At 40.7% G+C, this 144,179-nt stretch overlaps 1 protein-coding gene across 1 annotated transcript; it reads right to left on the bottom strand.

Annotated features, from left to right (window-relative positions):
* Positions 1–49,677: 49,677 nt before the first annotated feature.
* ANOS1 (anosmin 1) lies at positions 49,678–134,497 on the bottom strand. The gene is made up of 14 exons (XM_083437451.1): positions 133,666–134,497; positions 119,669–119,716; positions 87,018–87,080; positions 82,700–82,922; positions 76,617–76,801; positions 74,758–74,887; positions 65,923–66,128; positions 64,520–64,664; positions 61,000–61,143; positions 56,428–56,525; positions 55,078–55,249; positions 54,401–54,621; positions 54,126–54,264; positions 49,678–53,674 (listed from the first exon to the last, which is right to left on the bottom strand). Exons 1-14 carry the CDS (start codon positions 133,906–133,908, stop codon positions 53,616–53,618), a joined length of 2,076 nt encoding a protein of 691 aa, XP_083293577.1. The 5' UTR covers positions 133,909–134,497; the 3' UTR covers positions 49,678–53,615.
* Positions 134,498–144,179: the final 9,682 nt, after the last annotated feature.

The raw sequence follows: 144,179 nt of genomic DNA, 5'->3' as shown, positions 1-144,179 counted from the left end.
AGTTGCAGTGTCTTTAAATGGGGTACGGGATGGAGACTCCTGGAGGGCAGGAATAGGAAATGTGGACTTCCAGATGTTCTAGGACAGCAACTCCCATAATCTCTGATGACTGGATGTTGGCTGAAGCTGATGGGACAACCTCTGGAACTACAGGTCATCCATAGAGCAAGGCAGAATACAGTATCCCCTCCTTTGTGATCCATACGCAGTCATCACATCTACAACATAGTCAAAAGAAGGAAGAGAAATGGAGAACCTTGAAACCGCCTGCTCCAAAACATATGAATAACATCGTTTCTCTCTCCTCTCAATTTGTGGTCCATTAGGGCCCTTCAACAGGTGAGCCACCTTAAACAACTTAAGCAATAGTCTTAGCCTACATCATCACGTACTGTTCTGAAGCTAAAGAAGTGTCTATTTTTCTCCAGCGACTTGAAATACACCATTTTGCAGTAGTCAGAAGATTAATTCCCACTTCTAAGTCCATTCCAAACACAACAATAAGCCTTAAGGTAACATAACAAAATTACCCATAAAGTGTTATTACATCTTTCAATGCAATAATAATTTCCAAGTTGTTGAATGATTGGATGTGTCCAAAAACGATGCCAATATAGACCCTGTGGGAAGTTAGCCTATTTTTAAAAAACAACCTTTAAATCAAGTGAAATAAATCTAATGGGGAAATTTCATTCTTCTTGTATTATTGGGTAAGCTAAATCTGTCTCCTACTTCTTCATAAATGACAAGCTGAATCAGATAAATTAAGCAGCAACAAATATACCCTGATTATCAAATCTCTAGAGGTCTCTATACTAATTGACGATTTAACAGGAAGTTTCTCTCTTAAATCATTGCCATATTTCCTAATGAGTATAAATGTTATATGCTTGACCTGAAAACATTGCGACACTGCTTGTCTATCTCCTCCCATAATACCAACAATTTCATCATAAGCCCACACACAGTCCACTAAAAAACAATCCATTACTCATGGAACTTCCTATTGATTTCAGTCCCAAGTGTTTCCAAAAAGAAGTAACTTGCAACATCATATCCATTTGGGTCATTTCCTCATTTTGGAACACAGAACACATTGCAGAACACAGAGATTCAAAGAAAGACAAATTGGGTCATGAAATAATTTAGGCTGCATTCCTAAACACATAAGTTCGGGCAAGCTTCTCCAACCTGGTCCCTTTCAGATGCTTTGGACGAAAACTCCCACCATGTGTGGCCATTGGCTGTGCTTGTCAGAACTTATGGGAATTGGAGTATCATCTGATGAGCTATATCCCTGCCCTAGTACATCCATGGAAAAATATGCAGGTGTAGATGAAGCACCTGGAAGTGATGTGTTCTGGGCAGTTGAACGAACATTAGAAGAAACTACTTGATCGCAATAATAGAAACCAACCTAGAGGGCTGGTGGGCTGCCTCTCATTTGAGGTCTTCAAGCAACAGCTGAACAACATGCCTGCTCTGGCTCTGGATTTCCTGCATATATAACTAACACCTGGAGGGCGGGTGTTGCAGGCAGTTGAACATTCAGATAATTTCTTTGACATTAAGAGCAGTTCAGCAATGGGATCAAATCTACAGGGATGATGGAATGCCTCTCACTGGAGGTCTTCAAGCAGAGGGTAGACAGACATGAGCTGAGGATTCTATAGTATCGAATCATTTAGCAGGGGCTCTCCTATAAAGCCTGATGGCTAGAGGAGAATGCATTCATTTGTTTCTGGGAGGGGGAATAGCCTCGGTGAACATTAAGCAACTATTTGACCTTCTTCCCTTCCTGCGGTATTTAAAGAAGCCAATAAAACCATTTCATGATTCCAGGAAGATTGACACCCAAGATTATCCTAATCATAGGATTCTGCTCCAGAATTTGGCAATAATTGAATGTGCCCCCCAAATATGAACATTTTACATTAGAAACCATATATTGAAATATTGCTTGAGTGTAATACTAGCACATTTGGCATTCATTTCTAAGATAAACAAATAGGAATCAATTTTTGCACACACCCAAAATTCTTATGAAACCTAGTAATTTAAGGGGGGATTTGTTTTGTTTTTTTGAAAGAATGGTACAGGAAAGCCAACATACTGTGTAATACAACATACACTTTAATGCACAATATTAAGGATATATACTTTAAAAATCCTATTGGAATTTACTGGATAAAGAGAGATTTGAACACATCTGTTTTACATTACAGAAACTTCCATGAGAGATAACCTTCTTTTATTGCATATGTATATACAACCCTTTTTATATACATTAAGCTTCACGTGCTGAAAAATTATCTAATTTTCTGAAAGTTTAAAAACTAAAGATTAATGAAGAGGAAACAATATAATCCTACTATATTATATCATACTACTAATAGCATGGAAACGCCGTTTACCTTCCCACCGGAGCAGTACCTATTTATCTACTTGCACTTTGATGTGCTTTCAAACTGCTAGGTTGGCAGGAGCTGGGACCGAACAACGGAAGCTCACTCCATCACGGGGATTCAAACCGTCAACAGTTCGATCAAACCATCAACCTTCCAATCAGCAAGCCCAAGGCTCAGTGGTTTACACCACAGCGCCACCCGTGTCCCTTAGCTCCTTAGAGACCAACTAAGTTTGTTCTGGGTATAAGCTTTTGTGTGCATGTACACTTCTTCAGATACACTGAAACAGCAGACCCTTATATACAGTGGGAGGGTGGGGTGGGGTTTTTCTCAGGAGGGTAGTAGGAGATCAGTGATTTACTCAATAGGTATGGTAAACCTGTTGACGACTGCAATTAGTCCTACAGGAAAAAGCAAGGGATAGTATGCAGATGAACAAAAATAGCTTTAGCATGTGTAATGAGACAAGAATCCAGTATTGATGTCAGACAATGTTAAAACAATTAAGTATTAAGAAGTATTTTTCCTAAGACAACATTGAAGATGATGTTGTTTACGAATTTTCTCATTGCTGTGTACTTTTGACATTAGCACAAGGTGTCAGAACTGACCAAAATCTACCTCAATTTTCTATTGTCTTTGGTTAGGTATCATGAGAGGTGCCCATGAAAGCAGCCACTGTTCTTCATTTTCCTGGCTCAAAAGGCAGAGATCCTTATTTAGGGGGTTGAATTCAAACCTAGTAATGGCTTTGCTAATCACCCTCACTGAATTCCTGCAAGAAAGAGACAGCACACCCCTGAATCAACATCTTTCCTATCTGACTGTCGGGGGTTTTTTGGCTAAGAATAGCTTCAATCCAATACTTACTCTTTCATCCACCAACATACACTATAACTCCACAGGCCAACGTGAACTCTGTGATTTGACACGATGTGTAAGATTCAGCACCTTGGAACTATCGTTCTATATCCAGTGCCCCTCTAATCCCCATTCTTCAGTTTCTATCTATTTCCCAAGTTAAGATACATGAGTGCCTTCTAGACACTTCTGATCAGTCACATAGACACATTGTAATTGGTTAAGAACATAAAAAAGTGCTGGTGAACCAGACCAAAGGCCTATGGAGTTCAGCATCCTGTTTCTCACATTGACCAACCAGATATCCTTGGGAAATCTATATGCCGGACACAAGTCCTCTTTTGCTGTCTTTGAAGAAACTAGTATTCAGAGCAGGGGTCAGCAACCTTTTTCAGCTGTGGGCCGGTCCACCATCCCTCAGACCATGTGGTGGACCGAACTATTTTTTTGGGGGGGGGGGTGAACAAATTCCTATGCCCCACAAATAACCCAGAGATGCATTTTAAATAAAAACACACATTCTACTCATGTAAAAACACCAGGCAGGCCCCACAAATAACCCAGAGATGCATTTTAAATAAAAGGACACATTCTACTCATGTAAAAACACCAGGCAGGCCCCATAAATAACACAGAGATGCATTTTAAATAAAAGGACACATTCTACTCATGTAAAAACATGCTGATTTCCTGACTGTGCAGGCCAGATTGAGAAGGTGATTGGGCTGGATTCAGCCCCCAGGCCTTAGGTTGCCTGCCCCTGATTCAGAGGCATACTGTCTCTGATCCAGGAGGTAGTGAATAGTCATCATGATTAGTAGCCATTCCTATGAATTCCTTTGTGAATTTCATTAATTTAGTGGCCATCAATATATATTATAGTAGTTAATTCAATTATTTAACTATGTGTGAATCATAGAACAACTTCTTTTAGAGGCTCCTTAAAGCTCAAGTATTTTTGGAACTGTTTTAATACTTTCTACACTGGCATCAGAATTTACATTCAAAACCTTTTGCTTTTAGTGCTTTGCTGAATTTGCTTCTGCATATTTCCTAAATTTGCTACCTTGCGCTTTATTTTCTTAGGCACTAAATTTTTCCTGCAACTATTACTCCTCTGAAAATAGTAAGAACAAATATTAGTGAAATAGATTTAGGAGCAATTAAACTGTGCATGAGCCATGCTCCAGAAAATCACATGAAGGTTTCAAAATCAAATTAACTCTTTTGCCTTTTAATCAGCGGGAGAAACCGGAACAAGTGGAAGAATTGCTTAATTAGAACAATGTTGAATACATCTCATCCCTACTTGATTAAACCATAGTTCATTAAGTCATTGGCAATCTCAAATTATGGAAAATATTTGTCTGGCAAAAGTTTGATGGAATCTCTTTTCAACACTAAAGAGAAAACAGAAAAGATTTGATTAATATATTTTCTCATTGGTGGCAGCACACTTGTGGAATTTTCTCCCTGGGAAAGACTAGTGAGCTCTGTTCCTTCAATTTTTTAATGGCATTTTATTTATTTCTTCACCCATCTCAGAAGAATGTATTTGATGATGGCCTCTACTATTTATGCTGCTTTGTATTTTAATGCTTTGTGTTTTTAATACAGTGTCTTATTGTGCTTCTTTTAATGTAAGACACGTTGAAAGATTAGTTTGAAAAACAGCAACTTAATGAATTAATGTCTTTCCATACACTACCATATTTATTTCCTTTCCTCCCTACTTTGAACAGGAGATGGGCAGGGCATATCAAATAATTTATTCTTGAAGATTTCTATGTGTTTTGGAATGTGACAAGGGCTGATACTGCATGAACAGTAAGACATTGGAACGGTCTCCCTAGGAAGGTTGTGGATTCTCCTTCACTGGAGGTTTTTAAGCAGAGGTTGGATGGTCATATGCCATGGATGCTTTAGTTGAGATCCCTGCACCAGAGGGGGATGGACTAGATGACCCTTGGGTCCCTTCCAACTCTACAATCCGATGATTCTGTGATGTTTAAGTGGTGTCATAGAATCATAGAATTATAGAGTTGGAAGAGACCACAAGGGCCATCAAGTCCAACCCCCTGCCAAGCAGGAAACACCATCAGAGCACTCCTGACATATGGTTGTCAAGCCTCTGCTTAAAGACCTCCAAAGAAGGAGACTCCACCACACTCCTTGGCGGCAAATTTCACTGTCGAACAGCTCTTACTGTCAGGAAGTTCTTCCTAATGTTTAGGTGGAATCTTCTTTCTTGTAGTTTGGATCCATTGCTCCGTGTCCGCTTCTCTGGAGCAGCAGAAAACAACCTTTCTCCCTCCTCTATGTGACATCCTTTTATATATTTGAACATGGCTATCATATCACCCCTTAACCTCCTCTTCTCCAGGCTAAACATGCCCAGCTCCCTTAGCCGTTCCTCATAAGGCATCGTTTCCAGGCCTTTGACCATTTTGGTTGCCCTCCTCTGGACACGTTCCAGTTTGTCAGTGTCCTTCTTGAACTGTGGTGCCCAGAACTGGACACAGTACTCCAGGTGAGGTCTGACCAGAGCAGAATACAGTGGCACTATTACTTCCCTTGATCTAGATGCTATACTCCTATTGATGCAGCCCAGAATTGCATTGGCTTTTTTAGCTGCCGCGTCACACTGTTGGCTCATGTCAAGTTTGTGGTCAACCAAGACTCCTAGATCCTTTTCACATGTACTGCTCTCAAGTCAGGTGTCACCCATCTTGTATTTGTGCCTCTCATTTTTTTTGCCCAAGTGCAATACTTTACATTTCTCCCTGTTAAAGTTCATCTTGTTTGTTTTGGCCCAGTTCTCTAATCTGTCAAGGTTGTTTTGAAGTGTGATCCTGTCCTCTGGGGTGTTAGCCACCCCTCCCAGTTTGGTGTCATCTGCAAATTTGATCTGGATGCCCTTGAGTCCATCATCCAAGTCGTTGATAAAGATGTTGAATAAGACCGGGCCCAAGACAGAACCCTGTGGCACCCCACTAGTCACTCTTCTCCAGGATGAAGAGGAACCATTGATGAGCACCCTTTGGGTCCGGTCCGGTGTGTTGTTGTCTTCTAAGGGATTGCCAGACAGTCCATTAAAAATATTTAAATCCCATTTTAATTTGTGGCTTGCTAGGACATTACCTCCTAAGCAGTAAGAAGATAGTTTGCAATCCTAAAATTTCTGCAAGTCTAGGGTGGGTTTCTGAAATACATGGTTTTTAGATGTGAACACTGAGTGGAATTTTTGGGTTTCTAACTGAAATATACTCAGAGTCGCAAAGTGATTTCATGCTCTTTATTCAGCTCATAGTGGTGAGGAGGAAGAATGAAAGTCCCCTCAAAGTATCTGCTTATATGCATTATTTGCACAATGGGCTGCACATGATTGGCTAATTCTGGAATTCTCCTGTAGGCCAATCAGGTTGTGGATTCACTTCTATCTGCAGCATGATTGGGTGGTTCCTGCCAACCAATCATACTGCTGCATTGTTCTAGGACCAATCAGACTGCTGCATTCTGAATCCTATTGTTCTAGGACCAATCAGACTGCTGCATTTTGGATCCTATTGTTCTAGGACCAATCAGACTGCTGCAGTTTGGATCCTATTCAACTCAGTACATAACACTAACAATGTTTTGGCATGGGTAAACAGGGCTATATGAGAACATTTGGAGATTTAGTCCAACTTTGTAATTTTTCCAAGACTATGTGCAAGAATGCTAGACAGCAAAGCCTTTCAATCTTTTGGGGGAAATTAAACAGCCATAAATAATGCCATTATTCCAAAGCTTCAGTGTATCAAGAGATCAAATTCAAAGCTGTTCCCTAGTTTTAGAAGATTTTAGCTAGAGTTAAGCAAGCAATCCTTGTTGTGTTTCCTCAACTATGTGCCAGTATTAATGAAATAAAGTATGTTCCAGAATATATTTGTTAGTTATTTCCTTTTCTTTCTCCTGAGCCTGCTGACAAACTTCTTCAGAGTGACCCTGAATATTACAAAAAGGGAAAACAAAATGATATCTCTCTCCACCCATTATCTTCATCTTCATAAACCCCTTTATGCCCTGCTTTCTTAGTACAGTGGTTCCTCGGGTTAAGTACTTAATTCGTTCCGGAGGTCCATTCTTAACCTGAAGCACCACTTTAGCTAATGGGGCCTCCTGCTGTTGTCGCACCACCAGAGCACAATTTCTGTTCTCATCCTGAAGCAAAGTTCTTAACCCAAGGTACTATTTCTGGGTTAGCAGAGTCTGTAACCTGAAGCGTATGTAACCCAAGGTACCACTGTACTGAGATAGCCAATGTTGTTCACCCCAGATGCCACTGAATACCAACTTCCCATCAGCCAAAGTTAGGATGGCCAATGTTGAAGGATGCTGGGAGCTGCATTCCAACACCTTATGAAGGGCACTATGTTGACTATTCTGCCTTAGCTAAGAAGCCCCATTTCCAAACATAAAATGGAAGAACTATTTTATTCTAATCTTCATCATTTTAGGCAGCAATCTTATAACCATGTACTTTGAATGAAACTGAATGAACACAATGGGTGGGACATCTAAGTAGATTTACAAATGACTGTACTGTTATTCTTTTGGTACCCATTCCAGCTTGATGGTCAACTAGTCATTAATAACTTTGTCTACTTAGTGCAGGTGTGAGGAAGCTTTGGCTCTTTAGACATTGATGAACTACAACTCTTATCATTTTTGGTCATTTTCTGTGCTTGCTAGGGTTGATGGGAGCTGTAGTTCTGCAACATCATGAGGGGCAAATGTTCCGCACTCCCTATTTAGAGCACATCTATGTCCATTTGTTCTTTCAGGCTACTGCCCTATATCCACTTCTCTGCAGGGAGGTCTATTGAATTCCATGGGACTTATTTAATAATAATACCTTTATTGTCAGTGTACAACCTGTGTACAATGCAATTAAATGAGCCTCCCCCCCCAACACTCAATCTCTTATCGAACAACACACCACCTCACAAGTCAATTTTGCTATGTTATTTTCTGTTCAACTACTTATTTCTGAGTAGACTTGAATAAGAGTGCCCTATCAGCCTTTATTTTTGGAACAGACCCTACATCCCTTTTTTTTTAAGTCAAGGCACTTCCTTGTCCTGATCAACTGATAGAGTACACTGTAGAAGAATAGCTAGAATAAGCCATTCATTCAGCTTTTGTGGTTCTTTAAAGGTACAGGTGTAGACCTGTCATATCTTTGTGGAAGAGTAAATGTCAGCAGGTGCAGTCTGTCCTGCATGCTACACCTGTTGACCTTCCCTCTTCCACACAATTATTAAGGGCACAGGAGTCTTGGCTCCTTTTTCACCTGACTGCTCTTTCCTATTTAAACAACAACTTCCTCCTGAACATTCCCAACGGAGTGGTAATGGAAAGTTCTTGCTTTGGGCTCGCTTGCTTTCCCAGGTTCAATAGACAGGAAATCAGATGAAATACTTGATTCTGCTATAATGCACACACAGAGAGGAGGGGGGAGGGGTGGGTTCATTTTGGAATGAACTTCACAGAAAACCATACAACCGCTAACTTGCCCTGAAGCTATCCAATGACAACTGTGGAAAAAGCCCTGGTAAAGAAATACATCCAATTAATTGACCCTCTTTTCAGCTCTGCCTCATTTACTGAACAGCTGTTTCTGTCCTGACAACAACTACAGCAATCAAATAGATGTAGTTTCTGACACAAAGCACTGCAGTGATTTGCATGGCTGTTGGGCAATTTCCTCCTTATGCAAAGTAAAGGAATGGCTACAGTCTTGGTCACATCAAGGGCTCTTTTCCCCTTCTTGGGTGGTTAAGGAAGAGTAATCATTAGTGGTTATAATTACCTTATTAAATACTGCAGACAGGGATACATTAAATGCCTAGGTAGCAGCTGGGTAAATTCTACCAAATATATCTGGAGACCACAACTTTGGGAAAAGTCCAACGCACTTAAAAATGCTGTCAGTGCATTGTTAAGATTTCCTGACTAGGATGGGCAAAATGGTTTACCATAATACTTTGACAGTGGCAACAGATTTTTTTTTAAAGAAAGTATGCCAGTGGGGGGAATATTAAACGGGATCGTTTGCAAGCCGCATGGAAGATTATGCCTAGATAGAAGCCCAAATCACACAAATTTTAACAGGGCCTGTTCCCTGCTGTAACTCCAATCAGCTTAGCTTGGGATGTATGTATGTAATGAGATTTCCCTCCCATTATTTTAATTAAGACATCAGGGGGGAATGGCAAGACTCCTGTTTATTTTTAGATTCAGGTGCACATTGAGATTCATTAGGGGTTTCAATCAGCTATTGTAGCTGCACCTTTAATGGCAGCTTCGCACACAGAGGGTGGCAGAGGACCATGTTAATCACCTGCTGATTTCTGCACATCAAGCTGCAGTTTACAGACAAGGAGAAGGTCAGGCCTTTTGTCCTTGTCACTTGTTTTCAATATGGGGAAATATCACTGAAAGACAGGTACCCATTACTTTGCATCAGTACTGCTGCCCAGAGCAGCAGCCTGGGCTATAACATGGAGAATGAGAAGCTGGTCCGGATCCACCAGTGCAGCAGCACTTCTGGCAGATGGCAGGGCAGCCGGCTCTGAGAGATCTCACAGAACTATCAAGTCTGTTAGCACCACAAGAACAGAAGAAGAGCCTTCTGGAAAAGGCCAATGGCCCTTCTTTATCCAGCATCCTGTTCTCACAGTGGCCAACCAGGTGCCTGTGAGAACCCACAAGCAGAGCCTGAGCACAAGAGAACTCTCTCTTCCTGCATTTTTCAGCAACTGATTATCAGAAGGAAAGTGCCTCTGACCACGGAGGCAGTGCATAGCCATCAGAGGACCACCCAAACCCCATTGTTATCACCACCCAAACCTAGTAGGTCAGGGGCTCTGGAGCCTGAGACCTTAAAGTCAGGACTACCAGAGTCTTAACCCTCTGAGGCTTCACCGTTCAGAAACCAAGCCCCTCCATGTCAGTTAACCACATCCCCAGGTCACCCAGTCAACATGCCTAGAAGGGAAATCTAACCCAGGGATTTTGTTGGAGCAAGTTGTCCCCTTCTAGGTCTTGCCATGTCATTAAATCCTGAGAAGAAGATGGGAAAATTGTCCATTTGGAGCTTTCCCAGGTGCTGCAGGTACTAGCCTGTACTTGTTATACCATGCCCTGTTAACTCCTTGTCATCCAGTACAGAACATTTTCCGTTTTTGCCCTTAGTAGAATATGTAGTGGGAATCCATCAATTCTCAAGAAAAAATCCAGGTGACTCTTCCCTCTATATTTTTTTTAAAAAAGAATCATGTTTTAAATGAAACAGAAGTATTTTAATTTGCCCATCACTTGCTTTTGGACTGCACTTTGTACATTGGGCTTCTCTTTGGATGTACAAAGTTCAGAGATGAAACATAACAGCCAATTGGCTGCCTGCTGGGGTCCTATGCACCCTAATCTGGGAATAAAAGTCAATTGAAATCAATGGGTCTTGTGAATAAACATGTCTAGGACTTCTTGTAAGTCAGTGTGCCTGTTGATAAGTAAATTACCTGCTGGAAAGCCTATTTGCAAGTAAAATTACTTGTGGGTAAGCACATCAGCATGTGTTTCCAACCAGCAAAATGTGATTAGTCTCCAACATTGTGTAGAACAGTTCAGGAAATTGGTACCACTTATCATGATATTAACTTACTTGAAATAAAACCCATAGAGGAGCCACCCATCAGGGACAGCAAACACAATGAGGTGCTGCAGATTTACCCAACTGTCTGGGGCATGTTCTGGGAAATCTGATGCACAACAGCTGGTGCAAACAAACCACACCCTTAGGTACAGTATGTTCAGTGAAAGAAAGCAATGATCCAATAGTTCCGCTGTATGGACAAAAGTCTGATTAAAGGGTTCTTGTTCCATGTTGTGCATTAGTTATGCAGAAATTCAATATGTCACTCTATTTTGAAAATGCCCTATTTTGTTGTGCAATTGTTATTTTCTGAAATGCATAGGTTGGATGAGTTGCTTTCTCTCTTGGGTGGTCAAGTGAATGGGAACCAGAAAAGGAAAGGATTTTGGCAGTATCTAAAGAAGCCAAGTTCAGGCACACAGGCACCTTCATGGCTTTAATGAACCGCGCGGATAGTATCTCGTGTGTCGGTTATTTGTATCAATGAGGTCCCCTTACATTTTGACTGATTTCAATCACACAATCTGGTTAAATTACAGTGGTACCTTGGTTTAAGAACAGCTTAGTTTGGCGCTGTGGGTTAAACCACAGAGCCTAGGACTTGCCGATCAGAAGGTCGGTGGTTCGAATCCCCACAATGGAGTGAGCTCCCGTTGCTCAGTCCCTGCTCCTGCCAACCTAGCAGTTCGAAAGCACGTCAAAGTGCAAGTAGATAAATAGGTACCGCTCCATCGGGAAGGTAAACAGCGTTTCCGTGCACTGCTCTGGTTCGCCAGAAGCTGCTTAGTCATGCTGGCCACATGACCTGGAAGCTGTACGCCGGCTCCCTCAGCCAATAAAGCGAGATGAGTGCCGCAACCCCAGTATCGGCCACGACTGGACCTAATGGTCAGGGGTCCCTTTACCTTTACAGTTTATGAACAACTTGGATTAAGAACGCTGCAAACCCAGAAGTAGGTGTTTTGGTTTGTGAACTTTGTCTTGGAATAAGAATATGTTTCGCTTCCTGTCGAGTGGGTTCCATTTGTAAATTGATTCCACCGCTGCTATGGAAAAGCATGCCTTGGTTTAAGAACACTTTGGTTTAAGAACGGACTTCTGGAACGGATTAAGTTTGTAAACCAAGGTACCACTGTACTAGGCCACCTAGTAATTGGCTTCACAGAGCTAGGTTGCCAACGTCCCTTGCGCAAATCTGGCTTTCAGCTATGTACACATCAGTGGCTCAAAACACAGCGAGATCAATTTCCCCACCCCATATTTCAAGTCACATTTGAACATTGCTGTACGCTTCGGAGACGAGGTAGGGGTGGTGCGCATTACTTCTTTCCCCACACCTGCAACTTCCGCCCCCAATTCTTATTCACAAGGCTGTCTTCTGCAAATGTCTTACTTATGAGGGAGATTAAAGCCTTCTCTTCCCAGTCACAATCTGCTCCTTTGTAGCAGCAGCAAATAGCATTAGGGGAGAAAGCTCCCATTGGCGCTTTGACTTTGATAACAATTATGCACACAGTAGTATTTAGTCTTTTAAAAGACATGAATTTATTGTCAATTGTATCATTAAAGTCCCATGCAGTTAGGCCTTGAGCACAGGATTCATGACTGCTCAGCAGAAAGTACTATTTGACACAAGTGCTACCCCAGCTGATAATTATTTTTCATTGTCAACTTGTCCATTTGGTCACAATTGTTGGGATGGTTTCAGTAGAACTTATTTCCAAGTGCACTTTGGATCACAGCACAAATAAATCTACATCACAGTTGCAGGAGGCCCAGATATGTTTCTTTCAATTTATCCCAAATGGATGGACTTCTTAATGGTTTATCTACATTACACTTGACTGTGACATTTTGATAAGCAAAATGAACAGGGCATGTGCTTTCCATTAAGACACGTGTTTCTGGAACTGAACATAATGAACACTTTTTTACATTTGATGTGGCATCTCTTTTTTCAAAACACATTTACTGTGCTCTTCAAAGCAGTGCACTGGTATGAACCAATGCTTGTCAGTAAATTTTAATTAACGACGGAGTGACTATTTTTAAAGCATTTAATCAAGAAGTGTTGCATGACACATACTTCCCAAACCTTGATATTCTTGCTCAAAAGCTGTTTTGAATAAACTTAAATAGAACCCCTAAAATACTTCCCATATTACCAAGGAGCACCATGAAAGAATTAGTCACACCTCAAAAAAAGACAGGGTTGATGTTTTTATGCTGGGGGGGGGGGCACGACAGGTAGATGAAATTATATTATAAAATAAGCAGTGCCTTTTTTCTAAAAATATGTTTAGGGGTACTCTCATTTTCCTACTCATATTGAAATACTGCCTCTCAATGAGACCAAACGTAGATTCACAAAATGTTTAGGGGTAAGCGTACCCCTGTACCCCCCCAAAAAAGCACTGAAAATAAGTATTCTCATTCATGCTTGAATCCTGTTTACTGCACATAACCTCATCTGCTGCCATCCTGAAATTCTCCAGCTATGCTTTAGTTATATCCTTTACATCTTGTTATATGATGCCCTCCCCTGAGTTAGGGGTGACCATATTTTCAATCCCCACCCCCGTTCCATTGAAGTCCAAGCATGGATTGAAGAAGTGTAGAATGTGGTGTTTGTGTGCTCCTCTCCTGTGCTGCCCAATTCCCACACACACTCTGTTTCATCCGTATCTTTGCTGATAGAGCAGCTCTGTTGGCTCACCATTCTGCCAGTGTATCTGAAGGTGTTCCCTTGCATTTATCATGGTACCACTGTATTTGGAGCTTCCTTACAATCACAGGGCTTGTGCTGAATCCCTTAATCCCATGCTGGCAGATCTTCACATATAGGATTATGCCCTTTGCTAGATTGACCTCTGCAAGAAAAGCAACTGTGGAGGTCCTATACATGCCTACTCAGATGGGTAAGTTATTGAGCGCAAAGAAACTTACCTCTGTGTAAGGACTGTAGGTTTAGTGACCCAATCTTCCTGGCTGTATACAATAAGCCCACAATTTATGTGGGTTTACATTCCAGGAATTGCACCTAGGGCCAAAATCACATATAGTCAAAACTCATTGAGTTCAATGCCGGGTGGGATCGCCAAAGTCATTTTCCCCAGAACCGCACCTCCTTCTGTCCCCTTTTTATTTTTTAAAAATAGATTGCCATGTATGTAGAGTTGAATGTGCACAAGTTAAATGTGTGTAAGTTGTGGGCTTACTGTATAAGTAAATCTCAAATTTTGATATGGTGATGTTTATATTACTCAGGCTAGTTGACCAGCCTCCATGGTATATTAGTGCATTATATTGTGGGAAACTGCTTTGCCAAAATGTATATGTTTAGAGAAACTCACTGATGAATATATATATGTGTGAATGAAATAAATTATTTAGTAGTGATTTCAACTTCTAGCATCGTGTCATATTTTACTAAATCTAGTGTAAATCGTAGCTGTCTCCTTTAAGTCTGCTTCCTTAGATATTTTGGCTCCGTAATCATTTTCCTCTTTATTGGCTCTGGCAACACACAGACTGTATTATTAGTACAGGAAGTGGTTTATGCTACTATTCTTATATGCAAAAAGATCAAAGCATTTCTACTGATCATTAGGTTGCTATTCATCTTCATGGTATTACAGGATGTGGACTTTCCCTCCATCTTGAAAGACTGTGGTTTTGATTTTTTGCCTCCCACCTTCCACCTACAAAGAATATTGGTCTGGAAAGTACCATCCACAGAACGCAGGAACCTGCCAAGGTTTACAGGAAACTTTCGTTCAGCAAATCAACCCTATTCATCAAAACCATTAAATATGTTCGTATTTTTTGTACCACTAAAGGACAGAATTATTTCTGAAGGCACAGAGGAAGCATCATAATAAAAATGATAGTAGTAATAATAATAATAATCCTATGGGGATTTCACAGATACCTGAGACTTTCTTTATTCTTTGCCAGCAGAGCAATACCTATAGGTCTGTAGGTAAAAAAACAGACAGAAAAGCACAATATTCTTCCAAGTTTCTTTTTCCCCCCCATTCAGACATTTCTTTCATTCATATTTGATGATTCAGCACTAAAACATTTGTGTCCTCTATCTCTGGCACTGTGGATAAAATAAATCAAGAATGTTCATTTCCCTTCCAACCCATACAATAACCCTCAGTTATAGCCAAGTATTGAGGAAATGTATAATTTGTGGGATGACCAACCTCACATAACCAACGTGCTTAAGTCTAATTAATGCATGAAAGAGTTAACACAATAGAGTAAACTGTCCTGCCAGGCTTAGCTATATCATTTCCCCTTACCTTGGGAGCAAATCAAGCCTTTTGTCCCCCCTTCCCAGTGTACCTGAGAAGCTCAGTGTGTGAAGAGGTTTGAACTGGTTGCTCCAGCTCAACCGCATGGCTCTCACAAGCCTGTCTTGAGTTCCTATATAAATAATTATCTAGCAACTTCCACCACTTTGTAACTAAGCTATGTTTTATTGCCTGTGCAACTTTCCTGACTGATGTATGAAAAAGAACATGAACCTGACCTTTGAAGTGTTTTCCTGTGCTAGGGGAAGAGGGAGATTTTGGAACTCACTTAGAAATGCATATTTTAAAGGTCTAACGGCCTATATTTCCATGATTTACTTTGCTGCAGATTTTGTGACTTTAAAACTCTGCTAGGGGTTCTCTCACCAATGAGTAGATAGACACACACACACCCACACACACCAACATAATTCAGGAGCAAAGCTAGCTTAAAACTGTAGTGGAAGTTTCTTGTTCCATTACTTGTTTCTTGTTCCATTACTCACATTTAAAAATGACTTTTGTGTGTTCTTATATAATCAACCAGACTTGCCACGACATTTTGCTGCCTAAGGTGAAAGACAAGGTGACGTGCCTTCCACATCACATGATTCAACTGGCAGTTGAATATTACTTCACCACTGGTGGCGTTCAGCACCCTTGAGGCAGATAGTCAGATTTAGAGTCCCAGGACTAGATTACTCAACAGAAACATACAGAAACTTGTTATGACCAGAAGCTTTTCAAATATTACTAGCTTGTAAAATGAGGTTGGATGCCAGTGAAGCCAAGCTGGCAAACGTAAGTCATTTATGGTATTGGTTCCAGGGTTCCAGTTTCCCTCTTGGCTTCCATTTTTCACATGTGATTATTCATCAGGAACACCTAAAATACTATTTAAAGCTTTACAAGCTATGACTTGGTGACTGCATAATTGAAATCAATACACACAATATAAAACGGGATTATAAAAACAAGAGCGAGAAAACTGACAGGAGCACACACTCTCAAGTGGAAAGAGATCAGACAGCGATTGCAAGCAGGCAGTGAAGTGAGATGCACAGATCATTCCACCCAACGCAAGTAACAAACACCTGGCCATGTCTCCTGTGTTTTCCTCTTTTTATAGCGTTAAAGCGCTGGGACCTGTCTCAGGCACATTCGCACACCAGTGCCAGCCAATCTGGCAATTAGTAAGAGTGCTAAAAGAAAGTAATGTGTCTCTTAGGTTTGCTCCTTTCCCAACGCTAAAAGGTGGGTCTTGGCTCAAGCATATATCACGCCATGTGTTTAAACAATGTAGTTTATGGCCTCTTCAGAGTAATCACCTTTCAGGGTCACTGTGCTAATCACTACTCATTTTAAATCACAGCAAATGAGGGGGAAGGGGAGAGGGAGGAAAAGGAAAGCTGGCTGATATATTGTCACTGACATTTTCCTGGTTCATAGCTTACTTCTTCCCAAGAGCTTTGCTTTCCGAATTCCATCTCCCACATAGCCATAGGGTAAAATTACAGGACCTACGGCACCTTTAGGTAATGTGTACCAATCACTACGCAGGGACGCGGGTGGCGCTGTGGGTAAAAGCCTCAGCGCCTAGGGCTTGCCGATCGAAACGTTGGCGGTTCGAATGCCCGCGGCTGGGTGAGCTCCCGTTGCTCGGTCCCAGCGCCTGCCAACCTAGCAGTTCGAAAGCACCCCTGGGTGCAAGTAGATAAATAGGGACCGCTTACTAGCGGGAAGGTAAACGGCATTTCTGTGTGCTGCGCTGGCTCGCCAGATGCGGCTTTGTCACGCTGGCCACGTGACCCGGAAGTGTCTCCGGACAGCGCTGGCCCCTGGCCTCTTGAGTGAGATGGGTGCACAACCCTAGAGTCTGTCAAGACTGGCCCGTACGGGCAGGGGTACCTTTACCTTTTACCAATAACTACAAAGCCATGCTTGAAGCTTGCCATCATGTAGAAGACATAATGTGAGACTTGGCACCTTCCAGTATTTAGCTTTCCCCTTACTCCCCTGTAATCTACTAAAGAGAGGTAGCTTGAAATGTGAACCCATTTTGTGTTGGATAAAGTTCCCTTCACAAATGGCTCAACTCAGATTGGGACTCTATCATGCCTTCAACCCCCTGATTTTCCCTCTGTTACTCTTTTCACAAGTCCCCACTTGTGAAAAGTAACAGAGTAACAGGTAGCATTACCAACCATATCAACAGATTGGTAACCAACAGTTCCCAATCATACCAACAGTAGAGGCCCCACATGGTGGCCTCCTCAGACAGGATTTTTCAGCCACAGATCAGAGTGTTGGCTTGACCACAGACCCCACTAGGGTAGGGTCTACCATTAAGCAAAGTGAGACTGTTGCTTCAGATGGCAGATGCTGGTGAGTGGAGAACAGCAGGAAGATGTTTGAAGACAGAACTGTACGTAGACTGGCCTGCATTGTGCTTCCTAAGCCAGCCTCTGCTCTCTGGTTCAGTCAAAGACAGTGTCCCAGTAAGTACGATTCAACTGTCATTCTGGTCAACTTTGATACATGGAATGGTAGGAAGTGCCATCTTGTCCTTTGCTTCAGGCAGCAAAATGCCTTGGGCAGGCTGACCCAGAACACCATGATGCATGACTACAAAAGATGCACCCCAGCCTCTCCTGTTGGGATGGGACAACATGGAAGCAGGAGCAGTGGCTAAACTGGGCTGTTGAAGTGCTCTGTCAAACACTCTTTTAAAATCTGTGCACCTACTTGAGCATTCTTTGGAATGTTTGAATTGCCTGATTTCTTTTCTGGGACAGGCAGGAAGAGCAGACTCATTGCTGCAGCACTTTCAATGATTACAGGAGCACTTATTAAATATTTTGAATTTATTTATTCAAAGGATAATCTGTTCCAAAAATCCAACCATGACTGCATTTGGATGTTATTCTCTTCACCTTATCCCAAGGGACAGTCAGGTCATGTTAAACCCAGGAGATTTGGGCTTTGTGAATTGCCACAATTTATGTCCACATCTCTGGGAGGAAACAAACAGGCTGGTCAATATCAGCATATTTATGCTTTTTTTAAAGCTATTGCAGGAAATATCAAAATATTTTGAGATTATTTAAAAAGAAAATCAGGGTCTGCCTGGGAAATTCATTTAACATGAAAATTCTCAGAAGAAGTAGGTGCACGCACACACACACACACACAAACACAGGATCACAGCCCACATGTGCAATCACATCAAGTAATAAATGCTTTTCCTTCCGCATGGTTGGGAAGTGTAGATTTAGTTACCTTGGGCACGTATTCGTTTTATGATAACGTTATGAGTCAGTTTATGAATAACAATAACTAAAGGCTGCAGAAGTTTCTCCAGTCGCTGACATGGCTGAGAAATGGGAGCCAGGTTTTCCCTCCAATGCCACAGAAACAACACAACCCGCAAATGAAATATTAGCAGATGCCTCATCAATAATGCACTCGCAATCTGATTTGTAGCCACCAGAGGTTGAAGAATTGCAGCAACAGGGGGAAGGACACATCATCCAGGGAATCTCAATTATTTTCCTGCTTTCCAGATTAGAAGAAACCGACAAGCACAAAAAGATGGTGTTTGGCCTTCATGCTGCAGAACTGTGTCACTTTACATGATGTCTAGTGTCTTCCTCTAGACTGGCCATCTGGATCCAATTCAAGAACATTTAGGTAACAGTAATTATTGTGAGGTAGCATGGTTGAATAAAACATATAGCTTTCGTCCATAGAGCAAATAAGCATAACACCCATTGGTGGATGCAAGCAAGCTATAAGTTCAGGGGCAAGCTACCATATCCACAATACACAAAATTAGCTCTCCAGTTAATTCTCACATTAGCTTTAAATGGGGCAAATCACTGACAGATATATGCTTTCATATATATCTGATACTGAAAGAAAGGGGTCTCCAAAATTCACCATTCCATTTACAGGTAGCAAATGTGTGGGGATAAGGGAGCTGAAACAGGCTAGATGATTGTGGTTTACAGGGTGCCTATCGCAGCAGTCGGTGGTAGTATCCTCTTTTTCACACCTGTTGGCCTCTGCCACTTATCACTATGATAAGTGAACACCAACCTTTCCACTAAAAACATTTGAATTATTTTTCAGGTCTCCACTTCCAAAGCTTCAAAACCAGTTTCAAGACTCGAAGTAACTGAAAGTTCAATTTCAGCCCCTTTTCGTCTGGGCCTAAGCATGTCCATTTTCATATGTTATATGACGGCGTGAAAGGAAGGGGAATGAAACTACACATGGCTGGTCTTCATACATTCATATGTAATCTTAAAATCCCCTTGGCATTTACTGTTCTACATGCAGAAAACTTTCCTCAAATAATCAAGAATCCCCTGAAAAGATCCTTTTATTTACTTAATTTCAGACAATTTTCAGTATAAACATTTTTTCTCTGGTGTGGTACATATATATCATTCTTCACCTCATAAGACACATTCAGAATATTTCCCATATGAAACTCATTTCATGGTAGCTTTATCACATCAATTAGTAACATGACAATTAGGCTTCATTTCCCTCCAACAAGTGTAAAGAAGCAAATGACGTCTATCTCCAGGTTTTAATCTTTATTTTCAGGCTGCTAAAGAGAAATCAACAGATGGCTTTTACATCCTATAAAATTTCTTGTTTGACTTTATTCAGTGAGTAAAAATAGAGCTTTTCCTAGTAGTCTTTGCAGAGATTGGCCTTTATTAAAAGCAGATTGCTTTTATTTGTTTATTACATTTTCTTATACTACACTTTCCCTAGTGCACTAGGGTTAAGTTGTGACATAGGTTAGGCCAGGAGTCAGCAAACTTTTTCAGCAGGGGGCCGGTCCACTGTCCCTCAGACCTTGTGAGGGGCCGAACTATATTTTTTTTTGTGGGGGATGAACGAATTTCTGTGCCCCACAAATAACCCAGAGATGCATTTTAAATAACACATTCTACTCATGTACAAACACACTGATTCCCAGACCGTCCGCAGGCCGGATTCAGAAGGTGATTGGGCAGGATCTGGCCCCTGGGCCTTAGTTGCCTATCCATGGGTTAGGCTTTGAGGTAGTAATTAGCCAAGAGAACTTCAGATCTTAGTATGATTTGTAGCCTAAATCTTCTTGATTCTAAACATAAATGACTGCTGCAGCACACACCTACATTTCATCTGTGCTTCCCACTATAAACTTGCAAAGTGTGGAGGACCAGGGTAAGGTCCTTCAGATGTTGCTGGACTTTAACTGATAGGAGTTGGGTCCAACAACATCTGGAGATCCATAGGCTTCCTACTCCTGACACATACCCTTTGACTGAGCCAAGTTTTCTAAGTCTATGTATATCTGAAGACATATTGGGGTGTATCTAACAAAGCTGTCCTGCTAGAGCAAGGACTTCCACTTGTACAATGGAACTCCCTTTCCTGTCTCCATGCCTCCCCATGCTCCTCAGTATGCTCCAGAGGGTTTGGAGCAGATTTGAGGTAGAGTTCAGGGGAAGGAGATGGAGAGGAATTTCTGCTGTGAAAGCGGAAGTCCTTGCACTGAGATAACTTCATTTGATATAGCCCGTTGCACATTGGTATACAACAACATCTCACACAGAAACACCAGCATGATATTTGTGCAGAATATACAGCTGTCATGGTTTCAGCATAAAGATATGCTGGGTGATTCATTTTTGCAAAGGGTAAAAATATGCAGTTCTGACAGAATCAGACTCTAAGATGTAAATTGGTGGTGTAATGTCTGTTGTCTGCCAGATGTCAAGGACCAGAATGTTCTTGTTCCAGACTGTCCATGTTGCCAATGGACAGTCTGGAACAAGAACATGCACATCATGGAGTTACTGATATTACTTCAAGCTGCCCCATTTAATAACCCCATCCAAATATTCACAAACAACTGAAAGTTCCAGTACAATATTGTAGCCTGTTTAAATTTAATGCATAGGTGTTGGGATAATGAATCCTTGTTTTGAAACATTTTTCTGATGTGCACTTATTATTACTATTTATTAAATCTATTAGTCATTTTTTTCTTGCTACAGGCAACTCAAAGAGACACAAAGAAACTTACCCCCAGTAAGCACCTTTGAAAATAATGAGATTGCTTCTGAATATGTATGCACAGGGTTATCTTTTTAGCTCTACACATGCACACACCAAAATCAATGTATTTTTAATGTGACTGAGCCCTATGACCTTATGCAATTCAGATCCAACTTTATAGGCTAGTTAATGCTTTACAAGCTATTGAGATGATGCCAAAATGGGATGTGGTGTTTAATCATCAGATAGGATGAGACATGAATTGAATTATCGGTATTTGTGATAAGAATATTGCAGAGTCTATGATTTGCTTGTCTGAAGTGGAGATGTTAATAATTTTAATCAGTGAAAGATTATATTAGCAAGCTGCTGTACCATCATGCAATTTTAACTAAAGATTATCTTTGCACACGCCAACTCTCATTTTTTCTAACAAAAACAAAAGCAAAGAAGCCCTGTGCTTCAATTGGAAGTTTTCAAAATGTGTGGTTTTTTTAAAAAAAAAATTCAACAGCACCCATCTTTTTATTATTTTTATAGAATATATATATATATATTTCTTTTATAAATTACATTATTTGTAAGTAATCAAAGGGGAAGAAAATGCAGACATGTGGTGAACTCTGCACATTTGAATAAACACCATCCATTATTCTAACATATCATTTCTACTCTCTCTGGTTATACAGCCACAATATAAACTCTCTTCAGGGAAATAATAATAATAATAATTGTACCCTGCCCACCTGACTGGGTTGCCCCAACCACTCTGGGAGGTTTCCAAGAGAAAATAAAAACACAATAAAACATTAAAAACTTCCCTATAAAGGGCTGCCTTCAGATGTCGTATAGCTGTTTATCTCCTTGACATCTGATGGGAGGGCGTTCCATCTTTAGAAAGTGCTTTCTTTCAAATAAAATAAAAAGTTACCACAAAGAGCAGCTGGATTTAAGCCCAGAAGCGACATTTCTAACAGAAAGTTCACAAGGTCATGACGGAAAACTTATTTTCTGCTACACTGCCTCCTACCAGGCTGAAGGGGTGAGGTAAAATTTGGGCCACTGAAGAAAGTGAGTCTTCCCAGCTAATAGGGGGAAATACCCTTCTCCAGAAACTGATGTTCAAGCTGGAAGACAGAATCTAGATTTCTGTAGTGGCTATTTCATCAAGGCAGATGACATTTGGCTCTCCCACAGCATTTTCTTTGGAATGTGTGGTTTTCTTTTTTAAAAAAAGAACTGGGAAAAGTGTCTCTTCAAAGACACTGGCTTTATAACAATATAAATAACAAGAGAGGAGACACGAAATTTTCTCCTACTCCACTAGATAGAGCAACGATGAGTTGATAGTTAAGGCTGTAATCCTGACCCCACCTACCTGCAAGTAATTCCCACTGAATTCAACAGTAGACGTAGTTAAGATTGCAGCCTTACTAAAAAAAAAAACCTATCTGCCAAGGAATGCTGAAGTCCTAGAGTCTCCACACATTGTGAAATAATCCTAGAACATCTATCAACAGCTAATTATCTTTGGACAGCTAATCAATTTAATTCCTATCTAAATATTTCAGGTTTCTTGGCTTATTAAGTTCTCATCTACTTTAAGTATTAACCCACATACATATAATTCCCAAGGCAGCAATCCTAAATCCCTCAGTGGGAAATAAGTAATAATGTAAGTTTAAGTTTAAATGAAAATGGATAAACTATTGAGAGCATAATTATCCCAAGCTGGGAAATGTAGAGCTGAAATACAGTTTACACAGATACAGATAATGAGATGATCTATTTTTTTCCTCTAAACTCCCAGGTATATTTTAAGTTTTGCAAGTATATTTAAGGTACAGACAGTTGTGTAAAATCAGTTCTTGTAGACTTTGCTAAAACTACTTTTTTTCCTCAACTGCATGCAATAGAAACAACAGATATAAATCGCAGCCCAGTTTACCTTAGCTTCCTTGACTACGGAAGTATGTTTCTACATACTTTTTGCACATCAAGGTCCCAAGCCAGCCCCAAGGAAATAAAGTCACACTGACACGTAATTTTAGTTTAAATGTTACTGGGCAAATTTTGGCCACATCTTTATTGATTACTGCAATGTGAGCGGTATTGGCTTAGGCACTGGCAACAGACTATATCGGACTCCTGCCCGCCCTGCAGGGTAAACCACCAAAAGAGGGAGTTCCGTCGATAGCGATCAACTGAAGCTCACCCCAGGGTTTCCTCTGGGTTCTGGCATGGCCCTAGCCCCCCTTGGACTTCGGACTAGATTCAGACCCCCGGATTCCTTTAACGGAATACCCTTATTCATGGTGGGGCAGGTGATGGCCACACCTCCCCTCCCGCCCACATCACTAAACCAATGCCTAACCACCAAACCTTACAAAGTTGTGACGATTGCTAAGAGGCAGGCAAAACCCAAGTGGCCACTGCAAATCTTCCAAATGGAAAGGAATTCCTACCCAGCCCCTGTTCCAAAACAGATGAGCAACCAAAGTCCAAAGCAAGGCCAAAGGAAAATCCAACTACATGTTCATCTGCAAGAAGCAAGCACTAGTCTCACGACACGCAGGCCCCCTGAATCGCACTACCCTTATATAGGCCCCCTGAATCGCACCAGCCAAACACCATTGTCTGCAAGAGCCTGGCACGATCACGGGGCCATCCCAGCAGGGTTGGGGCAAAGCCCGGCTCCCGCCAGGTGGGGGGGTGGAGCGCGACCCATGCGCAAGAAGGACCCTCGTCTAAGAGGATCCCATTACCCAACTTCACCCAAGATATGAGAAAAGGCCAAATTGACAGCTCAGTTGTGTGCACCATCCAGTAAAAGTTAGTGGTGAATAAAGTTTTGTTCACACAGCACTAGTGAAATGGGAGTCACTTCCACATGGGAAGAGTTTAAAGGCGTCTCAGGGGGCACAAAGTATTGTGGACATTTTCCTCTCTACAAGTCTAAAGGAGAGAAAGGACTGTCCTCAGATATCTCCTTGTGATCACAGAAACCTCCATGACCATTTATCCTCTGGAACTTCTATTGGGTGGGGAGCAGGAATATCAAAGAAGGCAATGGATTCCCCCCCCCCAAAAAAAAGAATAAATCTATGCCAGCCCAGGAACTGGTGTAACAAATTTTCTTCTTATTTTGTCCTAAAACAATATCTAATAGATGGTGCTGTTGGTAGGTTTTTCAATTTACCTGTGTTTCTCCAGATGTCTGTCATTTCATACTTACATGAAAGAAACTGAAAGTACAATGGCCATTTTACATTTGAAAATATATTGAGATAAGCAAATTTTAAAGGTGACTAAGCACAAAACACCCTCTATCTATCTGTAAAAAAATTTGGCAGAATTAATCCCCTCTGATGGAGCTATTGTGTCAGCAGGTTTCATGCACCTAGGTGAAAAATCAAAGTTATGGCCATTTTGGTTTTCCAATGCAAGTCAATGGGAGGATGCTCACACATATCCTGAAGTTACCCAAAGTGAATAGAGGCTTGATCTGATGCACCAATGTGGGCCCTGAAACAAAGTGAGAACTGGAAGATGCCTGATACTGAGTTAGACCATCTAATTCTGTCTACACTGACTAACAGTGGCTGTTCAGAATTTGAAGCAGGATTTCCTAACCCTACGTGGAGATACCTGGGACCTTTTCCATGCCAGTAATGTGCTCTACTGCTGAGCTATGGCTTTTCCCCCACCCTCGTTTGGCCTTTAAACGTATGCTAAAACTGTACTGTGAAGATGGATGAAGCTGCAAGAAATCAGCATCCCTCTTCCTGGTCACCCAAGGCTTGATGATGCAAGCCTTCACTCTTCATCCAGGATCAAGCCCTCAGTAACAGCTGACCAATAAATGAAGTCATCAAAGGCAAAGCATTTAAGGGACACCACATCACATTTTGGATATATTAATTAAAACAACAAACTACTCTTTGCCATGAAACATTGAGACACACTACAAGAATTTTGTTAAAGATCCATTGAGTGATCCTGCACATCACAAATGCTCAAATTTACAACAAAAACAAAATGATACCAGCAATGTTTTCTGGCTTTCAAGGCAAGGTCCAAAATCATTACATGGTTTACTTTAAGCTCCTAATCAATTTTCTGAGCAAATACAGATTATATATGCAATACAATGTATTTATTTTTACGAGAAAAGGGCAATTATAATTAAATAGAGGTTTCTGGTTGTGGATGTACTGTACATATTTTTAGTACCATCAGCTTTAGTCCCAAGAAAATCTGAAAACATTAGATGACCTACATGTTGAGGAACGACATCATGCTTATAAATCTGGCTGGGCGGAGGGGGTTGAAATTAAACATTAAAACAGTATTAGTTTTAAAATCTCGATCCATTAGATCTGATTAATCTTCTCAAAATGAACTTTATTGCTATTGTCTCAGCATACCATCTGGACATAGGAGGAGGGAGGGCAATCCAAAATTAATCCTTATTGAAATGAAAATTAGAGAAACTGTACAACTGAAAATCATTTTGTTTTAGCTGATATTTAGCAGATATATTGCTATAAAATTTCTTTTAAAACATGTTTCACTGCTGTACAGTGATTTCAGTGCACATAAGCGACTTTTGTGGCAAGCAATGCATTCCTATCTATGTCTATTCGGAAGTAAATCCCAGTCAGTTCAGTGAATTACTTTTTTACCATCTCAGTACTTCTTTATTCTCATATCAGCCTGTGATGTAGGTTAGGCTGAGAGAGAGTGACTGGCCCAAGATCCCCTAGTAAACTTCAAAACTCAGCAGGGATTTGAAATCCTATACCAGCACTGTAACCAGGACACCACACCAAGTGTTAAGAGCATACAGGGCATTTTCCAATGTTGTAGGAAATGGTAGGGGTCAGAGGGTGTGTTTTATCCATATCTAAAATGTCCTGTGCTTCGATCTGTGATTTTGGTTCAGAACTGCTCTGTATAAAACGAAGCTTTGTGCTCCCCATTCACTCTTATGGGGATTCTAAAAATGGCTAAGACATTTCCCCCTGTTGGCAAAAGCAGAATAAATTTGTAGACACATGAGCCTTCCAAGAGTGGGTTAAACCTACCACACTCCTGACAAATAGGGTGTTAGTGAGTTATATAAAAGAGATCCACTTTCTTCCATAATCAATATTAGGGCAATACCTGTATTAGGTGTCCTGAGCACACCCAGCCCAAGGCAGTCAGACGGCCAGTAGTTTAATTCTTTATTGACAAAGCACATACAGTAGCTTCTAAGGTCCACTGAGCATGTGCACACACACACACACACACCCCTGGTGACTAGGTAGCTGGCATCCCCTTCCCTCTTCAAGCCCCTCCTGGTCCTTGGGAGTCAATGGGGAAAGGGACAGAGGGGATTCTACCAGCCTGGCCCTCTCAGGAACAGGTTTTTCCCGCACTTCTGATGGTCCTGCACCTCCTCCCCAGTTTCCAACTGCTCAGATTCTTCCCCTTCCTCCAGCGCTGACTCCTGACTCCTGGGTAGTACAAAATCCCATAAATTGCTGACCCCTTCCCCTGTGTAATTCCTCGCACTCCTACTGAACGTCTGAAGTGAACTTTTGTTAACCAGAGAACCAATAATGCAATAATCTAGCATGTCATACATTTATTAAATATGCTAACATTGTGATTTGTCACTAACTCCGTCCGTGTCGATTTTAGTGAACAGCTTGATGAGCATGCCCGTAAATATTGCTTCAAGTAATGAGAGAAAACACACCTATTTTATACAGGGATGGTTTTTCAAAGGACGAGTCTAGACAGTGTTTTATAGTGTTTTGCCAGAAGTTACAAAACTTTTAACTATGTGTCAGCTTTGTCTATCAGTCTATTTGGCTATGTGTCTTGCCTTCTATTGTAAGCAAAATGGCCTTGATTTCATAGAAGAAAATACATTAAATTGAAACTGTATTCTTAATCATTCTATGCCTCATATTTACCAGATAGACAGATAGATAGATGACAGACGATAGATAGATAGATAGATAGATAGATAGATAGATAGATAGATGATAGATATATTACTGTTAAAAGTTCTTTTTCAGCTGAGAGAAGGCCAGGTCCAGTGTTTATTGACTCTTGTATGCATTTACTGGTCTGTTATATTATGCTGCTTCTGATCAGTCTTGCATAAATTGGCAGAGTACCTGCCAAAAGACTTAGGCCTCAAGATCTTACTGAAGTGGAATGTACCACTTCATTGCTTCAAGGCCAGCAGGCAACACTCCCATCTCCCTGTATTGTCTTGTACAGTCTCATTCAACGCTGGTTGGTTTTGACTGTGTTGCCAGAAAGCCCATTTCATGTCCACTTCAGGCCTCCCAACACCATGGTTCTGAAAGTAAGTCCAATGACATGAATGGATGTGATGGGTTGTTGCCTTCAGAGTTCAAATTACTGAAGCGGGAGATATAGGAGGGCCCTTAATGAAGGCCACAAACTTGTGACACCTTTTAGTTTCATCCCATTTGAGTCAAATTGTAGCTCTTCCCTGGAACCTTCTAGGAGGAGGGCCTTCACACAATATATAAAGGAGACTGGCCATTTCTCCCTCCCTTGGAGCACTGGTTGTTTTTGATACATAGAACAAGACCTCCCCCAGCCAAAGCAAATGATAGCACAATCCTGTGCATTCAGAAATATGTCCCACTGAGTTTGGTGTAACTTACATGAGAGAAAGTGTGTACAGCAATGCAGCCTTAACATCTTTATGTACGCAGCTACCTTGTCTATAGTTGGCACTTTGCACTTTCAGCCTGCAACCTAAGGCTGTTTGCCATGACATCAACAATTCCCTGGAGCTTTGGGTTCTAAAATGAATGTGCGAAAGGTTTCCTCCCTGAGATCAAATTAGAGATCATTTATCTCTTCACTTTAATAAAGGAAGTCGATTCTCAGCAATAATATTTGTCAGAAGCTGTGCAAAAGACCTCCTACACCACAGAAGTAGGAGAGGGTTTGTGGTTGTGTATTTTCAAGGCTGATACACTGCTGTGTCAGTTCATTTAAATCATGCACTTTGGCATATTTTACACACATTTTATGCTCATTTATAATGTACTGTGTTGATCCTTCCTTTGTTCAAACTCATGGCTAAGATCAATCACAGCAATCAGGTTGTTTCCTCTAATGAATCCTGCCGAGAGGCTGATCGTGTATGAATTATTGTTGTGGTCCCACGCAGAATGTTCACATCAGTAACAGTTGCATAGCTTAAAATGATACATTAGTTTGCTGGGGCATAATATAATATTGTTTTTCTTATGTGACACTTCCATGAATCAGAGAAGGGGCAGCTGCAACACTTTCTGGACAGAGAAGGCACGGTCACTGTCATCCATGTTCTAATCTCATCTAGGCTAGACTACTGTAATCTGTAGCATGTAGGGCTGTGTGATAGCACATGCTTTAGCTTGCACCATTGCAACATTCCCTGTTTAGGGAAGTTTTTAATGTGTGACATTTTAATGTATTTTTAATCTTTGTTGGACGCCTCCCAGAGTGGCTGGGGAAACCCAGCCAAATGGACGGGGTACAAATATATTATTATTATTATTATTATTATTATTATTATTATTACAGTGATGCCCCGCAAGACGAATGCCTCGCAAGACGGAAAACCCACAAGACGAAAGGGTTTTCCGTTTGCAGAGGCGCTTCGCAAGACGAATTTCCCTATGGGCTTGCTTTGCAAGACGAAAAATGACGAAAAAAATTGAAAATTTTTTTCCGCTCCAAAACCCCTTTTCCTGAAGCGCTAAGCTGCTAAAAGCATTTTAGCAGCAAAACCGTTAATCCCCCAAGCCTTAAAAAGCCGTTTTTAGCCCTTAAAATGTCAATAGCGCTAATAGCGCTACTCCGTCAATGGGCTTGCTTCGCAAGACGAAAAAACCGCAAGACGAAAAGACCCGCGGAACAGATTCTTTTCATCTTGCGAGGCACCACTGTATTATTATATACAGAAACCAGCCAAAGCAACCCCTCTTCTTTTTTCTCGCACCAACCACCAAGTACATATCATTTTCTTCCTAGCTTTCTACCAATGTACCTTTCACATTCCTATGGATTTTTGACCCTCACTGAATCCAAATTTCGCTGGGATATGGAGTTAATCTAGCTCATTGACCATTGCTGTGGGGGGGGGGTGAGGGGATTAAAAAAAATCTCTTTTAAAAAGGAGTCTAATGATCGTGCAGTTTTTATTGTGGGACCTGCACAGACACCAGAGAATTTTAGAACTGTAGAGTTTGAAGGGACCGCAAGGGTCATCTAATCCAAGCCCCTGCAATGCAGGAACCTTTTACCCAATGTGGGGCTCAAACTCACAACTCTGAGATGAGCCTCATCCTCTACGAACTGAGCTAGAGTCAAGTGAGCAACCACAGAGATTAGTGTACTATCTAGTACAATACTAGTAGTGGAGTTTCTTATGCCATTTTGGCTGTCTCTTAGCTCATATCGAGCCTGAGCTTCAACAGCCACTGGCCACCACAAACCACCATTGGCAGGACTGTCAGCAGCAGATACGTTGTATGCTTAGGATAATATTTTATTATTTTGTCAGTTATGTGGTTTTAAACATGCATTTTATATTTGGCTTCCTATAGAAAGGTTTTCTTTTGAAATATTGGAATTTTTTGTCAACTTTGCTGCATAAAATGTGTCTTTTGTAGTTGACCTTTGTAATGTTTTATCTTTTGAAATCTTTAAGATAATATTTTAGTTTCCTGTTAATTATGTAACTTTGAATGTATACTTTATATTTGACTTTCTTCAGTAATGTTTTATTCTGGACTGCTTTATTTCATGGTTAATGTGTTGTACAACGCATTGAGATTTTTTCTTTAAAATATAAAGCGGTATACAAATGAAATGTTTATTATGATGCTGCTAAAAAACTTAGTAGAGAGAAAATAGACTCCAAGCTCTTTGTTTTAAAATTAATTGAGTTGTGCTTGGAATAATATACCGTAGTTTTCGTTCTATAAGATGCACCAGACCACAAGACGCACCTAGTTTTTGGAGGAGGAAAACAAGAAAAAAAATATTCTGAATCTCAGAAGCCAGAACAGCAAGAGGGATCGCTGCGCAATGAAAGCAGCAATCCCTCTTGCTGTTCTGGCTTCTAAGTTAGCTGCGCAGCCTGCATTCGCTCCATAAGACGCATACACATTTCCCCTCACTTTTTAGGAGGGAAAAAGTGAGTCTTATAGAGCAAAAAATACGGTACTTGTTCAGCTTTCTTTACTGTTGAATCTCCTTCCAGCAGTAATTTCTGCAGTATTTTGCCCATTACTCTGCTTGAATACATGGAAGCTGACTTCAGACCAGTGGTCTACATTGTATACAGTGACTGGCAGCCCTTTCAAGGCCCCAGAGACATAATTCTTTACAAGTACTGCTACCTGAGATCCTTTAGCTAGAGATGCCAGGAACTGAAATAGGACCTTTGGCATGCAAAATATGCACTTCAGCAATAAACTATGGTCTCTTCCACTTGGCTTCAGTAAAACAACCTAGCCCTGTTCAGCCACTAAGTGAGCTGTGCCACATGCCATGTCCAATGGTGCAGCATCTGTCACTAAGAATGTTCTCAAAAGAATGTGTGTAAACATCCCCAAGTTTCTTCTCTCCTGAAGTAAGGCTACATGCCTGGAAAAGATATTGGGTCATTACTGCCTTCCAGCTTCGATTAGCTAAGAAATATATCTCTGGTGTTGCACGCATTTGTTCAACCAGATTAAATCATTTGGTGGCAGTTATATTTAATATTTAAGGCAACTTGGAAGAAAGTTCAGAAAACACTCGAAAAATGTATGAACATGGTAGTTTGTACTTCGCTACACAATTCTGTTTGTTTGCTCTCCGTCTTTCTGATAATGCATAACTACTGAAATGTTGTTTCTTTGTTCTCTTTATGGTTCTACACATGGTTCTACACATCTCCTTAATATTGCTATGATAATTCACCATCAATGTGCTTGACATTGTACAAGGCGCAAGAGGAACTCATGATAAAAATATTGGCACAGAGGAGACAGAAAAACCAGGGTGGGAACAGAAAAAAGAATATGCTTATTGATTATTTACATGTATACTAAGGCTGTAATCCTGTACACACTCAGTGAAACAAACTTCTAAGTAGGAATGGACAAATCTGAGTTTTTCTCAATTTCTCATTTTTCCCCATTTCAGTTCAGTACATTTCTTCATCAGTTTGCCATTTTTTAAAGTCCTTGTTAAAATTAATCAGCATTGTAGTGCACACAGACACATTTTTGCATGCTGTTTCCTCTGAAATAATGCATTTTTTTGTTTTCACTAATATATGCATTGTTGTGTACACTTTCCTCCAATATATGCATTTTATACATTTCTTTTAGAACTACATTGCAAAAATTGGAATAGGTTAAATTTCAAAGGGTAAGTGCTTCTCAGTTTGCACATGGTTTTGAAAAGTGCAAATTGTGGGGTATGTCAGGCCTCATATCTAAGGTGCGTGACTCTAATTAATGCATGAAGGGGTTAAGACTAAGCAGACCTTCCAGGCTTAGCAAGGTCACACCTCCTCACTTCCATGTGAACCCTACCAGGAAGGAGGTCTAAGTTGGATGCTCCATCTTTGTGTTTCTATGCACATAATAAAGAAACATTAACATTTTGTAACCTAAGTTAAACTGTCGGCCTTTTCTTGCTGCTATATGGAAAACCACATGAATCTGACCTTTAGAGAGTTTGTAAGTACAGTGGTACCTCAGGTTACATACGCTTCAGGTTACAGACGTTTTAGGTTACAAATTCCTCTAACCCAGCAATAGTACCTCGGGTTAAGAACTTTGCTTCAGGATGAGAACAGAAATCGTGCTCCGGTGGCATGGCGGCAGCGGGAAGCCCCATTAGCTAAAGTGGTGCTTCAGGTTAAGAACAGTTTCAGGTTAAGAACGTACCTCCAGAACGAATTAAGTACTTAACCTGAAGTACCACTGTAAACCATTTTTAACTTCCCAAATGTGTGGTCTCTTTCTATGCTAAGGGAAGTGGGGAAATTTAGAAGCAATTTAGAAGAGAATATTTTAAAGCTCTAACACAACCCAAATTTCCATGTTTTACTTTGCTGCATGTTTTGTGATTTTAAATCTCTGCTGGGGCTCTCACCAAAGAGTACTTGCACCAAACCTGGATCTAGACATCCAGGGAATTCCCATTTGATTTTACCATACTAAGTATTTCCCCTTTTAACAAAATACCAACACAAATTAGGTAGGTTTGCATTAAAATGCAATGCAAAGCAGATTTCTCTCCCATCCGTACTTCTGAGTAGACATCGTGCACTGTCAGCTTTGCTTTGGTAAGTTTTGGGGACTAAAGGGTAATCCATGACTTCATTACCATATGCTACTTTTAAAGAATTTCTTTCAGCATTCAGTAAGCGGCATGTTACTGTTTTAAAAAATGCTAGGGATCAAAAGTGGTTAAATTTTATAGTAAGTTCGTTATACTTTGTCACTTTCTCGTTTCTACAGACATTGTCCAGGTGACCACTCTCGCTCTCTCACTCTCTATTTAATTGAAACCAATAGGCTCCATTTGGAAGTACTCAGAGATTCTTTTCATCTTTATTTCTTTACGAGTGTGGCCCGAACACATTTTTTTAGGTGAGTACATAATTCTCTGGAAGCCATTTAGCTAATTTATGAAAACAAGTCCACTGTTTGGAACGTGCTTCATGTCTAGAAGGCTTAATGATTCTGCTTTATGTCCCCCCGCCCCTTTCTTTCTGGAAACAATCAGTCATTCGCGTGGTAGCAGTAATAGGTCAATATAGACTTCCCAAAATGCCAAACCTTCGAAGAAACTTCCCGAACATAGAGCTTGGTGGGTCCAATGGATTGTAGACAAATATGGAACACTGTGACATGTTATGTGAAATGTTAGCCCACAGAGTATAATAAAGTAATTCGGAACCTAGGAAGAATTTCAAAGAAGGAAATGGTACATAAAGCTGGAAGAGAAATAATACACTGTTTAAGTCTCACCTACTTACAACAGAAGGGATGCGGGTGGCGGGTTAAACCACAGAGCCTAGCACTTGCCGATCAGAAGGTCAGCGGTTCAAATCCCTGCGACGGAGTGAGCTCCCATTGTTTGGTCCCAGCTCCTGCCCACCTAGCAGTTCAAAAGCATGTCAAAGTGCAAGTAGATCAATAGGTACCACTCCTGCGGGAAGTTAATCGGCGTTTCCGTGCGCTGCTCTGGTTTGCCAGAAGTGGCTTAGTCATGCTGGCCACATGACCCGGAAGCTGTACGCCGGCTCCCTCGGGCAATAAAGCAAGATGAGCGCCACAACCCCAGAGTCAGTCACGACTGGACCTATTGGTCAGGGGTCCCTTTACGTTTACCTTTACCTTTACTTACAACAAGTAGGTCTGCAGTGGCATCCATGTTTTCCCTTGAAAATACCACCCAGCAGATCACTGAACATTTGACACTTCTCCTGAGTTAGACCACTGGACTATCTACTGTCTACGCCTCCATTTGGAAACAATGGTCCAAAGGCTTCAATAGGGGTCTTTTAAAGCTTTGACATCTGAAAGACCAGATTTTTAAAAACATGCACAACCTTTTGACGTGTGTGTTTTTATCCACCTACAGCCATCCCATATGCCAAGTCTTGGTGCCAATGACTGAACTACAATGGCAAATCTAAGTAGCTGAAACCGAAAGCTCTCATATTCTTGTGCACTGTTGCATATTAGAAAGGTTTGCATGTCACAGGGTGGATAGGATTAGTGGGTGTGAAAAAATGTCAAAAGAAACAAGATTATGGTACATGTGATGCCCAAGAAATCACAGGTTAAGTACGAAAATAGGGTCTTTGTTGGGTCAGGCTGCCAAAGCTGTCCTTTCAGTTTGACAACAGGTAGGAACAGCTTTCTGTTCTGCCCTTGAAATGAGTCTGCTAATTAATCGGCCTTGAATTTATGTACCTTTGACATACTTTCATGTTCTGCTAAGGGGAAGTATTTCTTTGAAGTGCAATGCACTGGAAATTTGGGCGAGAAACCTACCAGATCTTTTTGAGGAGAAGCTAAGTTTAAAATTTCATGTGGTGTCAGCTACAAAAAGATTGTGACAGGAAATAGATGCCCCAAAGGTAAACTATGAAGCTCCCCAGAATGCCAAAAGATATTACGATAGAATACTTGAATCCTAAACATTTCAGGGTGGACATGGTCACCAGGTGTAGAACATACCTGCAATGCATAGAGGGAGGGAGAGAAAGTCTCAAACAACTTGCTTGCATTTCTAGTGGCTCCCTGGACTCAGCTATGCAGCTGCAAATAAAGCGTTTTAAGTGTGTTGTAAAGTGAAATATACAAATGTGACACTAGATGGCGACAGTGAGCTATGGCAAATTCAATATATTTTTCAAAACTTTTTTTAAAAAAGCTTTCTCATGACATTTTTATATGGGTGTAAATTCCACCCGTGTCAGATTAGAACTGTGAGGAACTTTATCTGGTGTTAGAAAGCAACTAGTCTTAGTCCAATTACCTGCCTGGATTCAGTCGCATTGTCTCCTTCTTCCCCTGCCTATCAGGGAACAGATGCTCTAAATGGCTTCTAATGAAGCCTTTTCAGCAGTCATCAAAGGTAAATGGATAGAAAAGGAGGGCACCAAGTCTGGATTTGGGCCTCATTTTCTACACTATTTTCCCTTTCTACCAAACATACAATTGGAACTGTGAGATGTAGCTCAACATGAGTGCAGTAGTAGACTTTCGTTGCTGAATTAAAGCTAACAGAAGATTGTGTGTGGCGCTAGTAGTCTCATGTTCAGTCTTGTATCTTAATATGCTCAAAATTCTTCCTATCCTTGGCATTCTATGTGGTTGCTGGGAATGCAGTTGGAAGTAGGACTTGGGGTATTGGCATCCCGTATCATAAAGACAGCTATAAAGACAGTAAAATTGTGCAATTCACCTAGGTAATTCCTAACAGAGAATGGTCATGTGGGAAGCTCTCCCCAAGGAGTAAGACTGCAGGTTCTTCAAACAAACATTGTTTATTAAGCATTTCCTCCTCAGATTTCCATCAGTAAGTGTCCTGCAGAAATGTCAAAGCACTAGTTCAAGAGGGGAAGGTAGACAGAGATTTGAAGTCAAATGGGGCATTATTGGAGAAAAAGGGAAATGTTATTCTCTAGAGGATCATACTATATCATAGGTGTATATGAAGTTGGTGGTTTTGACGTGCACTGAGATGTGATTAGTGCCTTATGCTTAAACATCTACTTTCCTTAATGATAGAAAATTGATTACAACAATGCAATTTACATCCATTTTAGAAGCACAATTCACAGTGCAATGCTTTGTAATAATAGGTGATTTTTCAAAAGCTCAGGTTTTATACAAGTTCAAAACTACTGAAGCTTATTTAAATTCTGTGCTAGCTGTTTAATATAGCACCTGATAAGAGAGTATTGGGATTGCTTGGTGATAGTATCAAACTGTTTATTTCCTAGATTTTTTTATTTGTAAATTGTGACAATGCGGGGGGAGGAACCAGGCAGTCTGATATTTAGTATAAAGGAAGCCTTCATTTTTCAAAGTACAGAACTATACGTTTCCATGGTGCATGACAGTATGCTTCCTTAACCATAGGTCCAGCTTGTGGGAAATTCTAGTTATCAAATTGGGATTGATTTCAGGATCACAAATCACAATAGACTTTATGTGACTTCACAGCCAGGGTGGCTATACAGTGAGGGGGGGGGGTATTTGATCCCCTGCTAAATTTGCCCATTTGCCCTCTGACGAAGAAATGACCAGTCCATAATTTTAATGGTAGGTTTATTGTAGCTGTGAGAGAGACCGAATAACAACAGGAAAAACTGCAGAAACCCAGAATCCTGGCAGGGGGGAGACACCTTGATCATAATTTGTTCATTTATTCGTCTATTTTAAATATATACTCTTATCAAACTACAGGTTATTACAATAATCCTGCCAATGTTCTTATCTGTTTACAGTTTGCTTGTAAATACTCAATAAACCATTTCCATTCTTTCATGAAAAGTTTGTTAGCTTGATTTCTGATTTTCCCCCAGAGGTAACTATGTTTCAGGTTATTACAACACATGTTCTAAAAATACATTGGTTTTCTGGAATTTAATCTTGAATATATCTCAGAAGAAGTATTTGAGCCTTTCTGTGAACCTTTCCCCCTCTACAGAAACCTGCAATGGTACTAATTGCCATCAACAACCAATGGAATCGCTGTTTTTTGCACCAGGGCGGTCCCTCGAGGTAAGCATGTAATATTCTGTCATCCCCCACTCTAAGTGGGCTTTGGGATGAGGTGATGCAACGTCAACATTTCAAAAATGTGGGACTTTATTAAACCTATGGGTTTTAAAATAAAGAACATCTGCTTTGTACCACGAAGCAGCAAGGTCTTGGAATAAGAGATAATCCCATGGGCACCGTTTAGAGAAGGAAGAAAATATGTAGGACTGACTGACTCTCTCAAACACACAGACACAGACACAATGTGGTCTATGTTTCAGAACCACATGTATTCCTCAGATGCACCTGTCTCTCTGGTGATTATGAGCAAGAGGTAAAGCACAACATATGTTCTTAAGTGATAGTGCTCTTTTGCGATTTCATCTTGAATCTACCACCTGCAGGCTTTAGAATTTCACTAGGAATTTTCCACGACCTCATAGACAATTGCCAGGCTCAGTCCTCAATTACAATTATACTTTATGTTTGTATATACTTGACTGTGTTTAATATTCAATGGAACCACGAGCAATGCTGAGGTGCCCACCATTCTACTATGGTGACATAACAAGCACTAACTGCATACATTTAAAGCCCTAAGCTGAAGCATGGGGACATTTCAATTTTAACCTGCTTGGATGCACATGCGTTCTGTTTAACATTTCTGATGGGACTAAAGGACATTTCCTTCATTCAGTGTAACCTATTTCTGATTTCCATCTCCCATAGGTTCTTCTAATCACACATTATTTCAAGGTTCAAATGACTTATAAATGGTGTATTATTTAAATTGCTGATCAATATTTCTAATACCAATGGAATTAGTTTTTTTAAAAAAACACACCAAAGTCCTACTCAAGGTAGACCCATTGAAATTAATGACATTAAGTTAGGCCTTTCCATTAACTTCAATGGGTCTACTCAGAGTAAGACAGGTATTTAATACCACCCAATGGAATTTATTCCCAAGCAAAAATGTTTAGTATCTCACTGTAAAGCCATGCTCCTAAAAAGGGGTTAAGCTACAAACTTTAGACTGCTTACTTTGGAGTCATGCTATTGAAATCAGTTGAATTATTCTATAATGTATGTGGTTTAAGTCCTGCGGGCCGTAAAATCACATTTTGAATCTGAAAGAAACGTTTAATCCATTTAAATCTCGAAGCTCAGCCTTAGCAGAAGAATTGAACAGTGATTTTCCTAAAGAAGTGTGCAATTATTTTTAGCATTGTAATAATGTCTAAGAGTATCTGCATGCATGCATGCCTCTGTTAGAATTCCTGATCTATGATTGCAGTCATGGGATTTTTATCTATCACATGACGGTGTATGTTTTGACTCCACAGAGTGGGATGTGACGGAGACAGGATGTTTGTGTTCCGTGAAGTGGGACTATTGTCCTTTGTTCTTTTTCTCTTTGCTGTCTGATGCTAGAGAGAGAGGGAGCCATGTTGCAGTGCTCCGTGTGTGTTTATATGTAAATAGATTAGCCAAAATGCTGAGTTGCTGAGGTCTGTTTCGCATGATGCACAAACTCTGCGGATCCCTAAGTGTGCCGATGTCTGTTGGCATCGGTCGCTGTGATGTTCAGGCAGAAGAATGCTTATGAAGCTCCCGAACGATCAACCAGGAGGGAGGAAACATGCTAGTCGGGCATGTGTCTCTGCCAGGGTCCTACTCAAGTGTAGGCTGAACTCCTGACAGCCTCATCATGGAAGCTGATTACTGGTCCTGGCAACTTATTCCCCTCTGACCCTTTCTCTGTAGCGCAGATGGAGAGGAGCATTTCATGTGCCAAAGAGAGGTAACAATGAATGCAAGAACAGAATTCCTGAATTAAGTTCCAAGGCAAGCAGGGGATGGGGAAGGAAGTACTCACAGAGTGACGGAGCATGGCAAGTCCATGTGGCTCAATGCACAGGAAGCAGAGCAGCAGGACCCATCACCAGAGTGGCCTCCATGAACACAGCAGGCACTGAGGTGTAGGGAGCATCAGGAGGAGCGTTCTAGGATGCTGAGGCAGTAACAGCCCACAGCTCTGCTCCTTAGCTGGTGGGGTTTGCTAGCTCTGGGAGAAAGTATGTGATTCCTCAGCTGGAGCAGCCTCAGAACAGGTGAAGGCCACAAGTCTCGTCAAGCCCAGATGCTGCAATCAGCGTGCAAAGTATCTAAGGGAAGCAGGGCTGAGGTGCTGTGTCTGCTTAACTGTCCATGTAGATGGAGTTTGGTTTGGATGCTCCTGGACTTCTATGGAGCTGTTCTTTGGGTTTAACTCTGTACCCTGGCTGATGGACTTTGGACTTGGCTTACTTGGATTGACACTGGACTATGTTTCCTGACCTTTGGACTTTGCTTGCATGGATTGACCCCCAGACTTTGAACCTTTGACTTGACTTGACAGGTGTGCTGACAGGTTGGCCAGGCCTTCAGAACAAAGAGGAAAGTTCACTCAGTCTGGTGGCAGGCATGCAATAGCAGGTGAGGACCTTCCTTTGGCCTGAGCATATCTGGTTGGATTAGTAATTATAATGGCTAGAAGCTTGACTTCAATAGGGTTAGTTCCCTCCTATAAAGAGCTCACTCATTGCTTCAAGGTGTAGGGCTCTAGAAGCACTAATATATATCCCAAAGGTTGTTAAGGCAGTCCATTGCATTGACACTGATGCTTTCTAAAATATTTATAATCAGTGTGTTTGCATGGGCTTGCAAGGAGAAAACAAATATGGAAGAACCTGCTCTTGGAGTCTTGTGTTAGATACAGACACTCACACCACTTTCCATGTATATGAGTAGTTATGTTTAAGTTATCATGGGGTAATCCTACAGATGACTAACTCAGCATGTCTTCAAATTTTGTGAAGGGGTGAGTGGGCCATGTTCAGTTAATGGACACCCATTTCCATGGTTGCTGCTGTTCTCATTTAGTATCTTTGGGAAGTACTGAAACCACTTCAAAAAAAAATGGCTGTGTTTAAGGAGTGAAGCTACACTAGTAGGCTACGGCACTGTAATTTCATTCTAACAGCAGTTTATTAAGTTAATTTAAATTTTAAAACCATCATTAACCAATCCTTGCATTTAAAATAAAACAGGGTTCTTATTTAAATAAAATAAGCCAAAGGAATAGTTTAAGCTTATTGGAGCTCTGAGACTTTTATCTTCTTTCTAGTTGATGGTAGTCCTCCGTGGTCAACAGCAGGAAGCAGGTACAGGCAGAGGCATTGTCAAAATTGCTTCCTTTGTCATCAAAAGCTCAGCTAAAATGTTGTTGTTGTTTTTAGTAACAACACACAGCACTTTAATTAGAAAGCCTCCTTGAAAGGTTGTTGTGTCAGTAGCTGGTTGGAGACAGGTGGTTGATCAGTATCTAGCCACCACTGTTCAGCATCTAGCCAGTCCCTTGATGGTTAGTCAACTTCTTGTGCCCACTGAGCATGCTCAGTATGCACTGGCCTGCTTTGAGTCCCGTTCCCCCCACCGCCGCCGCCGCTGCTGCTGCCTCTTTTAGATTTTTTCCTACTTTCCAAAGATTTTGTTGTTGCTGAACTTCTGCAAACCTTGGATCTCTCCCTTAGATTGCTGATTCCTCCCTTTTGGGTGTAAATGCTGCCCGCTTGACAACATAAGGATCAAGATAATATGAACCAGTGCTGCAGCAATAAAGTGGTGTCTGTAGTAGCAAGACACCAATGGCAAGAATCCATGAACAGGATTTGAGGCTCAGTAATGCTTTTAAGAAATTATATTATTACCACATTCCTTTCTGTGTAGAAAAACACACACAGAGAATATATGTCTTCGAAGGAAATGCAGACCTCTCTCACACATATTATTGCCATTTTAAACAAGTGGGGCTTCTATTTCAATGAGATAAGAAAACAAGTCATTCTTTGAATATGTCGGGTATAGTTTATCATGTGATGATAAAATCAACTGCTTATTGTGGAATAATTTTGCCCGCTATCTGAACATCAGGGAAGTCTAACATAACATTTTCATATTGGTTAAAAGGATTTCACTGCAAATCAAGTTATCAAGTTCTATCTGACAGATGATGAGAGATGGGATCGCTCCTACTGTAACTCTTACTGTACTAGAGAGAGAGAAAATCCCCCCAAATATGGATTTTTTTTTTGCTGATGAAAGCAAATCCCTTTTCCAGTGGTATATAGACCTAAAGCAGCTTCAATGCTAGGCCAACAAAGTTGGCCAACAAGGTCTGGAATTTCTATCCAAGCTTTCTATTGCCCTTTCACTCCATATTGTATTGCATAGTTTCAATGTGGGGTGAGAGCCCCACTGACAGAATAGCCTAAAATCTGAACTGTAGCAAGCCACATTTAAATTAATTAATCCTGTGGTGTACTTTGAAGATCAGGATTTCCAGGAGCACATGCACTGCAAATTACAGAGGAGCACAAATACTGTTTCAGCCTGCATTCAGAGAGAACATATCCCTGCTAACTTTGTCACTGTTAGAGTTCATGTTGGGAGCAAAATAACCCTTAATCTTTGTGCGAAGGCAATTGTTTTGACTTCTGTATGATTTGATTTGTCTAACTAAATTATCCATGGCATTCAGACACATTTTTTCACATGAGGTTTTTATTAGCCAGTTAATGTCAAAATGGGTGTTTAATTATCCCGTAAACAAACGTGGATTTTAAATGCAGAGATTTTATTTTGCAAGTAGCTTTTTTCCCCCCCATCACAAATATGGTAACTTTGTGGGTGAGAAATAATTTTACAGCTGTAGAGATAAGCTAACATACAAAAATAAATACCCTCAAAGAATTCTGACAAAAATTATCTGTGAAAAAATATACTGTCTTAAATAATCGAATAAAGGCTTTAAGAAACCATGACTGTAAAAAAAATAAAAAAAAATAAAATGCTCTAGTAGCCCCAAGAACAGAAACCTAAGCTTGGTCTTAGCTTGGATTTCAGGAAGAGAAAAATCCAAAGGCAAAATAAACCAAACAGGATCTAAAATGGCCTCTCTTTTAAGCAGTATTTCGTATTTAGCCTGCACATGTATTGCTACATTCCCTAGCTGACTTTAGGATAATTATTATCAGAAAACTTTGAAACAAAAGTCTCTTTTCGCACTGCTGAGACTACGTATGAAAACAAAATGCAAATCATTCAAGTGAGATACCCGCCTCCCCCCCCCCCCAAATAAAGGTATGAAATGGATACACATTTGTAGTTCCTGAGGGACAAACATACAGCAAAGATTTAAAGTAGTGTCAGCTTTGTGCTGCATGATATTATCCAGACATAGGGAACTTAAATTGCTCTTTCTGGCTATCCGATTATCGGACCGTCTCTGCTATTCATTCGCATCTGTTTAAGCCAACTAACAGAAAGTGGGTTCTTCCACAATCTAGGTCATGTAACTCTAGCATAATTTGTACGCCTGGCAGAATTTGCCAAGCTATAGGTGACAATTCAACGTTGTTGTTTTTAGCAAAAGTATTTGGCAAACACGTTTGAAGCAATATATCTGGGCAAGTTACAAAGTAGTCTGATGGAACTGATAAGCAGCTGCACCAAACAACGTATAAATTACGCTAATTCTTGAGATCACTGCAGCCAAGTATTTCAAAAGATGATGCATATTTGACATGGGCAAAATAAAGTAAAAATCTCAAGAGTAATCCAGTAGGCCTTTACCACTGGGAAAGTATCTAATTAATCACAGCCAAGGTTATTAAAACGAGGAGTGGTCTGTCCTTTGTTTTTCTCTGGCTTTCTGGCAGAGATAAATTCATAAAGCAGGTGTGCAGATATCACAACCTGTATTGGTTTAAGATGTCACATTCTGCTTTCAACTGTTAGAATGATCTCAGAGTTGAAGTACTTAAGCAGAAAGTCAGCTCTGAATGCAGTTATTCGGATCAGATCAGTGAGATCAACTCCCAAGTATGTGGGTATATATGCAGTGAGATTTTTTTTTCTTTTTTTTTTTTCAAACTTTAATTGCTGTTAACCTATTTTCTCTTCCAGTTAGGTTCAGCCCACTTAGCTTCTTTTCAGCGAATCATACTATTCATTTTGTGTTGATCATGACCCCAGAAGGTGATTGACTTTAGTCACCCTGATGATTGCATAACATGATTTCAAGTTCAAAGAGGCAGCAAACTGGCTACTAGACTTTGGAAAGAATATCATTCTCTATTAGAAAAGAGATGCAGTTCATTGCTGTTGTTTAGTCGTTTAGTCGTGTCCGACTCTTCATGACCCCATGGACCAGAGCATGCCAGGCACTCCTGTCCTCCACTGCCTCCTGCAGTTTGGTCAAACTCATGTTAGTAGCTTTGAGAACACTGTCCAACCATCTAGTCTTCTGTCGTCCCCTTCTCCTTGTGCCCTGAGTCTTTCCCAACACCAGTCTTTTCCAGGGAGTCTTCTCAATAGCCTCCAGAAGATCAAAAGAGACTACGAGGCTCTGGGCAGGAAATTGAAGCAATTAAATGCACAAATCGTCATCTCATCTGTCCTCCCAGTTGAACGACGTGGCCCAGGGAGAGAGAGGAAAATAGTGGAAGTAAACAGCTGGCTTCGCAAATGGTGTAAACAGGAACGGTTTGGATTCTTAGATCACGGACTGCAGTTTCTGGAAGATGGACTTCTGGCAAGCGATGGGCTGCACCTCACAACGGTTGGGAGGAATGTTTTTACCAAAAAACTAAGAAACCTCATCAGGAGGGCTTTAAACTGACTAATGTGGGGGAGGGAGACAGTGCTCCTGAAGGTAGGAGTCTATTAATTGATGAAGATGATCATCCAAATGTCATAGACCAAATGGAGCAAACAGCAAGCAGACCTAGTGGTGGGAGGAAAAAATCCTTAAATAAGAGACACGGGGGAATGACTAATGGACTTCAATGTCTGTACACTAATGCACAAAGCATGGGAAATAAACAAGATGAGCTTGAGCTCTTGGTACAGCAAACTAAATATGACATAATAGGCATCACTGAAACCTGGTGGGATAAGTCCCACGATTGGAATGTAAAAATGGAGGGATACAATCTATTTCAGAGAAACAGACCAGACAAGAAAGGAGGAGGAGTGGCGTTATATGTCAGGGATGTGTATACCTGTGAAGAGATCCAAGATTTAGAACCTCAAAGCCAAAGTGAGAGCATTTGGGTCAAAATTAAGGGAGAGAAGAATAATAGTGACCTCATTGTGGGAGTTTACTATAGATCCCCAAGCCAAACGGAGGACATAGATGATGCCTTCCTGGAACAGATGGCCAAGCATGCAAAAGGAAGGGAGATAGTAGTAATGGGGGACTTCAATTACCCAGATATTTGTTGGATGTCAAACTCAGCCAAGAGCATAAGGTCAAACAGATTCCTCACTGGCCTTGCAGACAACTTCATTGTCCAGAAAGTGGGAGAAGCAACAAGAGGAACAGCCATTTTAGATCTGGTCCTAACCAATGTCGATGACCTGGTTAATGGGGTAGAAGTGGAAGGATCATTAGGCGCAAGTGATCATGCTCTTCTGAAGTTTACTATACAACGGAAAGGAGCAGCCAAGCATACTAGGACTCAATTTCTTGACTTTAAGAAAGCCGACTTCATAAAACTTAGGGAAGTGCTGGGTGAGATCCCATGGACAGTAATACTAAAAGGAAAGGGAGTTCATGATGGCTGGGAGTTTGTTAAGAGGGAGATAGTAAAAGCACAACTTCAGGCAATACCAATGAGACGGAAACATGGAAGGTGCCTAAAGAAGCCAGGGTGGCTATCTAAAGAACTTTTAACTGAGTTAAGATTAAAAAAGGATGTGTACAAAAAATGGAAAAGGGGGGAAACCACCAAAGAGGAATTCAAACAAATAGCCAGCACGTGTAGACACAAAGTCAGAAAAGCTAAAGCACAGAATGAACTCAGGCTTGCTAGAGAGGTTAAAAGCAACAAAAAAGGCTTCTATGGGTATGTTCGTAGCAAAAGGAAGAACAAAGAAACAGTGGGGTCACTCAGAGGAGAAGATGGTGAAATGCAAACAGGGGACACAGAAAGGGCAGAACTCCTCAATGCCTTCTTTGCCTCAGTCTTCTCCGATAAAGAAAACAATGCCCAACCTGAAGAATTTGGAGGAAATGATTCAGCAGAGGAAACACAGCCCAGAATAACTAAGGAGATAGTACAAGAATACTTGGCTAGTTTAGATGTATTCAAGTCTCCAGGGCCAGATGAACTGCATCCAAGAGTATTAAAAGAACTGGCAGATGTGATCTCAGAACCACTGGCAGTCATCTTTGAGAATTCCTGGAGAACAGGCGAAGTCCCGGCAGACTGGAGGAGGGCAAATGTTGTCCCTATTTTCAAAAAGGGGAAAAGAGAGGACCCAAATAATTACCGCCCAGTCAGTCTAACATCAATACCAGGGAAGATTCTGGAGCAGATCATTAAGCAAACAATCTGTGAGCACCTAGAAAGGAATGCTGTGATCACCAATAGTCAGCATGGATTTCTGAAAAATAAGTCATGTCAGACTAACCTGATCTCATTTTTTGACAGAATTACAAGCCTGGTAGATGAAGGGAACGCAGTGGATGTAATCTACCTTGATTTCAGCAAGGCATTTGACAAGGTGCCCCATGATATTCTTGTAAAGAAGCTGGTAAAATGCGGTCTTGACTATGCTACCACTCAGTGGATTTGTAACTGGCTGACTGACCGGACCCAAAGGGTGCTCATCAATGGTTCCTCTTCATCCTGGAGAAGAGTGACTAGTGGGGTGCCACAGGGTTCTGTCTTGGGCCCGGTCTTATTCAACATCTTTATCAACGACTTGGATGATGGACTCAAGGGCATCCTGATCAAATTTGCAGATGACACCAAACTGGGAGGGGTGGCTAACACCCCAGAAGACAGGATCACACTTCAAAACGACCTTGACAGATTAGAGAACTGGGCCAAAACAAACAAGATGAATTTTAACAGGGAGAAATGTAAAGTATTGCACTTGGGCAAAAAAAATGAGAGGCACAAATACAAGATGGGTGACACCTGGCTTGAGAGCAGTACATGTGAAAAGGATCTAGGAGTCTTGGTTGACCACAAACTTAACATGAGCCAACAGTGTGACGCGGCAGCTAAAAAAGCCAATGCAATTCTGGGCTGCATCAATAGGAGTATAGCATCTAGATCAAGGGAAGTTATAGTGCCACTGTATTCTGCTCTGGTCAGACCTCACCTGGAGTACTGTGTCCAGTTCTGGGCACCACAGTTCAAGAAGGACACTGACAAACTGGAACGTGTACAGAGGAGGGCAACCAAAATGGTCAAAGGCCTGGAAACAATGCCTTATGAGGATCGGCTAAGGGAGCTGGGCATGTTTAGCCTGGAGAAGAGGAGGTTAAGGGGTGATATGATAGCCATGTTCAAATATATAAAAGGATGTCACATAGAGGAGGGAGAAAGGTTGTTTTCTGCTGCTCCAGAGAAGCGGACACGGAGCAATGGATACAAACTACAAGAAAGAAGATTCCACCTAAACATTAGGAAGAACTTCCTGACAGTAAGAGCTGTTCGACAGTGGAATTTGCTGCCAAGGAGTGTGGTGGAGTCTCCTTCTTTGGAGGTCTTTAAGCGAGGCTTGACAACCATATGTCAGGAGTGCTCTGATGGTGTTTCCTGCTTGGCAGGGGGTTGGACTCGATGGCCCTTGTGGTCTCTTCCAACTCTATGATTCTATGATTCTATGATTCTCTTCAACCTAAATTAGACCCTACCATGGGGGATCTGCTCCTTTCCCTTTTGAGTGTAAAAATTAGGCCAGAAACAAATATTTTAGTACATAAATTCCATCCTTTCCACCAGCTTACTACCTAGCAAGTTATGCCCTCATTGAAACCTACATGCATAGTAAAAAAAATAAAAAATGCAATCTCTCCAATGGACTTTCACTATGCCCTTTCCAATCTGCATAAGGCTAAAATAAATGTACCTCCTCCAGAATTTATGGGAAAGTAGAATGTGTTATCTTTGGGATATTATTAGCCTTTACTTCTGCAGGTTCAAGAATGATGGCTACAAACCAGCCCCAAATGTTAAGAAGACACCAAGAAGTGTTACCTTGACAGCAGGAACAAAGGTGGGGAAATCCAGTGTCTTACTGGCAAGATTAATTCTCTGTCGCATCACCTGCAGTTATACATTTTCCAAAGCTCATATCTGTCTGCAATCCACAGTCTGGTTCCTTTGATTTTCCTTATGTTGTATTGTCATTGGAGAAAAGCCAGTATTTTGGCTTCAGGCCTTTCTTGAGGAGATTGGGTTCATTCCAGGTAATAAAATTATATCACCTGTAAACAAAAGACATAGACATTCCTCCCCCTTTGCCAAATAATGCACCTTGAATAGTGTAATACCGGTAGCATATTTGAAGAGCAATAAACCATCACTAAATCAGATTCAATTTGGTTTGGTGCCACATAGTATTGTATTTGCTATATGTAGGCTCCCCCTCCCAAAAATAGACTTCCAACTTGAGATGGTTAATTGCCTCCTGCTTTCACAGCCGCTGGTAAAAAATTTGGCCCCTATCAATGACACCTATGGCATTTTATTTCCCAGCAAGTATTTCAAATACAATTGAGCTGACCTTCCTGATAGTTTGGCCAGTGAAAGGACAATCGTTGGAAGATGAGTTTCAGCCTAAAAATTAGGAAACAGAACATATACCAGGGATTCTACCTTCAGGCTCTTACAAAGAGACAAGAACACCAGCACATCTACCAAAAAGCAATTTTGAGAAGGCAATAACTTAAATCTGTCCACAGTAAAAGCTTTTTGCTATTTAACTACATGCAAATCCCTAAAACAAGCAGCTAACTGAAAAGGATCAATGTTAGAAATGACTAAGGTACAAGGCAGGCAAGCAAAACGGTCCAGAAAAGAATGAGCAAAACGGTCCAGAAAAATATCCCATAATCTTTGCTTTACCAAAGTTGATGCTGAGCGATATTCCCAACTGAAGGACAAGGGAGGGTGGAATTCCAATGCTACAAGGTTCTAGGGGTGACATGTTTTGTCCAAACACTACCATCACTGCCATCAAGAAGACACAACAACCCCTGCTGCCATCCTAAAGGTATAAATTTTAAGCAGGACTGCCTGCCTGGCTCTTGCTTCAAAGGGTTAGTCCCCTCTGTTTCCAGTAGCATAGCTGCATTAGAAACAGGTATAGGGGGGAAAGCGCTTGTAAGAAACACCATTTAAATCCAAAGATTTAATTTTACAAGACCACTTGATTCAAATAGCAGCTCCATAAAGGACCTGGAAAATTATCTTAGCATTGAGAACTTTAATAAGAGAGGCAATAGAATATGGTTACCAGACGTCCCCGGTTCCCGGGGACAGCCCCTAGATCCACCAATCTGTCCCCGGGCAGAATCCTGCCCCCCCCCCCGGAATGTCCCCAGATTAATCATGTGCCTAGGCTAGGGACTTCCAGAGAGGGAACATAGCAGGCACATGCAGGCTCAGTGGCAGCCTCAACAAAACCCCGCTGCACCTCTGGCTCGCGAGGAGACCCTTCCTAGAGCCTGAAGCAGTCATCTGGTACAACTCCAGAGAGGGTCTCCTCAGGAGCCGGAGGTGCAGTGGGGCTTTGCTGTAACTCTTCCACCTAACAGCTGAGGCGGGGGGGGGGGGGGACAGCCCTGTCAGCTCTGCAAACAGCCCTGCTCCTCCTGCTTGCTTGCTTGAGCCGGGTCTCTCCTGCTTGCTCAAGAAGAAGAAGGACCACTTTTTCATGCCTTTAAAGCCCCCTTTGCTGCATTCTGCCTGCTTGTGAGCTGAGCTACCAAGCCAGCAAAAAGCAGGATGCTGCCTTGAGCCTTCCCTTCGCTCGCTGTTGCTTCAAAGTTAACGGTGGGGGGGGGATTGTTTTGCCTCTTTTGCTCCATTCTGCATGTTTGTGAGCTACATTGGACTGCCTTCCCTCCCTCCCTTCTCTCTGTGTTACTGTCTGTCACCCCATTTTTTCCTCCTTACTCATAAACTCTTCCCAATTCTCCCGTAGTCTTTTCACACATTTGGTTCCCCAACCCTATACATCAATATGTGCTGCTTCTTCATTTTTCTTCCCTTGCACCCACCCCCACTAGCAAAAAATAAAAGGGGAGGAGGAATGTTTTATGTTCATTTTGGGCAGTGTTTATGTTAACAGCTTTCCTGTTCCCTCCTTATTAAAAATGAACTTTAAAAAATTAAAAGGAACCTTTAAAAATATTAAAGGAGGCTACCTCTGCTTGCTTGCCTCCCTCCCCTTTGATAAAAAGGGAGAGATTGGTGGGATGGGGCTTGGGGGGGTACTTTCTGTGTCACAATAGCTGTAAATGGAGCAGGGAAGCCTAATGTTCTTTTAAGTTGAGGCTGCTTGAGTTGAGGTACCTCCATTGCAGAGGGTTGGCCTAGTTGCCCCTCCAAGGTCCTTTCCAAATCTGTGATTCTGTGATCATCCCACAGTCATATTCTCAAACTCTGCTTCCAACTCCATCCCCCAGGTTTCTCACCTCCTCTGGACTTCTCTAGACAGCAAAACAAATGATGTATAGATGTAATTGTGGATAATAAAGCGTGTAATTTTTTTAAAAAGTGTCTCCAGATTCATTGAAAAAAATCTGGTAACCATAGAATAGAAGAAACATAAACTGGTGTGGAAGAAATGTAAATTGCAAACTGGTTAGCGGGAGTTTCCTGAGAAGCAAAGAATGTGTGTAGCCCATGCACACCACCTTTCAAGTTTCTTTAAGAAAACAGCAAACCAAGTGAGAGCAAGAATGCCTTCTGCCTAGTGCTGCACAGTTGTTTAGAGCAGGGTGTGGGTATGATGAATTTAGTCCTCCCTCTCTACCCTAGATGCATTAGACTAGAGTATAAAACAGGAGCTATGAATGACCAGCCTCATGCATAGGTTAGAATCACAACCGCTCTCTCTAGAGAACTGTGGTTATAGGAAGGCACTTTGAATCAATGAATTAACAATTACGTGAGACTAAATTTCTATATAGAAGGGTAGTTTATTACTTAAACTTATGTACAAAATCTAAACATTAAAATAATGAGGAAACGGCAGCCTATTTACATTTTTTTTTACAAAATGTTTTTACAAGGATTATTCTAAGTAACATTGACACGCACAAATGAACCATCTTTTGTAAAACATATATATATAAATAAATACTGACTTTTAAATGACTGTTGTAAAAACATGATTTCTACAGCCAATTTAGTTAACAGATAAGTAGTTTTGTTATCTCCACACTACAATATAATTACATAAAACAGAAAAATATTTTTACATATAGAACCTCTATTAATTACTTTTCAAATTGTACCTTACCAATATATTCAAGAGAGGTAATACAGCTATAGACTTCATGCCTATAACTGAATTATGAGTTTTGGCATGCAAACCATATAGAGCCATCAACATCTGTAGGTATTAATTTACTAATTTAAATAAAGTTTTAATTTTTTTATAATAAAAAAACATGCAACAACATATAAGCATCATATTCCTGGTTACAATGTGCAAGTGTATATGACATTTATAGCAACTTGCATGTCCACAGGTATCAATCAAAGGTTTAAGAACACTTAACAGCCACAACAAAAGGATTAAGGAAAAGGATATGTATTCTGAAAATAAATAAATTAGTATTTACTGGTATATCACCTTTTTTGTCAAGGGCAATACATTGGAATAAAACTATTTGGGCCCTGATCCTATATTCTTCAAGATCTGGTTGAAGGCAGATTATATTCTTGTAGCTAAACTCATCCCTACACAGACAAGCCCTGGCATAATGATATAACTCAGTGATTTCAATGCCGTTTAAGTATCTATTTAACTGTCTTCAGAACTGCACAGATATCAGCTGAAGTTTTACTCTCCATGCTCATGGATGTTCACTGATACATGTGATTAACTTGATTACTTGCAACTGATTACATAAACCAATGCTATTGAACAGCATTGGCCACATTCACATCCAACCCTCTACCATAGTTTAGGGCTAAAATCCAAACTGGAGAGATTAGGACTCAACATGTATGTGGGTTTTTGTTCTATCTATTGAACAGAAAGAAAAAGCATTACATGAAAACTGAACGCATACAAGCTGTTCTAAGTCCCTCAGTATTTGGAAGCTGTCTGCATATAACTGTTTTCACCATCCAGGTGATGATTGCAATGCTTGAAATTATGGCTGCTTCATAGGTGTTAAAGTCTTCTCTTGATACTGTGGTGAAGTGATGAGCACATGTAACCTCTTTGAAACAATGAATTGTATTTGCAACAACAAGTACAGATTTGTTGCTCAAGCCCATAAATGCCTAAGGAATAATTCAAGGACATCTGCCTAGTAACCTTTAGAATGTTGCCTGCACACTTCGTTTTCTAGCTTTCTTTATAGAGTGGCTTACTTTAAAAAAAGAAAGCTAAAAATCCAAGCCTGCTGCTGAGGGTGGGATGAGGGAATGAACATGAAGATGAACTAGGTATTGTTCAGAATTCTACCCCCTCCCACATGAACTTAATCCACTTTCAGATCCCCTGGCAATTATGGCACGGTTACCATATTTCAAAAAGTATCATTCCTGACACCCACAAAATTTCCCCCTGACACCATTTTTACACCCAAAAACCAGGACATGTCAGGAATTTTCCTGATGTATGGCAAGCCTAAATTATGGGAACTACTTTCAGATGTAGTTCAGATATTCTTTATTTCTAAGTACTGGAAAGCAACATCCCAGAATCAAGTTTGACTGGACTTAACCATCCATAGTTCCTTTCCCTTTCCCTAGATTTTTATTCTTCTCTATGAATACAGAGCTTAAAATGAAGGACTAATGAAGACTCTTTAAAAAAAACATTTTTTTTAGAAGATCAAACATAAAAATATGAAGGGAAATGTCTTCTAGGGCTTATCACCGAAATCAGAACTGTGCATTAATTAACGTGCAGGATATCTAGAAACCTTCTATCAAGCATATTGATTTGTGCTTACAAAGCAAAATGGGCAAGAGAAAAATGATTAACTGTAAATCTGAAGGCGTCACCCTGTACTATTTTGCTGAAAACATGTGGAAATTATTTAGGCTAATAAAGTTTGGCTGTGGTGCTTCATAACACAGTAAAGAAGGTTTCCTTTAAAAAAATATATTCAAAATCCTCAGAGGTGTTGCATAGTTCAATAAAATGACATCAATATTTGAATATTTAAGAACACATGTAATTCTAACAGCTTCATCCTGAGGATCATGTGTATTGGAATTTCTACATAAAGTTCTCTCTGTATCTGCTTGCATGTTCATTTACATTAGAGGTGGGATACCTCAGGCCTCTCTATCCAGCTCTCAGAACTCTCAATATTACAAATCGTCCCAAAGTTAACACCCCTCACTGTCCTTGCTCTGCACCCTCCTCGAACGCATTTGCCTGGCTGGAATGTGTTCTTGAACTGTAATAATGTCTCTTGCTTGCCTGAGAGATGGAGAGATTGGCGGAGTGGACTTCTGACTTTTTCATAACAGGAATGTAGCCTACTGTACAAAGGTATAAGTTGCATAGTCCACTTTTTTCCTCTAGTCTATCCAACCACTGCCAGGTGGCCTGGAAAGCTCCACATGTGAGAATATGTCCTTCAGACTGAACAGGGTTTTCCTTTCTCTGATTTACGGCAAGAGAACAGATTGCAACAAGCATTCTTGTGCATGCACACAAAATGTACTATTATTTAGATATTAAACCTCTTGTTTAGGGGAGGTATAGTACCTCTGGTGTGGGACATGTCATGCTCCTTCTGGGGTAGTTTGTCCACCTTTGGTCCTCACACTGCACTCAGCTCTTACCTGTAGGTCCTAGAAGCTGTCAGGATGTGATAGCAGCCACACCCGAGGAATGGCTTCAACTGACCAGCTAAACCAGGTGATGGTAGCCAATGGGTCTCAAAGCCTCTGTAAGTTAGGGATTGCCCCTGCATGCAGAGAGATGCTCCAGTGGATTGAGCGGATGAGACCAATAATGGATCTAATGGTCAAAAAGGCAGTTTCTGCGCATGTTGTAGATGGAAGTGAGGGGCAAATGGGTATAATCAATCTGGGAAGGTAGCCCACGCAGGCTATCTTTGGGAGAAGAAAAGGCTAAGGAGTAAATCCCACACAAATCTGGAGTAAAGTCCCTAAGATGTTTGGATGGCACCTTGTACGTCTCCTTCCAGCAACTCTTGCCATTGTCTCTTGAGACAGATGGATGCCAACAAACCTCTTGTATATTTCTCCCAATGCACACACATTTCTGCCAAGATCATCTGGGATTGGCAGCATTTACAAATGAATGATAACACTTTAGCTGGGGGGGTTTTCCCATCTGCCACAGTGCATCAAGGGTCTTCATTAAACCAATCAAAATATGAGATTTGTGGGTGGTAGCCATCTAAACAGTTACTCTGGCCCACAGAAATAGAAGTGGGAAGGGAATTCATACTGTGCAGCTAAAAGTGGTTGTGCTTGCATTGTAGCTGGAGACTGCCCTGTCAACAGATTCTGTTTCTCTTGACAAATAGGATCAGAGATATAGTAAATTGATAACAGATAAATGTTTGTTTACATCTATACATTTAAAACTCTCTATAATACAAAAAAACCACCATGCACATAGACAGTAATAAAGACTGAAAAGAGTGTGAATGTCAAACAGTGTACACTATGATGATGGTAAATCACTATATTCATATACTCTTTAAATTTTCATAGACGTTGGATGTTTCTATTTACATGAATACCGTGATCCTTGCCTGGCATACTTCATCCTGGAGTTCATAAAACATTTTTTCACTGAAAGCACAGACCATTTCATAGTCCAGTATAGATGCGTTTTTCTGATAATTTCGCAAGAGCTCTTTTCCAGTTAGTTAATAATCCAATGCAATTTAGTACTTTTCAGGTGGCGGCTTATAGTGATGTGAGTGGTGTTGCTTCAGATGAGGTCCTATAAAGGAAAACATTATAAATCAACTATGACTGATACAAATCTGTATTAATGTTGGTAGAAGAAAAAACATTATCTTTTGCATCACTCTGAAGATTAAATAAGCTGGGGGGGAGGGGCGTTTCTGGGCGGTGGAAAGCTGGCAGACATGTAAGCTGCTCATTGCAGGCTCCGATAGTTTTCCTGCTTCTTAGAAGTCTGGTGCACAAACCTGAGCCACTGAATCAAGGCCACAGTGTATGGTGAATTCTGGCAACAGGGTTTGGTTCCACCATGTTTAAATGAAACAAACAAAAATACCCTCAAGTGGGTTTTCCATCAAGGTTTGTATGGGCATCAAAGTACCTGCCAGGTGTGATCTGTACCTCAGAAGGACAAATAATCTTCTAGTAAACAGATATACTACTTGGACATCTTTCAAAATACTTCCTCATAAATTGTCAATACTCACTGTGTGGAGACATCAGCAAGTCAGGTGTTCGGAATGATTTTATTGTAGCTGGTCCCTCTCCACCTGTCGTCAGAACTTGTACTTCTAAACGGTAGAGGGTTGATGGCCTCAGGTTGGGAACTGTCAGTACATAATGATCCTTAAAAGAAAGTAGGAGCAGTAAAAAAAAAAAAAAGCATTAGCTAGATCAAAGATGTTCATTACAATGGTGCATATGTTATTGTCCCCTCAAGTCTTCCCTCCTATCCCACAACACAGAAGTAGCAGATACTTACTACTGGCAGTATTTGTGATTGGGAAATAATGCTGTTGGGCAAGCTGTTTTGTCTGCTCTCAGTTGTAACCTCTGCCCAAGTGACCTGGAACCCTGTCATGGGTTGGTGAAGATTTACTTTTGATATTTTCCAGGAAAAGTGCCCAGTAATGTTGATGTCCTGAACAATGAAAGAGGCAGAAAGATTCTCGGGCTTGGCCAACACTTTGGGGACAACTGGAACTGCAAAAATCACAATCACAACAAGAACAATATATTAGCATTTCTTTCGAGCTTAAAAACATAGACACATAAAAAATATAGACACACAGAATTCTTTCACTTATTCTGCCCCTATTTTTCTGATTCTCACTTTTCCTCCCTGCCTCCCTCCCTAGAAGGCTATAGGTAAGGGACAGTTCATTCTTGTCAGGGTTCTGAACTGACTGCTTGCAGGACTCTCCACCACCCCAGAGTTCCACCTGCTTTGACTTGCCAACATGCCTATTTACAATGAACTCTCTCATAATTTTATTTTATTCTAATCTTTCAGAATGGTTTTCAAGAGCTACCAGATTGTGTATATTGTGATTTTATGTTGTGAGCCATCCTGAGATCTGCGGGTATTGGGAGTGATACAAATTCAATACATAATAATAAAAATAAAAATTCTGCCAGTTTTCCAGATCTCTGCCTTACCTCCTTCAGTGGGGCAACTGATGTGCTTGTGCTTCTTTCCTTTAAGATCAGAACAAGGCGGAGTAGTAAAGAAAATACTTTCAGCCTTTAATTGGCCTTTGGATCTTGCTGGCTGGACTGTAACTTTGTATTTGCAGGAAAATAACAGGTCTTGAAGAATTATATAGTTTTCCTACAAAAAGATAGTTTACATATAAATCAGTTTCTTATCTTTCATTTGAGGTACCTTGCTTCAGATTAAATTTTTACTTCCACCCCTACATCAAGCTATCTATGCCAAAGTGGTTTTGATTTAGAAAACAAGATTACAAAAATTAAATGACTAGTTTCCTTATCACGCAGTTAAGTCATCTTCTGCTATCCTATCCTAGTCAACGTATGCTTACCATCATCCAGACACATTCTGCATGTGTGTCTCCAAACCCCAGTTCAGAGTTTACACCACCCACCTAGCATCTGGTTATGGAAATGAAAGTTATGGCTACGTGTCATCAGCATAATGGTAGCAATTCAAATCCAAGCTACTTGATGGCATCACAACACTCTGAAACCAAAGGACACAGAGTGGAAGAGTAGTCCTCAAGCTACTTGACCATCTAGAATTTATGGGAGCCATCACAAATCAGCAACTCTGGTTCCTTCTGATGCCTGGAAATGGTTGGGGCACGGTGGGGGTGTAGTGAGATCCGGGTTATGTGAATGCACCAGTATAGCTATTCAGTCCTGCTCCCTGCCCAGGTAAGCAGCAGTAATGCCAGTGTCAGGAAGGAGTTTCCATGCAACCACTACTACGCACCACTACTAACTTTACATAGACCAAATGGACAGGAGGGGAAGAATGCAATTACATTTTCTTACAGCTTGCTTACAGTTGGGAATAAAGATGAAGGATATAAGTCACATGCCACACAGAATAGGTAGCTTTTGAGGTGTGCTTTGAAGATGGGAGGGCTGAGGAGGCATCATCTATTAGGGGGGATGTTCAAGACATAAAAGCAGCAAGGAAGAACAGCAGAGTCATTTAATGTAGGAGATCTTTGGCTGACTCAGGTGCTAGAGAAGGAGGATTTCATGGATGGGAACATAATGACAAACAAGGACCATAAGATAGTGTGAGGTTTCAAAAGGTAAGGACAAGGAGTCTGTGCTAGATATGGAAGGGAATAGGTATAGGATGATAAATGAGATAACAGGAGAGGTAGGTTTCCTCTGTTGTGGCTCCTCTGAAAACAGTGAGAAGAATTGGATGCAATGGATTTTTTATAAAGATAGTTTCCATACCACCATATGTTCTTTATTAAGATACCCCTCTTTCTATTTTCAATTTTTGATTACTAAAGTTCTACTTACATACGTTATACCACTGGATTTTTCAGACCCTTTTGTATCATTGTGCAAACAAGACTCTGGGAACCATTGGACATGATATCTGCTCCTGCTGCTGGCATCTTAATGGAACAAAATAGGAAAATACTATTTACACGTTAAAATAACTTGCAACTTTTAAAAAATCACTGCCAGTCCCTCATCATTCATAAGTATTTCACAATCTCATGTACAAAAAAAGGAAAACATAACCAAGTAAAAAGGACACAGCTAAGCCAATACATAATATAGCAGAAATGTAAGAATCAGTTGTTATTTCCACAGAAGACAGAATAGCCGTCTCTTGAAAAATATTTGGTGAATAATCAAAGGGAGTCTGTGCAAACTTTCTAACTTGTTATACATTCAGAGCATTGTGATGCAGCTCCACACAAGACCTAGACGGATAGTGAGAAGGAACCATTTGCTTCATGTTCTCATTGAAAGCTTGCATGCACCCATGTTATACCCAAGAAAGAAATATATTTCAATTTCTTGGTGTGGAGGACATTCTAAAAAGAATACTGCTTTTATATCTCATTAGTGGAGAACAATATGAATGAATGAGCATTCCTATTGATTCTACAAAAGCAAAAACCTTAAGAAGGCCTGAGTCAGCAATCCTTGCTTAAGGGAATACTTTAATTAAGATCAGTATCAGCTGCATGAAATAGGAAGAGAGAGAAAGAGAGAGAGAGAGAGAACTTTCTTGTGATGACACTCACTGGTATGGAATACTAACACCCATTTTTTTAAATGTCTACCTCTTTTTTGCTGCTATTTTACACTGGCACCCTCATTTTGTGCTGGTGCACACCCAATATATGTGTACCAACAGCTCAAAAAATTTTAACCAATAAACCAAAGGTTTACTTTATTCCTGTTTTTCAGTGTTTTTTATTATTGTTAGTTGGACATTTATTTCAATGCAAGATTTCACAAACATAATCATTTCTGTATTAGGTCCTGTTATCACAATTACTTCTACATGAGGTGACCATAAAAACAGCCTGCCCATGATGACCTCTAGGTGTTTCTAGTCTTAGATGGCACAGTGATTTGCGCATGTTCTGCATGTGTGGCCAAGCATCAAATTCAACTTGTTGCACTATAGGCCACATTAAGGTAGACTTCAGTTGCGTAATGATGGGGTGAGCTCAGCTCAAGACAGCATTAGATGATCAATTTTGTCTTATTCAGTATAAGAAAGCTGCCTATGACACAGGCACAGTTGCCCATGAACAGGTTCTTAGTAAACAGCAGACTAAGTACTGCTTGTTCCACTGTGGTTTGGAATCTGCCACATCAATGAAAGCCATGTGTAAATCATGCACATCAATCAACAAGCAATGCTTGCTCTCTAGCTTGTTATATATTTCCAGTGCAATCCTTACTGTTGAACCAGTACCCTTTCCATTTGCTGAAAATAAGACTGGACAAGTTGAGTGTAGGACAGGAGATTCTCTACATGTATGCATGATGGTTGTGGTACAGTGCTGATCTATGGTGGATCATTAAAAACCCAGAGATAAAGTTTACCATCCAACCACTATGAGTATTCAGATGGGAAGAGCAGACATTGTACGCTACACTGAGAAACTGCAATCATTCTGAGATACTCATATATAACAAATCACCCGGGGTGTGCCTGAGTATAGTACACAGTTTCATATTAAGTGTGAGCAAAACTTATCATTAAAAGGTAATTGTGTTGCCCCAGACACTCCATGTGCAGCCTTTGGGGAAAACAGTTAATGACCCAAAGGATAATAAAATAATCAGCACAAAACAAAAATATGCATCCCACATTTGACGTAACTTGGCTAACCTCATGGTGACTGGGGGGGCAAAGAGTGAAGTGAAGGAAGCAGAATTGGTGATCCACAAGTACCTTCAAGTTTTTTGTGCACATCAGAACTGTCCTTTCAGAAATACTTGATCCCTTTTTTTGCTTGTGCATCCCCAATAGCTACCCAATTCTCCAGACTGCCTCCAAAATCTCATGGCTTTCATAAGCACTAGATTTCTCATGCCACTTCCTTCCACCTAGCCCAGCACCAATGAGATCAGAGGGCCAAGGGTGAGAAAGCTTCTTACTTTAAATGGCAAAGTGATCACAATTACTGCAGTAAGTACAAACCGATTAAAGCCTTTAAAAATTGGGGGAAGAAACGTTTTACTTTAAAAGCTTGCGGATATTGACACTGAAAGGACTTAGAGGCTTCTCATACAAATGCGAAACTCCCAATTCTATATTCATCAAACAGTGGAGCAGAGGGGTGACATGAGAAACTTTAATTTTAGCAATTTCAGTACTGCACATGACCCTAATTGTCACATGCAGTTAATCATCTCAGGCTGAGAGTTGAGTATGCATCTGTTCCTGGCAACATACTCCCAGAGTTGTCAGCTCCCAGTGCCAAAGAGTTAAAAGCATTTGAGTAAGTTCCCCTGTGTTACATAAATAGCACATAATTTCTAATTTCACACAGCTAAAATGGCCAAAAAAATGCAGCCGCAAGCACCCCCCCACCCCCCCACCCTCATTGACAAGGGTTGAATTCAGGCTGTTTGTGGGATCTCCAGCATTTCTCTAATCCCGGCTCTGTGTCAAAAGGAGCAAATGAAAGACATCTTTTATTTTTCCAAAACAGAAACCCATTGTCCTCACCTAATTGCTATATACTTCAGTGACAATTATACCTAAGTAAATCATGAATATTTCCTAAACTTTTTATACTACCTCAGGCATGTGTCTATTCATGTTAATACGCATCCCAAAGTGAATGTATTATTGCTATCATAAAAACAGTATTTCAGGCTTAATTTCATTTTAAAATGTGATTAAGATTTTAACAAACTATTCCAGATACTGCATTCTCTGCATTCCACAAATGCTTTCAGGCAGTGTGGCATACTGGATAGAGCACTATATATGTGAACCTGGCTTCCAGAGATTCAAATCCCAGCTCAATAATTAACTCGCTGGGTGGCCCTGAATAAGTGACATACTCCTAGATCCCTGTATGTGAATAGCAACAACATTAGTCACTTACAGCTCATATAAGGGGGAAATAGTTTCTTTAAAAAAAGAAAAAAGGATGTTGTCTATTACAATATACTCAGTGAAGTCACATAAAAAGGAAGATTATTCCAAGGGAAAATAGCCTTGCTCTTCAAACATCACTAACTGATTAATCTAAAATGACAGGAATAAGGAATAATATTTTAATTAAGTTTTTATTTTGTTTTTAGGGAAATATAATATATATATATATTTAAAGCTAGGAAGTTGGCAAAATTCATCGTTGTGAAATGGATTTTAAGCAGGCAGGCAAGTCAAGACAAGCATCGCAAACCCACCATTATGTTTCCAAGTTATAAAATCTCCCACACAACAGACAGAGGGGTATGCTTAGCCCGTTATCATATTTCTCCAATTCAGCCACCTTAATCTTAAAAGAACTTTTTTCCAAGAACCAGCTACTAGATGAACAGCACTTATCAAGGCATGTAAACAGTAAGAATGAATCAAAGTCAAGGAACACAGTGCTGGTCTACTTTGGCTTGGCTCAGGGGCAGACTTTGGTAATGTGGCACCCTGGGTGATGACAAAATATGCCCCACCTCATATTTCTTATTTACATAGTATTTTCTGTACTCTCAATAGGTACTTGTATAAATATAGGAACCACCCGCACCACCCTAAATCTGGCACTGCTTGGCTAAATCCACAACTTAGTTTTAAAACGCTTCTATAATTCAATCACCGAGTAGAATTGTTCTACTGCTTAATTGAATCTGCATTTTAGTTCGCATCACTTTATAACAGCTTTAGCTTTTATAGTGCATATTCGATAGTACAGATAGTATTCAAGGAGGAAGCGCATTAAACATGTAGCCTCCAATTATACTGTATTTTGATAGAAATGTATTGGGTTCTATCCAATGCCAGTCCTACTCAGAGAAAATCCATTGAAGTTAATGGACATGACTAAGCGAGCTTCATTAATTTTAGTGGGTTTACTCTGAGTAGAACTTAGTTGGCTACAACGCTTAATTTTCTATTGTGAGTTTTACAACTAAACATATACCCTAGTTAACTCCGTAAAGAATCACATCAAAACACAGAACCTTTCTTTCTGGTGAGGCAGGACAAAGCTTTGTTGTAGGCTGCAAAGGGGTTTCCACAAAAGGTCCTGTGATTGGTCTCAATACAACATCTCAGTCACTAAATTTGCACTAAATTGCTGGAAAATATGGCAGGTCGGACAGCTGGATCAGTACCCAGCCCACTGAAAAGGCGGGGAAATATAATGCAAATATAAATAATTCAAAAGGGTACTGTACCTAAAATGTGGTTCTGTGACTTGTATTTCAATTTATTCACTTGTAACAAAGAGTATATTTAGTCCACAACTGCTCTCATCACAAATTCCCAGAAGATTTTATTATCCTTCTCCTAAAATGCCAATCAAACTTTGTGCATCTAGCAGAAGTCCTTCTGTAGTTGGGTCACCATGAACCTATCTGGATTTCAAATAGATTTTTACCCACCTTCTGTTTTCTTCCAATAGACTTTCACCTGAAGTTGATCATCTTGATAAAAAGGCACTCCGATTTCAAGAAGACGAGTGGGTCTTCTTCCTTTAAAGGATGGGGCAGCATCAGTTGCTTTCTCAACTATAGATACCTGTTCTTCTGCAAAACAAACATCAGTGGGAAATTTGTGTTTTCATTGGTGAAGGGCATTGCTTTGATTTCATTGAATTCACAGGATATTGCAAATTATTCCATAAGTATAGGGTTTTTTAAAAAAAGAAAAATACACATACTGTAAGACATCCCATTAAATTACAATTCCCGAGTTCCTTGGGGAAGAGGAATTATGTAGAGAGTTATGGTTAAAAATGATATAAAAATGTGGTGTAGCTATATCCTAAGAATCAGAAATTGCCCCTTTCTTAAGCATCTGGATTTAACTTTTTTTGACAGCTTCGGTCCCATTCAGGGCTTATCATATTTGAAGAGGTCAAGATCTGGCATGAGCCACAACCGAAAACTGCATGCAACCACTTTTAAAAGCTGCTCAGCCACATAAAGACATAGTTGGAGCATGCCTGAGAACATGCACATTTGGGGCGGGGCATGCCCCCACTTCAGACCCAATATTTTGGGGAGGAATCTCTACAAATGTAGATTAAATATAAACACACAAGACTATGATCAAACAATACTACTATTTATTGCCAGTCCTCCCTTTTCACATAAATAATGAACTGGAAAAAATAAATCACTTTTTCCCCCTCTCAGATTCACTTATTTTCTGCTTCTTTCTCAAAGAAGCCAAAAATTCCCTTGGAAGATCATGAAATATATTCATAGCCAAAGTGAATCAAAATGAATTGCAGCCATTATGAATTCATATTATTCAAATAGTTGAACATTCAAATAAATGCAATATTTGGCTAGGCCTTATATAGAGCCAACCAAAGCAGTAGTTAGTAAAACGATAACTTGGATATACAAGAGCCAACCCAAAAAATATAAATTAACTAAACTGGAACAGAATATGTGGGGGGAAACCTCAAAGGTGAAATGGACAGCAGACTTCACATAACTACATTCTCTGCTATTTGCTGAAGAAACAGGAAATATTAGACAGCCCTAAAGCAGTGTTTTTAAAGTGAGTTGTAGTGATAACTCTATCAGTTCTGTAGATTACATAGGAGAATGTGTTACATAGGAGAATGTGTTTCACAAGCACATTTTAAGGTAGAATCCCTTTAAATGAGTTACAAAAAGAATTCCTAGTTAAGCTAATCTAGGACAGTGGACATGCCAGTTTCTCATGAGCTAACTATTAAAATGAAGCTTTACAAAGAAGGTCACCTTAAACCCATCAGTACCACCACCTGCCAAGATTGTGTCACACAAAAGTTGTTTAATAATTAATAATAATAATAATAATAATAATAATAATAATAATAATAATCTATACCACCTTCACAGGGCTGTTTGCAATATAAAACACACTGTTAGTGTCAAGACTACAAAGATTAGATCTATGCAAGTCATACGTAGACAACAATAGCTAAAGTGATCTGTGACACTGCTTCTAAACTGCCAATACAAAATATAAAAATCAACTGGGGGTTGATGGGACAGATAACACATTTCTCAGAAATATGATCTACAAAAGAGGAAGAAGGAAAGTCAAGAAAATATTAAAAGTCCCAAAGTAGCTGAAGGTGTGAATTTAAAACTAGCTGTGGTAACGGAAAGAGCGAGTGAATATAAACTGCTGAAACCACAAAATTCACATGAGCAGATTAGGGTAACTGAAGCTAGACTGGAAAAGATTTTGTACACTGCAAATTGAATATGATATGCAGCAGAGAACGGAAGCTAACTATCAAAACTATAAAAATGTAAAAACTACTCTTTTTCTCCATCACTTCTAATGTGCATAGGGAAACTAGATGAAGTTTCAGAAGTTGGACACACTTAACATGTACAAAAAGAAACTCTATTGATGGTGACCACCTAAACATCAAACATTTTAGCCAAGAAGATGAACAAAGCAATTCGATTTCAGCTATTTAACCTTACATAATGTATTTCCTGAAATGCCTCAATAAATAAATAGAACTGAGACTGGTGCTTTACAAAAGAATGTCCTCAATATATTGACTGGGAGACAAGACACATACAGAAATGAACTTCCTGCCGTACGTCACTCAGGGCTGCTTCATAAATTATAGAAATAATCATTATGGAACTCTTTGTATAACATGTGTCCTCACAGTATCTCTCATAATACATAACAGCTATGTTCATGCTTTTGCTGTCTGTACACTGTAGATAATTATGAATTATCTCCTGCCTCCTTGCAGCATTTAAATTGGCTCCGCATGTGTACATGCTATAGGAACTGGAGACCAATACTGGCTCTCATGGGACAACCACAAACTATAAAAAGAGAATAATAGTTCACATATTCCCATGTGTAAGTACTTCTTAGTGCCTTCCATTTAGCTAACACTGGACAACATAGAATCTATGAGCCAGACACATAACGTGAGCTAGACATATAACACACATACCGTATTTTTCGCCCCATAGGACGCACTTTTTCCCCTCCAAAAATGAAGGGGAAATGTGTGTGCATCCTATGGGGCGAATGCAGGCATTCGCTGAAGCCTGGAAGCCTGGAGCGACCCCTCTCGCTCTCCAGGCTTCGCGCAGATCTCCGCAAGGCGCGGGAGCCCGCACCAGGCTCCCACGGCTTGTGGAGAGTTGCCTGCATGCCAAAGGCTGGGCGCACTGCGCTCCCGCACCAGGCTCCCACGGCTTGCGGAGAGTTGCCTGTTCTGGGGGCTGGGGTCGAGGGAAGCTTGGGCTTCCCCCGCCCCAGCCCCGCACCTGGTATTTCCCCCCCAAAAAAAACACTAGGCGTGCCTTATGGGATGGTGCGTCCTATAGGGCGAAAAATACGGTAATTTTTACCCAACTCAGAGATTCCTGCTGGAACTCCAAAGAATCTAGAAGAACCACACAGGCAGACCAGATTCCAGACTTTACCACAGAATCAGCACTGCCATGGGAGAAGGTTCTGACTGTGTAACATGACTGGGTCTTGCCCATGTAGTTAGTCACTTAAGTACAGTCCCAGCCATGTGGGAAGTGCTCATGAACAAGCAGCAGCAACTCCCACATGTCTGGGTGAGTGTCTAAGGGCACCCAATTCAGAAGAAACAAAGGACCTTTTTTCAGTCTCTTTCAAATGCAACCATATTTAGCACTAACCTCTGCGGCACTCATTTTCAATGCACCTCTGGACTCACACATCCCTGAATGAAAGGAGGAAGCAATTTTCAAGCTATATCAGTCAAACTATTCTCTACACACAGGAAGGTTGTGCTGCAAGTAGATTGCTAATGAAGTGGGAGAGCAGAGAGCATAAACTATGAATTGGACATGTAGCAAAGGTGTCACCTAGAACATTCGTATAGACAGATATCCCCTTAAGCAAATGTTATGAGATGTTAGGTTTCTTTCTAAAAACGGCACTTACTGTTAATAGCTGTCTGAGTGGAACTGAAGTAAAGAGACACTTTGGCACTTTTCAGGCGTACTTGACCCCAGTATGTAACTGCCTGCAGTTCCACCATGAAGTTACTGTTCGGCTGTAGGCCTTCGAGAACTACATAATTCTGGGACTATAATTAAAAAATAAAATATATGCACAGTTCAGTGATGGATTTCCTAAAACACAATCACATTAGAAGTTGTGTGTTCTATCAAATGAACAGGTGAAAATAGATAAACTGTTGCTGTCTTCTACGCCAACTTAAATTCAATAAAGCAACCATTTTGCCTACAATATAGGTACATTTTATTGTTTTGTGTATGACGGTTAGGAAACATTTGGAAAGTAGTTAGATTTTAGCACTCAGAGCTGGAGCAACTAGAACCATCTCCTCTTCCTTCGTTTCTTTTGTTGAGTTAGCAACATTTGGCTACATCACACTGTAGTACATTTGACACTATTGTACTTGAGCTGTATCAGATTTGGCAACAATTAGCTTACTACAGCATGTATCCGTATGTGCTGGGGTGTCAAATCTTTCTTTACAGGTATGCAGACTGAAGACTAGTTGCCAATCAGTTAGTGCACCCTATGGGCTTAGTTGCAGCAGGGCACAGACAGTCCCAGTGAATCATGAATTCATCTGTGTTCAGCAAAGTAGTGGGGAATACCCACACTGTCTCTTACCATTTTTTTGCCTTTTGCCCTTGCTGTAGTTTTAGTTTTAAAAACCCAAATCAGTGGAGCATATGAAAATTGTTGTCCAAATGTGTTTTGGGGGTGATACAAGACTATAGTGTTCTTTATTGTTATTCTCACACTAAACACAATCAGCTTTGGTTTAAATGGCACCAGATACTACCTTAAACTTTTATACAGTAGTACCTCGGGTTAAGTACTTAATTCATTCCGTAGGTCCATACTTAACCTGAAACTGTTCTTAACCTGAAGCACCACTTTAGCTAATGGGGCCTCCTGCTGCTGCCGCGCCGCCGGGGCACAATTTCTGTTCTTATCCTGAAGCAAAGTTCTTATCCTGAGGTACTGTTTCTGGGTTAGCGGAGTCTGTAACCTGAAGCGTATGTAACCTGAAGTGTACGTAACCTGAAGTACCACTGTATTGCCTTTTCTATTACTACAATGTGAATGTAGTCAAAGGTAGCCTACACAGGTTTCTGTGCAGCAACTGTGGAAATGTCTGAACACAGTAAATTACAGTTATATAGGAAGGGGGCTTCTTTAAAGTTTTTATGTTCCCCTTTGATTATAGCCAACACCTTAATATTTTTTTCTCTTTCCTTTTAAGTATCATCTTAAGTCAAGGTGTTAAGTATCTTAAGTCAAAGTTAACAAGGAATCTACAGTGTCACATTTTTAAATTTAATTACCCCATCTGTAGTCTTCCTTCTCTTCTTTTTAGCTGGTACAAAAGACTTGCTGTTGACTGTCCAACTCCAGAAGACTTTGTAGTGATGGACTGGAATGTCAGGTTCCTCTGGAAGATCCCAAATAATCTTGACACTTACACTTCCATCACTGTTCACTGTTGAGTTGGCAATTCGGAGATTAGATGGTGCAGGTGGAGCTGATGGGTCTGGTGGGGGAGAAGTAAAGTTAAGGTGGCAATTTTTGTTGCTTTGCACATGTGTAAACATCCAAATCCAAATCATCGCCTAAGAATTGATGCTTTTGATGGTTTTGAATTATGGTGCTGGAGGAGACTCTTGAGAGTCCCATGGACTGCAAGAAGATCAAACGCATCCATTCTTAAGGAAATTAGCCCTGAGTGCTCACTGGAAGGACAGATCATGAAGCTGAGGCTCCAATAGTTTGGCCACCTCATGAGAAGAGAAGACTCCCTGGAAAAGACCCTGATGTTGGGAAAGATGGAGGGCACAAGGAGAAGGGGACAACAGAGAACGAGATGGTTGGACAGTGTTCTTGAAGCTACAAACATGAATCTGACCAAACTGCGGGTGGCAGTGGAAGACAGAAGTGCCTGGTGTGCTCTGGTCCATGGGGTCACGAAGAGTCGGACACGACTGAACAACAACAACAACAACAATGTGCTACAAGATACGTTGAGTATCAGGTAGCACAACCACAACCTGGTTTTTTTGCTGCTTCTGATGTGTGCTGTATTGATATAATCTGAAAACTCAATTAAATATTTATTTGAAAATAAAATTAACATACACAGTATGAATATTTACCAAAAAAATGAATTGCAACCATGTAATAATTAGGTCATTATATAAAAAATTAAGTCAATAATCCAGAGAAATGTACTACAGGAACCAAGTATCATAATGGAAAATGTTCAATATTTTTAAAAATCTAAGATGCCAGAATTATCCATTTGCAGAATACACATTTTTGCTGTTAGGCCAAAGCTGATAGTTCAAAGGTCACTTTCTGATTATTTTTGTGCAACTAGCTTTTAGCCTCAGATTAGCCTAATTATTATTTATTTATTTATTTATTTATTATGCCCCGCCCATCTGGCTTAGTTTCCCCAGCCATTCTGTGTGGCTCCCAATCAAGTGTTAAAAACAATACAGCATTAAATATTAAAAACTTCCCTAAACAGTGCTGCCTTCAGATGTCTTTTAAAAATAGGATAGCTGCTTATTTCCTTGACATCTGATGGGAGGGTGTTCCACAGGGTGGGCGCCACTACTGAGAAGGCCCTCTGTCTAGTAATGCAACTTACATGCAGCACAATTTGCACTGCAATTTTATAGCCCCTACTGCCAGAGAATTCACCCTTGCACTGCAGACCAAACTAGTAGGTCTCACAGGGTATCAGAGCTGGAGTCAAGGCCATGCCCCCAAGACACGTGTCACGCCCCTGCAGGTGGTGTGCCGTGCCACGCCCCCCCATGCCAGAGCATGAAGCTCCACCACTGCATATTCACTATACAAAAAATGCATTTGCTTTGAAAATACAAAGAGAACTCAAATTCTCTAGGACTAGTTTCTTTAGCATTTAGCCTAAATGAAGTAACATTAGCACACTCTCCAGTATTTTAAAATTTCAGTGATGTATTATGCTAGAGATAAAAAAGAGAAAATAGCAGCTACTGTACACAACAGAAGAAAATATTTGTGAGAGGTGAACTTCTTTAGAAACCAGTTTAATGGCAAGGAAGCATGGGAATGGTTTTCTTTTGAAGGTGCTGAATATTTATCTGCCTTTAATAGAAGAATAATCCACCCTTTGCACCTTTTGTCAAAATCAAAGGAAGATAGTGGCTCCAAAGCAGTGTGTATACTAATATTATGGTAACAGTAGAGTGCCACATTGTTTAAAAATGCATTTACTAAAAGAAATCTTTTGATACTCCTGATGTTTTATTATTATTATTCATTTATATCCCAACCTTTATATAATCAATCTTACTCGGATTGATTTACAAATAAAAATGTGTCCCAGAAAATTAGAAACAATGTTAAACAATAGGAAACAAATGAACAGAAGAATGATAAAACATGCTGCATATAATTCACACAGTGTGTGTGTGTGTGTGTGTGTACATCCTTCTTTTTGAGCTACTACTTGGCACTGAGTGAACCATTACTGTAGCAGATATTAACTGTTTTCTGCAGAGTTATTAAAAATAGAATTGAAAGCGAACATTTTCTCAAAAGTGTAAGCCAAATGAACCCAATTCAAGCCAGAAGAAAAGTTATTGTATTTAACTGAACATTTAAAAATAGACATTGACATTTGCTCATTTAATGCACAGTTCACTTAATTGTTTTTGTAACGGTAAATAAGATGCCAAATGCACTGTCCATGCCCAGACACATTAAGTTCATCAAATAAACTCCAAGATTAACGAGTTCACTGAAAAATCCTCTCATTTGTGGTATACAAACTGACACAACTACATTTAAGGAAGACAGGACTTCCTATTTAGGGATTAGTAGATATGAAATAATTATCATGGGAGAAATTTGAATTGTATGTGCTTCCATCTTGACATATACCAGTCAAAGTCCTGGGCTGTAAACACAGCAAATTTTTTGCTGTGTTTTGCTCAACACTTCTGACCAGTGTAAACATTACTTGCATGATGGGGGGAAATGCTTACTTCTCAGAACAGTTTAGCTGTCTTACAATACTATTCTCTTTTTTTTCCTAAGGCAAACTGCTATATTTTGGAAAGAGGAGACAGGCAATTGTTGTCTTACCTCTAGTTTCCTTTCATTTGCCTGCACTTCTGTTGAAGGGTAAAATGGGTATTTGCCTTTTGATTTTCCCAGCACATCCTGCTTAGTTTTTCTCTCCTCATAGCCTGCAGAAAGCATAGAGGGAAGGCAAGCAAGGCAAGGCACAGAATGACTTCTGAAATAGCCAAGACCGTGCCCACCATTAGGAAAGGGCTGCACTGATAAGAGGTTTACTGATCTGGCAAGAGCAGTGTGGATAGACATTTCCATAGAAACCAACTCCTTAGGGCCTGAGGTCCCTTTGCCCCCCAAAAAATATTTGAGGGGGACAGCCCCCCCCCAATTGATGGATATTGCCATTCAAATGGTGTGCGTGTGCCGTATCTTGTAATTGATTATTTGGAGTGGGGCTTGTCTGCCCCCACTAATATTTTATTCAAGTTGCCAACACCTGTTTCACCTGTGCCAAGACAGTACTAGAGTCTGTCATGTGTAGTTGTTGGTAGGCCGTACCTTCTATAAAACTTGAATACCTAATCTTACAGTCTTGACATTCTGTAATAATGTATCAGCTTTCCAGTCCACAAATCTGTCCCTTCATTCACCATCTCTAAACCAAATATGGATGGGCATATTTGTGTGAGGTAAAGCCCTGTCATTAGAAGATGAAAAGCATGCACAATGTTAGTTTGAATGCTACTGTTGCATGTTACGTTACCATCAAGTTATGAGGCTATTCAGCATACCTATTCTATGTGAAGGAATTATACTGAATATGTTTGGGTGTTCACAGATGGATATTTGTCTTTTTTAAATTCAGTCCTTGGTGGTCAGTTATGTAGTCAAGGCAAACAATAAACAGATGGGTTTTAGTTTAGCTCACAGAGCTATCCTTATTGTGAACAAGCCTTGGACTAAACAATGTGACAGATATAACACCTTTCACTCCCAGAAAGCAATAGCCTCTGAGTCAAGATTAACATCACACTTGCAAAGCACTGCAAATACAGCAATTGGCTAACAAGCACCGGACAAACTATGCCCATGAGGTATTTGTTTCTGTCCTTAATCAGAAAGCTTCATTACAACTTTAAATCATGATTCCAGTTCCTTTTCCAAGCTAGATTTCAAGCCTGAACACAGCTCCACCAAGTCTATGGGAAACTTCTCCTTCAGACAGAAACCGAAGGCAGTGTGGTTTGCAAATTAAAGCTGATCAGTCTAGACAAAGAAGAGCCTTTCCAAAAGCAAAGCCAAACTCTGCCTACAGGGTTTTTTCTTGAGCCATGGTTTAGTTTTAGTTTTATTAAAGATCAACAGTTGGATACTGATTATTTAGCAAAAAAACATACTATCCAAGGGATAGCCCTGACCGCAAATTTTACTGTTGGGATTCCTCTTGGTGTAAATTTGAAGACTGGTGCTGGTACAGTAGTACACATCCCAGTGGATTCAGTTAGGGTGAAGATGGAGTGATCTCTGCATGAATAGGTGCAGGCATGCAAGGTGTTTTAGTCTATGTTAATTCTCTAGTTGCAGACAACTGATAGAGACAACAGTGCAGACTAAGTAGCCTACACAGCCAGGTGCAGTCAGTGTTAGGGAATCCCAATCCAGGGGTTTTTTACCTTCTCATTTGCTAGAGTGTCTAGTAAGTAACCAAATAAAATCATCTGGTAATGTCTCAACGGGCCACAACTATGGCTATAAAGGTAATGAGGCAACATTACCCCCATTTGGTCAGGTAAGTATAGCTTGTAGTTCAGTTTTCTTGCAATAATTGCTGAGTAGGTCTCCACAGTGGGTGGACAGAGCTGTGGCAAGTTGTCTGATAGTTTAAACTGAACTCTCAACACAGGCAATAGGTAAGAAGTCATAGAGGACATATAGATTTGACATCCAGGTGTGAGGTCTTGACATGTATTGTCAGGCAGGTTGCGGAAGAAAATGATATAAAGCAGAGTCACCCCTGGTTCCTGGCCCAGGCTGCCCTGAGAATCCATAACCTGCTCGAGGCCACTAAAATTACCATTGAAAATGTATCACATCTGGATGAACATTAGTGTTGCATATTTAACTGGTGAGCATACTTAAATGGTGAGAGAAAAGAAAGAGAATAAATGAATTCATTCCACAATGTGTGCCATAGGGGGAAAGTACATAAGAATCTGGAAAACTCATTTTCAACTGTGTGTGTAACTGCAGGTTTAGCTATAAATTCAAAATCCTTTTACACTTTAGATGAGAGTGCTTTTCTCTTCTAATTTAAGGTGGGATCACCCACGGCTCTCTCTTTTAAAAAAAATGTAACTCTTTAAAGGACCATTGAACCTGAACCACAGACAAGTTTCCAATTATTAAACAGCTTCATGGCATATACAAAGGGATATGCTTTGCCCACTGGAATTGGCACATACAAACCAGCTGTGCAACAATATAAAAAAAATTCATTGGCCCCAAAGGAACAGCAGAGAGAATTTTATTGCTACCAGTGGGAGTCTGTTCTGCTTTTACAAACACTCTGTGCATGTGTATGCATGAAATCACAATACAGCATGGGCACTTATGTCCTGTGAAAACAATATTGCCCGCTTCACTTACTCCTGATTTTGTAGGAAATGCTAACACCATTCACCTTAGGGAAGAAAATCAGTTTCCAACTTTTGGACAAGAATACCTATCTGTTCGTTGATAGGACATAATTTTGGTTCCGCTACCATGGCATTGTACAGGCGTTCAACATAGTGCAGAGAACACTAAACAGATTTAAGCTCACATTCAATCTTACAACTAATCTGCAGGTATGTACTCAACTCTCAGTGGTGCGTGTCCTTTTCTTATTATAAAAGTCATCTTGCCAAATGGCAAAACTCAGGCCTGATTTCTGGGATGGGGTTGCTTTTTCGACATCCCCACCAGCTTTTTACTCAAGTCGGTACTCAAGTCCCAAAAACCATGTACAAAAATTGTGCTGTCTCAACTAGCATTAAAGCACACACATCTTCCTCTTCATTCTATCCATTATGTTTCTCATCATTCTTCAACAAGTGCTGTATTCCCAGATTTATTTCCAGGTAGCTGAAAGCTGTTCTCAAAAGCAGTGAATAAAGGCAATTCACTAGATGTGAATGGGGTGAGGGGAAGACACACCATGTATGCCGCTTTGAAAGAAATGTGGCATAAGTAAATAAAAATCTGAGACAGGTAGATGTAAAGTAAATCTTCTAGGAGCTTATTGTGTCAGCTGTGAGAAGATATGTCTTCCCTCTTGCATCAATTGAAACAGAATGAAGAGGTGGTTGCTACTTGAGTATATAGACATAAATGTCCTGATCCAGAACTCCTGTACACAGATATAACCCAAAACAGATTGCACCCAAAATGTGAGGGACAACATATTTCATTCAAGAAGAAATACATGCAAATATATCAATGTCAACTGGATACTGTTAACCTCAAGTACAGTAGAGTGTTCACTGCCTTCTGCTGCACCTATGGTTCTTGAGATAAGAGCAATGAAGTGTTATCCAGAAATTTAAAAATGCTTAGATTCCATTAGGTTTCAGTCAATGGTGCTTAAGTACACAGTTAAGAGCTTGAACCCCAATGACCTGCAATGGGAGTCAAGCATGCTTAACTCTATCTAGATTGCACCCAAGACCATAAAATACAAATTTAGCAACAACAACAAAAAGCATACTAGCATTGCATAAAAAGTATTGTAATGAATTTCTGAACCTCTTAACCATATTGTATAGGAAACAAACTGCTAAGATTCATTTTGTTTAAATTTGCCAAGTTCACCTTCACCTATGAAGAAAAACGTCAAGTATTTCACTGACAATGAAAAAGCTGTCAATAACATTTTTATGAAAGATTAGGTTAACCTTAATGAAGCAAACCAATGAACAGCCCTTCCTACATGTTATACCTCTTTGTGTCTAAATTTAGAAAATATATATATATAAATCCTGAAATTTTGATAGGGCTTGTGACTTTCAACTGCTGGAGCACTTGAACTTGCAATTTCTGAAAATTAAGCTCATATTAGAGCAATATATAATTCTGCAAAGGAGATGGGTTTGCAAAAACACAACTGCTACTACTACTTCTCAAAGTACAATATATATGCAATAAATACCAACACACACTGGTAGCCTACATACACCTGTATGCATGAGAATGAAGCGCTATGTTGCTCACACACAATACTGATAGTCTGTGCCTGTCAACTGTCATTAAGAGCAGCTGTATCATTTAGTAAAGATTAAACAAAATGTAAACTAAAACACAACCCTGTTTATTTCTCTTATTTGATGAGTTCCAAGCTGTCATTAAACTAGAAAAACAAGTCCTGGCCTGGCTCAAGTTGGTATCAGTATATAAAGCCTATGTTGAAAGCAACTTATGATAGAATACACAAGCTTATCTCTGTCAATCTTACTAAATATAACTCTTGTAGATCTAAAAGCTGTATTACAAAACTGCTAAGTTAATGTACCTGTGAATGAGATGAACAAGTAAAAAGCAATTGTTTGTTGTAGTTGTAGAATTCAGATTGCTTTTTATCAAATATGTTATTTGGCAATGTTTAGTACTCCAGTTGACTAAGAGGTATTTAAGCCCTATTTGGGAATTAATAACTCCTGTGTTTGACAACAATGGAGGAAGGAGTAGGGGTCCCCTGCCACTCTCTAGACACCAGCATGTATTTTGTGAACTTCTTGGGGAGGGCCCCCCAATTGTTTACTGATCCATTTTCCAAGGAAACCTTTTCAAATACCACTATATGTGTGAAGGTGTTCTCTTCAAACAAAGCACTCATATTTATTAAATCCAAATGAAATATGAATGGGATCTTTCATCTTTGTTTCAGATTGCACATCCCAGTAATTATGCAAGCATTGTTGATTTGGGATTCTATTCCATGCTGATACTTCAGCATATATGTTCTCGTTAAGGTATATGGCCGAATAAATTCATTTGTTTTAACAAGTTTTTTATAGGTGTTTTTTTTAAGAGACTGTTTAATCTGTTTGAGGCCATTTTAAAAAGCAAACAAGACGGTGTGGGAATCATTAAAAGAACACGGTAACATCAAACTTTGCTGACAGTACAAGGCTTTATTACTCCCACTAAACTTCACCTAAATTTTATCCTGATTGAGGCAGCAGGAAAGGAATCTGTTCATTTGTATTGCATCCCATTCTGCGACAACAGAGCCTGCCAACACCAAAGGAATGAGAAACCTATTAACACTTCCTAGTGTCTATTGATAGGTTCTCACATGCTTTTCAGAATGTGATATTCACTACATGAAAATAAATCTACTATGGGACAGCAGGAGTATGCTTTCAGGTTTTCAAAAACTATCATTTTGCAGTTGTGAAAGAGGAAATAGATTATAAAATGTCAGCCTTCAAATAGTATTGACACCAATGGTTTTTTTTTAATAAACATGTTAACCAAATTAAAAACTTTTGTGGTACCTTGGTTGGCTAGCATTTTATATATATATATATAAAATACACACACACACACACACAATGGCGCATACAAACGTACCCTAAAGGTCATCATTATTTCACAGCATATAAAAATTTTAGATCTGGTCCTAACTAATGTTGATGACCTGGTTAGTGGGGTAGAAGGGGAAGGATCATTAGGCGCAAGTGATCATGCTCTTCTGAAGTTTACTATACAGAGGAAAGGAGCAGACAAGCATACTAGGACTCAATTTCTTGACTTTAAGAAAGCCGACTTCATAAAACTTAGGGAAGTGCTGGGTGAGATCCCATGGACAGTAATACTAAAAGGAAAGGGATTTCATGATGGCTGGGAGTTTGTTAAGAGGGAGATAGTAAAAGCACAACTTCAGGCAATACCAATGAGACGGAAACATGGAAGGTGCCTAAAGAAGCCAGGGTGGCTATCTAAAGAACTTTTAACTGAGTTAAGATTAAAAAAGGATGTGTACAAAAAATGGTAGAGGGTTGGGTTGCATTCCAGGTAAAGACAGATGTGATATGCTCAATGTTGACACCAACCTTTTGAAGAGCGGAAGTGTTTGCTAGGAGCTGTGAAGCCTCTAGTTCCATGCACGTTAATGGCAGCCACTCGGAATTGGTACCACCTGCTTGGCCTGATGTCGGACAGTTGTATTCTCTCCTCTGTAGTCTGCAGTAGGAAACCAGGTTAACACAGAGACTTAGTTTACTCTGAGTGAGTGAATCCTGTATTCACTTATACTGTGTTTATTCAGGAAGGTGGAAGCCTTGGGTCATGGTTTTCTCCTTCTTCATATCCTTAGGTGCACAGAAAATGGCCTTATGTCAAGCAACTCTTTGTTTATTGAGTCTTTCCTGTGCTACCTGATAAAGGGTGGAATTCAAAGTAGCACTAAGGAGATCACTGTCAGCACATACTTGCCACATGGACCAATTTCCATTCTCCTCCACCCCACCCCACACACATGTGCTGTTCGGAAGGTTCTCCTGACCTTGCAGTGCCAATTTGGGGAGGCATAGCAGGAAAGAGGGAGGGAGCCCTATTGTACTAGAAGGACTTGCTGCTCTGGCTCCCATTAATGCAATGATTTAGTTGAATCAGGGCCTTAATTTAACTAAAGTTTCTACAGACTGAATGTGGGACAGTCTGCATGTAGAGCAAGTGAACTACCACCATATGAACTTGTGAACCACAGGTGTAGGTTGGATCTTCATTAGTAATTTCATACCACACCATTTTGTATGACTAGCTGTATTTCACTCCTTCATGGAATGTGTTCCTTTGGTAATGCAACACTTGGGTTGCCATATTTCAAAAAGTGAAAATCCAGACAAAAAATCAGTTGAGCTTTTTTTGTGAAATCTTTTTTTTAAAATTGAGTTTTTGAGCTATTTTTAATGAAAGTCTCCAAAATCTATGCTACCAACATGGGCTGCCATATGGCCAGATTTTCCCAGATATGTAAGCGATTTCTGCCCAGACGCTGTTTATAAGGGCTAAATACCAGCTGTGCCCGGGAAATTCTGGACGGATGGCAACCCGACGCAACACCAAGAACATTTATTTGCCATAGATGGGAATTTAACTTAGCTTCTTTTAGAGTTTCCCTGTATAGTGGATGGAAAAAGTTTTTTTCTCTACGCTACCTTCAGTCCATCAACTGTAAAATGGAACCTATCCCAGTATTTGATGCAACAGATTAGCAAAGATATGCCTCTGTATGCAAGCCCAAGCAACACAACATTGAACAATGCATCTATGAATGAATACCAGGGATCAAGATTTTTGCTATACTTGTTTTTGGCAAGTAAGAGAAGCTCTCTCTCAACCCCGGAGCCGTGAAACAGAACTGGAGATGATCTCCACCCCTCAAAGCCCAAAAGCTCAGCAGAAGTCTGGAATTTTTATTGGCTCTGTGCTTGTCAGACATATCAAGCCTCCAGCTCCTGTCTCCAGCTGCAGGCTTCCCTCTGTGTCTGATATTTGACACCTAACAGGCACAGAGCAAGCCAATGTTTCCCCACCTTGGAGCTGAAGTCAGGAGTTCCATGGCTTGCCCCTGCACCTGGTGAGTCTTCTGAGTCCCCAGAAAGCACAGAGTCAAGAAACCACTGACTCCTGTCTTGCTCTGAGCTTAAGGGGACCAGGGGCTTCTTTTTAAATTGGCAGAATCAGTCGTCTACGCTTAACCCTGGAAAGAGGAGCAGCAATTTTTATGGACCTCGCTTCACTTCTTGGTGCAGCAAAAGTCTAGATTAAAGGCTGCACTTTGGAGGAAGTGAGTCTCTGGGACAATAAATTCATAGCTGGCCACCAAGACCAGCCAAAACTATTTCACTGCCTGATACTCAGGATGAATGGCCTGAAAATAATGCAGATTTATGTAGAAAGGACTAACCTGAGCTACAGTTTGCCAACTGGTAGCATCATCTTCGCTGGGATGAATCCCATAGTTCCATCTCCTTTGCACCACATAAAGCACAGGCTCAATAGAGATATTGAATTTTGAAGACCACTTCACTTCCAGCTGTCCAGATTGAAGTTCACTGAATTTTAATTCTTTTCTGGGTTTCAAAGGGACACCTGAAACATAAGTGATGCATGCAAAGAAGCTGTGTGTAAGCAAATTTGTAGATCAACTATATATTTAGTACCACTAAATTTATAGCCCAAAGAGATCTATCCTCATTATCATGCACTTTACCTTACTGTTCTTCTCCAGTGACTGAATCAGAACAGAAGCATATTGATGAGTCACACTATTCAACCACAAGCCATCCCAAGAGTTGAAAACAGTGCCTGTGGTTGCAATGACATCTTCAAAAGCTTCCATTAGTGCCCACAAAGCCTCTGGGCCACTTCACATGGTCATGAGGTGGCCAAGGTGGTTACCTGTCCCTGCCTCTCCCCCCCCCCAAGAAGTATGTAGAGCTTAAGGAGGAAGCTTTAAGAGAAATGCTTTTTCTTTCCCACTTCCTCTTGTAGCACTCTGTGATTTCAAGGCTCAGATTAATTCTACTGAATCCGACTTTTACCCATGTGAACTGTGCACACACAGTTTCTCTTCCTGTGTCTTGGGGTGGTGGGGCTGAGCCAGGGGAGGGAAAAGTAGTGACCAAACAGGGGTGGCACCCCCAGAACATGTTGAAAAATCAAAATGTTCCCATTGGTGACCCCTATTCCATTACATTTCTTTGATTAGTAGTACTGGTGAGTTTACAAAATGAAACCAGCTATTTAATTCCTCCAGGTGATCCTTTCTACAAAGAAAGTCAAGACTGAACCAAGCTCTTTGCAGATGCAGCCATTTATAGCAGCAAGCAGCCATTTCTGTGACCACGGTGGTTGCAAAAGGCATCACTATACTAGGAAAGCAGCTGCTAGTTATTCCATACTGTTTCACATTGGGAATTATCTTCAAAATATGGTACCTGTAGAAGGGTTTTCAAGGCATTGGGGTGGAATAAAGCCAACATCTGTGTGATGAGCTAATATACAGGTTAAATGGGGGACGGCGGCAGAACTCACATACTGAGAGCCCCACAAGTCTTAACAAATTTCTATGTGATATTGTTAAATGATACATCATCTTTAGAGAAAACCAAAGGCTCAGCCTTGACTTCAGAGTATGGAGTTCTAAAATGGACTGCGCATTCAGTACAGCAAACATAGAAGCCAAATCAGTGAAAACTATAATTGAAACAAGATTACTGTTTTCACTGACTGCTCTATGTTTGTTGTAAAATTCTCATCATCATTCTTTGCACATCCTTATCCCACACGTAATATGGTTCCCTGCCCACTTTCCACATGATTGGCTGCCATTTGTGAGGAAGGGCACACTGTGCTGTAAGTTCACAGGTAAGTGTACTTACATCTTGCAAAAAAATGAGAATACCTTAACAGTTACAGTGGTACCTCAGGTTATGGACGCTTCAGGTTACAGACTCCACTACCCCAGAAATAGTACCTAGGGTTAAGAACTTTACCTCAGGATGAGAACAGAAATCATGCGGCGGGAGCATGGCAGCAGCAGGAGGCCCCATTAGCTAAAGTGGTTCCTCAGGTTAAGAACAGTTTCAGGTTAAGAACGGACCTCCAGAACGAATTAAGTTCTTAACCCGAGGTACCACTGTACTGGTTTTAGCAGCTGCTCCACATTTATCATAATAGGCAGTTCTGCTTCCAGAGAGGTCAAGCTGGATTTTCTCTCTCCCCTCCACTCCCATTTTTTTGAAGTGACTGCAGATTTAGAGGACTGTTTGAGATTTACATAAATTCCCAGCTTAGTTTATGACTTTGGCAAAATCTGAGGTTTATTGTTTCAACTTCTACACTTCTATGGATAAACAAACCACCTTTCCTAGAGATCGAAAAACAGACCCTTTCTCCAAGTGTTCCAATGTACACACACGAGAGAGAGAGATATAGAGCGAGAGAGAGCGTCCTAAAATTGCCAGGAATAAAGCATATCATTAAAAGCTCATACATTTATTTCTGGATATCACCAGATAGCCACCAGTCTTCATACACTGTAACTAATATTGCTAAGAATGATATTTCAGCTTTATGCATTTGAAAATCCATGCTTAATTATTATGTATAATAACCTTCAAATCTGCATGCTGAGAAATCTTCCATCTGTTTTACATTAGGGTTCGTTGGATTCACTTGATTGGAACTAACTTAGCCCCCCTGGTGGCTGTAATTGTGTTCAGATGGTTCTCATGAGTGCAAGCAGAACATAGCACAAGTGCATTTTGGAATATTCCAATACAACCAGAATAATCAATTTCAAGTCCAGATGTACATTTGCAGTCATTTAGAAATGTGCTTTTTATTAGATAAAAAGATTTGTATCCATCGTTGAAGCACAAATTAGTCCTCTGAACTCCAGATTTCTTGGCTTTTAGAAAAATGTGTACCTCGTGGCCTTTTACTGGGTTAATACCAGACAGGTTTTATTTCTTCTCTTCCCCCTGCCATTATTTATTTTATTTTTTTACATGCAGAGCTGCCATTGTAGAAACGCTGTTGTCCACCATGTAGACTTAGCATTAAATGGTGACAGGTTGGGCTGAACCACAGTAGGCAGCATTCAAAAGAACATCAAAGGCTTACTAGCTTAGATTCTAAATTTAGATCCTACAAACCTGTGTGGCAGCTTGAGTAGCAGCACATGGAACACAAATCAAGTTCAACACACCAGTGCTCCTTAGTAAATTATAAGAACAAATATAGATTTGATGCATTAAGAGTTGTTAAGTCATGTTCTCCAACAACAAATAAATAAATCTCCCTTTACCCACAGCACATATTATCAAGAATTGTAATGCCTTTGTAAGTTACAGTGAATATCTGAAGTATGATGAAAGTTAACCTTCACACCCAGTGTGTATCAATATCCAGATACATCAGAAAAAAATTATAAACAAAATGTGATTGCCAGCATTCATTACTATAACTCCCCAAAGATGGTCCTGTGAATGGGTGGCTCTCAAGCCTGGATAAATGGTCAAATGCCTGCTTTGGAAGAGGTCATACTCCCCCTGAAGGAGCAGGTTCATATTTTGGTGGGGTGCTCCTCAATCTCTGTCACTAGAGGCTCGGTGACCTCAGCGGCTAGGAATATCTTTACCAGCTATGGCTGGCAAGTTGGATCCTCCTAACAGAAGGTCTATGTTGTGCTCGGCCCTGGAACTCTTCCCCAACCGGCTTGTGGGCAGGGTTTGCCCCGCTCCAGCCGGTGATGCCACACTTATGCCACTGGCCTTTAGCCAATCGGCAGCGTTGGCAAGTTTGGGGGTTGGGGGTATTTATTTGGCAGCACGACGTGGGGACTCCCTCTTGCTTTGCACTGCCGAACACCCGCCCGCCCACCCGTTAATTAGGTTATGTTCCGCCTTGCTTTGGACTTCAGTTGGTCACCTGTTTTGGAACGGGGGCCGGGTAGGAATTTTTTCCCATGTGGCAGATTGGCTGTGGCCACCTGGTTTTTGCCTACCTCTTAGCAATTGTCACAACTTTGTAAGATTTGGTAGTTAGGCATTGGTTTAGGGGAATGTGGGGGGGGGGAGGTGCGGCCATCACCTGCCCCTCCAATTCATAGGGTATTCCATTAAAGGAATCCGGGGGTCTGGATCTTGTCCGAAGCCCAGAGAGGGGCTAGGGCCATGCCAGGACCCCCGGGAACCCCAGGGGTGAGCACCAGTCATATACATTGGTGGAGCTCCCCTTGCTGGTAGTTTACCCTTCCAGGCTTCCTGTAGGGTGGGGCAGGAGCCAGTTATAGTTTTGATAACAATGCCTAAGCCAATACCAGTCACATTTGTGTATTTAATAAAGTTGTGGCCAAAATTTGCCCATTAACATTAAAACTAAATTCTGTCTCCACTGTGTCTTTATTACCGTGGGGGGTGGCTTTTGGAGCTCGGAGCACAAGACAGATAACATCTGTTTCTGGACTGGAATACTGGTCCACTACTGTACATACACTGATGAGCCTCAGCTTGGATTCCTGCAATGAATTCTGTATGGGGCTGCTCAAAATTCATCTCCGATCATCAGCATTCCCCCATGTATGTCAATTCTCGCTAAATTAAGGGCATTTGCTGTAGTGTATGAATTGTTTTTCTCAAGCACAGCTTACCTCTGCCCCTCTCCCCACCCCAAAAAACTTCCAGCACACTTCCAGCATGTTCCAGTTTCTGGCAGAAGAGCTAATCATGTAATCACCTACAAGCAACAACTCCGATTAGAGTCAGGATTTTTAAAATAAATGTAGGAGTGCATTCAAACATGCATCACCCAATAAGTGGGTGTTACCAATACTGTCTGTTCTGCCATCCCTTTCCTGTGAGGATATATCTAAGAGTCACTAAGGTGGGAATGGAGAAGAAGGTCAACCAAGGTTAATCATTTTTCATTATTACAGAGGATCTAATCCCATGTCCATTAAATCTAGTGAAATAAGTGAATTATTCATTTGAAATATCTTTCTGCTTTTAAATCCAAATTAATTCATTCAGCTTTAATCAACTGAAATTTTAAAAAGTATTTTCATTGGGGGGGTTCTATTTTTTATCTTAACCTAACTAAAGTAATAGCGATGTATCGTTCCTGTATTATATTTTTTTATAACAATACAAATTTCTTCTACAGTACAATTTTTCGGAGCATAACATTGTTCTTAAGAAAGTTTGTCTGCTACAACTTCCTGTAAGAAATCATGGGAACTATAATCTTCTGATGCAATAAACTTAAAAGGAGGAAGTGCAGTCATGTAAAATCTGACTTCGAAAGTATTTATGAGGAAGAAAACACAACTGTTGTCACCTAAAATGTTAGAAGGTATAAAGCAGTAGTTTTCAGCCAGTGTGCCATGGCACCCTGGGGTGCCTTGAATGATGGTCAGGGATGCTGCGGGCAAGATTAGCTTGTGTCCCTCTTTCTTTCCCTCCCTTCTGTGATGCCCTTTTGCATCTCTGCCTCCCAAAGGCTTGCACAGCTGTTTATTGCAGCAGCCCTGGCTATAAGCTCCACAGGCAAATGGTGCCTCTGGGAGGCACCTCTTTTTGGGGTGGGAGAATCTCAGAGACCAGGGGCTGCAGCAGCTGCTGCCCGGAGGACTCACAAGGAAAGAAAAGCAGAGAGGAGTCTGAGGAAACACTCCACAAGGGCAGGTGTTCGAAAAAGGGTGAGAGGCTGCCAGCTCTGCAGGGAAGGGGTGACATAATTGGGCTCCTGATCCCCACAGGGGTGCCACAGAAAGAATGTTGGTCAAGGAAGTCGTGGACTCAGAAAGGTTGAAAACCTCTGGTATAAAGTAATTCCAGCATTAGCCTGAAGAAACCTTTTGACAAAATATGAACAAGGCTCAACTGAACATTGGAAGCCATCAAACTTCTATTCCACTAAGCACTTTAAAAACTCTTCAGTTGTTTTTTGGGGAGGTGCAGAAGTAACCGCATCCACCCCTTAACTACTGTCAAATGATCCAGAATAGCTGCTTTCACACTCTCTTTCTCCAACTCCTACCACCACATGCATGAATTAGCCTTGCTAGCTTTAATAGATTGTCATAACGACCCCACCAATGTTAACCCTTGTTAACACAAACTAATGTTCACTCTTCATCTTCTTTTTTTAAAATCACCTTTGGACTTGTGTGTCAGTCCCTGATTTAACCCTCCAAGTTTGCACACAATGACTAATCATGCTTCTAGCAACAGAGAAAAAGGGGGGCGGGATTGATGGACTGGAAGTGCTTAGATGGGACAGGGAGTATGAAATTCCATGTACTAAATTGTATTCTGTAGGCAGACTTATGGGGCTGGAAGAATTATGAACCTCTGTTTCATTTCCCCCAACCCCTTCCCCTTTTCCCATTCTCCAACACACTTTGCACTCCTGCTACAATATGCAATAGACTACTTTTATTTGCCACGGGCTCCAAAATAAATGCCTACAAACAATCTCTACCTTTGTATAAGTTTTTTGGTACTTGGCATGTATGTCCACATCCATTGGAACAGCATTTTTTCACGCCAGAGCATTCGCTGTCAGCCTCACAGCTTTCAACACAGGCAGCCGCAAAGCCACTGGCCTTCTCAGGTGCTGGGCAGTCTCCTTGCTTCACCGACAAGATGTATTTGAGGAATTCACAGCTAGTTAAGCATTCGTAGTTCTTCTTGGGGAAAAGAGGCTAAAAGGGAATACAAGAAAATTGTACAAAGCCTTCAGTAGGAATGTCAAAATATTGCTGAAATATTTCCAAGATGTTGCTGAAAAGATCATTCAGATTACAGGCAGTAGCTGTCCAGCAGAGGTCTCCTGACCTGCTGTTGCTTCCATTTCTGCTGCTTGACAGAAAGCATAGGGGAGTGGCAGCAACAAGGTTGGCATAGGGCGAATACAACAGTGCAGCTAATATGGCACTACCACCAGTGCAAAAATACCACATCAACATCCCCCTACATCTTCTGGTAAGCAGCGGCATGGGAGGTCAGGTGAGCACCACTGCCCTACCCCCCCCCCCAACCAACTGCTACCAGTTACAGGTCTAGCCTTGATAATTCATATACATTTATACCATCTGAACAATAGCTGCAAAATACAGAATGGTGATGTCTCTGAAGCTGTATCATCATCCCTTACTAAATTAAATCATTTGCCTCTGCCAGGTCTTCCATATAAAGCTTTCCATAGCCACAAATCACTGCAGAACTGATGGCTGCATTGCAAAGTACTGTATTTGCAAATGAGTATATGCAAATTTATTTCATTCTTCTTAGGCCAAATCTTTGTGTCGCATTCATATACAAGAAGCAAAAATCCAACTGCTTTTCCTATGAAAAGGGAGCTTCAGGAGCAGAAAAATAGCAGGAGGAACAGAAAGTGCTTAATCCTTGATCTGCTCTGCCCCCTAAGCCACTTCCTGCTACCCACTCACTGTGGCTCCTGTCACAAACATGTCTTTGAAACTCTGATGAGGGGGAGGACCAGAAATGAGTAAGAAAAGGATGAAAAATCCTTTCTATGTTCCAACCCTCATCCACTGCAGCTCTTCCCTGTGAAAAAAGCAGCAATCAAGTTTGTGATACAGATGCTTTGCCCATAATGTGTCCTTAGTTCAGTGTTTGCTGTTTCGCACATTCTATCCCATCATTTCTTACATTCACACTCACACCCACTTTATACAACATATTTTGTGCTTTAGTGAAATATCACTCATCAACAATAAATGTACAGCATTTGTTCTTACAGTAGAGCTCAGAATGCCTCCATTCTGATTGTATGGAGAGAGAGCGAGAGAGAGCTACATTTATTTAATCACTATTATTTCACCATATATCATCAGAGATTGCAGTCTGGTTGCCTTTCTATGGCAGCCATGGGCTATAGTGCCTGGCAGAGCTAGATCATCCATGGAAAACAGAGCCTGGTTAACTTATTCTCTCTTTTGGAACCATGATCATAGCTAAATGGTTGCTTTCAAATATAATGCTGGGTAAGGAGATTGTGATTTGTGATTGTAGCTGACAAGGGCAGAGGTTAATAGAAACAAAATGCACCTGCTTTTGTTATTTATGTCTGTGATCAGAAATGGGCAGGTGTACATGTCTGGGTATGTGCCTATATAAAACATCACAAATTTTCAGCTACTTAATTAAAAATCTTTTCTAGTCCCTTGAGGCATAATATGCCTTTGAAGCTTCTGTTCTTCACCCTAGTTCACAACTTATTTTTTCAGTGAACTGTTAAATGTGCAACTTTTTACTTCCAGCCTTTTAAGTTTCAAGCTTAGTTTCAAACTCAAAATCATTAATTAAACAGGGATATTAGCAGATCCTAACTACAACTGGGAAGTGTATATTCTCCCTACTCAGCCAACTCCTTTGCTCAATAAACATCTCACAAACATAACAACTTCATATTACACTTATAGCTCATCATTGTCAAGCTCATCATTATTCTTCTGATAGGATTCCAGAAGGGGTGTGTTGATACTTTCTTTTCTTTTTTTTAAACTCATGTAAGTAATTTCCAAGTTACAAAATCTGAAGCCCACTTTCTACACAACAAACCTCCCTTGCTGGTACACATCCAGACATCTGAATCAATAAAGAAAAAATTTAAGATTCCTCTTATCCTGTAAGTGCAAGTGTACTTAAAAATAAATCCAAACATCTGCCCTTAAATTAAAAAACTAGTGTAACTTATTTCTGTCTTATAGTTCCAAAGTCTACTACATTCCTGCTTCAGATTTTACCAGAAATATAGCATGATGTTCCTTATCATGCAGTGGACAGAAATAGGATCCACATTTTACATAAACATTAGATATGTCCAGCAGGGTAATCTACATATGATATGTGATAGCCAATTGGATGTCTGGGATTGAATCTAACCAATGTAGTTTACATTATAAACCACCAATCTCAAGGAATCTTCTGCACTATCCCTGCCAATGTACAGTTATGCACCTCAGTCACTTTTTACCCAAGCTAAGACACAAGCAAAGTGCTTTTTAATTCCCTTCTACTGAAGTATGATAATCAAGACACATGTGGCAGATGCCTCTATTGCTATGCACTTTGGCTACATAATTTTCATGCAGAAGCTAAGACACAAGAAGCAGCTAGGAAGAACTCTTTCTTAAAAAACCTATCTGTTATTGTTTACACTGATAAAAAGGGAGTTAAAGACACAAGATCCCACTTAGTTTAAATGAAACCGAGTCAATGTAGCTTGGTTGTTGCTACTAAAAGCTGTGCAGTAGGCCCTGTTAAAAATGAGTTGCCATAATTTAAAAACAATTTACAGTGTATGTCAAATAAACCTAAAACTTGATGAAGTTGAAAACATCAAGCTTGCAAATTTTGTTGGAATTTTAGTTGGTCTTATGGATCTGGTTTTATATATTACTTTAAGAGTTTTAAGATTATCATTCCCCTATTTTTATATGCATTTTTGGAGTGCTTTGTTAACCACCTTGAACTACGGGAAAACTGGAACACAAATGTATAAAATAAAGCTCAGTGCCATTTCCTTAAACCCAAGGGACAGAAGCAAAAACAACAGAGACTAAGCCATTGAAAATTCATGCTGTGTTCAGCCCAATAATGTAATATAGTTCAACAGAGACATGCTGAAATCATATTTAGTGCTATTTAACTACAGTACTGGTGAACAATGTTGAATATAATTAGGTTCCACAGTGGAACCTGGCATAATGCCTCAAGGTAAACAATGTTATGGGAGTGGACTTGTGCAACCAGTTTAAGAGAATATAGAGGTGGTGAGATTATGACATTACAGCTTGTTTCCCATGAACAAGTACAGTGCTCACATGATAAGAAGGTCATATCCATCATACCTATTTTGGGATGGTCTTTTCACATAGTACTATAGCTCTAATATAGGCCAAACACAGTTGTTCATGTCTCAGAGATTTCTCTTAGGAAAAGATCTGTGCCCACATAATCACCACTTTTGCTAAGAAGGATGACAATTTCCACATGTATATCATCAATAACTGGCATGTATTTTGCATTTACCACTGAATGAAACTATACTAAGGAGTAGCAGAAAGATGTGCATTGTAGCCAATTCCTAGAGTCTAGATGCTTCTGACACTGCACAACCCTCCTCACAGCCCTAGGCCACCTCAAAAAGCACATGAAAAGCCACTTGTTTGAAAGTACACTCATGCTGAAGTCCTCTTGCATGTGGACAGCTTCCATATTAATAAGCCAACTTCCAACATAACCTTGACTCTGTTTGAGTCTATGTTTTAGGACTTCTACACCTGCAAATCATTTTGAGGTACAGTTGCTTTCAAACAATTTCCCATGTGCTGTATAGATGGTTGTATTGCATGACTTGTGTGCACATTTGAATTGGTCAATCAAAAGTTGGTAGGTTACTTTAAGCATTTAAATAAACAAACAAATGTGGAAGACATCTTGCTGTTGCAGCAACGAAAGGAAAAAGGACACTGATGACTCATGTATACATCAATTGTACATATAAGACAGCAGCCCAAGAAAGAAAAGTTAATTGACACATAACAACTTGATAGGAAACTTATAGAATGATACAACAGTAATTATTTCAAAGATGCTGAATACCATTTCAAAATGCTTATGGTCATTGATCAGTTGTAGTCCTGTTCAGCTACTGGAAATAGAGAATATATCCTATTTGTTAGTTCGCTGTCATCAAACAAACTCATTTAGTAGTGTGAATGAAATATACAGGACAGAATTTTAAAAAGAGGTCTTTAGAAATGGCATACCTCACAGAAACTTTGGCAATGGTTTTTCTTCAAGTCCCAGGATTCTTTGCAGGGCTCCAGACACTAAAAAGGAGGAAAAATTAATAAATAAACTGTCAGGAATATATATATATATATGTCTCAACTTGTTCAGCCTACAGGACAAGCCTGTTTATTGGAAGCATTAATAAAAGAAATTTTGAACAGAGTTTATCAGGAAGACAAGGCATGTTCCATAGCTACCGAGCAAAGACTAAAGATAGATGTAATCTAAAAGGAGCTCAGCACTGTGAATGTGCTGTCAACATTCTTTTCATATTAAAGGGAACTAGCAGCACATTCAGAATACTTTACGTTACATCTGTCACATAACCGAAGTTATTCTGAACCATTATTAGATTAACATTTCCAATACTCTTTCCTCTATAGTAGCATCTGTTTCTTATGCCCACGTTCCATTAACATGCTTGCTTAACAAGGGTTCCAATTATAGCTCCATTGCACTTGATTATTCTACAGAGCTTAGAGACATCAGAGGAAGATAGAGAAAATCATTTCTACAGAGTATTAACAGATGAAATAGTATGACAGTACTTTACCTACCCATGGTATCAAATTGTACTTTCTTCTATAAAAGTTCCGCCTCAGTCACATATTCCATTTATATAGGAGGCAAGTGTTCCATGTGTAAAAACCCATTTATTTCACCCAAGGCTACCAGTTTGCAACAGAACCCAGTTGTCCTGAACTGAAATGGGAGAGGAGATGGAAGCAATTTTTTCCAGTCACACAATACTAGAAGGCATGGCATAGGCATTGAGTTCGTTGCTGCAAGAAAAGGAAACAGAACTAGATAGGTCTTTGGTCTGATCCAGCAGGGCTCTTCTGATATTCCTACTCTGAACTGTCCCTGTTCACATTTCTGATCTGTCAAAGGGTCCTTCTCTAATTTTTCAGGCTAGCTAGCAGCTGAGGATGAAAAAGGAAGTGCAAGCTCCCAGCAGCTTTTGACCCTTAGGTCAGAGACATCTTTTTCTTTCACCTACTCTTGCAGCAAAAGCCCAAGTTACCTGTGGTTCAACTTAAATTCATCATTGTTTCCAGGATGAGAACAGAGTTTTCTTGATCAGCAGTAAAAAAAACTGTGGCCTTCCAGATCTTGTTGGACTCAAACTCCATTAGCACTGGCCAGCATTGCCAATAGTTGTAGATTTGTAGTCCAAAAACATATAGAGGGCCATACGTTTTCCCATCTAGATATTTTGCACCTTCTAATACAAAACACTTGTAGTAGTCACAAGTACATGATACAAACTTATGAAGATACGTTCCCATTACCAGTTCCTCTACAACTCCAATTGTTCCTTAATAACATTAAGAAATGATTGTGACCCCTTCCTGGAGGGAAAAGAAAATCCTTCCTGATTATAACCACATCACCTTAACATTTTTCTCTGTAAAAAACCATGTGGTGATTATGAAGCCTCTGATAAAGCTCAAAGTAGGAGATCCGTGAGACTGTTTTCCAGATTTTTCGAGCATCCATTTTGAGTACGTTTTTAAGGAAATAGCAAATTCTAACAGCTGTAAATGGGGAACGGGGGGGGGGGAGTCAATTAAGTGAAATAACAGTTAGTGGGTGCAAATATGATCTGACTGTGTTTAAGCGACTTTTGGTTAGTGAGCACCACCCTTTGGTGGGAAGGGGAAATTTTATAATCAAAGCCTAGAGTCTTAAGTCAATTAGTTCCAGCTAAGGTTTACTTGGCAACACTGTCATGTATACTGGGAAAACAGGCAATGCTGCTTGAAACCATTTGATGACTGAAATGCCACTTTTGAAAGAAAGCCAGGCCTTGGATTTGCAATGGTCATTAAATTTGAAGGGTGAGACATATGATTAGATTTACATTCTTTTAATCCGTGGGTTAGATTTATATATATATATGCAAGTATTAACATAAAAACAAAAAGGACGCAGAGTGAGAGTCTTGATGGTAAGCTAGTTGGAAAGAAACCCTTTTATTATAATCCACTATCTACTGTTTTTATTGCCTGTCAAGTTGTTGATATCCATAGAAGGCATGTCCCGGTACATATCAAAGCAAAAGGCAAGCATTGATTAAGGAACAATAATTTAAAATACCATTTTTCACAATCACAGGGGATACAACTTCCTATAAATAATACACTTTATACAAATTCCATGGCTCTTCTTGCTTCCACATAATTTATTTGCATGTCATATTTCCTCAAAGTAAGGCCAGTCGAAGATATGTTGGCACCTCAGGTGAATCGCAAAATGGAGCCTGCTCCCAACCAGGGAAGAAGTTGAGAGTGAAGTTCTACATCAGGAAGAGGAGGAAATAAATAATCTACATCGGGGTCTCCTGCCCCTGTGGAACCTGCTGCTTGAAACAATCACCTCACCTTGCCTCATGGGCGGGCTGGCCCTGTCTCTAAGGTCTTCAAGGAAGAATTCACAGTGCTCATCTCCCAGTTTATTCTCACAGCAATCTTGTGAGGAAGTTTAGGAGGAGATAGTGTGACTGCATCAAGATCATCAAAGGAGATTGTTCTTTGGGCCAATCATATAATGTCTTAGGGGGGCAGCTATATAAATTTAGTTAGAAATAAATAAATAAATAAAAACAATAATAATTAACATCTGAGTGGGAATTTGAACCCAAGTCTCATTAGCTAAGGTATACCAGGTTCTTGTTCAGTTATCTCAGTTTCATTCCTCTCTGAAATCTATTTTCTTTATTCAGATTTCTCTGAAATCTATTTCTTTACTCTGCTAACAGGCAAAACCAAAAGACATAGCCAGCAGTGTGATACCACAAACCTTAGAATGCCTTTCCACATGATCCATGCAAGAGAGAGCTTATGTCCTAGATCTGTTTTAGTCAGTATTTTTATTAAGTATATATTTAAAACATTTGAGGTTATTTTTCGTGATCTGCAAAACAAACATAAGAAGATACCACAATAATCTCTCTCCCCCCCTCCGCCAACTTCCAAAAGGCTTCATTTACCACATAATTCAGTTATTTAAAGTTACAATTACTTTACTACATTTAATTAAGTCCTCAGGGAACATTATTGGCATTGTACAAAAAGCGCACAGAAAACAAATTTATTTAGCTTTTTTTTTTTTTAAATGAAAATGGTACTTTAAAACTATGGAAGGATAGTGACTTGGCAAGTTTTCCATTTCTAGCTGTTACAAGGTGGCTTCAGATAACTTCATTCTGCCTTCTTGAAAACCCCATCTAGTTATAGCATTAGATGGTCAGAACATCAAATCTCCGTTTTTTGTAAAAGTGGTTGCTTAACTTGTAAAACTGCAACCAACTTATATTTTAGTTATTAGAATTGAACTGCCATCAGATTATTCCTCTTCTTACACTCTATTGCAAACTTACATTTGCGCACCTTATTGAAGGAGATGCAACAAAATACTTTTGCTCAGTTTCCACTACAGAACTTGAGTTTTACAGACCACCGAACAGTCAGAAACAGGGAGAGAAGGGACCGTCTTTGTCTGAACTGCTACCAGGTTTCTCTTTTTGGCTTCTGGCTTCTCTTTCTAGCACTACCATTGCCATCCACGGCGACATATTCCGCATTACTAAATAGCAAAAAAACTGTAGGGCTTTTCACTTCTAATTTCACGCTATAATAAGATGCAGTAGTTGTTTCACTGAAAGACCTGAAAGGGCTTTCTTTGTGAGGCCCATTTGATGGCCAGGTTACCACATTCCGGCATCAGGCATCTATACTTCCCCAAGCTGGGATGGCGGTGGGAAAGAGAAAGCGTAAACAAGGAAAGCGATGCAAGGTTCTTAATAATGATCTTCCTCACTAAAGAAATTAGGCCTATTCTGTTCCCATTATACCAATATAAGTGAAGTACAGATCAATTTAGGTTCTCCCTTGGGGTGCACAAATCAATTAGGCCCTAATTATTAGAGTCTACTGTGAAACTATTTCAGCTAGTTGCATTTTAAGCACACTTAGCACTACAAACGTTGCTACATTTCTGTTCCTTACTTTAAGGGTTGATATGGTTCTTGCTTAGAAGGATCACGGTTAAAATCACACAGCCCTTTACTAAGGTCCCTGACTCATGTTACTTCCATGGTTTGGCAGGCACTGCATAGCAGGTTTTTCCACTGCTATGAAGGCAAGATCAAAAGCCAGAGATCATGTGGGAGGAGGCCACAATGTAGCTTCTTGTCACACCCACACCGGCCCTCCCAAAAACTGGAGCAATGCTGGTATGGACAAGAACCATGTTGTGAACTCTTTGGGTTCTCAAAATGACATTTTCTGACATTTGCAGTGTGGGAAAGCAGAGTACTGCATTGTGGCTACTACATCATAGAGGAAATGGCAGAAAAGGGCTGTAGGTGAAGATGATTACAGTTCATATTAATACTGCTTTCCATCTGTTTTCCCACAGCAACAACCCCTGAGATTCCTCAGAATATTATCAGGAGTTCATTTACTGGGAAAACTTTTAAGCTGCCTTTTAAGGAAAGTCCTCACAAGGTGGTTCTCAGTGTTTCTTATTTTTTTATTCCCAACTTTAATATAGAATAAAATTTAAAAATAAAATAAAAAGAAATAAAATAATAACAACAACAAAAAACCATCACCTCGCATTAAGGATTCAATGATAAGCAGTATTTCTTAAATTAAACATATAAATTAATATAAGCCTTCTGTCTTTGATGATTCGTGGCGGAGCTGGACTAGATGACCCTCGGGATCCCTTCAAACTCTGCAGTTCTATGATTCTATGACCAAATAGGTATTCAACACTAATCGCTTCCTCTGGTGTTTGCTTTAAGACTACTGCTCAAGGGAGCCAACTTGAGCCCCTGGTTATGGGTGCCCAATGCATGTGACATCATGACATCATGCACCACCCCGCCTCAGAACCTGACTTTTGGTGCACTGGAAATCAAGTTCCGAAGCCTTGTGAGACCTTGGGGGCCCTGAAGTGTGGGTGCTGAGCACCCGCAATAAAAAAATTTGTGGGTGTTCAGGCACCCAAGCCCCCTATAGTTGGTGCCCCTGCTACTGCTACTCTGCCCCACCATTTGACTGGTCTTCCTTCCCTTCCTTTCCCTTCTCTGCCTTCTGGAACCTCTTCTAGTTTTCAGCCTGCCTCACCAAATTATACCAGTTCTTAGGGATGCGGGGTGAAATCTTAATTCCAGCCAAGCTGACAAACTTCTATCATCCCTTAGGCTTAGCATTATGTGCAAACCTGCCCACTGTCAGATGTATCAAGTATTGTAAAAAAGCAGGGTGCAAAAAATCCAGAACTTATTGGTTTCCCCTAAATTTACTCCCAAAACAAATGGCTATGGACAATTTCTGTATTCAGCCACAGTCAATGAATATGTCAAAGGCATCTGTAGGCATTGACTAGCCTGCCCATCAGGTCCAGAGCTGTTTGTTTAATATTAGCCTGTGAGAAAAGCCATGCATTTGACTTTGAGCTTAGCATTGGGAATAAGTCCTACAATTAGCCACACACACAAAAATCACAGGATCTTAACTCTAGTGGCCAATTAAGATTCACTAACCAAAAGCTTTTTGTAGACCATGAAAGATTAAAGGGAGAGAGGGACAGAGCACCGATGCTTGCTGCAGTAAGACCAAGCTTGGAAAGTTACAGTAACAATGGCAACAGCAGCAATAGCCAACTTTGAATCTGCTCTGTAAGCAGCCAAGTTTAAGCCTTGTTCAAACTTGGGCACCAAGTCTCGTTAACAAATACTCAGGGAGAAGAAACGGAATACACTAATAATTATTCAACAGTTAATGCGTATTCTCTCTAGGCTCTTTTAAAAACCTCTGCATCTCCTTAAATATACTACAACCCAGTGTATTATTTTTATTTTAAAAAATTAACAACAGCTCTTACCCATTATGGTTGGAAATAAGATTTGTCATAAAAAAATACTCACATTAGAAAGCTAGAATTATCTAAATAGGAGTTACAATCCATAAGAATAATTGCTAAAAACATTTCAAAAGCCACTCAAAAGGATACCATGGAAGAGTCATGAGATATAATATCCATAACTAATTCTGTTACCGCTAACCCAAAAGAATGATGCTCAACTTTACAGGCTACAATGTTTGTACTTACTTATACAAACTGCCAAGTTTCAAAGACATTAGGACAAATTTATCACAGAGAAAAATCTAAGAAGCCAATATTTTTCCACGCAGGAATATAAACAAAACCCTTAACTGTGTTGTATGCTTCCACAATTACTTTGCTGGCCAAGGCACGGATGAAAATATGCTAAGCATTAAAAGGGAGGGTAAATTTTATTTTCATAAATATTAAGTTTATATTTATAAAAATAAGACTGTCCTCCCTTCTTTCAGGTTATAAACCTATCTTTTATAAAAGTAACAAGCAATCTCTCCTTAAAATGTAATATATCTATCAGATTATGGAACGCTTCCATTGCTCATATTTTTGCCTTATAATTTAATAAATCTCTTTACAGAATTAAGCTAATTTTCCAAAGTATCCATGCCACGTTGGCTATAAATGTCATTTCAAATGAAACCAAACTGTAACAGACATCTTGTTATTTTCAGCATAGTGAATAGAATTTAAGGTGGGATTCCATGTAGTGTGTGTATGGGGGTGGGGGTCCAATGTAATATTTCAGAAGCTCTATCATCTCTAATGTTCCATTCAAAAGCACAATCTTTCCTAAATATTGCTAGAAATATATGCTCTGCAGAGTAACTTTCAAGCTTTTTTATTTTAATGATTTAGTCCCCAAACCTTTCACCCCCATGCACCACTTTAAAAAATCTAAGTGTCATGGCTGACCATGGCCTTTCATAGCAACTGTAGTGGGCATTCTATGATTTTTTTATTGTAATTTTGTTGCTTCTTTTATTTCTTATTTTATTGGGGGGGGGGGAATCAATATAGTTAATGTGATTGGTGTGCCATCTCCCATTTTCAATAACAAATCTATAGGTATGCCACAGACCATATGAATGAAGCTTGCAGCCATAGTTTGGGAACCCCTGGTTTAAACATTCCTGCCCAGCTGTTTAAAACAGTTCTCCAACTGACATAATAACAAGAGGTGTTTCCACTTACTGTAAGCATTGGCTGCCCACAAATGGTAAATAAAAAGTTACTTGCAAAGCCATGCTTTTAACCAGGCCAGATTAAAACCCTATATTTAATACATTTTTCCAATAATGTGCAAAAAGCCTAAAACTGTAAACAGATGGTGCACATCATGCATACGGAGCCAAAACAAACCAAATCCTCAATGACCATGTGACTTATTCATTTATGTTGACAACCGTCACTATATCATGAGCTTGGGATCAGTTGCAGCAGTTTCATTAAAATAGAAACATGGGCAGAGTTCACATGTACTACTAAGCGAAAAACCAAGGCTCTTGGTTCACAGCTCAAGCTTTGACTGGAGTGGTACAAACCATGAGGCCAGGTCTTGATGACATGCTAAGCTAAACTATAATTTAGCTCACAGCACACAGAAGGACAGGAGGAAAGCAGCTGCAATATCTTATCCAGGAGCACATGGGATCATGGGATCACATAGTTTGGTGTAGCATTACATGCTAACAGTTTCAGTGAATAACAAGTCACAAAGAACTGGAGAGGAGAAGGGCTTGAATCCAAAGACCCTGCATGAACATTGTCACTGAACACTAACTAACCAACTTCTCTCCAAGTGTCTTCTTCTCAGAAGCCACTCTGTTAGGACTCCAAATCACTGGACCAGATTTTGGAAACTATGTGGATCCAGATGGTTCTACCACAGCTTCCATGCAAATGGAAGATAATTTTCACTTGGATCTACACAACCTGAATCTATCAATACTGTACTCTGGAGCGGGTGGGGGAGAATCCAAAATTTTCCACCCCATTTCTCTCTTGCTGTTCCTCTTTCAAAATGTTCTGACATGGTTCTAATCATCTAGATTTAGATAATCTAAATCTAAATCCCACCCCATATTATTTATTTTACTTCTTATTAGCATGATAATGTTGGAATATGATAGACCATGTATAAGCATGAATGTGCAGGAAAAGCAAACCAGATTTTGAGCCACCAGGTAAGGGTAACGATTGTGCCAAAAACATGACTACAGCGGAAGCAAACAATTTGTAACATAACATCTGAAGATGCCTTTTTCCCTAGACACAAGATTCTACAGAGGGACAAAATTCACAAGTGACATGCAAGCTCATAGAAACAAGATGGGGTTCCATTTCTAACTGGAAGAGCATGGTGCATGCTCTGAAGAGACAATAGCAACTGTACAGCAACAAAGTTGTTACTTGCCTGGCTGAACTGTGCCTGTGGCAGATACTGTTGTTGACAGCTACTGTAATAGATTTATCAGTCTCCTCAAAGTAGTTACAGGATGGCTTGTGTAACAGCAGCCCACTTATTTGCATAAGAATAAAGAAAGTAAGCTCCTTTACTTCTCTTTGCACAAGGAAATTATTTCTAGGCACATTTGCATACAAGCCAGTTGATTAGCTAAGCACTGTTTGAGCTACAGTGAAAACAGAATCTAATTTCTGCTTTTTTAGTTCTTTAACAAGATATAAAGCTATCTCAATCTCCAGCGCATACTTTTCATGTGCATATATACATTTTATAACAAACTAGCAAAGTTAGTTTGCAATCTGCAGTAGTGAGCTGCTTACACAGATTCAAATTAGCATTCCCTGCCTGTGTTTCACAAACAACAGCCTTTCAAGCTACAAATAATTTGTAATTCAAAAAAGGTCTATGGTCAATAGACTGAGCATGTGAAACATGTTTTGCACTTAAGAAATCCAAGACCTGTTGAATACACAAAGTATTAGTTTTCATGTTCTATCAGCTACTGAAAAACTATTAAAATAGTTGTACAATCAGCAAGAAGTTAGGGATTAATCTCAAGCAGTAAATTCATGTGTGTCAATTAGATGGATAGATCACTTTTGCTTAAGTTATCTCCAAATATCTACTCAATATCTTGTGTGTTCTTGACATTAAAAAAAATACACTGGCAGGGATGTTATATGTACATCAAACCATAAATTTGTTGTTTTAAACAATCACAATTTAAGATAACTAAATGTAATTAGCTGGAATCCAACACAATACAAACCACAGGGTTAGTTTCACTAGGTATAATACGTATTAACACTTCTCTCTGGACTTTTACACTGCAGCGCCTTGTTGTATTATGGAACTGTGGCTTTTTGATCAATATACTGACATGATGCACTAAATTTTACATGGCAGGATTCAAAGCAGCTTAGTCATGCTGGCCACATGACCCAGAAAAACTGTCTGCAGACAAACGTCGGCTCCCTCGGCCAGTAAAGCGAGATGAGCACCACAACCCCAGAGTCATTCGTGACTGGACTTAACTGTCAGGGGTCCTTTACCTTTTTATGCATGTTTACATGGAACTCATTAGATTAAGTTGACCTGATTACATGTAAGTTTGCATGACTGTAGGACATACAAAAGTTTGCTCAGAAGTAAGCTTACTTCAATGAGGCTTACAATGCAACTGGACTTAGCTGAAACTGAAAGGAGTCAGAAATTTCCCGTGTCTGCTCTGTTCTTATTTCAGAGAGACAATTAAACTCCTCTTTAGCATATTGACTGATGTGCTCTCTAATCCTTCCATGACATATTTGTCCAGGTAGGTGTGCTTACAACCTTAAATCAAACAACAGGTATTGGATTCTGAATTTCAAGGCCTTTTGTTAACAAATGCAATAGAATCAATATTAGTGGAACGAAATTCTACTCTGCAGAAATGTTAGAATAAATTCAATTTAAAACCATAAATTATTATGCATGCAGAATTTAAATGGCACTTGGCCTATGCACTCCACTGTGGGATTGTAAATTTAACCTCCGGCATTTGTTAACAAGTGGATCTTTCATAGAGCATAACTGTGGCTCCCAAAAGAATGTACTAAAACTACTACTGACTGCTCTAGAATTAAAAATGATCACAGTACATAAAACAGAGATTTATCAAAAAGTTGTCATGCTTTGAGCTATATGCTTCATTCCTGCTTAAGAAATCTTCCACCATTAATGCTTTCCCCCCACTTTCACAGGTGTGCAGGTCTTCAGTGGACGATGGAATCATAGAACTGTAGAGTTGAAAGGGACCCCAAGGGTGGGTCGACCCACCTGTCAATCACATGAAGTCATTATTACTCGACTTGACTGTCAAGTGCTTGGGAAGTGCAGCACACGGGATGTTGCCAACCGTATGCTCAGCCCTTTGGAAAGTGCTCTTTTATGTAAGAAGATTAAATCCAATTAAACAGTGGTACCTTGGGTTACAGACGCTTCAGGTTACAGACTCTGCTAACCCAGCAATAGTACCTCGGGTGAAGAACTTTGCTTCAGGATGAGAACAGAAATCGTGCTCCAGTGGCACGGCAGCAGCAGGAGGCCCCATTAGCTAAAATGGTACTTCAGGTTAAGAACGGACCTCCAGAACGAATTAAGTTCTTAACCAAAAGGTACTGTGTTAGATTAACTCTACGTGCGAATGCAATGCCACTAAAATAGATGGTTCATATTATAAGGTATCTTTTCAGGCTGCAGCCCAATTCTAGAACAAATGGCAAGGTGTCCTTCTCGGAAAAAAGACTACTTCCTGAAAAGCTGGAAAGACACTGACAAAGTATGAAGTCTTCACTACAAACATTACTGAGGTGGACAAAACAGATGTCTGACTCATAAGGCAGCTACCTATGTTCCTTAAAAAAAAAAAAGCCTGAGGTCCATTTTTGCATAACACACATACTGAAAAATGTGTGCCCAAACAGTCCTCCCCAGAAAGCATTAGGAGAAGCAATACTGTATTCACATGTATGCATTTTGCACACATACACTCACATCCCAGAGATCACAATACCCACAGACCTATAGGGCAGGTAGCAAATGGTCAGCCATGGCTCCAGGACAATTTAGCTTGCATAACAAGGAGTGTTATAACAGTGGCTACAAGAACTAAGAAATGGCCTTTTAAAAAGCTTATTAAAGTAATGTCAAAAGAGGAAGGGAAGAGGTAAGAACCAAGATTTATGACATTGTGTTCCAGTTTTTCAGAGTGTGCTCCAGTTCAGCCTCTTTAAAACTCCCCTTTCAACATCTTTGGTTGACCTCTGCTGTATACTTACAATCACACACACTAATCCCCTATTGTCCCATGCAATGTCCTGTTTATTAACTTCAGTATATCATGAAAAAAGCAGTGAACAACACTATAGACATATTATCTGCTGTATATGTGACTTTTCAACAAGCACATGTAGCAAAACATATTTTTTTCAAAGTACCGTATTTATGGCTCCACAAGACACACTTTTTTCTTCCTAAAATGTCTGTACATCTTGTGGAGTGAATGTGTGGTCCCTGGAGCCGAATTAATTGCCCAGGGGTGAAAAGCAGATTATGCTTTGGGTGGGGGGGGGGAGAGGGAAGTGGATGTTGAAACAAAGCCGCTGATCGGCAAGCGATCAGGAGGGAGATAAGGCTGCTGGTAAAGGAGGCTGCCGGGGAAGGGGGGGAGGTAAAGACAGCGAACTTGCAAGGAGAGGAGACAGGAATACTAAAACAAGTAATGAGGACAGAAATTAGAAGAAAAGGAGGAGCAAAAAAACTGCTTCGGCTAAGGAAAAGACACTAAGGCACTAAGAGGGAAGTGGGTGTTGAAAGGAAGCAGCTGATCAGCAAGCAATCGGGACAGAGATAAGGGTCGAGGCTGCCTGGGAGGGTGGAGGTAAAAGCTCATGGATCCTCAGGATTTTTGCACTGGATCACCCCAAATTCACCATCAGATCACATAGCATGTCCATGGCTACAGCCTGCACCAAAAAAATCACACACCCACTGTTTCGTGGGGCCGCAATGGCACAAAACATGGTTACAAAGCACGGATCCACATGGATTCTCAGGATTTTTGCATTGGGCTACCCCAAACTCACTGTCAAATCACATGTCTGTGGCCACAGCATGAACCACAAAAATCATACATCCACTGTTTTTTTCCTGTTTTTCTCCTTTAAAAACTAGGTGCATCTTACGGAGCAAAAAAATACAGCATATTAGGTAGGAGGCTGTATTTTCACATTTGTTTCCCTACTGGCCAACTCTCCATTCACTGATGCTGACAACTGATGAACAAATTGCACAAAAAACTAAATTCATTTTCTACTGCCAAATCCCTTTTGGAGGATCAAGAAAACACAGCCAATATCTTCCCTCTCCATTGTTCCAGGCCCATTGATCTGCTTATTACAACAAAGCAGGAATGAAAGTGGGAGACCAATTCAAAACTTTAATATTGCAAATCTGGGTGTTTTCACTAGGAATGGGGGACAAATTTGATCTTATTTGCATTTCAATGAGAAACTACCTAATTTGCACCTTTCGAACCAATACACCAGTGATGGCCAAACTTGGCCCTCCAGCTGATTTGGGACTACAATTCCCATCATCCCTGACCACTGGTCCTGTTAGCTAGGGATGATGGGAGCTGTAGTCCCAAAACAGTGGAGGACCAAGTTCAGCCATCACTACAATATACAAACTAAAACACATTGATCTTTTAAAATTGGAATTTTCCTGGATTTTGCAGTGCAGTTTTCCCGGCAAGTAATATGCTCAAAAATGTAATGCTTTGCTAATACATGCATTTTATGCACACTTAAACCACAGTTAACATACAAAAATGCATTCTATTATGGAAATTGCTCTGCAGAAATTATATAAAGGCAAAATTGCATACAAAAATGTACACTATATATTCTATTGGGGAAAATTTGCACTAAAATCCCAAGATTTTATGAGGGGTTTTATTTATAAAAAATAATAATAATCACAAACTGATGTGGAAATATGAAGAACTAAATTTAAGATTGTAAAATGAGAAACCAAAATTGACAGATTCACCTCATCCAAGTTAGCTTGAAGCTAATAATCAGAAGGTTTTTATGCACAGCAAAGCCAACACAGCTTAGAGAAACTTATACCAGCATTAAGCATCTTTTGGAATTGTAAGAGTCATACAAACTTCTGCTTGGCACTAATATTTGGAAAACTAAATAAAAAGCCACCCACCACAAAGAAAGATCTATTCTAATGCTCTTCTGCTGGCTGCACATTTCCTGTTATTCATGGAATAGTATATCCAATTTCCATTCTTAGAAAATTTGTGTCCAAAATTTATCAGTTGTCTGAAAGCTTCCAAGTCCCATTCCAAATAAAAAAAGCAAAATCCAGATTTGCACCAGAGGGATTTTAGCAAAGAAAACATAAGCATTTTATCTATCACTTGGCTGCCATCTTGCTATGTGCTTTGAGCACAGGGGAGGGAAAGAATTAAGAAAAAGGTAGATGGGATAATTTGTGTTTTCATTAAAAAACACCACCACACATACACACACCCCAAAGCATCATAACAGCAGATCAAGCTGAGAGAACCATTACTAATAAGCCTGATAACACGTACTTCCATAACACTTTTTAACTATCACTGTCATAATTTGGGGGGGGGCACCAAGCCATAAAGAGTTAAGGGGTAGGTGAAGGTGGGAAATTGAATGTTTAGAAATACGGATGTCAGGGAACTGCCATCAGTGTCCGAGGGAGAGAGCAAGCTCCAAAGGGATCCCAGAGATCGTCCTGGGAGTGGCAGAGGCAGCCTGTCTTCTGGGGAAGAGAATCAACGTAGCTCCAGTGGAGAAGGGGGGCAGATGGGGGAATCGGTGAGGCGGTCCCATGATTCCTTGCCGGGGACCAGCGGGGAGAGGAAGGGTCCTCCGCTGCCTACGCCCTCCTTGCGCAGAAGGCTTCCGCGCAGGGAAACTTGGCGTCAAAGAGCTTCTTTGCTGGAAGAAGTTTAAGAAACGCCCACTGAAGGATTCTGCCAGCGATTGAGACAGTCATGGGCAAGTGGCTGCCCGGACAAGAAAGGTTCACTCAGGTGACCCAGCCAGAGGTTGGGACAAGCTTACGCACAAGCAACCCCTAGAACCATTACAACAAATGAAGAAAGAGGGACATGTGGGGAATCAGTGGGGTGTGAGGGAGTGGCAACAGTGTCCTCCTATGGGCAGTAGCACTGCCACTCACCAGGACACAGCACACAGAGGTTGGGGGAGTTCTAGTTTGGTGGCTTCCCCACAAGTGTGCACATACCTGCAGGCCAACCACTGCTGCCAACCATAGCTCCCCTGGCCTTGCTGGGTAAATAGCAACAGTACCACCTGCCTCACAAACTTCTGCTGATGGAAACTGCCACTCCTTGATTTTCCTTAGCAGTAGCCAAGCCTTGCGTCTAGTGCAACGCTAGAATCAAAAATCAAACTCCTCTCGTTCTCACTGGGAAACTTCCACAAGACTTATTTCAACCTTCCTGATGCTGAATCCAAGCTATGATGTTCCCTCATAGAGAAGTCTTTCAAGAGCTTCTCTGAGCCCTCCTGCCCTGGTGAGAACCAGTTTCAGTTTTCCCAGTTCTTCCTTCTACTTGATGAACTTCCTCTCCACCTTAGAACTCTACTTTGCCTTACCTGTTTATTAGGCAAATCTTGCACCTTACACGAGCATGTAAAGCCAGAGCACAGGCTCCTTATAATATAGGTGCACCATATGTTTAACTTCTGTTCTGCAATATTTCCCACCAGGGCTTTTATTCGGGGAGAACTCACATGAACTCAGTTCTGGCACCTCTCAGGTGGGCATCATTGTCATTCTAAGAGAACAAGGGAGATGTTCATGGTGAGTTCTGACACCTCTTTTTCTAGAAAAACGCCACTGCTTCCCACACACGACGTTACCAAATATTATGTTCAGATTCTTGAAAGTCAGTATCCCTTAGCCAAATTGGAAACTAAAACATGCAACACATGAAACACAATATCATCTCAGGAGTAATATGCCCTGATTTTTATAGCCTTCTAATTCAGTTCAATTTCTTACTTAAATAATTTCACCTTGCTTGGATTTGTGGAAAGCTTCCATGAGAATATCTACAGAGCAGTAAATGTTTGCCAGGTCATAACTTCCTTTTCACACTAAGAATTCACACTGACTACAATGAAAGATTTGCAACAAGAAAAAAAAAAGCAAAGCTTTAAAGCATTTGGCATTTAGGGATTTTATTTCATGAATCCTTTGAGTCTCTTTATCAGCACAATTGCTGTTCCAGGTGGTCAGGGGCAAATAAATTATACTTTCTTTACATTTCTGTTTGTTTCAGCCTAATTTTAAATTTACAAACTTGCAAATGGAAGACGTATGGGTTTCTCTGAAGCAGAGAGAAAATATGTGGGTATTACAGTTGGGATATTCATCAGGAGCACACATGTTTTCAGCAAAGGAATAGTTATTCGGGTGGATGGGGGAGGGCATTTTAAAAACAGTTGAGTCACAGAATACAGACCAAAGTAGTACTTTTCAAAGTTACACATCTATTTCACTCCCCCCCCCCATTTGACTGAAGGTTTAAATATAGAAATGAGAGTATCTTCTCAATGGCAGATCCTTTTGTTCTGTTGAGTAAATGTTGAAAAAAATAACATTTTCAAGCCAGAAAATGTTAAAATAGCAAGACAAAAGTGAAGCTAGATTCAAACAGTTGATCTCATATGGAAAAAGCAAAGATGGGAACAGGGGACCATGCAGGACATAATAAAATGGTTCCCCTTTCTTGCCCCTAAGAGTGTATGGCATGGACCTAACACTTTCCTAACAGATTTTACCTGGTACTGATCCAGAATCACAAGTGAGAGCAAAACCCATGGAAATTGCATTCCCCAGATTCAATTATAGGAACATACGGAACAACTGGAAAATTTTACATCTCTGCAGATCCTTTGTAGAAGCAGAGTCATATTGTTGCCATCAGATATTACTGTGGGCAGATATTATCATGCTAACGTAAGCATATGCTATTAATTATGCTATTTTATGAAAATTCAGTATTCTAGCCAAACATGTAAAAATGGAGCCAGGAACAAAGGACGGTACCTTCTACTGAGTCAGACAGTGGGTGCCATCCAGCTCAACATTGTCCACATTGACTGGTAGCGGCGGTTCCCCAGTATGTTGTGTTAGGCAAGAGTCTTTCCAATCTCCACCTGGAGATGCTGGAGATTGAATATGGGATCTTTGGCAGGAAAAGCATGTGCTCTGCCACTGAGCTTCCCCAAATATCTTCTGAATAATACAAATCAATAATTTCTACTGTAAGTTGAAACACAACTCCAAGGTCCAGTTTATGTACTCACTGGGCTAGCATTCTCAGTCAAAAACATGGAGGAAAGGCACACTCATTTCCCATTCATACAGCATCACATGTTAAGGAAATGTTCCACCTCCAAGGCCCATGATCACCTCCACATAGAGCACACACGTCACATCATCACTTCTGATCTGTTATAATTCAACTTACACACATCACTTCCCCTTAAAAGGTTACCATGCATAAGGACCTTGGCCCAGAAGGCTCAGAAAAAGGTGCTATGTATGAATAAGTGAACTGGAGAACAAATCAGGCCTTGGACTTCAAATCTGACAAGTTCAATAGTATTCAGTACATCTCTCTCCAAGAGATATTCCCCGAGTCAGTTTGTAAAGACTCAAATGCACATTTTTAATCACATAGGGAGGCAAATATGTGAAAAGAAATGTTGTGAATACTACACATACACCACTCCAAGTAGCTTCTGAGCATGAGCATGATCAACCATTCGCTGTGGATGAGAGTATTACTAATAGTGTTGATATGCCTTTAATCAACAAAATATGAAATACTGTAAGTACTTTTAATGATGGCATGAAAAATACTGACATGAGCTAACAGAAAATTAATCAGACAATTCAGATGCCATGAGTTTTGCCTTGCGCCACAAGATCAAAAGACTTCTGGAGAACAGACATATGTGTATAGAAAATTGCTAACAACAGATCCCAGCTACATAAATTGTGGATATCTGAACTTTAGAATATTTCAAAAGGCAAAAATAGACAAGTCCAAACTAAAATTATTTAATGTTCAGCCAAATAGGGATCTCCTAAGACTCGGAATGCTAATGCTTCAACCAGCATTAAGAAACAAGTAACTGGGTTAATTCTGTCCATTACCAAGAACAAAGAAGGGGCATCCATTGATTTTATTTTCTTTAAAGTTCTTAAGAATGTAGCAAGTGTCTTTTCACTTGTATTGTATACAGCAAGTGGCATTTTTAGGTTGTGAGCGATAAAAGCTCAATGTAACACAGTTAAATCTTTTCTTACTACAAGGCAAAGATAAAATTACATGACATTGCCTTGAAAAGTCATGGCAAGGGGGAGTGGGGACTTGACAGCTCTTCCAGGCTCTATTTACTGTTCTTGCAGCATTCACAGTAACTGTGATCCATAATCAAACAAGGACACAGTATCATGTTATCCACAAGCTTGATAGAATATAACTCAATGTGCAAATTGGGTACAACAGTGGAGCTCATGTAACTGCTGATGCACATAATGTTCTGCTTCAATGAGGTCATGAAGAAGGACTGGCCACGATCCTAAAATTTCCCAACCATGAGAATCATTTGTATTTGAAGAAGTAAGAAAGCAGGCATTAAACACATATACTTTTAAAAGGTCTGTGACTTTTAAGTAAATAAAAATGGATTGTTCCAGATAGTAAACAACAATTAGGATGCCTTCTTATCAAACAAAGCAGTGTATCATGTAGCAATTTAAATATCAAGTGTGAAAATAGGTGCTAAACCGAAATCATCAGAGTAAATAAAGGAGCAAAAAGGTCAAAGAAGGTCTGACAACTTTATAGGCTTGACTTTGCCATGACAGATGTCCGAAACGCTTCTTGTTCCAAGTGACACAAGTTTCATCCTGGTTTCTAATTAAGGTGTTAAACAGCTCTATGTCCAACAAGCTTTTAATGATGTTTTAATGATGTTTGTTCACCCATCAAAACCAAAAACAAATGTTGCTTTTTTTACTTTAAAAGAAATTGTGAAACTCAGAATTTAACACTTCATGAAGCTGTGTGTATCTTTCAGTTTTACCTGAGATAATGCTGGAAACAAACTAATTCACTTTCTGATTCTTCAGTATATGCTAACTGTATAGTTTTGTCTAAAATACTGATTTCGTATGTATAAGTTACGGCCTCAGTCCTGTATACCTGAAGGAGCGTCTCCACCCCCATTGTTCAGCCCGGACACTGAGGTCCAGCACCGAAGCCCTTCTGGTGGTTCCCTCACTGCAAGAAGTGAGGTTACAGGGAACCAGGCAGAGGGCCTTCTTGGCAGTGGCGCCTGCCCTGTGGAATGCCCTCCCTTCAGATGTCAAGGAAATAAGCAACTAGGCCTATCTTACTTTTAGAAGACATCTGAAGGCAGCCCTGTTTAGGGAAGTTTTTAATGTTTAATGCTGTATTGTGTTTTTAATATTCGGCTGGGAGCCACCCAGAGTGGCTGGGGAAACCCAGCCAGATGGGTGGGGTATAAATAAATTATTAGTAGCATTAGTATTAGTATTATTAAAAGTTTTACAAATCTTGTTGTCACAGAACAGATACAAGGATAACCTTGGCTAACTACTTCACGCTCACCTTCATCTACCCTACAGGCTTGTGTGAGGATAAAATGGGGATGCACTCTCCTAAATTCTTTGATGGGGAGAGTAGGATACAAATGTTACACTACTAATTATCATTTTATATAAAGGTCTTCTTGTATTCTTTACAACATTTGCCACTTTGGTACCAGGCCAAGTTTAAGGTTCTTGTGCTAGTTTGAAAAACCCTAAACAACTTGAGCCTAAAGTACTTAAGGGCCGTGCTCCACCAGACCATCAAGATCTTCTGATGGGGCATTCTTGGTGGTCCTCCTGAAGTTTAGCCTGCCTTTAGAAAAGTCCAATATCCAGGGTTGGTTTCAGATAATAGCACTGGGTGATTAAGTGTTGTCCCCTGGCAACTGCACCACAAGATGCCTCTATTTAACATCTACATGAGGCCATTGAGAGCACTCATTAAATTGGGGTGAGGTGTGATTAGTACACCACTGATACCCAGCTCTATTTCTTTGAATCAGCAGAGCCTGTGCAAGCCCTGGACTAGAGCCTGGACTTGGGTGTGGGCTGGATGAGGGCCAATAAATCAACACTCAATCCTGGCAAGCTGGAGGTGCTGTGGGTGGGCTACTCCTGAGTCCAGGCAATTGGTCAACTGCCTGCTTTGGATAAGGTTGTGTTCCCCCTGAAGGAGCAGGTTTATAAACCGGAGGTGCTCTTAGATCCATCTCTGTCACTGTAGGCCCAGGTAACCTCACTAGCTAGAATTGTCTTCTACCAACACATCTAAAATATTTATTGCAGCTGGTATCCGTCCTGGATCTGAATTGATTTTATGTATGTATTGCTGTTTTAAACTGTTTTTATATTTACCGTTCTTGCAATTGTTTTTATATGCAATTGTATTTAACTGTTTTTATATATATAACAGTTTTATAAGTCATTTTTATTGCAAATAACTTCAAGAAACCTCATGGTAAGCAATTCATAAACGAAATAAGCAACAACAATAGCCAATTTGTCCTGAGAATCCCATCTGTGCAGAAGCAATGACCGAAAGTACCAAAAGTTTACAACCAATGCTTACACAGGAGGATGCTCAGAGTAGATAAATTATATGATCCCACATAAAGCTTAGGTCTTTACTGTTGCTAAGGATGAAACATTACAAGGAATAAAACTTTATGTTCAGGTTACACGGTGTTGTGCTATGTGGGGATGGGGTACTAGTTCATAACATTTCTTCATCTTTTCAATGTTAAATTCACATCTCTATAGAAAATTTTACAAGTGGGAGTATTTAAAAAATACTGATTTTCAAATCTTAAAAAAGGTATTAATAACTTCAGTTAGGGAATGTCCAGCAACCACAGAGATATTATTCAATTACCCAATGCCATTGTCATGTAGATATACTTAACCAAAATAAGGATACCAGAAAATGTAAACAAACTTGAAGTTTACTCCACAACAAAACACCACCAATGGGGAGGAAATGTCCACCTCCCATTTAGTTGCCAGCTGTAATTTAAGAAATACTTAGCAAATCTGTAATTTCCTCGCAGATAGCTAAAAATGGATAGATATTTGTTTTCAGAGGCTTAAATAGTAGGTGTCAGCTGTCCATCTTGTGCAAGTTTTCAAGCAACAACTTGCCTAAATTTTTTCTCAGCACATGCTTTTAATGAACTTTACATCCGTAACTGCCACCCAGTGAGTGAATAATGAGAGTTACAGATAGCAGACAGCAGTATAGTCCAGAACCAAACAAATATTAACAACCGTTAAGCGGACAGCTCCCTTCCTGCTGAGCACAGCCAAACTCCAAATCAGCACTTTTGCCACCCAAGAACAAAAAAATCTAGCTCACAGAGAAGCACTGGATCCAGACCCATCTTTTCAGGGGAGAAGTGATGGTTATGTGTTTCTTAAGACACTGAGCCCATACAGATGGCAACAACCCTGCAGAGAGCACTGTCTCATTCCAGAGTAGTTGGTCATCTATATCATCTTCCCAAGAGGGAAAAATATAGTACTTTGCCACATATGAAATGCAGGTCTATGGAAAAGTGTGTGGTGAAATGATCATCTGTATGGTCTTATTCATCCATCAAGTCCTGTAAAATCAGTATTTGCATTGATGACTAACCTTAATGAACAGTGAGTAGCTTGACTCTTGCGTAAAAGGTTTTATATTGCCCCTTGTATCTTTACTTCTTGGGAAGAGGAAGTCAAGCCAAAACCGAAACCAGAAGCTCTTTTAATGAGATGCTTTTGCAATGAAACAAAACTTAGATTTAACTGTAAATGTCAACCCCCTGAATACACAAAACCAGTAACCCGGTCAAAACAAGTGATTCAATAAACAGAAGTTCAGGAGAGTCTCTCTTTGGGGGGCTGATAAGAAAGGCTGTCCACTGATTCTCCCCCTCTAACATTAGGACCAAACCAACTGAAATTCAGATGATCCATGATCTAGAATCCCAACTTTCCCCCCTTAAAAGCAACTGTGAGGGTTTCCAAATTGATTATGACCCAATTATGAAGGAAGGGGGGTTTAATCCTGTAAATATACAGCTTCCCTGTTCAAGATACTTCCTTTCCTGCTTCCACCCCTCAGCAAAGTTGCAGTTCCCCCTGTAGGAGTAAATATAAGGATAGAGAGGCAAGCAAAAAGGTATATATTTTCCAGGTAATGACTGGAGAAGAGACAAACATGGTAAAGGCTCCAAAATAAATTCTGCATTTGTTTTGACCCCAACTACTACTTTTTTTTTCTCAGACAAAAAGAAAAAAGTACTAAAATAGTGAACCTGTGGGCTAGTTTGAAATTTCAAGAGAATTATATACCAAATGATGAACAGAGCCTGGTGTGGCTTTTTCAAATCAGAAATGTTTTCTTCATTTACATCACAGGACCAAATCAGAAATGGTTAAATGCATTTTATTGTGTTTGACACAAAATATTTTAAAAATGCAAATAGCATCAGCACTGGGGCTCATAGTTATCAGGATTGCAGCAAGCATGTGCTCTTTCCTCCCCTGATGCATTGCTGAGAAGCCATTGATAATATTTTCAGTGAAAGTGAAAACAAGGCCTCTGGATAAAGGCCCTGTCAAGCAGGGTTGTTATTGGTTTTTGCTAGTCAATGTTTAGTGTCATTCATCTAAACTGTGCTATAACGTCTTCCACGACCTACTAAATCACTGAGCAACAGGGCTCTAGGATTAGTTAACTGACACATTACAAATTAATACATCTTTAGGTCCAAATGGCACACAATGAGAGTCCTTAATGTTGTCAAATAAAATTGTCTATCTTGTAACACAAATATGCAACTCACCACTAAAAGTCAGCCTTCTAACCAAATGGCTAGAAGGTAGATATTGTAACAGGGATCTGTCAAGGCACATTAGTTGAAAGCATTATTCAGTGCTAGAACTGTTAATCATATAGAAGAACAAGCACTGCTGATAGGCAGAGTCAGCAAGGCTTCTGCAAGCAGAAATCCTGCTTCACCAATCCTTTGCAGGACTGGGTTTCTTCTAGATCAGTAATTGATTAAAGGTCATGATGTGAAGGGTAGGAGTAAAACAACAATTTTCACAATTTAAACAAAAAAGTAGTGAGGTCCCCTACCTGTACTTGGAATAAATGTTCTATTTCATGTATTTATAAGTAGGTTTGAATCAAAGGTAGCAAAGTTGGTGGACAGCACCAAAATATTCAATATGGTTTAAAAAAATGGAAAAATGTAAAAATCAAATAACTCCAAAGGATTTCTTCAATCTGGGCTCAACAGGCAACATTGTTAAGTAAATATAAAGTGATAGCCATGGCAGGGGATGGGGTTCTAATTTCACCTATAAACTAATGAGGTCTGAAATTATAGTAATAATCAGAAAAGATATCAAGGTGAAATTTTCAATAAAAATATCAACCAAGTATAGTAGTGGTGAAAAGGACATGTTAAAAATTATCAAGTATTTAAATTAAGTCTTTTGGTATTATAAAACCTTTATACAAATGTATAGGACAACTGTATGTAAAATACTGCATACAGTTCTTGCTCAACTCAACCTCAAAAAAAGCTTATTTGTAGAGCTGGAAAAGGTGTAGAAAAGTATCTAAAACTTTCATGAAGTTCCAGATTATAAGGAAAAGCTAAGGTATTAGGACTTCTTTATTTAGGTAAAAGGCAACTGGGACATAATATGACTTTATGAAATAATTCATCATTAAGAGAAATTTCTCTCTCATAATACTAGAATTTTGGTCCACTCGGTGAAATCAAATAACAATATTATCCATGTTTCCCCAAAAGTGAGACTCAGTGTTCAGTGTGGCTTGTTTCATGAATCTGAGGAAGTGGGCTGTAGTTCAAGAATGCTTGTGCCATAATGAAGTTGTTAGTCCCTTGCAACAAAAACTAGTCTAATATGGCTACCCCTCTGAAGACAGTCTTCAAAGTTATACATCATACTTCTCCTGTGATATGAAAATGTTTGACAAGCAAAACAAAATATTTCAATGTTTTCCCAAATTTCCACTTTTTCCCTAGGGGCGAAACACACACATACTGCTTTTACATGGCTTCAAAATTTCTGCACGTTTTACATCTGTAAGTCCTAGAGCCATTGATTTCATACCTTTTCTCCAATCCCAATTAAGGAGAGCAAGACATACAAAGGTTACGGAAAACTGTGTGACTAGAGACATGGGAATGCTGTTTAAAAGTTTTACGCAGTAAATCTGTTACTTACTTTGAAATAGACTTGACTGTTAATTTGTCTACTGTCTCAAAGCACTGTCTGTCTTTAAATCTGTTTGATCAACTCTGCTTCGGCACTGATTGAACTACTGTTACATGGCACTTAATCAACTGCTTTATAGATGGCAAAGATTTACAGCTGATTAGCCTGCATAGTTCAGTTGCTTTTGCTAAAAGTTCTAGGAAAGGATTGTTTTTGTGCCCAAATTGCTCAAAAGAATGGAAAAGGGGCTTGGTTAGAATCTGCAGTGTGAATATCCCAGATTCTCAACACAGTGCTCACTGAAGCAGATAAAGCCACATTAAAGGAGCATTTACTGCTTCAAAATGCCAGCCTTAATAAGTATCTTTTTGTGTGTGCTTTTTTAAAAGCCTTGGTACACCACTTTTCCCCACATCCCTTTATTGATCAGACACGCATATACTATAGCTGGAGATGTAAAACTAAGCCTCAAATGTTTCATTAGGAAAAAGCTATGAGGTTTACATTACTAGTCCTCAACAGTGGCACAATTCAGAAGTTAGCAATGATTCTGTGTCCTTTGGAGCGAGGGGAAAGCAGTACTCAGCAATGAATACTTTATCCTTGGCAAGTTAAGTTCAACAATTCAGTTACAGACCAAGAATACAGTGATCAAAACAGGGAAAAATAATTCAGTAGAAGAGAGAAGCAAGACACCCAGTGGTTTCCTCTGCAAAATATAATCTTAGTGGAAATTTGTATCAGTGAGTAAATGATGTCACTAAACATGAAAGGGTGTCACTAAACATGAAACTCAAATCCTTCTTACTGATAAATGGCTCCTTCTCTCCTCAATGGTTACAGAAACTGCAAGTATAAAGGGAATTACATACAACTAGCTCAATTCTGACAGACAGACACATCGTAATGTTAGAACACCCTATCCTTCAATACATCTGAAGCAAGTTCCTGTGTATTTACTGCAAGAAAGTACACTTGAAAGCATAGATTGCATCTGCATTTAACAAGGCATTTTTAATACAAAAGAAAATAACGTCTGAAACATAAAGAGCTTTTAGAACTGGAAAAGAACAGCTTTTAAAGGGTAGTTTAAAGCAGCTGTTTTTCAGCATGGCCAGCTATTGTCTTTTGATAGATAGGCACAAGGCAGAAGGGTTTGAAACTGTTAAGCAAACAAGTGTTCTAATCACATCAACAGGAAACATGCTTCCACTTTTGAAGTCAGCCATCCATTGGAGGGGCTTGATGGTAACTTCTTTGTTAGCAATTGTTTCCAAAGTGGAGAGATTCTTTAAGAAAAATGCAGGAATCTTAATACTTATTGATATGGACAGGATTCTAAACGCTGGCTACTTGTACAAAAGGATTTCTGTAATGTGTTTTGTCAAAGGTAAGGCAGGAATGGGAAACTTCTGCAGCTCCAGATGCTGTTGGACCATTGCTCCCATCATTCTAGACTAGGGCAATGATGGAGTGTGTTTCCATGGTGCCTGGGGCAGGGCAAGGCACATAGGATGAACAGACTCCACCACACCCACCCAGCCCTCGCCACTGCCAGAGGGACACTAACCTGATTCATCGCTGCCTCTTGGTCTCCCTCCTCTCCAGCCTCTACTTCTAGACTGCTCTATGCCACAGACTCTTCCTGCTCACTAAACATGTTGCCTCTTCAGCTTCCAGCACCTCCTCCTCACCATCTGCTTCCTCTTCTCCCTCTGATCATTCATTGTCATCATACCACCAATCTCCTGGCTCTGAGCCTTCTTGGGGGTTCCTCAACTGGTGCCTCCCTCCACTCCCCTGCATCCAACCAATCCATGACACTTGGTAGCAACAGTTGAATGAGTCAACTACTGTGTGCATTTGGCCATTTTGTTAGTAGGAATATGCACATGATCTATATCATTTGCTGCATTATAAATCCAGCTCTGCTACTTTGTAATTTATAAGCACCCCAAAACATTTTAACTCTTACAGATAAGAAATCCCTATATAGCAAATTGCATGAGCAGTGACAAGTGAAGATAGGCTTGTAGAATGCTGTTTTCCTTTATGCAGGGGTGCCCAAACTTTTTTCAAAGAGGGCCAGATTTAATGAAGTGAACATGCGTCAGAGCCGACCAAAGTTGTTGAGCTTCTTTTTTTTTTTTTTTTTAGGATTTTACACCAGGGCATATACTGCCACTAAAGGGACGTGGGTGGCACTGTGGGTTAAAGCCTCAGTGCCTAGGGCTTGCCGATCGAAAGGTTGGCGGTTCGAATCCCCGCGGCGGGGTGCGCTCCTGTCGTTCGGTCCCAGCGCCTGCCAACCTAGCAGTTCGGAAGCACCCCTGGGTGCAAGTAGATAAATAGGGACCGCTTACTAGCGGGAAGGTAAATGGTGTTTCCATGTGCGGCTCTGGCTCGCCAGAGCAGCTATGTCACGCTGGCCACGTGACCCGGAAGTGTCTTCGGACAGCACTGGCCCCCGGCCTCTTGAGTGAGATGGGCGCACAACCCTAGAGTCTGTCAAGACTGGCCCATACGGGCAGGGGTACCTTTACCTTTACCTATATACTGCCACGGGGGCCAGATTAAATTGATTGACCGACTGACTGACGGGCCAGATTAGGCCCCCGAAATAGATTTTGGACATGCCTGATTTAAGGTAATCACATGTATGGGAAAGGTAAGCAACATGCTTTCTTAGGTATATTTTTAAAGCTAAAACACATTCTAAGCAAATATACCCCAAGATATTCGAAGTAAAATGTGCCCCAATTTCAAATATCATCCATATTACCATAATTTTCATACATATTTTGTGAATATGCCACATTTTAAAATAAATCAGCATTTTTATTTTTATTAAGATACACCAGTAGAGGAAGCCATTCTCTTACTTCTCTGTTGGTATAAAGCCTGATTTCAAAAATAACTTATCCCACTCTCTCACGGGTAATACTTAAAACCATTGCTCTACTATAAAGTTACAACCTTGCATGTTTTTTAAAAAACTTTTAGAGCTGTGATGCAATTTTATAAACCATACAACAGTAACTCAGCATACTTTCCAAAAGAAAGGGCTGCTCGTAGAATTATAGTTGTATTTTTTGTAATGAAATGTTCCCACTAGTCCTCAAATGCACACTAATATGTTTGATAGAAGTCTCCCAGCATGAAAACATAGAACACTTACCGTAAGAATGACAGTACCATGGGGCAGGGCAAATCACAACATGATTTCAGGCTGAGTTTGATGCTGGAGGCACAAATGAAAACTGTGCACTTTTATTTCAGCGGACTTTGACAGATGTAAGGGTGCAGCAAATCTCTAATTGTTTAGATCATTAACTCATCTTTCCACCTGCATTCTCTCTGGGAAGAACCCAGTTGGAAGCCTGAAGAACAGCTCACAGCAGCATTTTGGAGTGTGAGCTATTCTACAAATAAATTGGTTTTTCCCCCTGAAACATGATGTTTATCTGGCTGCTGCGTTTGTATCCTTAGTTAGCTTTTCTTTCACAAAATCCTCTCTGTTCTGAAGACTACAGATGGCCTTTTGGCCTTGCCATTGGGTCAATCAATCAATGACTATTGTCAATGTATTGTCGGCACAGAGAAGAAAAAGGAAAAGAATACCAGATTGAGATTCATGGTGCGTCATGATGTATCACCACTTATTTCCAGCCCTTGTAAATGCCACTGAATAGGCATCCCTAAATTATGCTCTCTGGTCACTTAGTTTTCAACTGTGCTCAAACTGCAATACTAGAATTCAAATGTGTAGAATTATCAGTGTTCAAAAATTACCTCAAAGTAGAATTTCCTTTCTCATAAAACGTTTGCATGCTTAATTATGTTTGAAGTAATTCATCCCATCAGAAACATATCATCAGTGTTTATTCACTATAATGGCCTGTTTCACACAGTAGGGTGGCCTTCTTGCAGTAGCCTGTTGCCTTCACAGAAGTCATTCATTCATATGATCAACTTAATATATGAGCTGGAAGTTTACAGTTCTCAGCTACTTCTGTCTCCTATGCACATTTCAAAGTGCCAGAGAAAGTTCTTGCAGCTGCAATTCTAAACTATAGGCTCATAAATTACATTGCTGAAAGGAATGAGCAACCCTTGCTAGTGCTAAAATAAGTAAGTTAGCCCACTATGAACCAGCCCTTAGTAGTAATGAATACTATTTAATAACAATTAATTAGCAGTATTTAAAAGCAGTTGGGGTCCTTCCCATCCATGTTGTTACACTGATTACAAATTACGACAGCATGAAATTATATGAAGTTTATATATAACCAGCTTATTGTGCTGAGGAAGAAGTGATTTCTTCTGTTGACATATAGGGGGCTTTGGGGGATCCTAATGTGCTTGTGTACAGAAGCCTGTAGACAACCATGCAGCACAAAGGTATCTTATTAGAAACTGACAAACAGGGATGCACACTTAGACGTATTAATGGAGTGGACAGAATCAGCACAACCTGACACTTGTCAGGCAATGGATAATTAAGGAGGGATGATGGTTATGCAGATCTTTGAAGGTGATGACAAGAAGATTAAATCAACTGCGGTACATAATTGTGAATGAATGGCCGGATTCAAGGAAGAAGAAAAATCAAAGACAAGACTCAATGGAACAAAGTTTAGATTTAATTAACTCTTTTTCAGTTGATGTTTCATTAGACAAGATACAGATATCCTTGAGAACATTCAGCAGCCTATCATATTCCACAAACAATCCAACAGCAACAACTTCAGGGTTCTGATATTTGCTGTTAATGGAGAAATTTGGGCAACCTGAAATAGTAGACCATGCTGGTATAAAAGTTAAATTCTGACCCTTTGTCCCCCCTAGGCATTGTCAACTGCCTTAACTAAGACTTGCCAAGAGTCTGGAACCAATATAACAGAAGGAAAAGGGGAGATTCAATGCACATTATATATTTATTTTCTAAAATTTATACACTGTTTGATTGCGAAAAACCTCAAAGCAGTTTACAAAAAATAGCAGAATAGCATAGCCTCACATGGACCATAGCATGAGTCAGTCATCACTTTTCTCCTCCAATGCAGAATCTGAATAAATAAATACCTTAGAACCAAAATTCATGTTGAAGTCGAGTTTAATGAATAGATTTCCATGAACATTTGCTTCCTACTCTCTTCTGTGTCTTCTACCATGCTGCCCCTCTCTACAGCTATTGCCTCCTTATCCTTTCTTGGCCAATAAATTATACTAAAACTGGACTTCCCCGTGGCAAGCAAACCCAGCCATACCACAAGTGAACCTACTTGTGGCATTAAGAACTGTGATACTGCAAATCTTCAGATTCTCAAATTAGGCACCAGAAACACATTCCAGGTCCGAGATGCACAACATTATGGAGGACAACCCCACCATACATTGTTCTATTTGTTTCAGCCACAAATCACTCACCACATAACAACTTCCTTTGGCAACAGCTCTATGGCTATGTTGTTTAAGGTGTACTGTTCACCCCACCCCTAGCAATGGTTCCTTTCCAGGACAGAGTTGGCGTGTATAGGCACCTTGATAAAATGTCCTATTCCGTGATTAACCATGGAACATGTGTGCCACAAGAGCTAGCAATTGCCAGACACCAGCATTCTTGTTATTTCCTAACTAGATACCATCCCATATACATAGATATATAGCACAGAAGAGGGTAAAGGGCTAAAGCTCTCCTACACACACCCCATACACAAGCAAGTACCAATTCTGATTGGGCATTCAGTACTGGTTATTTCTGAATGAAAAATAATGAATTCAGGGGCAATGAATATGCTTAACATTTAATGTAGTCTGCCCCTCACATTTGAACCAATTTTGTGGCAATTTAATCTAAAGAGAGAAAGGTGTGTGTGTGTGTGTGTGTGTGTGTGTGTCAGAGAGAGGGAGAGAAAGAAAGATAGAGGGGGTGGAGTGAGAGAGAACATTCAGAACAGAACAATATTGAAGAACAGATGAATGTATGAAATTGTTTTCATTGTTTCATTACGGTTTTGTTTTCAGGTAGCTTACTTTGGGTCATAACAACCTATTCATGTCAACATTAATTACTAGCAGCAATCATGAGACAGTGACAGGCTTTGTTGCCCTTTGTTGGTTTTTATGAAGTTTAGTAGTCCTAATTTAAAGAGTCGCTTGTGAACATCAGATGGGAAATAGCTTGATGGATGTTCCTTATTTCACAGCACAACTGCATCACTCAATCAATGGAGGAGACACCAGGGTTAAACATTATTTCTTAAAAGAAATCCTGTACCTGTACAGAAATTCTATAAAGGACATGGCAACTAATCCCAAACTAAACTAAGTAATTGTGAAATTTGGAGGATTACCTCCCTAACTGACCTTTTATGTGGAGGACTCCCACCAACATTCATCTTACATGAGGCCTATAACTGCTTCCTTAATCCCCTAATTTCTGCTGCTACCAGCCATTTCTGGTAATATCTTATTCCCCAAATGACACATAAACAGTAGCAGGCGTAAGACAGATAAACAAGAAGGCTTACTTTAAAGGTTAAGCAAATATATTATTTATTCAATCAATACTAGTAGCAGACAGCTTGGTGAGGAAGTGGTGTTCACCTGACCTCCAGTCAGTCATGTCACTGCTGCTCACTAGGTGGTGGGAGGAACAAGGTCAGTGCAATACAAGTGCAACAGCAGGAGCAACAGAACAGCACAGTGGAAATGGACTGTGGAGCCAATCCACTGATCCCACGAGTGCATTTGCATTGCACCAACCTTGCCCCTCCTCCTCTATCTCCCTATAAGCAGCAGCAAAATCTTCCAGAAGACAGGTGAGCACAGTCATACCACCCAGCTATCCACTGCTGAAATGTATTTACAGGATAATATGATTTAGCGGGTTAGATAGAATTACAGTACTATACTTGCATTCTTGCTTGTATAGTAGCTATTCTGTTAAACCAGTTCCTCTTCTAATCAAAACAAATAGCCCTTCTCCCAACTTCTCCTCCAGTTAGCACTCATAGAAGTCTCAGCTGAAGTCTTCCTGCTGGTCAGGAGCTCACAAAGAAAACATCACAGAAAAAGTATTTCAGTTGCACGCACAGACACACACACCTTTTTGGGAGAGATTCATTGTTGTTGAGAAATCCATGTACCTTTTTGTTTCAAATGGAATGTCTCAATTCATAAAACAGGGCAGTTCTTCACTGAATATCACTCCTTACAGCACCTCAGAGCTTCTGAGATTTTGGTCCCCACTTAATATAAATTCTACAGAAAGTCAATTACGTATTAAATATAGATCTCAGCATACTGCAGTGCATGTCCTTGTACCATTATGAAATCATGGAAATTTTGGCTAAATACTGTTTTACCTACCATTTTTCTACAACACTGGTTTAATAGTTTAGAAGGTAAAATTCTAAAGCAGGGAATAGACGCACTCGGCATTGTATGGGAATGAAAAGAGCAGTCAGTGGCTAAGCCCTGTGGTTCCACTCTGACCCTCTAAAGCTGAATAATAATTGCTGCTTCTCTCCAGGCAACTTAGCAAGATGCTTTTCCAGTAGAATCAAATAGTTATTAGCTCACTTGCACTCTAATCTTTCAAGGGTCAAAGAGTCAACACACACACACAAAGACAACAGTAAGACTAGCTGAAAGCCCCAAAGAAATTAAATTACTGAATAGCATAAAATATATAATCTCAGGGAAAAGCACTTCTCCTTTCTTGAACAAGAATTGCTTGTAGAATAAGTATTAAGTACATTTTAGGTCATGTAAAATTAACTGGAACAATCCACCTCTAATAAAGCAACTGTAAAACCCCACAGGGTGGTATCCAACTACTAAGTCATACTCAGAATATGCTCAATGACTTGGTTTGCATGTTGTCTTACCGTTCAGCACAAATAAGATAGCTCCTGGAGCTTTGCTTCTCCCTGGCCTTTTGAGCTCCATGCAGCAGCTAAGTCATGGTGTGGTGTGGTGTGGTGTGGTGTGGTGTGGTGTGGTGTGGTGTGTTGTCCAAGCCTAGGCTACTTCCTCCTTAACCATCATTTGTAACTGGGTTCAGATGTTACACCAAGCAAAACATTGCCCAAAGGGGCTGCTATCTCCTCCTCACGAGGCCAGCCTTTTTGCACTAAGCCATAGTTTGGGCTTAGTATGAAATGTGAGCTATTGAGCTCTGTTATATTAATGGGTCTACTCTGAGTATAACTAACACTGACTATTGCCCATTCATTACAAACAGAACAGAGCCAAGATGTTTAATTGAAGTAAATGGAACAGGGAAGCAGTTGCATCACAAGGTGGGGGCGAGGGGGTGATTCACCCCAAGTACCACGTCTGGGAGGGTGACAAGAAGGCACCCCACGGGGTGCTTGCCCTGCCGCCCCAGCCGCATGTGAAAGATCTTCTGTTCGCGACTGTAGCCGCGAGCAGAAGTTCCCACCACCGTCCGAGCGGCGTTAAAGCGGCGCTGGCGGCAAACAGCTACGTACAATGCATGTGCAGTGTCGCACGCATGTGCTGTACGTAGTGATGCCACACATGCACTGTACATAGGGGTTTGCCACTGGCACCGCTGGAGCACCATACAGACCATGGTGGGATCCCTCTTCCCTGGCTCGCCGTAAGCGGCTCCTGCTTTGCTGCTTTACAGCGAGCCAGGGAGGGAGGGAGGAGGACGGACGGACGGGAATCATGGCTCCCGAGAGGACAAGCTGCACAGCTTTGCCAGTGCCCCGGCAAAGTGGCATAGCTCCCCACTTCCTCCAATGGCTTAGGTTACTTTAGAGTTGTGGGGGTGGGGTGCAGAGGCGTAGGAAAGGGAACAGACATTCTGCACCCACCCAAGACTTCCAAGCCTACCCTGAGCTGTCGATGAGGGGGTGACAAAAAAAAAATTTCGCACCAGGTACCACTTGGGCATGCTATGCCACTGCAGGGAAGTTCTTACAGGGCAGGATAGAAGAAGAAGAAGAAGAAGAAGAAGAAGAAGAAGAAGAAGAAGAAGAAGAAGAAGAAGCAGCAGCAGCTACCACAAAGTTTTAATATACAGCAAGTGATTACACACATATATTCATTGTTAACAAGATTTTAAGAGTTTTGTTGTATGCGAAGAATATGGAAATAAATGCATTGTAGTGCTTAGGACAAAATGAAATGTATAGCAATCCATAAACAATAAAGTACAATGAAGGATAACAATTTTGTACTGTATCTTTGACAGAGAGAGAGGAAATTTCATACCTTTGAACACTGTTTGTGATTCTGGCACCAGACTAAGGAACCATTATTCTGGGGGAGAGAGAGAAAAGTAGAAGTATTAGTGACATATCTCAAGCTAGGCCAATATTTTCTGTGCATTCCCACAGTACCTCTTTCCCACTCTGCAAACAAAACAAGAATTTGTTTCCATTTCTGGTTAGGTTGGTGACTTTCTAAGAATTTTTTGTGATGCCAACTTCCCTTGCTGACTTGACCAACAAGGTGATAACAAGGGTGCTCAGTCGCAAGCTTATTCCCCACAGATAAGCCACTTGTGAAGAACATCCTGGAGAATTGAACCCCCTGCTCAGTCAAGGGTGAGGAACGATGACTCCTTTGCCACTCCATCATGGTTGTGTGTTTAATTAGCCCCCCCCCCTTATTAAACATTAGTCCCTGCCCACAAAGTAATTTGGGACTATATCCAAGGTGCAGAGGGTGGTCCCAAGTTGGCCCAGTTCATCTTGACTGGGGTCTGCAGACTGGAACCAGAGAGTAGACTGGCAGAGTTGTGTGAAGTCCTAATAATTAGTATATAGCTTTTATTTTATTTATTTTAAAAAATGATATATACAATTCTGGACATATACCTCACAGCAGATGTAAAATAACATGGGATGGAGCACTAGCAGGCAAAATCCATATGTTCATCCACCCAGTTCCTTTGATCTTTTTATCTTCTTTTTTGAAGCGTAACTGATAAGAGACAGGGTGCTGTAGCTCTTGACATTGTGTGCACTATCCCTAGCACATGTGGTGCTTTGGAAAGGTGCTTCTTGAGTCACCACCATGCCTCAGACTAGTCAGGATGGTCAAATAAATACCTTCCCAAATACATTAAAGGTGGAGATTCTTCCTCCCAAAATATTTAGAAACATAAACATTTCCGCCTCCCCTGATCTTATCCTCATTAGCACATTACATCTTCAGCTCTTAAAACCGTGTCATCTTAAAATCTAATGCTCTTTGGTTAGCAGCAACTACCCATAAAGTTATCTTAAATATACTAAAGCACGCATATAAATAAATGTGAAACATAAGACTCATGCAAACGCTTGTGAATGGACAGGAACAGAAGACATAAAAGTTTAGGAGGATGTCATAAATAACATACAGTTAACAGAAGTACTTTAGCAGTCCCCGTGCCAGCCAAGAATTTATTATTTCCTTTTCCAAAACCTAGCCAGTAGTAATGTTAAACTAATATCTCATGGACTGCTTTCAATCCTTTATTCTCCCTATAAAGGAATGACAGAAGAGAACAATGATTGCAGCTGCAGATTAGTAGCAACTAGCTGCATAGTTTTACAGCTCGGTGGCCTCTTTTCACTAAATCAGATGAAGCACTCCTGCTTTTGGAATATGTTGGTCACCTGGAACATTCTACCACGATAAATATCCAAATGCAGAGGCTGCTTCTTCTTGCCTTGAAAACTGCCACACTAGAGGCTTCAAACACAATTTCAAAACACAAACAAAATATGTACCAAAGTCATCTGCTTATAAATTGCTAAACTAAAATGCTACAGTGAGCCCACAACTGGCATTCCCTTTACATATGCGAATGCAAACTTGTGCAGGGAGAAAATAAATAAATAAATGGAGAGCAGGGGAAACTTGCCATTCCCTGTTCTCCATTTACTTGTTTTTCTTCCACCTGCACACCCAGGTTTTCCTTGCTTGCCATGCTCTCGGAGGGTCCCAGGGCCCTCCTACAAACTTCCCAGAACCCAGTAAGCAGGTCTGAACCTCACAGGCAAGTGGTTCCAGGGCTTCCTGACTTTGAATGATTTTGCCTTTGTACATGGACCTTTGAAGTCAAACTCTTGTGTAAGTGGCGGGCCACCTGTAGATCTGCTAACTGTGTGCGCTCATATGCCAGATATATTTGCAGTACATGTCTATACATATTTCCTCCAACACAAGTCCCACAGTGTTCAAAATCCCGGGTAAGGGTTCATAGGATTATAGCCTCAGTCAGAACATAACCTCTGCACACAGTCCAGTATTTGCAGCCATTTCTTTCAAATAAGATATTGAGGGAGCTGCCCCACCCAAGTTGATGGGCATTGCCATTCAAATGGTGTGTATGTGCTGCATCTTGTGGGGTGGGGCTTACCTGCTCCCCCAATATTTTATTCAAGTTGGCAACCCTAAATTAAAACAGCCTACAAAAGTTGCTTGCCTGCAAAATTATTTAGTATGTATAGGCAAAATGGGAGTAAGATTTACAAGCCAATTATCACTCATGCAATTATTTTTCTTTCTGAGGTCTCTGTGGTTTAATCAAATTTTAACCACCCATGTAAGTCTTTTTCCACTTCTTTCAAAATGAGGAATGGGACTTTCAAATGAACACCAAATGTATATCTGAGATACAGCCATGGAATATGCAAACAAGTGTTGTGCCCCCACATTCCTTCTAATATCAAAGTTGGTATGCGTATCACTTTGGCTGTGAAATGGGCCACTGTCAGAAAAAGTACTGGCTTCTGCAAATTCAGGGAACTCCTATCTCTTTATATAGCTATTAAGTTTTCTGCCCCTGAGTCTGAGCACTTTAGCAGTATTTAGCACAAGGATGTGAAATCTGTTGTCCTTCAGATATTACTGGACTACAATCATTCATGACCATTGGTCATGCTATCTATGGGCATTGGCGGAGGAAGAGGAGTGCGGAGGGAGCACACTGCCCCCCGGCAGCGCGATCCCAGTGGGGTGCCATCACGGCTGCCGCCCCCCCCCCCCCCGTGCTGGGCACCACGCCCCTGCAGATGGCACGTCACGCCCCCAAGACACGCACCACACTCCCGGGATGCGCACCAGCCATGCCCCCACCTGCTCCCCCCCCCGGTGCCAGAGCATGAAGCTCCGCCACTGTCTGTGGGCTGATGCAAGTGAAATCCAACATCCTCAAGCCTGACACAGCAGAACAGGAAAGACTTCAGAAGTGTGGGAAGAGACAAATGTGTACATTTCCCCCCTCCTAAAATCTTTCTCCTCCCTGCCCTGCAGTGCTATAGTTTCTGTTTCAAGAACACTTCTGTTTATGCAAGAGGAATATTGTTGCAAATCCCAAATTGTATACTTTTATATGCAAACATCAGAAAGCAACTTGTGCAGGTCTCTCTCACTTTCAGCTAGCTCCAGCCAGACACACTCAGCTCACTCATGCACAAACTCTGGAAAGCACTGGTCTGAGACCCTAATCCTGTAAAATGAATTGCCCATTCAGGGGACCATCCACAGTCATTAAAAACATAACCCTGAGAAAACAAAGGCCCTAGCCACTCATTCACCATGATGAAGCCAGCCAAATCCACAACAGTGTTACTGCCCACAGATGCATACATGGTATATCTACAGGCCTCCGGGCAATGTGCAAGTAGTTTAAAAATTCATTCAAGTTCTTTTCCAATACCTTTCTTTTCATAACCAAGAATGACAGAAAATCTATCTGCGGGAATATGGAAGAAAATCCTTTTGAACAAGAAGCAACCTTCTTCTCATCTATTTTGTTTCATCACAGTGCCCAAGGACAAAGATTTAAATTGCAAGATCATGAAGTATGCTTTTTGCAGGCATGTGATGATTTGATGGTATTTGACAAAATTGATCGCTGCAAATGGAAAAGGTATAGCATCTAAATCTTGAGCTAAAGCACAAAGGTAGGTAGAGATATTTATTGCACATACAAATGATGAACAATACTGATGCATTTCATGCATTTAAGGTTATTTATTGGTGGATGAATCAAATTAAAAACACATGGTATAATTATCAGAAAGTGTCTTGGAGGAATTGATTTATATAAGAACTATTCATGCCCAATAAAATGCTAATCTAACAGTGTCCCTTCATTCTTACATTTCCTGGCAATAAAGTTATATGTGCTTGGTTGGTACCACTTCAGAATGCAAGCTTAGAACTTACAGTAAATGGCTGAATAATTCTTGAAGGTCCGTCTCCCTAGCTTCCTTGACAGATTCATCACACAGGACATACATGTACATATAGGCTTCCCTACTCCAGACATCCATGATTAACAAGAGGAAATCAGGGCAAGGAAAATTGTGACATTCCCCCCCCCCTTCCCTCCCTGTCCCTTTGCCTTGTGTGCAGTGGATTTTTAAATTGTAAGGCTGTGGGCAGGGACCTGTCTTATCCTATTTGATTGTATGTAAACCACTTTGGGAGGGACACGGGTGGTGCTGTGGTCTGAACCATAGAGCCTAGGGCTTGCCGTTCGGAAGGTCGGCAGTTTGAATCCCCGCAAAGGGGTGAGCTCCCATTGTTCGGTCCCAGCACCTGCCCACCTAGCAGTTCGAAAGCACATCAAAGTGCAAGTAGATAAATAGGTACCACTCACTGTGTTTCCGTACACTGCTCTGGTTCACCAGAAGTGGCTTAGTCATCCTGGCCACATGACCCGGAAACTGTATGCCGGCTCCCTCAACCAGTAAAACAAGATGAGCGCCGCAACCCCAGAGTCGTCCACAACTAGACCTAAAGTCAGGAGTCCCTTTACCTTTACCTTTAAGCCACTTTGGGAGACCTTTCTGGTGGAAGAGTAGGGTACAAATGTTCCAGATAAATAAATTACTATTTTTCAATTAGCCTATGTATATTAGATGTAGAATTATACCGCAATGCAATTATGGCATTCAATATCATTCACCGTTCATTTAGCACCTTTTTAATGCCCTTCCAAACCCTTAAGTCAGTGGTGTCCAAACTTTTTTCAAAGAGGGCCAGATTTGATGAAGTGAAGGGCCATGAGGGCCAACCAAAGTTGTTATCCTTTTTTTTAGGAAAACTGCCTTTCATTCAATACCAGAAATGTGGTGAAAGAAGAAAATTAGAATTCAGATAAATGATATCATGGAAATGGCACTCTCCCTCATTTTATGAGATCTTTTAACAACTTATACAATAGGGAAAATCCTGTTCAGAAGCACTTTAAGTCTAAGAAAGTGCATACTTGCTTGTTAACTATTTACAGCAGGCATCCCCAACCGGCAGCCCTCCAGATGTTTTGGCTTACAACTCCCACGATCCCTAGCTAACAGGACCAGTGGTCAGGGGTGATGGGAACTGTTGTCCAAAACATCTGGAGGGCTGCAGCTTGGGGATGCCTGATTTACAGTATAAGAATATAAAGTGTTTAATTCTTCTGCATCATTTAGGGCACCAAGGATCCCAACAAAATGCAACCCATTCCCTTGCACAAGGGAGCACAATGCTAACTATTGCATTTATCATTACTACCTCAAACTACCTTGAAACACTGGCCAAGACTATCTCAAACCAAGGCTACAATTTTCAGAGTTGCAACTGCATCTTACATATAGCACATGAGCAGTGTGGCACATGCTATAGAGCTCAGAGAAGTCATTTAGTCATGTACACATGCATACTATACACATCTGCAAACATGCACACACCCTCAGTGGTAGAGAACATGCATGTAGAAGTTCCCAGGTTAAGTCCTTGGCATCTCCATTGAAAAGGATTCAGGTAGCAGGACTGAAAAATACCCTGGGAGCCCACTGCTAGTCAGAGCAGGCACTATTAGGTTGGAAGATCTAATTCGCTATAAGATAGCTTCATGCATTCATAAAATTTCCCCCTGAAATAGTCTCCCTCTACAGCTTGACCACTCCCAATTCTTCACCCAAATTCACATAAACATGGGAGAATTTAAGTACATATTCTGATGTGGTACTGTGCAGGTCCAGATTCCACTCTGCGTCCTGAAAATTTGTTTGAAGAAGTGAAGCCTTAGTCACAATGCATTGTTGAAATAAATATTAGCAGGCACTTTACATGTTATTCTGATTTATGATTCATTTTGACTGATTTTATCTAGGGTGTCTCTTTTGTAAAATATATTGTACACCACTTAGGAACTACAATATTAAGGGATATATAAGTTGTTGAAATAAACATAAATACATGCATACATTTTGGAATGGGGCATCAAGGTTCACTTGCAAGTGAAATTATTATCTTCTGTAAGTTTGCTTTTTCCAAGATCATTCTTGTAAAAGCTTACACAGACTCCCAATGAGCATCAACACAAAATGAAAAAAATATCACACAAATGAGATTCAAGGGAGGTATTGAATTTCCAAAAAATACTAAGAAGCAAATTCACATTAGTCAGTCAGGGATTCCCTGATGTCTGTCCTAAACAAACAAGTTTATATATCCAAGGTTTCATCTTAGAAATCTATTTTGGATTATCTCCAGAACCCTGAAATCCACCTACACAACTAAACTCTATATGGAAACATCTGCATGCCTAGCACTTAATCAACATAACACACAATGTAATTTATTAGGTAGCATTCTTCTGCCTATGTCTATCCATCTGCACTTTGCCACTCTCAAAAAGTCTGGTTTTCCTCTAATGGAATAAAGAACACAGGAATAGGAACTGGATCACACCTGTGCATATGGGCTAAGAATACTGTCTTTCCTATTTTATCACATTATAAGCAATGCTCTGCAGACTACATGGCTCTAGAGATTCCTATAAAAGCCTAATACATTGAAATCTGAAGGTTCTCCAGAGGCATCTCTTCTAGACAGACACACAGACTTTTCAATTTGTCTAAAACAGGGGTGGAGAACCTATGGCCCTCCAGCTGTTGCTGAGCTGTTGTTGGGCTCCAATAACTATCAGCCTCAGCCAGCATAGCCAATGGTAAGGGATGGTGTGATTTATAGTTTAGCAACATCCAGAAGGCCACAGGCTGCCCATCCCTGATCTAGAACACGTGGGTAAATTGTAGTAATTTTTCCATGTAACGAACTAAATTTTTCTAGAATTGTAGGGTTGGAAGGGACCACAAGGGTCATCTAGTCCAACCCCCTGCAATGCAGGGATCTTTTGCCCAATGTGTGGCTCAAAGCTATGGCCCTGAGATTAAGAGTCTGATTCTCTACCAACAGAACTATCCATGACACTGGTTAAGTTACATATGGATACCACAAAGCATATCACAGTTACACAGTTACAGAGATCTATACATGGCAGGAAGTGAAATAGTTTCATTCTTGCCAGAGTGACTACATTTACAAAAGCAACAAAAACACTAAGCATGAAATGCAGGTATGTTACTTGTCCATTTTCCTTTTCATTGCTTCCCTTCAAGGCTTTTTTTTACTGTCTTGGGCCTACTTGGAGAGATTACACAGGAAAACATTAACGAGTTGTTAAAAGTTAAGAAACACACCCACACACACCTCTCCTTTATTTCATTTATTAAGATATTTCTATAATATTTTCCCCAAAAGCTAAAAGTGCTGTAGAACAGCAGCAGCAACAACACCACCACAAAGACACAACATCCAACCACAAAATCAGAAAGTTCTGTTGTGCTAAAGTACCATGTGTCTTTAAGCTTCTCTACAGTTAGTGCAGTTTTCATGCATGACAGAGAACCAGGCAGCTCAATCCAAATTAGAATTTCATTGCCATGCTCCCAAGATTATAGCAATTTATGAAGTGTATGACACAAAAATGATATATGGAGTGATTAGACACAAGAAACACTACAATATGGTTCACAGCCAAGCAGGGATTAAGAGGTTTTATCCAGAGGTTGGCAACCATGAGGGTCGCTTAACTGGCCCATGAGCCACCCCCAAATTGAGCAGCCTGCTTGGTGAGTCTCCGCACGCTGTGCTAAACTGGCACAGTGCGGAATGGGACTCTCTTCCGTGGCTCCGGAAATTGCTTCTGCCCATGCCCAGGCAGTGGAAATCGCATTTGCGCAGCCGTGATTTTCAGCGTCTGGGCATGCGCAGAAGCAATTTTTGATGCAGTGGACATGTGCAGATGCGATTTCCAGCGTCATGCTGCACTAGTCCAGCCCATGGAGGATCTCCTCGGGAGTGATCCAGCCCATGCCCAGTAAGTCTTGCTGACCCCTGGTTTTATCTCACCCCTTAAAGAAGAGTACAAGCCATTCACATCTTAGAAGAGACTCAATTTCAACAACTATGGCTGAAAACTATGGCTATGGCTGTGTTCTTAATAGCCTTGTATTTGTCATGTAGATATACAGTGGTACCTCGGGTTAAGTACTTAATTCGTTCCAGAGGTCCATACTTAACCTGAAACTGTTCTTAACCTGAAGCACCACTTTAGCTAATGGGGCCTCCTGCTGCCGCCGCGCCGCCAGAGCACAATTTCTGTTCTCATCCTGAAGCAAAGTTCTTAACCTGAAGCACTATTTCTGGGTTAGCGGAGTCTGTTACCTGAAGCGTATGTAACCTGAAGCGTATGTAACCTGAGGTACCACTGTATCTCAAATCCTGATCTTTCTCCAAGGAGCTCAAAGTGGCACACATGGAGATTATTATCCCACTTTAGCCTCAGAACAACTTTCTTCCACAGGTTGGGCCTCAGATTTCCTAGTGAGCTTCAGGACTGAGAGGGGAAATTACCCAATTCTCCTTGGCCCAATGCCAACTACCTAACTGAATGTGAACAACAACTGGACCATGCAAGGTGAACAGAAGTTTCCTCTGCACAATGTGGATGTCTAATACAATAGAACACGACCTATTTCTGTCTTCATGCGACAAAGATTTAGCTATGTTTTCTCCCAACTGTAATCTGCCATACTCTGCCCTGCAGCGCCACACATCTATTGCTATTCACAAGTGCACAGGGGTATTTTACTACTTGAGTTGAACTATTCTTTTTTTTACCAATTACAGAACACACAAACAGTTCAATCCCATTCCTCCGGAGCATTTTATGTAGAGAAAAAGTGTGTATGTATGGAACTATTTTTTAAAAAAACAGCTCTGACAAAACTCCAAAGCTTGTATACTATTCCCTACCGATTGTGGCCCAGTAAAAAGCATCATTTAACCTACTTTACTTCCTTTGAGACCAGCTTAGTAACTGCCATCAAAGCAATGTATCCATACAGTAAATCAAAGACTGGTGCAGATGAATCAGAGATCTCTTAGGACGAAACATGCAAGTCTTGTATTTCTTGCTATAAGACAATTGGTCCTGCTGTTCAAGCTATAGCAGTTTTCGCTTCTTTTAAAGTCTGAAGACAGGTAGTGGATTATTGGACTGCAGCATCATTTACACTTTAAATGTCCTTCTGAAATGGCTATGGTAAAGTAACAGTGCAAAGTTACCTTTGTTTGCCTGACAGAACAATGCTGGCCACACCTGCTTGACCAGGCCATCACCTGTATATCCCAAGTAGTAAGGACAATGTTATGTTTGCCATATACCTCTTCACTTCCTCTCTTTTCTCAATTAAAAGAGAACAGAAAGTTTAACATTTATTAACAAGATCACTTCACCTTTTGTATATTACCACTGCTTCAAGTTTTAGAAGTATTTAATCCCCTATAATTTAGATGGATTGATTTTTTCTTTCACAGGTTAGGATTAAAGCCGCTGATTTGCAATTGATTTGCATGGGGGGGGGGGGGAGACCAACCAGTTATTAAGTCCTAACTGAGTAATTTGCAGCTTATTTCACCCCAGCTAATTAAAATGTAATCACTATTGTTTGGCAATGTGCATTCTGTCAGCAGTTTTTACTTCAGAAAGAAATCATGCCAAGAAAGCACGCACATAAAAAGGCCTTTCACTAAGAACTGGCTGGTGTAAATTGCTTCCTTTAGCCAGTGAAACTGTAAAACAAAAAGAGTTACAACCAACTGACAACAGTAAAAAAAGGGGGGGGTTAACTAATCCCCTTTCAGGATAATTAACTGGGTTTAACAATTTCCAGCTTTTGATATATCTCTTGAAGAAAAGACAAGTTCATAGAAGGCAGTTTTTGGTTTGAATTTTTATCTAGTGTATCTTTATCTAATCAATACTTAACTATACTAATCATGAATGCAGATGGGTTACAGTGGGGGGGGGGTGCGTGCATGCTCTATACACCCTGCATTCTTGAAACAACAGGGTGCACTTCTGATTCTGATTCTTTCTGGTTCACCTGGGTGAAGATTAATACATTGAGTACAAAAGTAGGCATTTTCATAGACAGATGAAATGTTCTTGCCCTACCACAGATTGTTCCTTGAATGTCAAGTCCAAGAGCTCCATAGGATAATAGTAAGGATGACAATCAAGCTCTATCTCTTTACTTTTTCATCACCTAGTCTGGATTTGATTTTGTTTGTCTTGCTTTACTGTGCTTTGGAATCATCATACATACACTGTGCATTCAAATGAAGAGCTTGTCTAAAAGGTGAATGTGTTAGTTTTCACTTGCAAATGGGATGCTGGGAAATTATTATAATTCATTCAGTTCATGGTTGAGATCTTATTCTTTACTTGGTTGTTGAGACCTAGAAACAGAATAAGTGAAAACATGAAAGTGAATGAAAACTAAGAGTAATAGAAGCAGACCCATTGATTTCATTACATCTCTTCTGAGTAGGACTAACATTGGATATCTCTCCCATGAATGCAAAAAGGAAAAAAATATATGCAAAAGTAGATGAATAGCACCTTTCATAACCATTCTTTAGTAAGAACCATAAGGTCTTGTAGCATTTTGTAGCCTAAAAAAACTCACTATGGCATAAACTTTAATGGACCAAAGTCTACTTCAACCTTTAAAAGTGTGCTACAGAGAGCACCATACAAACAGGTGCAGTCAATCCTATACAGTATACATTTGCTTAGTACGATCTCTCATTGAGTCAGCAGGATTTTGTCACAGGTAGTAAGTGAGAGTACTCTCGTGCCATATCTTTGCTGACTAGTCTGTATTGTAATTCTTGCCTACATCATGGGATATAAGTAATCATATATACATTGTGCTGTGCATTATGCATGTATTTAATGTGAGAGCTTAGCTCATCGAGAAATACTCTACAAATGTTGATGTTCCCCACCACCAGTTAGCAAGGCTCAATTATATACAATAGCTTTCCCCCAAACCCTTCAAAATGAGCACAGGAACTTATCTCTGCCCACTCCAATTATTACACTCTCCTCCCCACAAAGTGGATACCAGCACATGTGAACAGAGAAAGTAATTAAAGTGGGTTTGTTTAAAAACCAAGCAACCATGATGTATCAAGAGTCTTTTAATTTATCATAGTTCCTGAGTCATTGTGTCGGCAATATGTGCTGAATTTTAAAATGAAGAACTTATGGATATGATAAATATGTCCATATTGGAGTTACCAGTGCCAGCTTGCTCTTATCTTTGAAATAAAATCTACTCAAATTGATGAAAGTAGAACTCTGTGGCACAAGATATGCTATCTTCTGTTGTAGAATCTGGAGAGGCCACATCTGTATAAATGTAACAGCAGGTGCCCTCTACAACTAGACTACAACTCTGTACCCTGTAACACACCCACATCCTATTTATTTCAACAAGGCTTAAACACACTTAACTGGACATAGGATTGTAGCCTTAGGGGACACACTGTATCCCTCCTACCCGGCAGCTTCCCACGCTGTTGATTGAACGCTTGCAATAAGCATGAGATGCACACAAATAGCCTCCTTGTTAAACAAGGTGCCCTTTATCCCTGCCTTGGTTATCCCAGAACTACTCATGCAAGCTGCACTGGCAGAACAGATACCTGGATGATTCTGTTCCATGGTGTGAATTGCCAGGAAGTGAAGAAGAACTAAACAACACTAATAGATTCATGCATACCCATACAAGAAGCAAGGTTCAAAGGTCCAAGGAATATAATTATGAGACACAGATGTGCATTTAGATAGCAAGCTTTGGACTGGGGAAAAAATACAATTAGGCCAGTCCTATATTCTATTACATAAGAGGAAGCCTCATTGGGCAAAATGAGACTTACTTCTGAGTAGGTGCCAAGATAAAGGCTTATGCTGTTAGCCTCACATGATCACAGAGGTTGTGCTCATCTGGATTTTTAGAGTAACTCTAGTTTAAGCATAGAAAGTGATGGCAGAAAAAGCCTGGATTTATTTTTTTCTATTAATTAAGAAAAGCCTGATCAGAAGGCTACAAGAATAACCTCCTCAGGAAATCAGTACCTATTCTGTACAAGGTGTTTGTAATTCTACACAATAAAACCATGGTTGCATGTAACATCCATATTCTATGAGGCAGTATAGAGGGATGTTTTGCTGTATCTTTTTTCTTCTGGTCTGACAATGAACATTTATATAAATGAATTTCTGAAACAATGAAAATCAAGAAAACCTTTACTGAAGGAAAAACTATTCCCCAACACACATGAATTCTGAATATAAAGTAGCTTATAGTCCCATCATCTTACCACTTCATACTATCAGAATGTCAACCTAAAACACAGTACCATCAAATGTGCCTACTTTTTAAAGACGTGCATACATAAGAAACAAGATACTATATGCTGCAAAAATGCTTAGGGTAGGTAACAGAAAATATAGTTATTATCACATCACCACCACCCATTCAGTTGCTTTTGGAGTCAAAAGCACTGGTGGGAAATTGAGCCATTATCGTCTCCTGCTTCTTTTTCCAGGCAAAATCAAAACACGATCTGCACGTGAGTGATCAGGGAGAATTGCTCCAGCACATTGCCTTTGGCAGGAAGCACAGAAGCTACATTACACACTCTGTGCTATCAAAATAACTGCCAGAGAAAGAAATGCAAAGTAAATGGGACACCTGCAGAGATCCACATAAGAAATTAACTTCTTCCCTCCCTGCCTTCAGGGGTCACCTTTTTCAAAGAGCCCTGTTTTCTGAACTTACAGCCCAACCCTACGCAGCGTTAGGCAGGCTGGAACATCTAAAGCCCGTGATTTTAGTAGAGCCAGGCAGCCTGAACTCTGAAAAGAATCAAGCAGCTTGGGTGCTAAACTGTTCTTGGCCAATCAAACTAGCAAACCGGTTGCGAGCCTTATTGCAAAGACACAACTGTAGAATGCAGGGCTGCATTCAGCCACAACGAAGTGTAAGAACAACTTCAGCATCTACCAGGACTCTCTCTCTCATTCACACATGCAGACACTCGCAGGCTTGTACTGAAAGGGTCCAGTAAGAATGAACTGAATGTTTTATCGGGCAAGGGAGGGGTTCCCCTGTGTACCTTCTTCTACCTTTTCAGCAATTTCAGGAGTCAAGCAATATAGACATGCCATAACGCTTTCCAGTAAGAAGCTAACTGGAAACCACAAACTTTTATCATGGGTTGGTGAATCCAGAATAACCACCTCTCTCTAGTTACTCGCACTCACTAGAAAGAATCGAGACCTCTTTGAGCACTCGGGTAAAATAACAATTACTGTACTAACGTAGATGGGAAATATGTCCCACACGTGAACAGGCATCGCGGAAAGGAAAGGGGACGTCAGCCCTTATTTATTTATTTTTTTTAATTGTGTGTTGCTAGTGGGGTTGCGATGACTGTTAAGGAGTAAATAATCTGCTTTCAGAGGTTCGGCGATCACCCTGTCAGACCAGCCACCCCTATCGCCCCACTTCAAGATCGGCGTGGCTTGATCCGGAGTAACTGACCACCTTCTGGTTCTATGGTCAATGCAAACACGAATCCACTTCTCCCTTAGAATCACAGAGACGTGTGTGTGTGTGACCCTTGGGTTTGTGTAAACAAGTAATGGGGGGGGGGCAACTGCCGCTCTCCGCTCACTGCGCTTAACGCCTCCCGAGCCCCCCCCCCCTCCTCCAGTTTTACGCGTGTCTCCCGGGGAGCAAATCCCGCCGCGTTCCACGGGACTCGCGTAAAACGCGAAGGAGGCTCCTCAGCCTTGCGCGCAGGTGCCGCCCGCGACCCCTCACGTCCCCTCGTCCCCTTCCTCCCGCTCCCTCTCTCCCGGCTGAAGCCGCTCAGCCTCGCGCTTCCTTCCCACGGAGAGGAGCGCGCGAGTTGGAGCAAGCCAGGTGCGAACCAAGTCTCTGCGGAGGGAGAGAGGCTTCGCCCTGCCCTCCCGCCCGGGAAGCTTCTCGCTTTCCCTCCGCCGCCGCCCGTACCTGGAAATGCTTGAAGAAGGCGGAGATGCGCGTGATCTGCAGACTGAGGCACCTGGAGGTGCACCTCGCTCCGTAGACGCTGGCCGCCGAGAAGGAGTCGTCCTGCCTGCGAGCCGCCTCTCCTGCGGCGGCGGCGGAGGCAGCAGCAGCGCCGCCGGCCGCCACTCCGGGCAGGCAGCTCCAGGAAGAAGCCGTAATCCAGAGGAGAAGGGTCAAAGGCACGCTGGGCTCCTGAAACCCCATGGCTTTGTGTATAACGCGCGCCGGCGAGAAGGAAGCGCGGGAGGAGGAGGAGGAGCGGCGAAGCCCCGACAGCAGCCGCCTTCAGGACGCTCTCGGTGCGCCACTGAGGCGAAAGGAGGCAAGACGAGGCAGCCTCGGCGCGCGGAGCAAACTCGGCGAGGAGGGGAGGGGGGGGGCGCGAGAGAAAAAGTTCAACCATCCAACTCTCTTCAACCCCCCGCCAGACTCCGCCGAGCTCACCGCCCTCCCCTCACTCCCAGGAGGGGGTGGGGAGAGGGGTGACAGAAGGCGGCGCGATTGGCTGCGGGAGGCCTGAGTGGCAGCGCGGCGGGAGGGGGCGGGGTGTCTGACCGCGGGCAGGTCGCGCGAGCGGCGGTGCTGCTGAAACGAGGGAATGGGTTGTGGGGCGGGCGGGGAGGGGGCTTGGCGTTGTCGAAAAGGCGGGAGGCTTCGGGTGAAGAACTTTCTGCCGTGCTGCACACGGCATGGGCAGAAGCGTTGCGAAGCTCCCGCGAAGACGGGCGCCCCTCTCCAGGCAGGCGGGCGGGAATCGCGCATCTGTCGCGCGCAAAACACCTGACGGAGCACCTTTGCCAAGTGCAGCGCGCGGGCAAAGGGGCAAAGGCTCGAAGGGATGAGGGCCTGAGGGGAAGTTGGGCTGCCTGAGGTGGAGCGCCAAATGATTCCCCACACACACACCCAGACACAGACTTTAAGGCTGCGCCTTAAGAGGACACCTTTAAGTTAGGTGCTGGCTTTAAAAGCACCAGTCTTAATACTGGCACAAACTCTTTTCAGTACATAGTCTTGCATCTTGACTCTTTACTCAAATGTAACATTCTGGCACTGAAGTAATTTCCAAACCTGACAATGGAAAAACAGGAGTTATTGAAACTGAAACTGCAGCCTAAGGCAAAGTTCAGATACAGCCACTTAACATATTTATAAATGTTCACAAATTCTTAGAGAAGACAGTTATGGAAGCAGAATATTTAGAGCTGTGGTGTTACCTCTTTATTTCAAACTGTTTTACTCTTTACGCATATCGTAAGAGCAGACAAATATGTTCTCCTATAAAATTAGCTGGTGTGCATATAAACACTGCTTATAGTCACAAGCGCACTAAGCCTAGTGACTTAAGAACAGACATTTTTCAATTCTTGTAGCTCCTGTTGCATTTTCTTTGTTCAAATTTCATATTTCTTTGGTTGCTGGAATATTTCATGGGTTGTTGTTTTTTTAACTAAACATATCATTTTGCCTTAGAAATTCAGCAAAGGGGCAATTGCTTTTTTTCCTTTGAACTGCCATCAAAACAGAAAAGAGGACATATGTATCAATTGGAGTAATGCTGCAACAAGAGCGCAGCTCTGACATCCCAGATCAAAGATGAACATAAATTTGCATCTTGGCAATATCACTAGAAGATTGGAAGAAACCTTGGCAAGAACGTTCTGTTTATGCAGCACCATCCTAAAAGGTCTTTCCAGCTCCGAAGGTTCCTGGAATTTTTGCACGGTTCTGCACTGAGTCTTGCCAGTGGCTTTGCCTGGAATTTGGCAGTGATTTCATGTTGTGGCAACAGCAGAAACTTCAGCCCTTCTTGCACCCCCAGCTACCATAGCTTGGCACAACTGAACTACAAACCTTACTTTTCCTAAGGCTGTAAAAAAAAAAGTGTCAAGAGATAATAGCTTGGCAACCTAATCTTTAACATATTTATTTGGAACTAAGCCTTTCTGTTTAAAGTGAGACTTGTTTCCAAATAGCTGTGCTTATTCCAATTTCATGCTGAATGTAGCAGGTGAAGCTTGTAGAAAACCTCAGTGCGTTGTTTAAACATGAAGTTTTGAAATCATTAAGTCCAGTGCCCTTAGGTAAAAACTGCAACATTTTAAAATGCCAAACATCTTGAGCTGTTAAAAGTTTGCTGGAGTTATGGATAAGAACTACTTTCTTTTTTATTTTTAGCTATTATAACTGGCATTCACATGACATCAAACTCTGTAAATTGAAAGTACTGTAGTAGAGATACTTCGCAGCCTAGTGCTGGTATCCTAACCTAGAGCAATTCTATAAGATCCATTGAGTTCAATGAGGCTTGGGTAACAGGGTGTAGGATTGCAGCCTAAAGCTACCTGGAAGTTAGTGTGTTTGCTTATCCAGCTTATAACACTCTTTGAGTGCAGAAGGGAATAAGGGACGTGCAAGACGAGACCAGGCAATTGGCAGGCAGTATGAAGCCTCTGGATTGGCAAGGCCTGGCATAAACAGGAGAAGCCTGGCCATCTGCCCTTGCTTGTTCCAGTAACCTCTCTCAGCTGCACTTCAGTCATCAGCAGGAATCTGGAGACTGGATGTGTCTAAGGCTGTTGCTAGCTAGAAACCAGGCTGGCCCTGACATTATGTATTATGAAAATATGCCTTGGTGTGAACATACGTACATTTCTAACTGTAGCATGTACAGTGGTACCTCAGGTTAAGTACTTAATTTCCAGAGGTCCTTTTTTAACCTGAAACTGTTCTTAACCTGAAGCACTACTTTAGCTAATGGGGCCTCCTGCTGCCGCCGTGCTGCCGCTGCACCATTTCTGTTCTCATCCTGAAGCAAAGTTCTTAACCCGAGGTACAATTTCTGGGTTAGCGGAGTCTGTAACCTGAAGCGTATGTAACCTGAAGCATACGTAACCTCAAGCGTATGTAACCCGAGGTACCACTGTAGATTGAATCCTCAAAGTATTACGTATTATATATTAGTATTATTAGTCTCCCCCCCCCCCCCGAAAAAAAAGGAACTCAAAGCAACTTCCAAAAACAAACATTAAAAACAAATATAAAAACAAGCGTTTGAAAAGGTAGGGATGCAAGTAAACTGAATAGAACAAGAGTGAGTACTTCCATATGAGATTTGAAGCAATATCCAAGACCTCCCCATCACTCCCCAATTTGTTTTGCAAACCCTAACATTCCATTTCTCAACTCCTCTCAAGACATAGGTGTTGGACTAGATCCTCATTGTCCCCTCCAACTCTACAATTCCGTGAAAGCCTTAATTCTTGGAGTCACACAGTCTTCAAACTTCTGATATAATTTTCTCTGTCTATCTGTCTGTCTGTCTGTCTCTCTCTCTCTCACTCTCACTCTCTCTCTCTCTCTCTCTCTCTCTCTCTCACACACACACACACACACACACCAGGGTGGATATACAGCTAGACAGCCTATATCCGGCTAGTGAGCACCCCATGACTTATTGTTAATAACCCAGGAACACAACTACCAGCTAATTTCTCAGTCCATACCACTCAAGCATCAGCCCATCTTCCCCTTTTAACTGAAAGCCTGTAGAAAAGCACAGCTTTCCACCCACCATAGTCACCATGAAGATGTTACAGTAAGTGCCACACTTTTTAACAACAAAAAGAGGTGCTGGTATTGTGTGCCCCCTGAAAAAAAGCCCTGAAGGGAACTATATTGCAGGTGGAGCAAGAATCCAATCAAGCTCCAGGTTCCAAATTAATTAAGTTTTATTAATTAAATAAGAATATAAAGGGAAACATAAGAAAGGCAGCTTATTGGCCTGCCAAAATATAATTAAATATAATAAAACAGCTTACTGTTCTGCCAAAACCTAAAATAAGCAGTCTTCTGTAGCAAGCATGCACCTAGAAAGTCAGGGTCACTTTGCTGTTTCCAGCAGACTCTTACAATAGTTGGGAAGTGACAAAGCATAAAAGGAAATTTCAATATTGTCTGCTAGCTTAATCAGAAAGCTCTTGAGTGGCAGCCAAAGGGCAACTGACTGGGGTGTGAGCCTGCATGTAGACATGTAAACCAAGATGATCAAGGGTTCGGCAACCAAGCCTTATGAGGAACAGTTGAGGGAATCAGGTATGTTCAGCCTGGAAAAGAGGAAACTGAGAGGAGATATACCAGTAATAGGTATCTTCAAATATCTTAAGGGCTGTCACATGAAGACGGAGCAAGCTTGTTTTCTCTTGCTCTGGAGCGTAGGACCTGAACCAATGGCTTCAAGTCACAAGAAAGGAGATTCCAACTTAACAACAGGAAGAGCTGATTGACAGTGGAACAGTCTGCCTCGGGAGGTGCTGGACTCTAATTCCTTGGATGCTTTTAAGCAGAGGTTTAGTTGAGATTCCAGCATTGCACAGGGTTGGACACAGAGTCCCTTCCAACTCTACTATGATTCCATATCTGAAGAAAGGAAGGTGTTATTCTATATCTGAAGAAAGGAAGGTGTTATTTGAGGATATTGGAGTCTTAAAAGTGACAGGCTTTCTGAGTTCAGATTTCCATCACAATGTCCTTATACTCACACTGTTTATAATATACGTTTGGCTGACTTTAGCCTTCTTCAGGCATTACTTTCATCCAAAGTGTAAGGGGGCTGTGGAAGTGCATATTTAGCAACACTTCCCAAAGGCATATGCCTTGCCACCCCCACCCAATGGACATAACCACCCAGTGGGCATACACCTCTGCCGTAGCAGTGGAGATGCTCCAGACAATTTAGAAGTCTGGGAGATGAGGGTTCCTAAACCATGCCATCAGTATCCATGCGTAGAACAGGGCCCCAACATGGCATGGGCAGAAGGAACCATGAGACTTTGGGGGGGGGGTCTGACTAAAAGCATAGTCCCACTGCCCCCATTTTACCACCCTTGCCTCTTCATGGAAGGAACACCTGAAGAGTGCATATGCTACATCAGTATGTTTCTTTTCAATAGAGATGCATGTTATTAAGAGAAACAAAAAGAAATAAATGAAACAAAGTGTTGCAAAGTGTATCACTTCTACCTAACATACTCTGTTTATATCTAACTGATCTGTCCCCATTTCTATAATATATTAGCAGGGGACTCCATTGCCAAACTCCATTAGATGTACTTAAGATTAAAGGTACTTAAGAGGTAAATGCCAGGGAATTGAAAGAATTTAACTTGTATTAAATATGCAGCTAAGCACACATTCCATTCCATGAAGATAATCATGACACAAGAAATTTGCAGCCCAATCCTATGTAACTTTACTCAGAAATAAGTCCCACAGTGGCTACCCTCTTATGTCAATTTACTTAAGAGTAAATCCCATTGAACTTGGCCTGTTAATTTTGAACAAATATGCATTGCATCAATTCACTAGTGGGACATATCTCCAAGTAAAAGTGCATGGGATTGGGCTTCAGAGTGCTCAAATCACTAGTGTTAACAGATATTCAAGTAATCAGTATAAACCCAGAGGCGAAACTAGACTTTATTTCACCCAGGTCAAAGACCCAGTTTGGCACACCCACATGCATTTACGTAAACACACAACACACACACACACAACACACACACAGGCTTAGAGCCTCAATGGCACCCCTCTGGAGACTTCACCTGGGGCAAAGCACCTGGCTACCCACCCCCCAGTTACGACTCTGATAAACCATGTTTGGTTCTGGGTTCTAAAGTGGCATCTGCCCTGTTCAGTATGCACACAGGGGTTTTCTGCTCCCACCTCCAATTCACAAAGGTGTGTATATGAATCTCATCTATAGGCCACTTGAGGAGCGAAACAATTCCATTCCATTCTGTAGCGTGTGTGTGTCCAAGGGTTCGTATATTGGCTTTTAAAGCCTCTGTATACTGGTATGCTAAGAAAAAAGTGTTTTATTGGTTGAATCAGTAAAATAGCTGGTCACGCTAATGCTTTAAGTATTGTGCCCATGTTTTGCTTTCAGTTAAGATCTAAAACCACCCCATATATACCCAACCTGTGAGTCACATTCACCGCTGGACTACAACTAATACTGAAGTCCTAACCCTACTGACTTGGGAGAAAGCACTTTTGAATTCGGTAGGATTTCTGAATAAACATGCTTAGGATTGTGCCGTAAGTTATATCCACCTTTGCCTGATACACCAATAGTACATGCAGCATAGGTCCTGTGGTATTGCTACTGTGGTTTTATATGCAGGACACACCAATACATCTCTACTCAAAAGTAAATGTGGCAAAAGAGCCAGTGTGGTGTAGTGGTTAAGAGTGGTAGACTCGTAATCTGGGGAACCGGGTTCGCGTCTCCGCTCCTCCACATGTAGCTGCTGGGTGACCTTGGGCCAGTCACACTTCTCTGAAGTCTCCCAGCCCCACTCACCTCACAGAGTGTTTGTTGTGGGGGAGGAAGGGAAAGGAGAATGTTAGCTGCTTTGAGACTCCTTCGGGTAGTGATAAAGCGGGATATCAAATCCAAACTCTTCTTCTTCTTCTAAATCCCAGTAATTGCACTGAAATAGGCAGATTACTTATAAAATAGCATTTCATTTACTGGAGAATTTGGACCCAACAGGCTAATTCAAAAGATGTGAAGAATCATCACAGCCCCTAATGGGCCTATTCTGCTCCTCAAAAAAGTTATTCATTCTTTTATATTTTTTTCTGGAAATTAGCAAAAACTAACAAATTCTTCCCCCCTGTTCTGGCTCACTGTCACAAGAACCCCCTATGTTCTGTCAACAAACTAACCCGACTAACTGTAAACTGGCTTCATGCCTTGTTTTTCATCCCACTTTTGTTGCTGCTGCTGTTGTTTAGCTTTACCTCAATAGCAACACCATGTGAGATGACAGGGGGAGAGATACTGCAGCCTAATTTAAACCATAATGTTGTGAATATAACCTTTAAAAGGTAAGAAAGTTCTTCTTATAGGGCAGAATATTTGGGCTCCAGATTATATATTATCAGTAAGAAATATAAGTTAAATGCTACTTCCCTCTTAGCTCTGTTAAACTCTGATACTTTAGACCCCTGGGAGACTCAGCCTTACCATGAGGTTACATATAACAACCACAGATTCCAGAGGATTGCCATTTTTTCTGCCTCCAGTCGCCATGTAGTTGAGTAAAAGAAGACTGGGGAGGAGGAAAGCAGCTGGGAGATCCTCCTTGAGAGCCCATACATTTGCCTAGTACCTGTAAACCATAGTTTGGATGACCATGAAATGTAGACCAGAAAATGCTTATTACTGGTTTTGACATACTGTAGCCTCCCAGCAAATTTGAAAGCCCATTTCCAGGAAGATGACAACATCAAAACAATGATCAATGAAGCCCCAAACAACCATGTTACCTCTTCCTATAGGTGTAGAACTGTCAAAAATGCTGCTTTTTAAAATTGGGTGAATGTATTCGGTATCCCTATACAAGTCTGGAACAATTACCAGTAGTGGTCACCTGTTTGGGGCAGCACTGCTTACCTGGCTTCCAAATACACTGGTACCTCGGGTTAAGTACTTAATTCGTTCCGGAGGTCCGTTCTTAACCTGGAACTGTTCTTAACCTGAAGCACCACTTTAGCTAATGGGGCCTCCTGCTGCCGCCATGTCGCTGGAGCACAATTTCTGTTCTCATCCTGAAGCAAAGTTATTAACCTGAAGCACTATTTCTGGGTTAGCGGAGTCTGTAACCTGAAGCGTATGTAACCTGAAGTGCATGTAACCCAAGGTACCACTGTACTGGGATCACTGCCAGTTAACAAGAGCGGGAGTGAGCAAGGGAGAGGTCAGTATGGTGCAGGCACAGCGACAGTCTACTATTCCTGCTGCTGAGCCTGCACCGTGCTGATCTCATTGCCACCTTAATTCTTAATCCTCTTTCTCCGTTACCAGCAGATACCCCTAGCATCAGCAAGTCAAGAAAGGTATCCAGCCAAGCCAAGCTATCCACTACAGATGACCAGCCTCACAAGCAGTGCTTTTCCCCCCTAGAGAAATAGGTGCTCACCATGAAGTTGTTACAGTCAGGGTCACATTATTTTACAACAACAAAAAGAGGTGCCAGTACTGTGTATCCTTGAGTACCCCCCCCCTCTCCCCACCAAAAAAAGGCCCTGTTCTAGATTCAGGTAGGTAGCTGTTTTGGTCTGAAGCAGTCATATATATATAGCACCTTAGAGACCAACTATGTTTGTTCTTGGTATAAGCTTTTGTGTGCAATTTTGTTATTATTATTATTACTTGGGCGGAGCAAGAATCCAATTAAGCTCCAGGTTCCAAATTAATTAAATAAGAATATAAAGGGAAACATAAGAAAGACAGCTTTCTGGCCTGCCAAAATATAATAAAATACTGTGGTGCCTCGGGTTAAGAACTTAATTCGTTCTGGAGGTCCATTCTTAACCTGAAACTGGTCTTAAGCTGAGGTACCACTTTAGCTAATGGGGCCTCCTGCTGCCGCCGCTCCACCGCCATGCGATTTCTGTTCTCGTCCTGAAGCAAAGTTCTTAACCTGAGGTACTATTTCTGGGTTAGCGGAGTCTGTAACCTGAAGCGTCTGTAACCCGAGGTACCGCTGTATAATAAAACAGCTTACTGTTCTGCCGAAACCTAAAATGAACAGTCTTCTGTAGCAAGCATGCACCTAGAACGTCAGGGTCACTTTGCTGTTCCTGGAACCCTCTTACAATGATACTGCATATCCTTGCATAACCCCCGGGGTTGGGGAGCGCTGCTCACCAATACCTCCCTAGATCAATGTGTTCACTTTAATAAAGGTACCCCTGCCAGTATGGGCCAGTCGTGTCCGACTCTAGGGTTGTGTGCCCATCTCACTTAAGAGGCCAGGGGCCAGCGCTGTCCAGAGACACTTCAGGGTCACATGGCCAGCGTGATGAAGCTGCTCTGGCGAGCCAGCACCAGCGCAGCACATGGAAACGCTTTTACCTCCCGACTATAAAGCGGTCCCTATTTATCTACTTGCACTTAGGGGTGCTTTCGAACTGCTAGGTGGGCAGGAGCTGGGACCGAAAGACGGAAGCTCACCCCGCCGCAGGGATTCGAACCGCCAACCATGCGATTGGCAAGTCCTAGGCACTGAGGTTTTACCCACAGTGCCACCCGCGTCCCTTGTTCACTTTAATAGTTAATGCATATTTTTATTTTACTGATTTGCATGAAACCCATCAGGAACTGACACAACTTGGGCTCTGCTTCAGGACTTGTTGGCGCTCCTGTGACTAAAAGATGAATTTATTATTGTCCTTTTGGATTGAAGCACCAACACAGAGCAAACATATGGAATTTCAACACACTGTGGCATCTACAGCATGACGATACGATGCTGTGAGGCTCATTGAGTTCAAAGGGGCTTAGTGGGGATATGCACAAGATTGCACTGAGAGTGTCATTCAGTTGCAAGAAATAAATAAAAATAAAGCTTTGCTGGTGGGCAATAATGGGTGGGGGGGGGGATATAGTATAGATTCACAGAAGGATTTCCACATTTACTTTCTGGCAGAGCCAAGTCTAGAAAGAAACAATAAATGACTTTGACAAGATTCAGTACTTTTTATATTTGCAATCTGTGACCAGGTGTTATATATGACAATTCACTTTAAAATGTATTTTTTTATTTTAAAAAAAGTTTGAAAATTCTCCAACTTTCCATTGTTCACTTTAATGTCTAGTAATATTATCAATATATGTTTGTATAACATGATCACATTTTTTAAAAAAAAAAATCTATGAATTCTGCTTTCCTTAGATTAAAAAGCTGCAGAAAGGACATAAAGCCCTTATTCATTTGAAAGTGAGTAGTTACAGAGATTATGCAGTTGGTTGTGTTAGAAAGGTCATAGTTACCAAGATCATCAGTCTTGCTTTGAATTCCTTTTAAGTGGGAGCTTGGTTGTTCAGACAAAAGGCTGGCTGTTCTACGCCAGTAAAATTGGATTCCCACATAAAATGTTGTCCTCCAAGGAGCAGGAACACCCAACCCGGCCCTAAAATACATTTACATGGAAATAAGTCTATTGATTTCGATTGAACTTAGATGTGTGCAGGATCAGGCTATAATAAAGAGTGAACACTACTTGCACTCAATCCTTGGTTGTACATTCATTTAGGTACAAGTCCCCTCAATTCCAAGGGAAATTACTTGAAAGGCTTGATTTGAGCCATGACTGAAGTCTGGGAATTTCTTTTCAATGAGAGAGCTCCATCTTGGGAAATCAGTAGTAATACTAAGGGCAGAAATCATCTGGGCATGTACAGAGTGCAGTTCACTTAAGAATATTTCACATGCATATTATGTGTGCATGTAGCAAACATTTACACAGAGAGCTGGAATTGGCTGTAGCTCCCTGTCTTAAGTACATAAACTGACAAAAACTGTATTTGTTGACATTTAACAAGTGAAATAGCTCGGTGTAATCATTTTCAGTCACTACACATCTGTTTTATACTCTGAGTGAATACAGATGGAAATTAACCACGT

The sequence above is a fragment of the Podarcis tiliguerta genome, assembly GCF_965153285.1.
Source record: "Podarcis tiliguerta genome assembly, chromosome: 4".
Taxonomy (NCBI): domain Eukaryota; kingdom Metazoa; phylum Chordata; class Lepidosauria; order Squamata; family Lacertidae; genus Podarcis; species Podarcis tiliguerta.
Note: the sequence above shows the minus strand (reverse complement) of the source record. Positions and strands in the feature narration are given on the sequence as shown.

Excerpts from the sequence above, each read along its gene's own strand:
- ANOS1 (XM_083437451.1), bottom strand. The coding sequence starts at position 133,908 with ATGGGGTTTCAGGAGCCCAGCGTGCCTTTGACCCTTCTCCTCTGGATT. Across the intron at positions 119,717-133,665 it reads CCTTCTTCAAGCATTTCCAG|AATAATGGTTCCTTAGTCTG; the intron begins GTACGGGCGGCG and ends TCTCTCCCCCAG. Across the intron at positions 54,622-55,077 it reads CAGTTGCCCCACTGAAGGAG|TTCCAGTTGTCCCCAAAGTG; the intron begins GTAAGGCAGAGA and ends TGATTTTTGCAG.